Genomic DNA, 144179 nt, shown 5'->3' with positions numbered 1-144179 from the left:
CGTGCATGGCACATGTGTGTAATCTGATCGTACAACGCTTTGTGCATAAGTACACAGGCTTACAGGATGTCCTGAAGCAGGCCAGGAAGGTGTGTGGCCATTTCAGGCGTTCCTACATGGCCATGGCGCAATTTGCAGATATCCAGCGGTGAAACAACATGCCAGTGAGGCGCTTGATTTGCGACAGCCCGACACGTTGGAATTCAACACTCCTAATGTTCGACCGTCTGCTCTAACAAGAAAAAGCCGTTAATTAATATTTGTATGACCGGGGTGCCCTCTAGGGAGCTGGGAATTTTTTTGCCACGTTACTGGACGCTCATGCGCAATGCCTGTAGGCTCATGCGTCCTTTTGAGGAGGTGACAAACCTAGTCAGTCGCACCCAAGGCACCATCAGCGACATCATACCATTTGTTTTCTTCCTGGAGCGTGTCCTGCGAAGAGTGCTGGATCAGGCCGTAGATGAGCATGAAGAGGAAGAGTTGTGGTCACCATCACCACTAGAAACAGCCTTATAAGCATCGCTTGCTGGACCTGCGGCAACGCTGGAAGAGGATTGTGAGGAAGAGGAGGAGGAATGTGGCTTTTGAGGAGGAGGAGGGAGACCAACCACAACAGGCATCCCAGGGTGCTCGTTGTCACCTATCTGGTACCCGTGGTGCTGTACGTGGCTGGGGGGAAGAACATACCTTCATTGAGATCACTGAGGAGGAGGAACGGGAAATGAGTAGCTCGGCATCCAACCTTGTGCAAATGGGGTCTTTCATGCCTGTTGAGGGACCCTCGTATAAAAAGGCTGAAGGAGAACGACCTGTACTGGGTGTCCACGCTACTAGACCCCCGGAATAAGCAGAAAGTGGTGGAAATGTTACCGAATTACAAGTCGGAAAGGATGCAGCATTTGCAAAAAAAATTAAAAGTATGCTTTACACAGCGTATAAGGGTGATGTCACAGCACAACGGGAATCTAACAGGGGAAGAAGTGAAATTCATCCTCCTCCTCCTTACTGCTGTCGGAACGCTACACACATGTACGACCGGCTCTGTCTATGCCCCTATCACGGGCCTGCTATGTCTGTGCCCCATGGATTGGCCTGCTATGTCTGTGCCCCATGGATTGGCCTGCTATGTCTGTGCCCCATGGATTGGCCTGCTATGTCTGTGCCCCATTGATTGGCCTGCTATGTCTGTGCCCCTTTGATTGGCCTGCTATGTCTGTGCCCCTTTGATTGGCCTGCTAGGCCTGTGCCCTTCTGACGGGCCTGCTCTATCAGCGCCCCTGTTGGCTTGATCTATCGGTGCCGAACCCCCTTTGGCCGCAGGCCTGGGGGAATATCACTGAGGAAAACCCAGTACCCACTATTGACATGGAGATAGGTAGGTGCCCAGGCAAGTACCACTGCCATCCTATCCAAGAGGACACCAGTATAAGGCCACCTTAGTATGGTGGGAAGGGTGAAGGCCCTAAAACCTCATGCCTGAAGGGCAAGGTTTTTTATGAAGACCCCAGGCACGCAACCACGGTTTACACCAGCCCGGCGGAGGCACAGCCCCATGGAGAATTTCACACAGGCAGGGACCAGTACTCAGACCCCAACAGGGGGACACGGTGTTCCCTTGTCTTTAGCAACTAACCCTCTAACTGCCTTCCGGTATCCATCTTAGATATCGGTAGTTATTCCTGCGTCAGGTTAGCTCCTGGCCCTGTTCAGTTGGACTATCTTGACTTGTTTTCCGGCCTGCTATTTACCTTCTATCCGAGGTACGTATTTACCCTTATCTATTTTTATTATTGTTTTGTTTTTCGTGCCTTCCTTTTTCCTATCGCTCAGGTCGTCAAGGGGCCTGACTTAAGACCTCCTGGGCCCTCGTGGAGTGCAGAGAACGTCTCCAGCTTTCCTCAGAATGCCGACGCGCGCACGGGATCCAGGCGGTCCATTGGTAGACTCCGTCACTGTTTCCAAAGGTTGCTTTCTCTCATTGCCCATTTTTATTATTTAAGATGGACACAGCCAGAGGTGGTATCCTACTCCGTCTACCATCAGTCTGGTTTATTACCAGTGGATCCCACCTCTCGGGTGAGGGATTCAGAGAACGGTCTCGTGGCCAGAGAGGGTCCCTCCTCGAGATCCAAGTCCTACGCTTTTGTTATTAGATGGTGAACCCCGCAGGGTCACCCTGGGTCTGATATGGACTCTAGTTTGGATTACTAGAGGGTGCAGACCTCCATCTCCTCGACCTGAGAGCGATATTTTTATTTACACAAGTATAGAGCGAACCCCTCTCATATACTGAACTGGACACTGCTTCATTATTAGAGGGCGTGGCCCTCCTTCAACCTCAGCCCGATACTGAGAGGGATACAGAGGACATACTTCGAGTGTGACACACTCTCATAGAAGGAAACGGACACAAAGGTAGACTCTAACTTTTGCTATTAACGGGTGCAGCCCACTCGTGATATCAGCCGGATGCTAACACAGAGTTCAGCTACATTATTAGAGACTGCAGCTCTCTCTCATACACTCAACACACTACGGTGTCATCCATTTGTTCATCGTACAGGACAACAATGTCTGCATAGAGGGGCGTCCCTCCTGCTCTCAATCCAATATAGAGGTGCGTACCACATACCGAGTTCACCGCTGATGATTCGGCTCTGGTACAGGGGTATAGTATCTCACCGGTACGTAAGGGAGACAATGCTCCATAACAACTGGGCAAGGGTAGAGAAACCCTCCTCTAGATCTACGACCATGCTACCAATTTTGCTTTAGAGGTCTACCTGATCATGCAGGGTATACAGGCCTAGACCGGATTCCTCAATTTTCACCTCCTATATGATCCTACTGGATCCGGCCACTGTATCCCACACGAGAAAGACTCGCAGAGGTATTACTGGCAGTGATTTCCTGCTTCTTTGCACACGTCCCGGAGTCCTTATGGGACAGTATAGGGACGGTTTGAGCTGACCAGCTTGGGTTAAGCCCCCAGGATTGCTCCATTTTGTTGGTGCCCTATAACATTCCTTTGCATGTACTCATGGAGACGGTACGGCTAAGGGTTGAGCTTCAGCTATTGCAAGATTGCAGGTGTCGGTATAATCAGACTAGCAATCGCACTCCGTTCAGGTTATGCAGACCATTGCGAATGAACTGCACAGATAGTTCTTTCCCATGTCAAGGTGACACGAGAGCCTGAGGCCTTCGTAGAGCAAATGTGCACTGCCGTGCTCGGGTAAAAAGACTAGGGAAGGCCCACAGCCCGGTCTGCAGCTACGCCGTATGCATGGATCGCATGGAAAGATCGACTTGTTTTCACTGGTCGTTAACAATCTTGGAATAAGATGATTGGACTACCTCCACTCCTCTGGGAACATTCTTGGAGGGCCCTCCTTCTATTCCCTAAATCCCTCACGGGAACCGTATTGGGGTTTCTCGCTGTGACGGTAGTAGAAAATATCCCCGTCAAGCATTCCCTTTGTTACAAATGGCTATTTGTAACTGGCCCTTTAAATGAAAAATTGCCCTGCTTCCCTGGATTGTGGAGAAGCCTATTTGCCAGCCTCCTGCCTCATGACTATGGCCCCTGGAAGATTGTGCCCCTGAAAATTTATTAACTTTTATTGGTGTGTATGGCCCTTTAAGAACCGTCTGGGGACATATTGTGACTTTGGTGAACAATGCCCCTTTAAGACTATGTCCCCAGACCTTTAAAATAACTTGTTCCTGGCTTTCCCCCACTTGGTTCAGTAAATAGGGCTTACTGAACCGAGTACCACACAGGCGGACCACCCAGAAGCTAAAGTGTGCAGGCAATTTACCTCCCAGGCTGTGAGGTTACTGCCGGTTAATTGCACGTGGCGGCGGCCATCTTGGTTTACTCGAATGCGGTCAGCGGTGTATGCTAAAGATTCTGTGGAACTAAAATCGGCTACACATTCTGCCGAACACCGCTGACCCTTACCTTCTCCCATACGGAACTTGCAGCTCCAGAGACTAAGTCCCGTTCGAAATGGGACTTAGTCGTTTTTTTCGCATGAAATTGACCGACCGCACAGCCCAAATCTATGGAACTGTTTTGGGCAGGAAATTGTGCTTGCGGTCGGTCATAAAGGACTTCCAGCTAACTTTTGATCCACTGGAGGGATTTGGCTGATTTTTGGGAGTTTTTATGTTTGATGTATGCTGAGTCTGAATATGCAACTTATTGAAATTGGATGTATGGTTTTAAAGTTACAGTGTGTGTGTAAAAACTGTATTTTTATTGTATATAATAATTGGTTTAACTGTTTATCTGAGGGGAGGGAATGTGTGGGCTGCACCAGATGTGTGATTGGTGATTTTATGCCTCCCCCTGGGAGTGTCCTATTTGCATGTAACCTCAATAAAAGCCAGGCTGGGTGTTCCAGACCTCAGACCTCTTCTGACCCTCTAACTTGCAGCCTTGACTCATGTTTGTAGGGGACAGCTATAATCACTACAGGGATTGCTATGCTCGTCATACTCCCTTAGCTGTTGAGCTCTTGTAAGAGCTCTGGTTCCTGATCCTGCTTCGCTCGACAGAAGGAAGAGGTTCGCCTATTGGAACCTGGAGCCTGGTCGTAGGTCCAGGGCGCAGAGCAGACGGCGAGATACCAGCCCAGCAGCGGTGGTTCGTGGAGTCTGCAGTGCTTATGGTGGCTGCGGTGCTGATGGTCCTTTGGTAAGCGCTAGGAGCATCCTTTTCTACGGTCCAACTTCCAGCCAGCCTGGAGGCAACCGTAACACCCTTCTTCCCATAAAAGTAAAATCACCCAATATTCCACAAGTAGAAATATCCCTGGAATCGCCGAATAATCCACACATGAGCCAAAACTTAATGCTGGAACAAGACTGATTTACTGGCACACAGAACTCACAATTTATGCAACACAAAACTCCTCCTCTGGGCCAGGCCGGATAATCGAGTTTTAGCAATAAACATAGCTCAATTATCTGCTGGCCAGAACATTTACAGTTTAACATACTTTTTACCTAACATTCATAACTCTAAAACCATACATCACATTCACATAAAAATTACATATTCACAATCAATCCATTCAGGGGAACAACATATTAGAAAATGGCATGAAAAAGTTAGTAAAAGTATCTTTTGTACCTTACTGGCCGCATGGCAATCTGGTTTAGATGGGTTTTACAGAGGCCTCTATCCTGGAGACAAAGGGGAAAGTAATCCAATTATCCAGGGCTAGAGGCAGACTCCATTAACCACATGGTTACAGAAAGACATAAAACACTTTAAAATACATTCATTCTTGACATTTGGAACCGAACAATATAGACCTTAAAATAGCAGGGAGAGAATTAAACTGAAGCATATAGGCAATTTCATAAAAGTCCTTCACAATGGCCCCCCTTTTTCTCCCTGCTCCGGCAACTCGGTTGGACCTTTCCTGGTCCAGTAGGGTTGACGGGTTCAGAGTTTTTAGTCCGAGGTTAAATCCGTTTGGCGTGACAATCCATCGGCATTCCCGTTTTGCTTGCCTGGGCGATAATGAATCGTAAAGTCATAGGGCTGTAAGGCCAAGCTCCAGCGTAGCAACCGGGCGTTGTCCCCTGAAACCCGGTTAAGCCACACCAAGGGGTTGTGATCGGTAATGAGAGTGAAAGCCCGGCCATAAAGGTAAGGTGTGAGTTTTTTGAGTGCCCATACTAAGGCCAAACACTCTTTTTCAATGGTGGCATAACTGACCTCCTTTGGTAACAGCTTCCGACTCAGGTATGCCACCGGGTGCTCTCCTCCATCCTCCCCGATCTAGCTTAGTACTGCCCCCAGTCCAAAGATTGAAGCGTCTGTGTGGACATTAAATCTTTTGTTAGGATCTGGGGTAACTAACACCGGAGCATTAACCAGAGCAGTCTTTAGTGCTTGGAAAGCCACCTCGCATTCCGGGGACCACAGGACTTGTCGGGGTAGCTTCTTTTTGGTCAAGTCGGTCAGGGGTTTGGCCAGGGCGCTATAGTCGGCTGTGCCCAAGAAAGCCATGACTTGTGTCTTGGTGTGGGGAGTGGGCCAATTGGCAACGGCCTCGATCTTAGCCGGCTCCGGCCGTTGCTTACCACATCCTACTCGGTGGCCCAAATATTGTACCTCCGCCATACCCAAATGACATTTGTCGGGTTTCAGGGTCAGCCCGGCCCCCCTGATCCTATCTAATACTACCCCTACGTGATCTAGGTGCGCTTCCCATGTATCGCTGTGGATGGCGATGTCATCCAGGTAAGCGCATGCGAAGCTCTGGAGACCCCCAAGTAACTGATCCACCATCCGTTCGAAGGTGGCCGGGGCGTTCTTCATCCCGAACGGCATAACCCGGAATTGGTATAGACCGAACGGGGTGATGAAGGCCGACTTGGGTATGGCATCTTCTGCTAGGGGAATCTGCCAATATCCCTTGCATAGGTCTATTGTGGTCAGATACTTCCCTGCAGAGATACAGTCAAGCAGCTCGTCCATCCGTGGCATCGGATAGGCGTCCGTAACTGTCTTGTCGTTGAGGCGCCGGTAGTCTACACAGAAGCGGGTTGTCCCATCCTTCTTTGGCACTAAGACTACCGGCGAGGCCCAAGGACTTTCTGAGGGTTCGATTACGCCTAGCCGAAGCATCTCATCTATTTCCTTCCGCATCCCTTCTCGGACTGCTTCAGGGATACGGTAGGGAGGCTGTCTTAGGGGTGCCTGTCCTGGAGTCTCTACCTTGTGTATGGCTAGGAGTGTGTATCCAGGCTCCTGAGAGAATGTGGCCTGTTTTGTTTTTAGTAAGCGGACAGCTTGAGCCCGCTCTTGCGGCTCCAGCTGTTCACCTTGTTGGACTTTCTCTATCTGGGTCATCCCTTTGTTACTGCCCAATAGGTCGGGAAGGGGTAGGGTCTCTGTGTCTTCTCCTGCTGGTGCACAGATAGCGGCTACCTCCTCTGCCCGTTCCTGATAGGCCTTGAGCATGTTGATGTGAAAGGTTTGTTTCACATCTTCATCCTCGCAGCTGGCTATCGTGTAGGTAGTGTCGCATATCTGTACTGTAACTTTATAGGGGCCCTGCCAGGCGGCCTGGAGCTTGTCTGTTCGGACCGGCCTTAATGCCATGACCTTTTGGCCTATCTGAAAGCTCCGGTGCCTAGCCCGTCGGTCATACCATACCTTCTGGTGCTGTTGGGCCGCCTGGAGGTTCTCTCGCACTGTCTAATTCCTCCATGCGGTCCCTCAGCTCCAGGACATAAGGTACAACCGGGGTCCCCTCAATCTCTGTCTGCCCCTACCAGTGATCCTTGATGAGATCTAAGGGCCCCCTCACCCGCCTCCCATAGAGAAGTTCGAAGGGTGAGAATCCGGTCGATTCCTGCGGCACCTCTCGGTAGGCAAAGAGAAGGTGTGGCAGGAATCGCTCCCAATCTCCTTGTACGCCCCCGTGAACGACTTCAACATTTGCTTTAGTGTTCCATTGAAGCGCTCGCACAGGCCGTTAGTCTGGGGGTGGTATGGGGAGCTAGTCAGGGATTTAACTCCACAGGTTTTCCATATCTGCTGGGTTATCTCGGACGTGAATTGGGTACCTTGGTCGGACAGAACCTCCTTGGGAAAGCCTACTCGGAAAAATACTTTAACTAGGGCCTCTGCTACGGTCTCAGCCTGTATGTTCGAGAGAGCTACCGCTTCAGGGTAACGGGTGGCGTAGTCTACTATTGTAAGTATATACCGCTTGCCGGAACGGCTAGGTTGGGCCAGGGGCCCTATAATGTACACGGCTACCCTTGTGAACGGTTCTTCAATAATGGGCATGGAAACTAGTTTAGCCTTTGGGTGGTCTCCCTTTTTACCTATACGTTGGCATACCTCGCACGATTGACAATACGCCCTGTCGTCGGATACGCCAGGCCAGAAGAAGTTCTGGGTTATCCGATACCCTGTCTTGCGTATTCCCAAATGGCCTGCCAAGGGTACGTCGTGCCCAATCCTCAACAACTCCTGTCGGTATTTCCGGGGAACTACCAGCTGGCGTTTTTGCTTAGGCCCTGGTGCATTACCCCGGGTCTCGGTGAGCCTGTACAAGCGGCCTTTCTCCCAGATAAATTGCTCCTTCTCCAACCCCCCTTGGCCCCTCCTGGCTTTCTCTCGATACTTTCTGAGGGAAGGGTCTCTGGTCACCTCCCGCCCAAAGTCTTCTGGGGTGTCCCAGGGTAGGGGTTCTACAGTCAAGGGTAGGTTGGGTTGGCTTACCTGGGTCTCAGTAGGAAGCGGATGGCTCTCGGTGTGGTGACATTCTGTCATCAAACTAACATGGTGACCAGGGGTCATGTGATCAAGTTCATGTAGATCTTTCTTACAGGGGGATAAGATTTACCCTTTGATATGTTAAGTAGGTAATTCAATACCTTTACAAGTCAGGAGAGAGATAGCCACTCCTCTCTATCCTCATTTCTCTCTGTTCCTTCCTGGCTGTGCTACTGAGCAGACGCCATGTGCTATCTTGGTGAACCATGTTATACTCTATTGCTTCCTTTTCTTCCTTGGTGGATGTGATGTTGGACTTGCAGCAGTGAGCCATTACTAGATGTGAAGGCCTAACCGTGGGTGAGATCAAACGTGTGGGGAAAGGGATTACTATATAGATAGATAGATTTAAAAGGGTTGTTGCTCCGTGGGTCTGGGCTGTGTGTTTGTGATACATTTATAGTATTGTGTGTTGCCTTCTAAATAAATACCTTTTAATGTAGACGAACCTTGTGTAATATTTATATTAATTTGGTGATACACCACACTCGGCAGCGCGACTTTGTGCTCTGGTGGTTACTGCGTGGGCCTCCTGAGCGGGGGTAGAGGTGAACGTCGAAGTCAGGGGGCCAATGCCGTTTCCCAAGATGACTTCAGAAGGTAAGTCTTTCATGACGCCCACATGAACATTGCCAGCTCCCGCACCCCAGTCTAGGTGTACCTGTGCAGTAGGAATACGGTATACTGCCCCCCCTGCCACTCTCACAGCAATTGATTTCCCCGGTCTCTCTGATGCCTTAATAAGGTGTCTTTGTACCAACGTGATGGTCGCCCCACTGTCTCTTAATCCCCGGGCGTTTTTTCCGTTAACCATGACCAGTTGACAATGGTGTTTCCTGTTGTCCGTAATAACAGTACCATGAGGGCTTTGTAAAGGGTGCCCAATGGTTCTTCCTGACCCAGCTCCTGGGGATCCCAAGCCGAGTCTACACAATGGGCTGCTGCTGGTGGGCGGTAACCAGGTTGAGACCAATTTGACCTGGTGTTGTTGTCCATGGGGCAATTCTGCTTGATGTGACCCAGCTGTTTGCACCGGAAGCAGCGTTGTTCCTTGTCCTCCTGGCGTGGATAGCGAGGGTTAGATGTCACCGGTCTGTTAGGAGGTTGGTATCTAGCGGCTGGTGGGTGGTAAGGCACCGTTGGTCGTGGAGGTTGTACCCGTGGTGTGACTGGGTTTGTCTTGCGGGTATCCGCATATTCATCCGCCAACTTAGCGGCCTCTGGTAGAGTCATGGGCCTGCGATCTCTCACCCAGTCTTTGACATCCGTCTGGATGTTATCGTAAAATTGCTCCAGGAGCATTAGTTGCAAAATGTCCTCTGCGGTGGTGGCCTGGCTGCTGTTAACCCAGTTAGAGGCCGACAGGGATAACTGGCATGCCCATTCCACGTAAGAGTCTTTCGTGGTTTTGCGTGAGTCCCTGAACTTTTGTCGGTAGGACTCTGGGGTTACTGCATAACGAGCCAGGAGCACTTCTTTAACCGTGGCGTAGCTATGGATCTCCTGCTCTGGCACGGTCCGGAAAGCATCAGAAGCTTTGCCTGACAGTTTGCCGGACAATATTGAAACCCACTCTCCTCTATCTATTCGGTGCAGGTTACATTGTCGCTCAAAATCTGCCAGGTAATTATCAATTTCAGTCTTTTTCATTAAAAGCTTTAAAAGCGCTAAACGGAATCTTCCTTGTGTCTGCTGTGCTGTACTCACTGTTTGGAGAATGTGTGGCTGCTTGTTGGACTGCTGCCAGTTTTAACTGTAGCTTTGCTTCTCTTATTTGTTTAGCCTCCTCCGCTAACAGGTTCATCACTTTCAGCACCACATCCGCCGTTGGGTTCGGACCGAACCATGCTAGCTTCTCTCTCATTGCCTTGTTGGCTGGTGATTCCTCCTCCTGAATCACTGGTGTCTCCATCTCTTGTACTGCTGGCGTTGCTGCAACCAAGTTCTCCTGGTCTAGCTCCATTAATTCTGCAATGATGACCCGCTTGGTTTTGTTGCTAGCAATCCTTCCACGGACTTCCAGTAGTTCTTTCAGTGTATTTCTTTTAAGCAGGGTGTACCAGCCTTCCATTCACTGTTCCCAGTGTCTGCTTGGAATACTGGTGTAAAGGAAAGTAGAAAGGAAAATCCCCCCGCTGCCAACCAGTTGTGACGGTAGTAGAAAATATCCCCGTCAAGCATTCCCTTCTTCCCATAAAAGTAAAATCACCCAATATTCCACAAGTAGAAATATCCCTGGAATCGCCGAATAATCCACACATGAGCCAAAACTTAATGCTGGAACAAGACTGATTTACTGGCACACAGAACTCACAATTTATGCAACACAAAACTCCTCCTCTGGGCCAGGCTAGATAATTGAGTTTTAGCAATAAACATAGCTCAATTATCTGCTGGCCAGAACATTTACAGTTTAACATACTTTTTACCTAACATTCATAACTCTAAAACCATACATCACATTCACATAAAAAAATTACATATTCACAATCAATCCATTCAGGGGAACAACATATTAGAAAATGGCATGAATCAGACCAGGGGTTCAAAAGTTAGTAAAAGTATCTTTTGTCCCTTACTGGCCGCATGGCAATCTGGTTTAGACAGGTTTTACAGAGGCCTCTATCCTGGAGACAAAGGGGAAAGTAATCCAATTATCCAGGGCTAGAGGCAGACTCCATTAACCACATGGTTACAGAAAGACATAAAACACTTTAAAATACATTCATTCTTGACATTTGGAACCGAACAATATAGACCTTAAAATAGCAGGGAGAGAATTAAACTGAAGCAAATAGGCAATTGCATAAAAGTCCTTCACACTCGCTAACCCACCTATTCAACTGTCAGCAAGGATACCTACTTGGACTCTATGGAGGAACGATGTGTGTCCCCTACTCCGACATGGACGTCACAAGTCAGGACGCAACCTACCACTGGAGTACTACTCAGGATGGGTAGCAGGCTCGGATATGGCTGCCGACGTTCTTAAACCGGACAACACCTGCTTTGGACGATTGAAACTAGATCCGTGTTTCGTTATATATCTGCTATCTGGAAGTCCTGTTGTGAGTGAAGGGACTTTACGTCTTGCTTACGTATTGGAGAACACTATGAGTCCGCGGGACTCCAAGCTAAAGGGAGGTATTCTTATATAGGGATGCTTTGACTTCATTTATCAAATTCACTTTCCTGGGTTCCTTGGCCTAGGGCCTACTCTTGGAGATCGTACCCGGACAGTCAGGGGTGCAAGGACCTAGGGACTCATTATATTATACCCTATCTTGTAGGTGGCGTACAGACCAGGAGTTCCATACACATATTTTGACAGGTCAGGCATGGATCAGGATCGTATCGGATTATTTCACTCTCTCACTACAGTACTTTTTCGTTATACAGGTCCCAATTACCATTGGATCCGGACGTCTTATCACTCTTCAATGATGATATAGCTGGATTGAAACCTCAACCCTGGTTACGTTCTCCTCCTTTTGGATATTCCAGGATTCACAATCCCCAGGGTAGTCGGCCACCGTTTCACTTCACAAGTTCAGTTCAGACCCTGATTGGACGTCCTCTGGGAGTTTCCTTCCCTACCGCAGTCGTGGGTCACACAGTACATTTGGAATACTGGAATCACTCAGGATACAGCTAGTTTTGACCGCACTCTTGCCTGTATATAAATGCATTCTCGGAGGAGACGACTCACGAGTAGGTCATGAGTAAACGAAAGACCCTACTCGGTTCTATTACGGAATTGGTGGTAGACTTCATGCGTTACTTGAGATTGGAGATTTGCCTGCAAGACCACATCACCGGGTGCCCCTGGCAGGATTGAAGGAGCCATCTTCCACATCAAGAGTCGAGGCCTGATGGCAGTTTTCCTTTTGCGGCCCTAAAGTCCGCAAATGACCTTCGGCATTTTACACCTACAGGAAATTTACTAATAGATCAGCTTGGCAGCTCATGGACCGGCTGCTAGGAAACAGGTCACAACCCCACGTACACTGGATAAACCAGTGGAGGGTATTTTTTCCGTATTTCGGGGTGCCTTGTCAGTTGGCATTCTCATAGATCCACCTACTGTCACCTCGCAGTTGGAAGGTCTATTTAAGATTGCTCTAATATATCTCGGAATAGGTACCAGCGAAACAAACAGTGTTGGATTTGTTGACTGAGCATTAAAATAGCAAATACGAAGCCTCCTGTCATGTTATAAAATTGTAGATTATGCTAGCTTTAGTGTACCTATAATCTTAATTTTTTAATGACAGGAGGCGAGTATTTCCCGCCCATTCTTATCCCTCTTTTGTTTAATTTTATAGTTTGGTTTCATAGGTACATATGCAACTCTGCTTGTTGTCTCTGCTACCTGTCACTTGTTCTTATGTCTGTTTTTCATAGTAGGGTTCGGATTTCTGTATTATATTATGGTATTTTCTGGTTGTTGCACTGGGTGACTATATGTTTGTTCAGAGTACATTTCATTAGCTAACCAACCTATTCTATTCTATTTTTTTCTCTCGTTTCAGTTTACAGTCCATCAACGCTATCTGGATTGGCAGTTCTTCTTGGATGGTGGACATTGTTGTATTCATTGTATCTAGGACTTTGTTTCTTCTCCTATGTGTTTTCTGCATTTGGTTCTGTTTTTGTCGCAGCTTGAAAGAGGAAATGATGCATGGGGAGAGGAGTTTTATAATACCTATTTTTTTTCTGATTGGTTGTTTTCTCTGTGCTGCTGTGGAGTTCTAGTAAAGAGAGACTTAAGCAAATACTCGCCTCCTGTCATTAATAAAATTAAGATTATAGGTTCACTAAAGCTAGCATAATCTACAATTTCTTTACAGTTAAGTGTCAAAACACAGTTTCAGTAATTTCCCATTTACTGACTCAAACACAGAATTGCCAGATCCTCCATTTTACAGGAAAGGTATTTTGTTCACTTGTTGGATGACTCATGACCAGATCAGGAATTATGAGGAAATCATGTGATTATGAGGCGACTAATGTAATGCATTTTATGATATTATCAAAGTGTGGGCAGCAGGGGCGGATTAACATAGGGGCTGATGGGGCTGCAGCTCCAGGCCCAGGCCTTGGCCCATGGAATAGGCCCATTGATTTAAAAAAATATATATTGGGGCGTGGCTTGGCGCCGAACAAGAATGGCGGCATAATCCCCGCGCTCTGAGCCCTGCCGTTACCAGACGCTCACATCAGCACAAACAGAGACCTAATGGGCCGCACAAAACGAGGCACCATGACCCCCACCACACCGAGGATGCAAGGTGAGGGTCCGTCCTCCTCCATCCGCAATTACCTGCACACGCCAGGGATCCTCGCCTCACACCACGAGGCATCCAACATGGCGCCCTCCTCACCGGGCTCCGCTGTCTCTGAAGACAGCCTGCTCACTGCCGCCGGCTCCCGAGATCAGGGGACTCCCACGCCAGACTGGTATGCCCTATTCTCCTCCCTGCCAAAAAAAGAGGACCTCCAATCCGCAGTGCAGGAGGTTAAAGCTTCCCTGAGAACAGAAATTGCTTCCCTGCGCACCTCTCTGCAAGATTTGGAGGGAAGAGTGACAGCGCTGGAAAATGCTGGCCCCACAGTGCAGGTACACCACCCCAACCCCACTTATGACAGGCAGCTCACTGACCTGCGGCTCCATGTAGAAGACCTAGATAATAGGAGCCGTAGGAACAATATTAGAATCAGAGGGCTCCGCGAACCCATAGGCCCAGAACACCTAAGGGAGACATTGATCCCACTGTTTAACCTCATACTGCACAGACCCCCAGAAGCACGTCTATACATTGATAGGGCGCACCGTGCCCTCCGCCCAAAGCCACCTCCATCTGCCCCACCGTGAGATGTAATTTGCTACATAAAAGACACTCAGCTAAAGGAAGATATCATGAAGGAAGCAAGGGCGGAAAGGTCTTGGCGGTACAAGGGCCAAACGGTGGAGCTGTACAACGACCTCTCCCACCTCACCCTACAAACCCGCAGAGCCCTGCGCCCGATCACCACGCTGCTCCAGGACCACCAGATAAGATACCGATGGCACTTCCCGTTTGCGCTCACGGCACGCAAGGACAACACGGAAGCCACAATCCGGCTCCCAGCGGACGTTCCCATTTTCCTGGACACCTTGGGACTGCCGGCCACCACGGTAAGGGACTGGACTGACTGCCCCCTCAATGAAAGCTACCTGGGCAGACCGGTGGCCCGCACGTTGGAAGCGGAAGGGCCGGTCGGGGATACAATACCACCCCACCAGGGCGCCCATGAAGAGTAATACACGGAGCCCCAGTGGCGGGTGCACCAGTTGAGAAACACAAGAACTGCCCCGCGAACCATACAACGCACCTTACCCCTTGGACATGGACATACAAGGACAGCCACGACCTACACGGAACAGGACAAGGCTACGCCGAACCTACCACGGACCATCTCCTAACCTTCCCCTTCCTCGGTTCACATGGCAGCCCCGACAGCGAGAAGGCCACCTGTGCTTATACGGCCTCCTTACACTAAGCAGAGACTCTGGATGTCTAGCAATTGGGACTATGGGGTCCTTACCCCGCTCTGGGTTTTTTTTTTTTTTTTTTTCTCTCCTTCCCCCTACCAGCCAGAAGCCGGAGCTGAAGGGGCTCTTCATGGGACTTGTAGAACTGCCGCAAAGCAACGCAGACCCACTTGGACGTGGTATCGTATCACTGCAATGCTCTGTAGACTATTCTCCCTGCACTGGGGGGGTGGGGGGGGTGGGGGGCTGAGGAACTTAATGCCGGACAGGGAAGGCTGACTGCAACCCCACCAATCACGGAGACCCGCACACCGGGACCACTGACAGGCACTCACACCACACCGCCAGACGGAGTTCACAAAGACCATGACAACATCCCCACGACTCTAGGACGACTCCGACCCTCTGACACCTAGACTACCGACAGACAAACTCCCCCCCGCAGGGGTCCCCACGACACTCAACGGACTGGACATACCAGCACTCAAAGCCAACGGACGGATCCCCCTGACCTAACCCTGACCCCGTACCCATGGGCTCACCCCCCGAGCTGCCGGCAGTCCTCAGAGGGGGACACCAGGAGCCCGAACCCACTTGCCTCCACAACCTCTCCCCCCGACCCTTCCCCACAACCCCGACCCACTACTGATCCCAGCCCAACGAGACCTCGCTACGGGAAGGGGACGTACGTCCAACCCACCTGCCCCCATAACCCCTCCCCCCGACCCTTCCCCACAACCCCGACCCACTACTGATCCCAGCCCAACGAGACCTCGCTACGGGAAGAGGATGTACGACAACGGGGCCAAGACTGGTGCCCACCGCCACGGGTCTCAGCCACGAACAGCTTGTAAGGTCGAGACCTAGATACAGGGTTAATGGTTAAGAAATGTTAAAGTTAATACGGATCATTACCTCCAACTGTTTAAACTGACAATGCCTAGATAATAGGTAACTGATTGTATATAGCTCAAGATGCCACGGTTTGCAGAACCGAAAGTTTACTATAATATGTCTAGCTAAAAGGTTATTAGCCACTATATCTAACGGCTGCCATGGATCACTAGTGCTAACGGCTTCTACCGACGAAGCCTAGACAAACGATAGCTGATTGCCAAACGATACAGCAGACACAGGCCTGCTAGACCAAACGCCCTCAGTGCTGAGGCCTAGAAAACTGGTCACTAATTGCTAAATGCTAAGTTTCCGCGGACATCTACCGCTCATCAATTAGACTGACAAAGCCTAGACCCATGGCAACCGACTACTACAGACTCAGGCTGAAAAGGATTTGCACAACTAAACGTCCAACCCACGACGCCTGGATAAATGGCTACCAACTGCCAAATGTTAAGGTCAACATGGACCTTTACCGCTAAATGTCTATACCGACACTGCCTGGATAAAGGGGTTTCACTATCCATTGTTAAGGCTGCATGCGACCGTTGTTACATAGATTGTACTCTTACTGGCTATTTAAGGCCTCTGTATTACTTGCACTCACCCTGACGGCAGGGCTCGGACACCTCCAACACTTGTTCGAATCAACCACCCACGGACTTTGCCAGAGAGCAGAGACTCACCACCCACACCCCCACGGGTTACTGCCCTCCCACAGGACGAGCTCACCGGACTCGCAATCCCTACGTGAGACCCGCCCTAGAGGCAGACCACCCCTTTTTACCGTCTCTACCGACCCCTCTACTGACACAAAGGGGGAATACAGGCAACAGGAGACACTTCCAGACCACCCCAAATCCACCCTACACCTCCCACGCGCACATCGCGCACCCCCCCCACACGACCTCAACCAACTCAGCCACAGCATCCATAGCCACAGAGCGACACAGATAAAAGGAAACACCTAGGTAACCCACACGAAACTCCGACCAACCCACGTGTACTGGACACCCCAACCACCATCCCTAACCCCTCTCCCGACCAAGGGAGAAACAAACCACACCAGACAGCTGACATTAACACCCTTACGCTACACAGCACACGCACTAAACGCACGCCGCACCCCCGCACCAACACTACGCTCCCCCGCGTGCCCCCGGCGAAGACCACTAGAGGGGACCCGCCGGGCGTGCGTGGGAGACCCCACTCAGCACACACACTCCCACCCTCCCCCCCTTCCAAGACCGCGGGGCGTTGGGCCAGCCCGCGCGCCCGTTTGCGCAGACATGACCCCCCCTCAGATACACCCTTCCTGCAGGCATCAAAGGACACTACAACCGGGCCTCAGAATCTACACGATCAACGCCAAGGGGCTCAACTCCCCACAGAAACGAGCAAGAGCCCTGAGAGAACTGAAATCCCTGCACATCTCCACCGCGTTCTTCCAGGAAACGCACTTTCAGACGACCAAACATCCCAAATTCACAAATAAACACTACCCGCTGAGCTTCCATGCCACCAACCCGGACTCCAAGACCAAGGGGGTCACAATACTCTTTGCGGCAGACACACCGTTCCGCAAAGAAGAGGAGCTTGCGGACCCAGGAGGCAGATTCCTCTTCCTGAAGGGTACTATACACACCACGCGATTCACGTTCGCCAACCTATACCTCCCAAACAAGGGACAAAAACCCTTCCTGGCGAAAACCCTCGCACTACTAGACTCCTTCAGTGAGGGCAAACTAATCCTTGGAGGAGACTTCAATGCGCCGCTAGAACCTAAACTGGACACCTCCACAGGCCACACAACCCTCCCGGGCCATGTCCTCAGAGGCATGAAAGCCAACCTCCACGAACACCAGCTGTCAGATTGCTGGCGGATCCTACACCACCTAGAGAAGGACTACACCTTCTTCTCCCCCCCCCACAATTCCTATTCGCGAATTGACTACCTGTTCCTCCAACACCGCCATCTGGACGACCTCCTTACAGCAACGATAACCCCCATGACCTGGTCGGACCATGCCCCGGTCATCATCACACTCACCTCACCAACCCCATTCCAGAAACACTGGAACTGGAGACTTAACGAATCGCTGCTAGATGACCCCCTAATTCGCCAAGACGTGAAAACACACCTAGAACAATTCTTCCAAACAAACAGCGAGCAGGATTCCCCCCCGGAAAAGATATGGGAAGCACACAAATGCGTGATCAGGGGCGTCCTGATCAGACATGGCGCGCAGCGCAAGCGACTACGCACCCAAGAAACTGCCGAACTTGCACGAGCGGTAGCAGAACTGGAGAAACAACATAAGTCCACCATGGCAGACGACATATACACACAACTAGTCAACGCCAGGGCAAAGCTCAACTCCCACCTGTCCCAGAAGATCGCATTTCAATTCAGGCAAACGCAGAAGACTTTTTACGAATATGGTAACAAAAGCGGGAAACTGCTAGCGAGAGCACTGAGGAAAACCAGACAAAAAAGCTTCATATCTGAGATCACACATAATGGCACTACACATAACACACCGAAAACAATAGCGGAAGGATTCCGCACCTACTACGAAGCGCTTTACAATCTCCGCAATCAGGAAGGCACCGGGGAGGGGTCTGACGCCTCCAAAACCCACATACGAAATGAGTACCTTACCAAATACCTTACCAGCACACTGGACACAGACACGGCCGACGCCATGGAGGAGCCGATCACAGCGGAAGAAATATCACGGGCCCTAAAAATGGCCAAGAATGGGAAAAGCCCAGGCCCAGACGGCTTCACGATCAAATACTACAGAACATACCACGACTCCTTGATCCCGCACCTACTCAACATGCTCAATGCACTCAGACAAGGGGGGTCCCTCGACCACCACACCCTGAGAGCGCACATCGTGGTACTGCCCAAAAAAGGCAAGGACCCCATGACTTGCCCGAGCTATAGGCCAATCTCCCTGTTGAACGCCGACCTGAAATTATTCGCAAAGGTTCTGGCACTCCGACTCCAACCGACCCTACCACAACTAATCCACCCAGATCAGGTAGGGTTTATCAGCAACAGAGAAGCCAGAGATAATACCACCAAAGTAATTAACCTGATACAGGCGGCCAAGAGCGAACAGACGCCCGCACTACTGATCTCCACGGACGCGGAGAAGGCGTTTGACAGGGTAGATTGGACCTTCCTCTTCGCAACACTACGACACCTAGGATTGGGACCGAACATGAGGAGATGGATTGAAGCCCTATACAATGGACCGACTGCACAAGTCTACGTGAACAGCACATTATCTACACCATTTCAAATACACAATGGCACCCGGCAGGGCTGCCCCCTCTCGCCCCTCCTGTTCGTGTTAAGCCTAGAACCCTTCCTCAACGCGATCCGCACCAACCCAGATATCGGGGGCATAAAAGGCAAATGGGGGGAAAGCAAAATTTCAGCCTACGCCGATGATCTGCTGTTCACGATCCGAGAACCGCACATGGCACTCCCAGCTATCATGCTAGAATTCGAAACGTACGGCTCATTATCCAACCTCCGCATCAACTACTCCAAGTCGGAGATCCTACACCTGGGATGCGACCGCACCCTGATCACGACCCTCAAAACACGATTCCAGCTCCATTGGCGTAAGGACGAACTCAAATACTTAGGCGTATGGCTCACGGCGGACCCAACCCACCTGTTCAGACACAACTACCCTCCCCTCCTGGAACGCGTACTCAAAGACCTAGCAGACTGGGACGTACCACACATCACCTGGCTTGGCAGAGTAAACGTTCTTAAAATGAACGTCCTTCCACGCTTCCTATATGTGCTCCAAACGCTCCCGATACATATCCCGCAATCCTTCCTGACCCAGGTTCGCACAGCCTTCACGAAATACGTATGGAGGAATCGACCGGCCAGGATAAAATACGACATTCTTACAAAAGCCAAACCGCAGGGCGGACTGGGACTCCCGGACCTGGCCAAGTACCACCAGACGACCCACCTACAGCGTATAGTTGAATGGACCCAGGGGACAAGAGACAAACTCTGGATAGCCATGGAAGCTAGCTTCTCAACGGACCCGCTGAGCTCGCTCCCATGGCAACCCCCAGGCCAGACGAGCAGGTACAACATCAGACACCCCACAATAGAGGCCACACTGAAGGTGTGGAGAAGGATAGCAGGGAACCCGGACCTCGCACCAGCTATCTCCCCCCTATACCACCTCTCGGGCACAACACAATTCCACATGCTCAACAACCCCCGGACCTTGACTAACTTAGGCCTGCCCTCCCCGTGCAGGCTACACCACGTCCTAGTGAACGGGACCATCCCTCCGTTAACGGAAAGGCCCACACCCAACCCGCCTGATCATATGACCAAATTCCGATACCTCCAACTGGTGAGCGCACTGAAGCGAACCCCCAACCTACCCTCGGCAGCTAGACCCCTGACCACGTTTGAGACCATCTGCACGCAAGACACACCCACGCCGCATGCAATATCACTCCTGTACCGGCTACTGACCACACCACAGGGAGGCACCCGACCTCCCTACTTTACCAGATACTGGGAAAGAGATCTTGGGCATCCGCTGACCCAAGACCAATGGACCACAGCATTCACGATGACACACAAAACCTCCATAAGCACTAGATTCCAAGAATCGGGATATAAAATGATATCGCACTGGTATAAAACACCGGAGAAACTCGCCTCTATGTATGACACGAGCGCACCGGAATGTTGGCGATGCGGAACTGAACTGGGCACACTCTACCACATCTGGTGGACATGCCCGCGGATCAAACCTTTCTGGCATGATATCCATCAGGTAGTTCTGACGCTCACAGACAACGCCGTAGATCTCACACCAGAACACTACCTACTACATCTGACACCTCTACAGCCCCCTGCTTACAAAAAAACGATCACCCCATATCTGGTAAACGCAGCACGCAGCCTGATCCCAACATTCTGGAAGAAAACCACGACACCAACCCTGACGGACTGGATAACAAGGGTAGAAGCCATAAGGACCATAGAGGAAATGATCTTGACGGCGAAAGGAAGACCCCAGACATACCTGACGACGTGGTTCCACTGGCTACAATGGCTCACCACTAGACAAAACCCGGGACCACGCCCATGATGGATGAACAACGAAGGGTGAGGGCCCACGGACCCCGGGACACACACACCCGGAGACACATGAGGACCGAGGCGGCGATACCCGAAGACCTGCAACGAGACCACACAGCACCGGCTGCGCAGAGGGGGGGGCTGGGCGCTGGCGGGACGCGGGGGCTCGGGCGCCCCGAGGAGAACCCACCCCTAAGCCCTACCCCCTCAGGAACATGACATACCCTCCCACGAAACACAAAGACAGAACAAACACAGACACGCCACCACTGACCCAAGCGGTACCACATGACACACCAGACCTCCCCCTACTGTCCTACCCCCCATTAGACACAAACGACAGCACCACACCCAAGTAGAGAGATGGAGGGAGGACACCCAAGGAACCACCCCGACCTAACTAGTATGACACGCAGTTAACCCGACGGACCCCAATCCGGAGACGGCCCCGAATAGAGAGAAACAACACAAGGACCCCACAACACGGGTTCTGACCACAGACACCCCCACAAGGCAACCACTAGAGACATACCGCTCTACACCTTTACGAAACACGACCTAGGTACATAATATAGCACTCTATCATCGGTTCTTCGACTCCCTCTGGAACGCACGCAGCACCGATCACTATGCAATATACCATAAAACAATATTACCATAGCGACGACACCCCATGAGCCCACACACACCCAAAATACTTGAGAAAGATACAATACCAAATGATACGAAATATCGACCTCAAAACTCACAGGGATAATTCGTTATAAGCCTCTGCGTAGGCTCAGATTGCAAAACCACAGATGTACCAAAAACGCATCTCAAACCATCTATCAACCCTACCACACTACCCCTGCGTGGGTAAACTGTTCTTTGACAAATGTTAAGCAACGGTCTCCATTAGGGAGGCCGCAACCACTACGAAATACATCATAAGTCTCCTCTTGTTTGATTGATTGATGCTTTATGCCTCTACGTAGGCAACGATGCACCGTTTTTGCAAACCTGTTACATGTCCTCTAACACTTACCAAGTTCTTATATACTACAATAGTGAACATGTCACACGTTAATATCCGCTCTCCTTCGTTTAACGTACAACTGTTTTACGTATAAATGTCACACTAGTTTAGTTTGGCTATTGGTCCAATCTGGAAGGTTAATCTATTGTAAAACTTATAAAACTGTGCTCACATTAAGCTACAGTATTAATAATTACAGTTATGAGACCTTTACTTCGACAGCGTTACTGTCAACCTACTCAATGTGTCTAAAATGCGTTAACTGCCATCTTATCGGACATAACTTGACTCTGCTTGTTTACTACTTTCAAACAATGTGTGTTTATTTGATGCCTACCCGTTTGACACTCTCATGTCCGCAACAAAAAACATGTTTGTAAAATGTCCATGCCTGTCTAATAAAAACCGTTGGAATGAAAAAAAAAAAAAAAAATAAATAAAAGAGGGCAGAGCACTGAAAAAAAAAAAAAAAAAAAAAAAAAAAAAAATAGAGAAGGGATTAGAAGTAACACAGTGTGCTAGAGAAACTTAATATCATATTACTTTTTATCGGGAAATAAAACAAAATATATAGGGTGGTTAAAGTCAAGACAAAAGCATGTTTACCAACACCACTTAGTCACTGGAGAAGAGACAAGTCAATTTACAATTTTGTTTTCTTTGTGTAAAAAGATAAAATACAGACCGTGCTTCATTTTAATGAAATGATGTGTTTTAAGTGCGCAAGGAAATAAATCCATGTTTTATAGTTTTGTGATCAACCGAAAATGTGCAGTACTTGACATGACACAACATGGCAGTAGACCTATAATCCTCTGGACCGGTGGTTCCCGGCCCAGTCCTCGGGTGCCCCCCGGCGGGCCAGTGTTTGGGGATTACCCAGTTGTGTCTAGGGTGTTTTTAGAAAGAAAAAGATAAACTTTGGACACGGCAGGCTGGTCCCTGGGTTCTGGACTGGTGGGGGGTGCTTGGGGACTGGGTTGGGAACCCCTGCTCTAGACTGTTCTGAATTTATGTAAGTAGGATCTTTTGTAACTTACAATAGCACAAATTTGCAGTCAAGTCTCCCGTTAATGCTTTTTTTGTTTGTTTGTTTTTTTACTATTAGTGGACAGTTGCAAAGCTTCTCCATAGGATTTCAATACATCTCTCTCTGTAAGTGATGCAGAATGTTGTACAGAACTCATTGAGTTGACTTCGTGAATCAGATATATCTTGGCCTAAAATTCTTCTCATGCATCTTTGATGTTCCTTGGATTATTAAACTATTAATTGGAAAAAAAAAAAAAATATATATATATTTTTTTTTGGAGGTTGCCTGGCTGGTGTCGATATTTCAGTAATACCGGCAATACAAATGCCGGTATTTTATCAGTATAAACAGAGATTACTCTGCAATACCATTACAGTCCAGTAGAGGTTGCTGTGTGTGTGGAGAGAGGCAGGGATAGGAAGTTACAGCATATACCTGCATCACTCTACTCACTGATCTGCGGGGGAGCAGCAACATAGCACAGAGAGTCCAGACAGCAGCTCCCAGCCTACAGCTCAGAGAAGTGAGGGATGGGGTAAAGGTTGCAGGGAGACATGGGGACACTGAGACACTAGGGGACATTATGAGACATGGGGACACATGGAGACCTCTGGGGACGCTGAGACACGGGGACACAGAGACATGGACACACACATGGAGACACTGAAACAAAAGGGGACACTGAGACACTAGGGGACATGGGGACACAGACACACATGGGGACACTGAGACATGGTGAAACACACACATGGGGACACTGAGACACTTGAAGACACTGGGAGACATGAGGAGACATACATTAGGGACACAATGTCCTCAAGTGTCTCAGTGTCCCTGTGTCTCCCAGCCAGTGTCCCTGGTGTCTGTGTCGCCATGACTCCCAGTGTCCCTAGTGTCTGTGTTCCCATGTCTCTCAGTGTCCCTAGTTTTCCAGTATCCCTAGTGTCTCCATGTCCCCATGTCTGCCAGTGTCTGTGTCCCCATGTCTCCCAGTGTCCCCATGTCTCTCAGTGCCCCCATGTTTTCCAGCATCTGTGTCCCCATGTCTCCCAGTGTCCCCATGTCCCTGTGTCCCCGGGAGACATGGGGACACTGGGAGACATGGGGCACTGAGACACTGTGATACATAGTCTCAGTGTCCCCAAGTGTCTCAGTGTCCCCTAGTGACTTGGGGACACTGGGTGACAGGGAGACACTGGGAGAAATACATCTATACAGCAGAATCAAACTAAGTAGTTTTTTGGTAATTTCACAGAATTTTCTATGTCACTCCTTGTGATTTATATCATGTGATGTCACACATACATAATTAGTTATGCTAATTAGTAAGGCCTGTATTTTTTTCAAGAAAGGTGGCAACTCTAACTACTCTTCACATACTCTTGCTTAAGTATGGAAACTTAAGAGGGATATATGGAAAGAAAACTTGTGTGGACTAGCTGAAATGAAATTAGTTAAGGTAATGCTGACTTTGGTCTCTCTAACACTGTGACATGTTCCATTTCTTCTACACTCACTGCATCCACCTTTTCTCTGTCTCGGACTGTATACCAGGAGCTTCTGTCTGCTAGTAAGAAGGTAAGGAGACAAGTGGACATGTGAATGCTAGGGTACAGTCCTTAGAGAGCATGGAGCATGCGCATCATTAGACGCATTTATGCCAAGCTCAGGATGCTGTTGGCCAACATGCATGATTGTCAGGCAGTCTGACATGTATTCATGCCAGGCTAGCCTTCCAGTTCTTTTGGCAGACACGCCTCCTTGTTGGGCATGTTCGCCCCTTTCAGAAGTTCTGGTTACATGATCCGCGTCAGTGGCCCACCATTTTACACCGCCCATTGACTTCCTCCTTCACTGGACACCGCTGTTGGGGAGTATGGATTTACTTGAAAGATGAAAGCATGAATTAGAGAGAGATTATCATATTTTAAGAGAATCTGAGTTTTTTTTATAGCTGAATCCTATGAGTTTCCCTCCGGAAACATCTCCACCAGATACATAATGCTTGAGAGGTATGACTGTTTTAGTGGTTTTGGTTGATAAGATTCTGTACTTAGGCCTCTGATAATTGTCAGCATCAGGCCCGCTGGGCTCTTAATCTGGCCCTGGTGAGCAGTATATATGATCAGCCACCATATAATTTTAGGACATTTAATTTTTCCATTACAAAATTGGTGATCTGGTAAATCTAGCCATAGTGGATTTCAAACAGTTAAAAGTAATATGTCTTTCATTTATACAGTATCATACTAACTCTGGTCATTCACGATTATTATCTTACTTTAACCACTAATTCCATAACCCGTTCAGAACCAATGACCTTCACTACTGCATTTTGGACTAGGTTAGGGTGTGGAAGTAACTGTAGTTAAGAAAAAGTGAGAGAGAAAATGTGGGAAGGAGGAAGCATAGAAGAATTAGGTCCCACACGGCCTTGGCAAGTAACCAGTTTTGGTCTTCATTTTCATTCTTTTCATAGGGATAGTGAATGGGGTGAAACAAAACCATAGGTCCCCCTGTGTAATACTTGGGACCTAGGTAGCCACCTAGGATTACCTTATCCTGCTCTGGGAGCAGGTAAGACAAGAGAAGAGGGTGATAGGAGGCAAACAGGAGTGAGATAAGAAAAATGTGACTTTGGTTGAGGAAGAAAATTTTAGGAAGAAAAGAGATTTGTGATTTGGAGAAATGGAGAAGAAATATAGATACTATATATATATATATATATATATATATATATATATATATATATATATATATATATATATATACATACATAAACAAAGAAAGTTGTGTTGGGGAAAAATTGTGATTGAAAACCCCTTCCACCTGAAGTCAGTGGATAGTCAATACAATGTTGAACAAAGATCTGCACACCAGTCAAGCCATAAGACTTGCTTTTTCCACAGAAATCACAAATTTGCAGTGATGTTACTACCACAAAGGATTCTGGGTGAGCATATGCAAATTAGTTGAAGAAGGAATCAAATGTTTGCCTCATTCCTTGTTCCTCGTGTTTTTTTTTTTTTTGTTTTGGTTAAAAAAAAATCACTGGGGAGTTTTACCATGTCTTGCTTTCCCTACAACTTGCTTTCATACTTAACTATATGCTGCCAGAAAAAAAATCAAATCCTGGACCAGAACAATGCAATGCTAATGAATATGAAGAGGACAAAAGGCACCCTAATCTCAGGCAAAAAAAAGTGTTATACATGTCCACTTTTTATTATGCCCTGTGTTATTAAATGTATTGTTTCCACCGTTCAACCAACTATAAAAGAGTATGTTTAAAAAATGTAATTTGAGTATATTTTTATATATTTTTTTCTCTAATAATCATCTTACTTGTACATTGAGGAGGGTCTGCACTCCATGTCCCTTCTGATGTGCAAACAATCTCAGATGATCAGAGGCGGCTCTAGACTTTATGAGGCCTTAGGCGAAACGCAAACATGAGGCCCCACTAACAAAAAAGTGTCACATATACACATTGATGCACTGTCTACCTGTGTATGTGCCTGAGAGTGTGTCTGACAGAGAGTATGCTTGTGTGTGCGAATGTATGTCTCTGTGAGCATGTTTGCGTTTTTGTCTGAGACCCTATGTGTATGGGGTAGCTGATGGTGAGAGGGAGCGGGGGGTGTGATGGTGAGAGGGAGCGGGGGGTGTGATGGTGAGAGGGAGCAGGGGGTTGATGGTAATGTGAGAGGGAGCGGGGGGTGATGGTAATGTGAGAGGGAGCGGGGGGTGATGGTAATGTGAGAGGGAGCGGGGGGTGATGGTAATGTGAGAGGGAGCGGGGGGTGATGGTAATGTGAGAGGGAGCGGGGGGTGATGGTAATGTGAGAGGCAGCGGGGGGTGATGGTAATGTGAGAGGGAGCGGGGGGTGATGGTAATGTGAGAGGGAGCGGGGGGTGATGGTAATGTGAGAGGGAGCGGGGGGTGATGGTAATGTGAGAGGGAGCGGGGGTGATGGTAATGTGAGAGGGAGAGGGGGTAATGTGAGAGGGAGAGGGGGATAATGTGAGAGTGAGAGGGGGATAATGTGAGAGTGAGAGGGGGATAATGTGAGAGTGAGAGGGGGATAATGTGAGAGTGAGAGGGGGGTAATGTGAGAGTGAGAGGGGGGTAATGTGAGAGTGAGAGGGGGGTAATGTGAGAGTGAGAGGGGGATAATGTGAGAGTGAGAGGGGGGTAATGTGAGAGTGAGAGGGGGGTAATGTGAGAGGGGGGTAATGTGAGAGTGAGAGGGGGGTAATGTGAGAGGGGGTAATGTGAGAGTGAGAGTGGGGTAATGTGAGAGTGAGAGTGGGGTAATGTGAGAGTGAGAGGGGGGTAATGTGAGAGTGAGAGGGGGGTGATGTGAGAGTGAGAGGGGGGTGATGTGAGAGTGAGAGGGGGGTGATGTGAGAGTGAGAGGGGGGTGAGGGTGGTGACGGAGGGTTATGCTGAGGGTGGTGATGCTGAGGGTGGTGGGGGGTAATGCTGAGGGTGGTGAGGGGCGATGCTGAGGGTGGTGAGGGGCGATGCTGAGGGTGGTGATGCTGAGGGTGGTGGGGGGTGATGCTGAGGTGGATGGTGAAGCTGAGGGTGGTGAGGGGTGATGCTGAGGGTGGTGGGAGGTGAGGCTGAGGGTGGTGGGGGGGTTATGGGGGATGGTGAGGCTGAGGGTGGTGGGGGGTGAGGCTGAGGGTGAAGGGGTAATGGTGAGGGTGGTGGGGGTGTGGCTGAGGGTGGTGGGGGGTGATGGTGACTGGTGGTGGGGGTGAGGCTGAGGGTGGTGGGGGTGATGGTGGGGAGGGGTGATGGTGAGGGTGGTGAGGGGTGATGGTGGTGGGGGGTGAAGCTGAGGGTGGTGGGGGTGAGGCTGAGGGTGGGGTTGGGGGTGGGGGTGAGGCTGAGGGTGGTGGGGGGGTGATGGTGAGGGTGGTGGGGGTGATGGTGGGGAGGGGCGATGGTGAGGGTGGTGGGGGGTGATGGTGGTGATGGTGGGTGATGGGGGTGAGGCTGAGGGTGGTGGGGGTGATGGTGGGGGGTGATGGTGGTGGTGGGGGGTGAGGCTGAGGGTGGTGGGGGTGATGGTGGGGGTGAGGCTGAGAGTGGTGGGGGGTGATGGTGGTAGTGGGGGTGAGGCTGAGGGTGGTGGGGGTGATGGTGGGTGAGGCTGAGGGTGGTGGGGGTGATGGTGGGTGAGGCTGAGGGTGGTGAAGCTGGGGGTGAGCCTGAGGGTGGTGGGGGGTGATGGGGAGGGAGAGCCTACCTTTCCCTGGTGGTCCAGTGGGCTCCCTGGTGGTCCGGTGGCCACTGCTCACGGTCTGCAGCTACTCAGAGCTGCAGACCGTGTAATCTCGCGAGATTTCAGAGCGTTGCCGTGGTAACCCGCGGCAACGCTCTGATTGGCCAATTCTCGCGAGTCACATGGTCTGCAGCTCTGCACACTGCGGAGCTGCAGACCAGTGTCTGCGGTGGCCGGCCTGGTAGCCAGGAGGGGCCTTGCACCCGGCGGCATACCGGGCAAGCCGCCGGGCCCCCTCCTGCTGTCAGGTCCTCGGTCACTGACCGAGGACCTGACACACTCTGCCAACAGGCGGTTTAGGCGGCCGCGAGGCCCCAGCCAGCGCGAGGCCTTAGGCGGCCACCTAAACCGCCTAATTAGAGAGCCGCCTCTGCAGATGATCCATCCAGTTTAAGTTTAGGATTTTGGCATTGAAATGTTACTACCTGTCCAACTGAAAACTCATCATCATATGAAGTAGTTATAACTTTTACTCCATCTCCAGCAGCAGCCTCCACAGGGGGACATTTTCGTACAGTAACATAATTTAATAAAATGGTTTGTATTAATACATTTATATGCAGCAAGTGTGAGAAAATAATAATTCCAGTTAGATTTGAGAAAGTAGTTCTGATGTAGTTCCTGCTATTAAAGAGGTATTGACACTGGCCTTAGAGAATAAGACTGTAAAACTGTAAAACACATCACAACAATGATATCATCAATGAAAATGCTGTTTGTGTGTGAAAAATGCTAAATACTTCACTTTCACTGACAATATCACCGTTGTGATACGTTTTACAGTTTTGAAACACTAATATTTGGATTCAGCAAAGTCTCCCGAGTAAAACATTACCCCCCCATGTACAGGTTTTAGGGTGTCTTGGAAAGTTACATGGTTAAATATAGTGCTAGCAAATTACATTTTCTGGACTTTCTGCCTGGGTTTTCAGGCAGGTTACTCAAATTGTAATCAATAAAATTACTTAATTATATAAAACTATTACATAAATATGCATGTAGAATTTAAATATATACACAGATTTATTTGAAGTCTGTGTGTATATTTATGAAGTTGACAACAAATAGTGCAGACCATCTAAATAGGATCCAAATATGTAAAGGGGGATGTGGGGAAAAAACTCACATTTACCAGAGCCCTATCACCCCAGGCTCTGGGTTTGCAATGCTCCACTTGAGAGGGAAGATTCCCACACTGATTAAGCTCCAAGCTCACTGGATACCGATAAAGCTGTGCAATATAGGGCAGAGAGAGGCAGGACCTCCAATTGAATAGTATCAAAGACAATTTATTAAAAATAAATGGTTAAAAACTCTTACTTTGCGAATGGTGGGTTATGCTAACATAGCTAACCACATAAAAGCATGTAAACAGCAGATACAAAATCACTTCCTGGTTTCGTCCATCCCGATCACGTGATCACTTCCGGGTCCGCCTCTCTCGTGACGTATGCGTGACGCGTTTCGCCGGCCTCCACAGGCTTCCTCTGACAACGCCACTGGTGTCCAGCCCTGTCTTTTAAGTGTCTCACTCCTCCCCCTCTGTTATTTCATTGGTCCGGGGGCGTGGTTTCCTCGGAAAGGCTGGTATTATACATCTAATGGATTTTAAATCTAAAGTCCAGCTTACCCATTCATGTGTAATTTTCAATCAGGTAACCAACGTTAAAGGGCTAGTATCCAACCTATTATTGCATATGATTACTTATACAGAGTGTCATATATAGACTTGTCCTTATATTAAGGCTACATTGATACAGAAATATTAAAAATCATATCATAAAATACAGGATAAATAAAATATACAGCTTGTGTGGGCAGGAACTTCACCTAGAGATCTAAATGTAGAAAACTGTATAATAGTTATAAGGGATATTTCTATATTGTAATAATAAGAAAATCAATGTTGCTGAATTACATAATTTAAAGGGGTATTCACCTCCAAACTATCACACATTATTATTACATACCAATAAGTGACCCAATATAATATAAGGGTCTATATTTATCTATCCCAAGAGAGTAATAGATCCCAACTCTAGTCACTTCAGATCAATAGGAGAAGTCCTGCTAAGCTACAGATTTTGGAGAAAAAACCATAGATACAGTCACATTTCATATTATATCTTTTCAAATAATATTTTTACTAGAGGAGTGCTACAGAAATAGCAGAAATGGATACGCTTAGGTGTAATTCATCCAATTTCAAACTCTATTCCTAAAAGGCATATATTATGCACACATCTAACTGTCATACAAATATTAACAGCTTCTCCTCTAGAGAAAAAAGAAAAAAAGGTTAGACATCATAATAAAAATACAGAACAGGCTTTAAGATTTAATTGTCCATTAAAGGAAATGGCAGATCTCAAAATCCCCATTTAGACCTCTAGGGAATAACGACTTCAACTTAAACACCCACCTCATCCCTTGTTTTGCTAGTTTGTTATCCAAATTCTCCCCCCTCCAATTCCTATTAACTCTTTCAATCCCAATAAACTGGAGTTTGGTAACGTCTCCTTGATGCTTGTGTATGAAGTGCGAAGACAAAGGGTGCTCCTTGAAGCCCCTTTTGATGTTACGTAGATGCGGATGCGGATATGTATCTGTCTAGTGGATTTCCCCACATAATGCATGTTGCATGGACATGTGAGAACATAGACACAATTGGTGGTATGACACGTTATTAACTGTCCTCATCATCATCATCCTCATCATTTGTCCTTTGGGGATGTTATCCAACCAGGGACCATAATGGCAGCTATCATAAAAAATAAAAATTTGAGGGACACCGGTCAGATCCTCCAACTGTTGGAGGAGGAAGAGTGGAGGGATGGGGACGTTCTGGTTACTGCGGATGTCTCATCCCTCTACTCAATCATTCCACATCAGAAAGGCATTGAGGCCGTTAAATATTTCTTGTCCACCTCCAATTTATCCTCTAACCATCAAGCCTTTATTTTAGAGGGCTTCCATCTTATATTGACCAACAATTATTTTCACCATATGGATTCGTTTTATTTGCAGACCCTTGGAACGGCGATGGGGACTAGGTTCGCACCCAGCTATGCAAATCCATTCATGTCCCATTGGGAAGAGTTCTTCATATATGGGGGACATAGCTGGGTGCAGAATCTGGTCACCTATCGCCGTTACATCGACGATTTGTTTTGGATTTGGAGAGGCTCTAGGGAGGATCTTGCTGCATTTTTTTCGGATTTAAATTCAAACTCCTGGAGTGTTAGACTTACCATGGACCATAGTGACAGCCAGGTCAATTTTTTGGACCTGCGTATTTTTATTTCTAATAGTAAGATCTGTACTGAAACCTTCTTCAAGAAGGTAGATGTCAACAGTTTTATTTTTTATGATAGCTGCCACTATGGTCCCTGGTTGGATAACATCCCCAAAGGACAAATGATGAGGATTAAGAGAAACTGCACCAATACAGACTCTTATGAATCCCAGGTACACAAGCTAATGAATGACTTTACAGTCAAAAACTATCCAAAAGCAGTACTGGACAAGGCATATAAAGAAGCAAGCACTGTAAGTAGGGAAGATCTTCTAAAGAATGATAAAAAGCAAACTAAAGGGGGAGAAAATAGGACTAATGAGGTCCCACTTATTTTCGACTACTCAGGGAAAAGTAAAGAATTGAAGAGAATTGTAAATAAGTATTGGTTTATTTGACAGGAGGATCCTCTTCTAGATCAGATAGTCCCCAAAAAGCCTAGGATCATATACAGAGGGACACCCAGTATTAAAAATCATCTCGTGAGAAGTAGCTTTAAACAGGGTAATCGTATTAAAACCTTTCTAAATCAAGACGTGTTTTTTTTTTCAATGCAGATACTGTCTAGCTTGCAGGACCACAGGAGCCTCGAAACATGTGAAAAAAGAATTAAGAGGGGGAAACACAAAACAGACATATCAAATCAAACAGTTAATAACGTGTCATACCACCAATTGTGTCTATGTTCTCACATGTCCATGCAACATGCATTATGTGGGGAAAACCACTAGACAGATACATATCCGCATTGAGGAACATCTACGTAACATCAAAAGGGGCTTCAAGGAGCACCCTTTGTCTTCGCACTTCATACACAAGCATCAAGGAGACGTTACCAAACTCCAGTTTATTGGGATTGAAAGAGTTAATAGGAATTGGAGGGGGGAGAATTTGGGTAACAAACTAGCAAAACAAGAGATGAGGTGGGTGTTTAAGTTGAAGTCGTTATTCCCTAGAGGTCTAAATGGGGATTTTGAGATCTGCCATTTCCTTTAATGGACAATTAAATCTTAAAGCCTGTTATGTATTTTTATTATGATGTCTAACCTTTTTTTCTTTTTTCTCTAGAGGAGAAGCTGTTAATATTTGTATGACAGTTAGATGTGTGCATAATATATGCCTTTTAGGAATAGAGTTTGAAATTGGATGAATTACACCTAAGCGTATCCATTTCTGCTATTTCTGTAGCACTCCTCTAGTAAAAATATTATTTGAAAAGATATAATATGAAATGTGACTGCATCTATGGTTTTTTTCTCCAAGATCTGTAGCTTAGCAGGACTTCTCCTATTGATCTGAAGTGACTAGAGTTGGGATCTATTACTCTCTTGGGATAGATAAATATAGACCCTTATATTATATTGGGTCACTTATTGGTATGTAATAATAATGTGTGATAGTTTGGAGGTGAACACCCCTTTAAATTATGTAATTCAGCAACATTGATTTTCTTATTATTACAATATAGAAATATCCCTAGGTGAAGTTCCTGACCACACAAGCTGTATATTTTATTTATCCTGTATTTTATGATATGATTTTTAATATTTCTGTATCAATGTAGCCTTAATATAAGGACAAATCTATATATGACACTCTGTATAAGTAATCATGTGCAATAATAGGTTGGATACTAGCCCTTTAACGTTGGTTACCTGATTGAAAATTACACATGTATGGGTAAGCTGGACTTTAGATTTAAAATCCATTAGATGTATAATACCAGCCTTTCCGAGGAAACCACGCCCCCGGACCAATGAAATAACAGAGGGGGAGGAGTGAGACACTTAAAAGACAGGGCTGGAAACCAGTGACGTTGTCAGAGGAAGCCTGTGGAGGCGGGCGAAACGCGTCACGCATACGTCACGAGAGAGGCGGACCCGGAAGTGATCACGTGATCGGGACGGACAAAACCAGGAAGTGATTTTGTATCTGCTGTTTACATGCTTTTATGTGGGTAGCTATGTTAGCATAACCCACAATTCGCAAAGTAAGAGTTTTTAACCATTTATTTTTAATAAATTGTCTTTGATACTATTCAATTGGAGGTCCTGCCTCTCTCTGTCCTATATTGCACAGCTTTATCGGTATCCAGTGAGCTTGGAGCTTAATCAGTGTGGGAATCTTCCCTCTCAAGTGGAGCATTGCAAACCCAGAGCCTGGGGTTATAGGGCTCTGGTAAATGTGAGTTTTTTCCCCACATCCCCCTTTACATATTTGGATCCTATTTAGATGGTCTGCACTATTTGTTGTCATTTTCTATTTACAGATCAGTTTAGCGCGCTTTTTTGGTAAATATTTGTTCTTTAATCTGTGTGTACTTCTGTATCACTGGTTTGGAGTGCTGCCATACTGTATGCTCTATATCCTATAGCGCTGACACCCTGTTGGTTCATATTTATGAAGTTATTTATGTAATTATGTATACGGATGTATTTATATTTTTTATTATCTTTATATACACATAGATATACCATATTTACTTTAAATGTGCATTAGATTCGATGGCGCATTACATTTACAGCAACATTTTTCAGAGCGTTCACATGGCCCGTGGGGGCCTTATTTGCCGAGGGGGGACTGTCTGGGATGTCAGGCAGTCCCCCAGGACCGGGAGAAGTGTGGATTAGGTAAGTGGGCTGGACAACGGGACGTTCTATGCTGCCCGCCGGCGTTTAGGCTCGGCTCCTTAAGGACGGCATAGAACGCCTGCGGTCCTTAAGGGGTTAATGGTGACATTTTGCAGTTAGTAAGCAACTGTTATTTGCTAGTGACAGGCACTTAGCAAGTAGTGGCTGGATGGTAAATTGAAGTGAAAACATTGGAAATGAGCCCTAAATAATCAAACACAAAAATCCAGGACCTCAATAGCAAAGAGAACTGAAGACACAACTACCCAAAACTTTAAATACGATTAATAATAATCATAAAGGGACACTGTACGTACCTAAACAACTTTAGCTTAATTGATTGGTTTTGGTGTATAGATCAGCCCCTGCAGTCTGTTGGGTTTTTTTTGGTTTTGGATTTTCTCACATCTGTTGGGATTTTAGTAAACTTATTTAAAAAGTTATGTTTTATTTTTATCTTATTTATGGATTGCTCTCCTTACTATAGAGGGAAGACTCGTGAGGTTTAAACTGTCCTAACCTCCGAGCCTCCTCTTGGTTTTCAATTTTCATTTATTCACCTTCCAGCATATGATCCACACAATCTTCCTACACGTTTCTTGTAAAGGGTGATCTAATTTCCTTGAATTTCTTAAGTCCTACTCTGCTAATAGCCTGAAGGAGACTCCTGTGTGTGATTAAAGTTCGATTAACGGAGCAGGAAATAAAAAGATAAAGAAACACTAAATTGTCAGGAATACAAACATGTTTAAATGACACTATCAGTGTGAAAACACCAATTAGGTGTCCAGTACCTTTTGTCCCCCCTCTCCCCTCTCTCTTTTTTTTTTAGCTTAAAACATAATTAATGTATATGTTTTAGGTTATTGTGAATAATTTAGGAGCAATGCTTGAGTTAGTTTTGCATTACAATTTATTTTTTTGTAGCGGTATTGTTTCTTTTATGTAGATGTAAAATATTGCATAGTGCTGTTACCTTCACAGTGAGGTGGATAGTGACTCCAGCCAGTTGCAGTGCATTCTCTTGTTCTTTGTTTACTAACCATTTGATATCTGTTAAAAAAAAAAAAATAACAAGTGCAATTTTATACAGAGTGTATTACTGAATCTAACTATACGAACATAGAACACATTAAGGGGGATACTTCAATGAAGGCTTTTTTATTTATTTTTTTGCAGCAAATTCTGCCAAACATTATGGAGTAATTTTGTTCCTGTTCCTTCATACTGCCTGAAAATCATTATATGTGTTAAATAAACCTTTACAAATGTTCCCTTATTCCCTTGTTTACTTATTTTTGATTATATATCTACTTATGTATCTGTACATGCAATTTATCTTGAAGTCTGTACAATTTTGTTTTGTTATTTTTCTTGTTTTTGTTGTATTTGTAATACGTTAAGATAAAAATTTAAATAAAGAGAAATATTTAAAAATGTTCCCTGAAATGTCAGTAGCCGTGTTAAAACTGGTACAGAATAGCTCAGTTTGGGCCAGAACAGTCTAATTTGGCTGGAAATTGCTATGTATTAAATCTAAAATAAACAGAATTTCATCAGATTTGAACCACGTTAGTCCTGTTGTAGACAAGATCACAATATATGAGGCGACATAACGTGACATTACAAGTAATGTAGTAATATGGGGAGAATACAGTTCTTGATAATAGAAAGAACTGTAATATATGTGAAAGGATTATGGAGAAGCATACATTAGGAACATGGGAAATTGGAAAATATTACATACAAAAAGCTTTAATATGTGTTGTGATTTGTAAAGTCATTGTTCTGTAATAGATTTATTTACATTTTTTGTCCTGCCTATAAGCAAGAATCAACACATATCTTTTATTTCTTTAGAAATGTGCTATATATATATATATATATATATATATATATATATATATATATATATAAAAAAAAAAAGCCTTGCACTCCAACTCACATCAATACGGACCCGGTGCTTGATTGCACTGAATAGATACAAGCGAAGAAAAATCAGCACTCCCAGGATTTATCCAAAGTGAAATGTTATTTCTTTATTCCAACAGTCAACGTTTCAGTTCCTCTAGGGAACTTTCATCAGGACAGAATACTATATATATATATGCTTAATATGTCTTAATTTGTAAATATACAGCACATCTAAACTCCTTTGCAGATTATATCTTGCAGCAGATCGATTGGCCCATATGTTACCTAACTGGTCTAAACTATGTTGCATGGGATGAGAAAAAATCTGCTCCTTAATCCATATTTAGTGGACATGTCTGCATTTAACTTCCTTCTGGCTCTCAACACAGCATTTAGATTAGAAAGATTTACATGCTTTGTTCCCAGCCCTGGAATATATACGCTTAGTAGCTGAGCAACCGGTGAACCCACTATTTTTCCTCCCATCTTCCCCCCTATTACTCTTCATGTTTCTCTCACTTTTTGATTTACACAAATTACCGCGTTGATATTCATTGGAACATTGGAAAGTTTTTTCTGATGCTCTTATGTTTAAAATAATTTATTTTGTGGAATTTTAATGTATTAGTGTGACAATAATACAATCACCAATTGTATTATTGCCAGGGCCTATCTTATGGTCACAGACGCCTGGGTGAAGACATTTTCTTGGTGCCCCAATGTGGATGTAGTCAGCTTACTAACTCCTCCCCTTTGCAAATGTCCAAATATGCATGTTTCTGTGCAACAACTCCACCTCTCAATCTATAAGCCCAACTCATTTTTCTAAACACTCTCACTGAAAGAGACAAACTGACAGATGCATACTGGCAGACACACTCTCAATGACAGACACATGATCTCACTGATTTGAAACACACTCACTGACAGACAGACACACACAATCACTGACACACACACACTCAGTGACAGGCACACATACTGACACTCAAACACAATCACTGACAGACACAAACAAATTCACTAATAGACACACACTCACTGACTTAAAGACACACCTTTGCTGCATTCCGCAATGCCTGCAGTGATTGGGAAAGGTAATGGTCTTGTTTTAAGTGGGATTTCTGTGCATATATACTATTTGGAAAAAAGAGAGAGCACCGAAGTGCTTGAGTTCCCAATTAGTGGGAACAGGAGTGTGTCTGCAGAACTGATAGGGGATAACCCTTGTGTTTGTACATATATACTATTTGGCAGTGCATATCAGTTGTATAGCTTGAGGATGGCTGAGAGATTATTTTAGCATATGTGAAAAGTTTCACACACCGTCACTAACAGACACACACAGACACACACACCGACAGACACACATACTCACTGATAGACATATTCACACTGACAGAAGCACACACTCACTGACAGAAACAGACACTCACTGACAGACACACACCCTCCCTGACAGAAAGACAGACAGACAGAAACACAATCAGTGACAGACAAACTCACACAATTCATGTAACAGGTGTACAGGGGTGGGCTGGGTTAGGGTGCTGGGGGGATTTTACAGGCAATCCAGCCATTACTGGCATTCAGAATATTCCAGCAGCATTGCTATTATATTTTGTGTCTGGCAGCTAGCCAGCCAGCCACCTTTGCGGGGAGGGGGAGGGGAAGGCAGTGCGGTGCCTATCCACTGTGTATGTGCATAGGCATCTTGTCTGCCTGTCTTTCATGCTCCCTGTCTCTCATGCTCAGAAAATCAAAGGTCATGAGTAAAACGTGCAGAAAGGCCGACAGACAGGATGTCTGTGTACAAGCACAGTTTACAGGTGCCACACAGTCTCCCATTAGACATGAGGAAGGTCATGATAATGCCATCTGGGTCCTTAGGTATGTGCAGGGGATACCATCTAGGTCCTGGGGTATGTGCAGGGATGCCATCTTGGTCCTAGGGTAAATGCAGGAGATGCTAGCTGGTTCCTTTGGTAAGTGCAGGGAATGCAATCTAAAATCATGGGGTAAGTGCAGGGGATGCAAGGTATCTGGGTGCCTGAGCAAGTGCGGAGGATGCAATCAGGGTGCCTGAGCAAGTTGCTGGGGGCATAGAGATGGCACAGTCAGATATGTTAAGGGAAGAGAGATGGCACCGAGCTGTTGAGGGGAGAGCAATTGCACAGAGAGGCTGGGATCAGAGAGATGGCAGTGAGAGGCTGGTGGCAGATGGATGCACTGGCAGGCTGTTTGGGGACACAGATAGCACTGCAAGGCTTTTTGGAGGCACATATGGCTCACTGGCATGATATACACATGTTATGAATTTACTGTTCTTTGGCATAATCTACAAGGTTTATGCATTTACTGCTCGTTGGCATGATGTACTGAAATTATACATTTACTGCTCATTGGCATGGTATACAAAGTGTATGTATGTACTGCTTATTGGCATGATATACCAAGTGTATGCATTTACTTTTCATTAGTATGATATATCAATTTTATGTATTGATTGCTCATTGGCTTGATATATCAAGTATATGTATTTTCTGCTCATTGACTTGATATACAAGATTAATGCATTTACTGCTCATTGGCTCGATATACAATGTTTATGCATTTAATGTATTAATAGCATTCACATGCTGGAAAATCCTTCAGAACTGCTTTTACTAATGATTACTAAACTACACAGGACCATCAATAGCGATGGACAATAAAAGGTTGACCATAAATGAAATCTGGAGACAACCTTTAAATATGGACTACTTCTGGATCCATGATACAGTCGACTGCGGAAGCTCAATTGAGCGAAACGCGTTTAGGTACCCACTATATGGACTTTATTTTGAATTGTTTTGATTGTAATCTGTTTTAAGCTGTTTTTTATTTGGTTAAAGGACCACTCTAGGCACCCAGACCACTTCAGCTTAATGAGGTGGTCTGGGTGCCAGGTCCTTCTAGGGTTAACCCATTTTTTCATAAACATAGCAGTTTCAGAGAAACTGCTATGTTTATTAATGGGTTAAGCCTTCCCCCTATGTCCTCTAGTGGCTGTCTCACTGACAGCCGCTAGAGGCGCTTGCGTGATTCTCACTGTGAAAATCACAGTGAGAGCACGCAAGCGTCCATAGGAAAGCATTATGAATGCTTTCCTATGTGACCGGCTGAATGCGCGCGCAGCTCTTGCTGCGCGTGCGCATTCAGCCGACGGGGAGGAGAAGAGGAGGATCGGAGGAGGAGAGCAGGAGGAGAGCTCTCCGCCCAGCGCTGGAAAAAGGTAAGATTTAACCCCTTTCCCCTTTCCAGAGCCGGGCGGGAGGGGGTCCCTGAGCGTGGGGGCACCCTCAGGGCACTCTAGTGCCAGGAAAACGAGTATGCTTTCCTGGCACTAGAGTGGTCCTTTAATACACCTTTTATTGCCCAGCACTATTGATGTTCCTGTGTAATTTTTGGTTCCAGAGGGTTTTTTTTGTTTGAAAACTCCTAAATTTGCAACAGGTATTTAACCCCAGAGCTAGGATTTGAGGGCTCTGAACAAGGTGAGCTTAAGAAATGTAAGCGATATTGTAAATGAAAAGTCAGTATATCCGGAACCATTGGAGTCTTATTTCTGTTTTATCCTACATATGTATTTGTAAAACCTTTTTTATGGGAGGTGGTATGCTACCTTAAATGCATAGAAGTGCTGTTTATTGAGCCAGTAGTTACGGGTTCTGACCCATGTGAGTGGATTTTATCACCATCTATTTTAATGAGTTCTATGTACACTACCAACTGTAATATGTATATTTTTGAGTTCTTTCCCTTTTTATGTACCGTATATACTCGAGTATAAGCCGACCCGAATATAAGCCGAGGCCCCTAATTTTACCCCAAAAAATTGGGAAAACGTATTGACTCGAGTATAAGACTAGGGTGGGAAATGAAGCAGCTACTGGTAAATTTCTAAATAAAATTAGATCCTAAAAAAATTATATTAACTGAATATTTATTTACAGCGTGTGTATATAATGAATGCAGTGTGTATATGAATGCAGTGTGTGTGTATGCAGTGTGTATATAATGAATGGAGTGCAGTGTGTGTATATGAGTGCAGTGTGTGTATAATGAATGCAGTGCAGTGTGTGTGTATGAGTGCAGTGTGTATGCAGTGTGTGTATAATGAATGCAGTGCAGTGTGTGTGTATGAGTGCAGTGTGTATGAGTGCAGTGTGTATATAATGAATGCAGTGCAGTGTGTGTATGCAGTGTGTGTATGAGTGCAGTGTGTGTATATGAGTGCAGTGTGTATATGAGTGCAGTGTGTATATGAGTGTGTATAATGAATGCAGTGCAGTGTGTATATGAGTGCAGTGTGTATATAATGAATGATGAACGCAGTGTGTATGTGTGAGTGCAGTGTGTGTGTATGCAGTGTGTGTATAATGAATGCAGTGCAGTGTGTGTGTATGAGTGCAGTGTGTATGAGTGCAGTGTGTATGAATGCAGCGTGTATATAATGAATGCAGTGCAGTGTGTGTGTGTGTGTGTGTGTGTGTGTGTGTGTGTGTGTGCAGAGCATTGGTGGGGGTTGGGCATTTTATTAATTATTATTTAATTATTATCTTAATATTTTTTTTTTTTTAGGTAATTATTTTTTTATTTTATTATTAATTGTATTATTATTTTTTGTTATTATTATTTTAATATTTTTTTTTTCTTATTAGTTGTTTTATTAATATTTTTTTTTTTTCGTCCCCCCTCCCTGCCTGTTAGCTGGCCAGGGAGGGGGGCTCTCACTCCCTGGTGGTCCAGTGGATGGGCTGTAGGAGGGGGGCTGTCAGGAAGCTGTAACTTACCTTCACAGCAGCTCCTGTCAGCTCCCTTCTCTCTCCTCCGTCCGTGCAGCTCCCAGGTCAGCTTCCTCTGCAACTCTCGCGGCCGCGTGGAGCGTTGCCACGGTAACCCGTGGCAACGCTCTGACCCCGCGGCTCTCGCGAGAGTTGCAGAGGAAGCCGACCTGGGAGCTGCACGGACGGAGGAGAGAGAAGGGAGCTGACAGGAGCTGCGGTGAAGGTAAGTTACAGCTCTGCCAGCCCCCCTCTCCCCCCAGTCTGTATTATGGCAATGAAAATTGCCATAATACAGACACTCACTCGAGTATAAGACGAGTGGGAGTTTTTCAGCACAAAAAATGTGCTGAAAAACTCGTCTTATACTCGAGTATATACGGTATTTGATGTATATCTGTGATTTACATTTTTTATAAGGGTAAGCTGCATATTCATGTTTTTTTTAGTGCTTTACTTTCGCCCTTCACTTATATCACAATTGTATGTTAATTTGTGTGTGGGTATAAGGGTTTTCACACACAAGCATGTTTTTGAGCTGCTATTCACTTTAATTGTTAAGCGCTTAAACGTTCACACAATTTCACGCTAAAGAACAATAAATGTACATATTATTTCCAATTGAAAAGAAATCCAAATTTGTGAATTTTTTTCAAGATTAGTCCTGAATGAGAGACTTATATGCAAGTTTAAAAATATGACCATATATATATATATATTTATAGTCAATACAATGTTAAAAATAGATCTCCACAACAGTCAAGCCATAAGACTTGTTTTTCCCACAGAAATCACAAATTTACAACGCTGTTACTACCGCAAAGGATTCTGGAAGAATCAAATTTTTGCCTCATTCCATTTTAAACATGGATTTCTTAGAGTCTGTGTTTGCTGTATACAACAGCTTTGAAACACAACTTGGGAAAAGATGCAAAGCCAGTGAACCACTGGTGTGCAGATCTTTGTTCAACATTTTATTGACTATCCACAGACTTCAGGGGTTTTCAATCAGATTTTTTCCCCACCATACCTTTCTTGGTTTTTTATATATATTATATATATTTTATGACTTTACAATGATGGAGAGTTAAGGTCATAGTTTCTCATAATAGAGCCAAACATGTAATTCTTGTTTTTTACTCTTATTCACTGATTAGATTGTGATGACCTGAAATTTTATAGGTTCTTAATGGGCTAATCTATGCATATGCTTGCAATTGGGCTAGTACGATGTGTATATAACATGTTAATAACTACAGACAGACACTAACTCATATTTGTCGCGTGCAGTGCACTTTAATATTGTTTCTTTTCTTACACAGAGTTCACCTTGTATTGAATAACAAGTTTTATTGTACTCACCCTTCATCACAGGAGTATTCTACTACAGCACCAAATACAAATCCCTCCCCTTCCTTCAGGTCAAATGTACCAAATTCGATATCTCCAGGGTGGCCACATGATATCCCTAAAAAATAAATAAAGCACCTTAGTGTAATAATTCTGAAATAATAAAACTAATCTCTGTATTAATGTTTGTTTTGAAGATGCACATTCCCTTGATTTTCAACAAACATACTTACTTTTACATACTCCGCGAGCTATAAATTCCCAGTTGCCATCAGCACATGTTTTTTTAATAAAACCTTGACGACTGTAACCAGGTCTGCAAGTAAAAGTCACTGTTGTACCAGGAGGATACGATTCTTGGAACGTGCCTTGAAGTTCAAACTCTGGATCTCTTGGAGGTGGACCGCAGGGAACTAAAATTAAAAAAAATATGCTGTTACTCGTGCAGCTCCCACCATTCTTGTAAATATATTTAAGTAAATATAATGTTGCTGCCTGTGTTTGGCTGGGTCTACCCCAGAATAAAGAAGTGTGCCCAAAGTCATGGATATACATATCTGTATCATGTGTTCATGGAGCCATTCATAATTGACCAAGAGGAATCAAGATATTACATCATGTCCTCATGTAGCACTTTACTGGTGTACAAGGGTGACACAAAACAACAGAAAATATACAAATGTGAAGGTAGCGGTAAATGCTAAATACAATATGGAAGGGCAATGGAGTGATATGCAAAGCGAAAGATAAAAGAGATTATATGAAAATGTGGAGTTATAATAGATGTATAGCAGTGGAAATGTAGGAGAAATCATTGGGGACACTAAAGAGAGAAGGAAAGAGCAAAGGAGAAGAGAGCCAGAAAACAAAGACAAGCAATTGTAAAAGAGTACAGAAAGGAAAAGACAACAATAGGGAAAGTGAAATTGGGAAAGTGTGGAAAGGAATGTGAGAGCAGTGGACAAGAGACATTGAGTCTTCCTTGAAGTCTACTAAACTGGAAAAGATAAATAGGGATTGTGGTGAACGGGACCTCGCCACGGGCTCCTGGAGGAGCCTGCTTGCCAGCCTCCTGTCTCAGGAATATGGGCCATGCTCAAAGGCTTATAAAAGACTTGGTTCGTGAGATTCCCATGGACTGTTCGGGAACCGAACCAACCCATGAACTGTGGACCACTTCTGAGCTTATTGACCCTTGTTAACCTCTCCTGACACTTCAATCAGTTTGGGTTCTAATTGTGCGGCTGGGTGGCTACCGTTTGTAAGCACGAACGCGTGAAAACTGTATTGGCGGCCATCTTGTACGCGAGAATGCAGGCACTGGTGTTTGGGCGTCGATCTCATGGAACTAAAATCGGACATGTTTACTCCCGAACACCGCTGAAATTTGACGAACGCCTGCTTCTTTCACATCCATGTCAGGAGAGCGCCATTCGGTAGGTTTGTTCGTATGAACCATACGAACAAACGCTACCTATAAGCCAGAGTGTGCGTTTGGTATTTCTTTCACATGGAACTTCCACAAGGGACCAGCCGCTACCCCTGAATTCATGGAACTGTTTTGGGCATAGGACTATGTGTGCGGCCAGTCAGAACTTCCACAAAGTGGCATTTCCACATGACTGCATGGATCTGAGCACTATTTGGAGAACTTGGGCACTCAGATCAAGGCTATCCAGGGATGTATAGACGGTAGGGGTTCCTATGTGGGAAATGTGTATTTTTTATGTGTTTTCATATTTTGTATTGTTTTGCTGAGTCATGGTGACACTGTATTTCTTGGGCATGTTGTGGGTGTGTTTTAGGCATTTCACTGTGCTCAGATTTTGTATATAAGTGAGGCAGTTGGCTGGATTAAACAGACTACTTCTAAGCACTAAGCCTTGGATTATGCGTGGGGGGAGGGGTTGCTATACTGCTCTTACTGCTATACTGCTATACTGGTCTTCCCACTGGGAGCTGGATCCAGCGGTTGGTCCAGGATGGGAAGGGACGGCGAAATCCCAGCCAAGCTGTGGCTACTAAGAGGGGCTACGGTGGTTATTGTGTCTGGTGCGGTGCTTATAGTACTCGGTGATACTAGGAAGCATGATTGGCGGAGGTATCCAGTCAGGTGGCAGGCGATCTGCCACAGGGCGAGCACAGAAAATATGTGGCAAACTAATTTTTAAAGGGGTGGGAGATTAGTGGAAATGAAAGAAGGAAAGATAAAATGAACAGTGGAATATATTTTTGTGCATTTGGCTTGAAATAAATTTCAATTCACCAGAATTCTGGATAACCGGTGGGTCTTTCCAATGCTATAACTCCTAATCTACACGTGGAAATATAACAAAAAAACTAAATGGACAATAGACGAACAGTTTAATTAGATTTTTGTTTTAGAGTTCTGGTCCTTATGCTAAAAAAAGAGATGATGGTTCTGAAAAAAAAAGATAACTGATGGGACAGCTACTAAATGTTGATCCCCCCCCCCTCCTTTTTCCCCTCTATTGGTTACTTCTTTTCACTTGATGTGTTTACCAAATAATCAAATAATAGGAAAATGTACCTATCAGTATACAGCAAAATACACTGCTCAAAAAAATAAAGGGAACACTTTAACAACACAATGTAACTCCAAGTCAACCACACTTCTGTGAAATCAAACTGTACACTTAGGAAGCAACACTGAGTGACAATCAATTTCACATGCTGTTGTGCAAATGGGATAGACAACAGGTGGAAATTATAGGCAATTAGCAAGACACCCCCAATAAAGGAGTGGTTCTGCAGGTGGTGACCATAGACCACTTCTCAGTTCCTATGCTTCCTAGCTGATGTTTTGGTCACTTTTGAATGCTGGCGGTGCTTTCACTCTAGTGGTAGCATGAGACGGAGTCTACAACCCACACAAGTGGCTCAGGTAGTGCAGCCCATCCAGGATGGCACATCAATGCAAGCTGTGGCAAGAAGATTTGCTGTGTCTGTCAGCGTAGTGTCCAGAGCATGGGGGCGCTACCAGGAGACAGGCCAGTACATCAGGAGACGTGGAGGAGGCCATAGGAGGGCAACAACCCAGCAACAGGACCGCTACCTCCGCCTTTCTCGGGGGCGGGGCTGTCCATAGACGCGACCACGTGGTCGGCGCCATATTGGATTCGGGCGTGATGCCCGGAAGAACTACGTGCGCGGTTCCCGGCTCGCCGACGAGCAGGTAAGCTCGTGTAGTCGGTGCGGTCGTGCCGGTCGGGCACGGCCGTGAGGCTCGGCGGGCCGGTGACCGTAACAGTACCCCCCACTCGAAGACTGCGCACCGGGCGGGAAGGACCCGGCTTAAGAGGAAAGCGGTTGTGAAATGACCGGATAAGACGGGGCGCATGGACCCGGTCAGCAGGAACCCAACAACGTTCCTCGGGACCATAACCCTTCCAGTCAACGAGATAGGACAAGACACCTCTGGATAATTTGGAGTCCATGATAGAACGGACTTCATATTCTTCTTGATCACCCACTACCAAGGGCGGAGGAGGAGTGGATAACCTGGTGTAGCGATTGCAAGTAAGGGGCTTGAGCAGAGACACATGGAAAGTATTCGCAATTCTCATATGAGCCGGTAGTGCCAAAGAATAGGTCACTGGATTGATACGTTGGGTAACTCGAAAGGGACCTATGTACCGAGGGGCAAATTTCATGGACGGGACCTTAAGTTTGATATGTTTTGTGGAGAGCCACACCCTGTCACCTGGAAGATATACAGGATTAGCGCCCCGTTTTTTGTCAGCTTGGGCCTTTGCTTGTAATGAAGCTTTTTGCAGAGCTGAATGGACGGAATCCCAGGTATCATGAATTGATTCTAAACGGGTGTTCAAGGCAGGAATTTCCGTGTCTGAGAATTCAGAAGGAAAAACAGCGGGGTGATAACCCTGATTTACAAAGAATGGACTATGATTAGAAGATTCATGAGTGGCGTTGTTCCTGGCGAACTCAGCCATGGGTAAGAGCTCACACCAGTTAGACTGATTGGCATTTATAAAGCAACGTAAATAGGCTTCTAAAGACTGATTCGCCCTCTCTGCTGCTCCATTTGTTTGAGGGTGATACGCCGACGAAAAGGAGAGTTCGATGCCCAATTGCTTACAAAAGGAACGCCAAAACCTAGAAACAAACTGGGTACCTCTGTCAGATACTATGCTTTTGGGTACACCGTGCAACCGAAAGATCTCTCTCAAGAATATTTGAACTAGATCTTGAGCAGATGGTAATTTTTTAAGGGGGACAAAATGTGCCATCTTTGTGAATCTATCGATAACCATAAGGACTGTATTAAACCCGTTTGAACTGGGTAGATCCACAATGAAATCCATGGCTAAGTGGGTCCAAGGAGCACTAGGTATGGGCAGTGGTTGTAACAGTCCAGGAGGCGATCTAGGAGGAACTTTAGAAACGGCACATATTTGACATGCCCCAACATATTCTTTGATATCATTTCTAAGAGCAGGCCACCAAAACCTCCGGGAGATGGCAGAGAGAGTTTTATGGACTCCAGGATGGCCTGCTGTGAGGTTGTCATGGAACAAATCTAGTACCTTCTTTCGAAACTGAGGTGACACATACAGTTTGTCCGGAGGTTTTCCCACAGGTGCCTGAGTTGATCTGCTATTATGGCACAGAAGAGTGGAGAAGACACTTCGGAAACTGTAGTGGCAATGAGGCATTCAGGAGGTATAATAGGATATATCACCTGTTCCGGAACTTCATCTGTCTCAAACTGCCTAGAAAGCGCATCTGCCTTGGTGTTTTTAGTACCAGGCCTGTACGTAATTATGAAATTGAATCGAGAGAGGAACAATGACCATCTAGCCTGACGAGAAGACAGTCTCTTAGCGTCCCCAATATAAGCCAAATTCTTATGATCAGTAAAGATCAAAAGTGGCTCTTTGGAACCTTCCAAGAGATGCCTCCATTCCTTAAGGGCAAGTACAATGGCCAAAAGTTCCCTATTCCTTATGTCATAATTCTTCTCTGCAGGTGTGAGTTTGCGAGAGTAAAATCCACAGGGATGCAAAGGTGTATCAGGACTTTCTCTTTGAGACAGAATGGCTCCAACTCCTGTCTCTGATGCATCCACCTCTAGGATAAATGGTTTGGTTGGATCAGGATGGGTCAGGACAGGTGCTGAAAAAAATAAAGATTTTAACAGTTCAAATGCCTCTCTTGCTTCTTTGGGCCAAGATATACAATTTGCTCCTTTTTTGGTTAAATTGGTTATAGGGGAAATCACGGAGGAAAATCCCTTTATGAATTTGCGGTAGTAATTCGCAAAACCTATAAAGCGTTGAGTGGCTTTAAGGCCCTTGGGTAATGGCCACTGTAAGACTGCCTCCAGTTTGCGGGGATCCATCTGGAAACCAGACGGAGATATAATGTATCCAAGGAATTGTATCTCTGTTTGGTCAAACTGGCATTTCTCCAGTTTACAGTAAAGGCCGTTCTGTAACAGGGTTTTCAGTACAATTCTCACATGTTCGTGATGTGTCTCTAGGTCTGGGGAATAGATGAGAATGTCGTCCAAGTACACTAGAACGAACATGTGAAGGTACTCTCTTAGGACATCGTTAATAAAATCCTGGAATACCGCTGGAGCGTTACATAATCCAAACGGCATAACCAGGTATTCGTAATGTCCCATTCTGGTGTTAAATGCGGTCATCCATTCGTGACCGTCCTTAATCCTGACTAGATTGTATGCACTTCGGAGATCGAGCTTGGTAAAGACTCGAGCTCCCTTCAATCTGTCAAACAGCTCTGATATAAGGGGAATAGGGTAGGCATTTTTTATGGTAATCCTATTCAAACCCCTATAATCAATACAGGGACGTAGGTCTCCTTCTTTTTTAGAGACAAAGAAGAATCCAGCCCCGGCTGGTGAGGAGGACCTACGGATATGACCCTTTCTGAGAGCATCCTTAATATATTCCTCCAAACAAAGATTTTCCTGGGGGGACAAGGCATAGACTCCTCCCTTGGGAGGCATAGTCCCTGGTAATAAGTTTATGGTACAGTCATAAGGTCTATGAGGAGGTAACCCTTCTGACTGGACCTTGTTAAATACCTCTTTCAAATCCATATACTGCGGTGGAATTTGTGTGGTCAAGGGAGGTGCAACAGGAACATTAATGGTACCAATAGGTTGTGGGATTTGCTTAAAGCAAACACCTTTGCATCTCTCACCCTAACTCACAATCTCTCCTTCAATCCAATCCAAACGTGGATTGTGTTTCAGGAGCCAAGGGAAACCGAGTATTATCGGAACTGTAGGTGAAGATATGATTTGAAAGGTCATTTCTTCAGAGTGGAGAATACCCACTGAAACAGTGATTGGCAGAGTTTCGTGTGTGATGAAAGGCTGGGTAAGAGGCCTTCCATCAATGGCCTCGACTGCTATAGGTTTCTCTTTATGTCTTAAGGGCAGGAGATGTTTTGCAGAGAATTCTTTGTCTAGGAAATTCTCCGCTGCCCCAGAGTCAATCATAGCCTCACACTGAACAGTAGTGTTCTTGAAAGATAAGGTTATTTTGACAAGGAAACGGTTCTTAGTCAATTTAGGGGACATATACATCACACCTAAGGTCGGTCCCCGTACATGCCTTAGGTGTGCAAGTTTTCTGGCCGAACCGGGCATGACGATCTTAGATGTCCCTTCTTGCCACAATACATACATAACCCCTCGTTACGTCTGTGTTGTCTCTCTGTCTCAGTGAGTTTAGTGCTACCCAATTGCATGGGTTCAGGTTCTGGAAGAGGCGTTTGGCTACTCACCACTGGGTTAGAGAAACGAGGAGCTATGGACAAATTAGAACGTCTGTTACGTTGTTTGTTTTTCTGTCTCTCTCTGAGCCGGTTATCAATGTCTATCATGTAGGCAATAAACTCATTAAGATTAACCGGAAGGTCTCTAGCTGCAGTCTCATCTTGTATACTCTCAGCTAGACCTTCTGAGAAAGCAGCCACCAGACCACTATTGGTCCAATCAACCTCAGACGCTAATGTCCTGAACTCTATTGCATAATCGGCTACAGAACGACTGCCTTGCTTGATTCTCATAAGGGCTTTGGCAGCGTTCTTCTCCCTGCCTTTAGGTTCAAACGTAGCCCTAAAGGCCGTAAGAAAGGTACTGTAATCACGGGCTACTGCGTCACCACTTTCCCATAAGGGGTTAGCCCAGGTCAAGGCTTTTCCAGTTAATTGGTTCATCAGATAGCCTATTTTAGATCTATCTGTTGGGAATGAACCTGGGGAGGCCTCAAAGTGGTATTCAATTTGGTTTAAAAAACCTCTGAATTCCTTAGAATCACCTCCATAGCGAGGGGGCGGTGACAAGGTTATGGACGGTGGTTTATGTGGTACGGGAACCACTACAGGTGGCGGAACCACAGGTGGTACAGGAGGGACCTCTAAATAGGCAGTCCTCTGGAGCAAGGTCTGAAATGTCTGGGCAAATTGGTCTAACCTGTGGTCCATATCCTCCACCCTATTTTCACAGGCGATCATATGTTTGCATAGTTCTGCAGGATCCATGGCCATGTCGTAATGTCACGACTAGTAATGTGGTCCAGCACGCAGAAACTATGTAAACATATACATAAGTAAGAAAAGGAAAATAACAGGATAGAGCGTAAACCGGACCTTAGAATGGCCGGACTAATACGCTAGAGACAGAGAATGGTCAAAGGGAAAGCCGAGGTCAAGGAAGCCAGAAAATACTCAATACCGATAAGACAAGCCAAGTCAGGGAAACCAGAGATCAGAATAACCAGGGAAACGCCAAGGATCAGGATACCAGGAAATCAGAAACACGAGAATAGCACTTTCAGGAAACCAGGAAACTGAAACCACGACATGGCAAAGTACTGGGGTGAATTAGGGGTTTAAATACCCCTCTCTAAGCTATGATTGGTCAGAGGGCGACCTCTGACCCCAGAACGTGCGTGTGCGTTGACGTCGTGACGTCACGCACACGTTAGTATAATTCTCGGGGGCGGGGCTGTCCATAGACGCGACCACGTGGTCGGCGCCATATTGGATTCGGGCGTGATGCCCGGAAGAACTACGTGCGCGGTTCCCGGCTCGCCGATGAGCAGGTAAGCTCGTGTCGGGCACGGCCGTGAGGCTCGGCGGGCCGGTGACCGCAACAGTGGGAGAGGAAGCAGAGAAGAGAGATTACAGCAGCCCCAATGGACCCAAGGGTAAGCCTATCCACTCCATTTTTCCCCAAAGGTAGGACAGCTGGGTGGATTTATATTAAATACATTTAAAAAAAATAATGATAATATATATATATATATATATATGTGTATATATATTTATATATATATATTTATATATGTATATATATTTTTGGAATGTGTGTGAGAGTGGCGTGTGTCTGTCTTAGAGTGTGTGCGTGTGTATGTCTGTTAGAGCGTCTGCCTGAGAGTCTGTCTGTCTATCTGTCTGTCTAATAGTGTTTTTACTCACCTTTTTTCCCATGCTATGCTGGTCTCACCATGGCTGTCCCCACCTACATGGCTAAGATAGTCAATCTTAATGATCTTAGCCAAGCCAATGCTGTACCGTAGGAAAGCATTGGGTGGGCTATTGCTTGTGCGCTAATTAGCATCTCCTCATAGAGATGCATTTATTCAATGCATCTCTATGGGGAACATTCAGCGCTTCCATGCAGTGTGTGGAAATGCTGAACATAATTGCTGCACACTGTGCAGTACTGGAACAGGAATCGCCTCTAGTGGCCGCCTGAGTTACTTGGCAGCAATGTAAACACTGCCTTTTCTCGAAAATGGCAGTGTTTACATTAAAAAACCTGCAAGGGCATTCATCTATAGTGGTTCTGGTTACTATAGTGTCCTTTTAACCCCTTAAGGACCTCGCCATGCTATGCCGTCCTTGGGGACCTGCCTCTAAATGCCGGGGGGGGGGGGGGAGGGGTGGGGGTGGCATAGCACGTCCCCGCCGTCCTATGTACTTACTCTGTCGCCAGCGATCCCACGCCAGTGTTCGCGGGGTGGGTACTCACCTGGCAGCCCAGGGAGTCCACCTCCTTCCTCCCTGGGCCATGTGATCGCGAGGTCCTTGCGAGGACCTCACGATCACATGGACGGCGTAGACAGTGTAAAATTAAATAATATATACCTAGATCATATTTATATTTATTATATATATGATCTAAGTATATATATATATATACACATATACATACATACACACACATAAAAACACATACACTGTCTAAGTGTATTTTAATATTAATATATATATAATTATATATATATTAATATCAAAATACACGTAGAATGATATTGAATATATATATATATATATATAATATAAAATAAATATGTAAATACGTAAAAAAATTATATATGTGTAAATTAATTCTAACTGTATTTGAAAATTAATATATATATATATTGATATCAAAATACATGTAGAACAAAATAATATTGTGGTGGAATCTCGGTAAAAATAAATTTAGTAGGCCGAGATTACCACGTGGTATGTGTACGTGCATATACTGGTGTATCGGTCGGTTGGTTGCATGTGGCAAAGATACAATCAGTAGTGTACGGAGCATGTGCAAGGATACAGGATATAGTATTCCCCTCCTCCATTGTGCTGGGCAAGCCATGTGGTCAAACAGGAAGTTAGTTCTTGTTCGATTGATTGGGTAAGAGTATGTGTGGGTGGAGCTTATTATGGGTGGAGTTACATGACTATATAAGGAACCTACACTATTGTTCGGGGCTCAGATCTTGTTGTATTTTGGTGACATTAGTCCCTCTGAGTCCCGGTCGGTGAATCGAATAAAGAATCTCTTCCTTCCTGAAGAAACCTGTGTCCATCTCTCTGTGCTTGGCTTCCGTCAGTTTCTCCGGTATCATTTGGTGCATTGGCCGGGAAGCTCATCGTTCAACGGTAGCTGAGAAGCAGAGGCGTGAGACGGACTATCTTTGCCCACGCTCTCTACGGCTGCACCCCTGAACTTCTGCGTGGACCTCCCTTCGTCTCGGCGCCACTGGTCTTGTCAGGGTACCTGAAGTCTCTACCTCCGAGAGAGGTAGAGACTTAGACGTTCATCCGTCCGGACGCCATGTTTCCTCTGTTCCTCGCGGTCGACCCGGTCACATAAACGCCGGCCGCGAGGGAGTCTCTTCCTTATGTAGCATGGTGCCCGGAGGCCGACGTCATCACGCCAATCCGGAACGACCTGTCACTCAGTCCGAGACAGACTAATCAGGTTTCGTCGGAGGCGTGTCTATCCTCTCTAGCCAGGGTATTTAAACATACTTTGCCCTGTTGCTCATTGCCCTGTCGTGGTTCTAGCCTGTCTAGTCACACAGTGCTCTGGTGTTTCTCAGTTATCCTTTTGGTTTCGACCCGGCTTGTTTCACTTACTCTGTTTACCTCCGTTATCCTTGACCCGGCTTGTTCCTCGCTTACCTGTCTTCTCGTTCCCTCGACCTCGGCTTGTCTCTGACCATTCTCTATACTCTCTGTACGTTAGCCCGGCCATTCTAAGGACCGGTATACGTACCCTGTACCTGTTTGTACTTTGCGTGTTGGATCCCTGTCCCGATCCTGACATTACGACAGGGCAAATGGATCCTGCAGGTACAAACAGTCAGGTTGGTTCCTCTGATTCCAGGTTTGACGCCATGGAACACAGAATGGACCAAATGGCCTTAGCACTACAGGCATTGTTGTCTCGTGCTAATAATCCTCCAGAGGAGACGCGTCCTACTTCTATTTCCTCTGTAGGTTCAGGCCTAGAGGTAGCTACTGTAGGTGCCTCTTCCCGTGTTACTCCACCTGTACGTTATGGTGGGTCACCTGAGAAGTGTCGTGGTTTTTTAAACCAGATCAGCATTCACTTTGAATTGCAACCTCGCTCCTATCCTACCGATAGGGCAAAGGTTGGGTTTATTATCACCTTACTCATTGAGAAAGCTCTGAGATGGGCTAACCCATTATGGGAGAACGATAACCCGTTGGTATACAATTATACTGCCTTTGTAGCTGCTTTTAGAAGAACTTTTGACCCCCCTGGTAGAAAGGTCAATGCAGCCAGATTACTGTTGCGCCTGAGACAGGAGAACCGAACATTAGTGGATTATGCACTAGAGTTCAGGTCTCTGGCGTCAGAAGTTAAGTGGAATGAACAGGCTTATATGGATGTATTCTTGAACGGGTTATCAGATGTTATCCTTGACGAAATTGCTACTAGGGAGCTACCAGAGAATTTAGAGGACTTAATTTCGTTCATTTCTCGTATTGATGAACGTATAAGAGAGAGACAGAACACTCGAGAGAGGAACCTAAGACCTGCCTTTAAATTAGCACCCGCATTTCTAAGTCCTGAGTCCAATACCTCACTAATTCCTGAACCTATGCAGATAGGCAATACTCATCTCTCAGAAGAGGAGAGACTGTACAGGAGAAGGGAGGGATTGTGTATGTATTGTGGAGTCAGAGGTCATTTACGCCTGAATTGTCCTGTTCGCTCGGGAAACGCCCGCACCTAAGTTTCTCTAGAGGACAGGCCTTGGGTGTTTCTATTTTGTCCTCTACGCATAATTACAAAAATCACAGGCTTTTACTACCAGTTTCTTTAACATGGAAGAAGGAAGTACTTAAGACCCTGGCATTGATAGATTCCGGCGCTGCTGAGAATTTTATCGATCAAGCCTTTGCCACTAAGCACACTATTCCTTCCCAGTTAAGAGAGACCCCCTTGGCCGTTGAGGCCATTGATGGTAGACCACTACTCGAGCCTGTTATTACTCGTGAGACTATATCCATGAGCCTGTCTGTTGGTATCTTACACGAGGAGAGTATATCTCTTATGCTTATTTCGTCCCCTTCCGTTCCCATAGTCCTGGGGTATCCATGGTTAAAGAGACATAACCCTACTATCGATTGGGAGTTAGGGGAGATACTCTCGTGGGGTCAGGGTTGTCAGGAGAGGTGTTTACAGAAGGTATCCCCTTTGGCTGTAATTTACACACCTGACACTACTACCCAGCCTAAAGAGAGACAGATACCTCCTTTGTACATGGACTTAAAGGCAGTATTCGATAAAAAGAACGCTGATACACTACCTCCACACAGGTCCTTTGATTGTAAAATTAACCTATTACCTGGTACCATGCCTCCTAGGGGCAATGTATACCCTCTATCCACTAAAGAGAATGCTGTTTTAGAGGAGTATATTCAGGAGAATTTAGACAAGGGATTTATCAGGAGATCCTCATCTCCTGCCGGGGCTGGGTTCTTTTTTGTTAAGAAGAAGGATGGGTCACTCAGACCTTGTATCGATTATCGAGGGTTGAATAAAATAACCATCAGGAATGCCTATCCTATCCCCTTGATTACAGAACTCTTTGATCGGTTAAAGGGCTCTAAGATTTTCACCAAGTTGGACCTCAGAGGGGCGTACAACTTGGTGAGAATTCAGCAAGGCCATGAGTGGAAGACAGCGTTTAATACCCGCTATGGTCATTATGAGTATACGGTCATGCCTTTTGGTCTCTGTAACGCACCTGCAGTTTTCCAAGATTTGATTAACGAAGTTCTTAGGGAATTTCAACATGATTGTGTTATTGTCTACCTGGATGACATACTCATACACTCTAAAGAGATTGAGACCCACCATCGACAAGTCAGACAGGTATTACACAAACTTTTACAACATGGTTTGTACTGTAAACTTGAGAAATGCAGTTTTGACCAGACCCAGATAGACTTTCTTGGATACGTGATTTCTGGGGAGGGCTTTAAGATGGATCCTGACAAACTCCAGTCTATTTTAGATTGGCCATTGCCTCAGGGACTCAAAGCTATTCAGAGATTTATTGGCTTCTCTAATTATTATAGACGCTTCATTAAGGGCTACTCGTCTATTATTGCGCCCATCACCAATATGACCAAACAAGGGGCGGATACTAAGACATGGTCTACTGATGCTCTAGCTGCTTTCAAGAGTCTCAAAGAACTTTTTGCTTCTGCTCCAATACTAGTCCATCCGGATACGACCTTACCGTTCCTGCTCGAGGTCGATGCCTCTGAGACAGGAGTAGGGGCGGTTCTGTCACAAAGATTGGGGGTAGATAAACCATTGCACCCATGTGGTTTTTTTTCTAAGAAACTTTCGGGCCCTGAGAGCAGATATGACATCGGCGACAGAGAACTCTTAGCAGTCATTAAGGCCTTAAAGGAATGGAGACATTTATTAGAGGGAACCTTACACCCTATTACTATCCTGACGGACCACAAGAATTTGTCCTACATTGGGGAGGCTAAGCGCCTGTCCTCTAGGCAGGCTCGTTGGTCCTTATTCCTGACTCACTTCAACTATGTGCTGACTTATAGACCTGGTTCAAAAAATTCTAAAGCCGATGCCTTATCTCGCCAGTATGAACCTTCTACTGTACCTGAGCCGGTCCTTTCCTCTATAGTTCCGAAATGCAATATTGTTGCTAATACGAATCTCAGGATTCATTCTCCGTTACTGGCCGAGATCGTTAAGCTACAACATTTAGCACCTAGACAGACTCCTGTGGGTCGACATTTCGTTCCTCCTGCTCTTCAACTGGAACTGTTGCGGTGTTTCCATAACAGCAAGATGGCGGGACATCCTGGTATTCGCAAGACTTTTGCGTTGATCTCTAAGGATTTCTGGTGGCCTGCTTTACGTAGGGATACTAAAGATTTAATCGCTGCATGTGAGGTTTGTACTAAGACCAAACAACCTCATACGCTTCCTTGTGGATTCCTGCACCCCTTAGAAGTTCCAGAGAAACCGTGGTCCTGCTTGGCCATGGACTTTATTGTCGATCTACCTATCTCTAAAAAACAGACTGTTATCCTCACCGTGGTTGACAGATTCACTAAGATGGCACACTTCATTCCTCTGCCTAAACTTCCATCTTCTCCCGAATTGGCCGAGATATTCGCTAGGGAGATTTTTCGCCTACATGGGATACCCTCTCAAATTGTGTCTGACAGAGGTTCCCAATTTATTTCCCGTTTTTGGAGGTCCTTCTGTTCGCAACTTGGTATCAAATTGAACTTTTCTTCTGCCTATCACCCTCAGTCTAATGGAGCTGCTGAACGTACCAACCAGAAAATTGAACAATATTTGCGATGTTTTGTTTCCGAACACCAGGATGATTGGGTCGGTTTGATTCCTTGGGCAGAGTTTGCACACAACAATCTCGTTTGCGATTCTACTCATTCTAGCCCCTTCTTCATGAATTATGGCTTTCACCCGTCTATTCTTCCTTCGGCTTCTCCTTCCCAGGGGGTGCCGTCGGTTGATGTTCATGTTGCTAATTTGAGGAAGTTGTGGGATCAAACTCGGCAAATCCTTACGCACAATTCTATGCTGGTTAAGAAACATGCTGATAAACGTAGAAGGGCGGCTCCGCTCTTTGTTCCGGGTGATAGGGTATGGTTGAGCACGAGGAACATCCGTTTAAAGGTGCCCTCCATGAAGTTCGCTCCCCGTTATATTGGACCTTACAGGGTGTTGTCTCGTATCAATCCAGTTGCGTATCGTCTAGCTCTTCCTGATACCTTACGCATCCCTAACTCGTTTCATGTGTCGTTGCTGAAACCTCTTATTTGTAACAGGTTCTCCTCCACAACAGCCCCTCCTTGTCCTGTTCAGGTGGAGGGTCAGGAGGAGTATGAGGTTAACTCTATTATTGATTCTCGTATCTCCCGGGGGAAAGTACAATATCTGGTCGATTGGAAGGGATACGGTCCTGAGGAGAGGAGTTGGGTACCTCAGGAGGATGTTCATGCTCCTCGTCTCCGCAGGGCGTATCACTCTCGCTTTCCATCTCGTCCCGGTTCTTTCCGCCCGGTGGGCGTATCTGAGGGGGGGGGGGTACTGTCAGGGTACCTGAAGTCTCTACCTCCGAGAGAGGTAGAGACTTAGACGTTCATCCGTCCGGACGCCATGTTTCCTCTGTTCCTCGCGGTCGACCCGGTCACATAAACGCCGGCCGCGAGGGAGTCTCTTCCTTATGTAGCATGGTGCCCGGAGGCCGACGTCATCACGCCAATCCGGAACGACCTGTCACTCAGTCCGAGACAGACTAATCAGGTTTCGTCGGAGGCGTGTCTATCCTCTCTAGCCAGGGTATTTAAACATACTTCGCCCTGTTGCTCATTGCCCTGTCGTGGTTCTAGCCTGTCTAGTCACACAGTGCTCTGGTGTTTCTCAGTTATCCTTTTGGTTTCGACCCGGCTTGTTTCACTTACTCTGTTTACCTCCGTTATCCTTGACCCGGCTTGTTCCTCGCTTACCTGTCTTCTCGTTCCCTCGACCTCGGCTTGTCTCTGACCATTCTCTATACTCTCTGTACGTTAGCCCGGCCATTCTAAGGACCGGTATACGTACCCTGTACCTGTTTGTACTTTGCGTGTTGGATCCCTGTCCCGATCCTGACAGGTCTGTTGTCCAGGAGATCATCGGCCTCTACGTAGTAAGTGCTGGGGTGTCCCCTTCGATGAGTGTGAACTCAGGTTCAGGAACGAGGAGGTAAGACGACCACTGTTTTAGATGGTGGACCCACTAGGGGTATTGGATACCGATTGTGCGGTAGGCCCATAAGGGGTTATTTGGAATCTGCCCCCTCCAGTGGAGGGAAGGAGCGAAGGCGCACCGCTCAATTAAACGCCCTGTAGTCAGCCCGTTTAATTTTGGTTTGGAGTCAGGCTGGGTTCTGGAGTAAATAGCCCAAGCCGGACACCGGTGTCTTGTCTAGACTAGCGTTCTAGGGTGTATATTACGTTCGCTAGGTCGGAGGGACCGGGAGACTAAGCAGCGTCTGTGTAAATTCGGTCCGCTAGATCTCAACCTATCTTGGCTAAGTGGGAAGGCGTGTAAATTTGGAACCCACTAGATTTTTGATAGAGTATATAGACTAAGAGGGTTCTGTGTAAATTCCGCCCTCTAGTTCGCTATATGTGGTGCTTGGGCAGTGTGGCTAACCAAAACGGATGTAAATAGTTTTAGGTAGTCCATCGAGGTACTGGCCAATAGATTAGTTGGGAATTGTAAATGTGTTAAAGATTGTTGTAGTAACGTGTATAGCGAGAGTGTGAATAGTGTGTAACTGTATTATAGCGCATGGTACCATAACCATGTATAATTACTGATACTGTAAATAACTGCTAATAACTGTTGTCTATGTTGTATGTTTAACACCATAACCACTACTAATTGAACTGTGACTTTAAATTGTACTCTAACCAATGCTAACCGTACTATAACTACTGTTTGTAAAGACGATGCTACTGGGGTATGTTATAGACGGGTAATTCAGATATAGGGAATTATAGCGTGGGTGACTGTATAGTTTCGCCAAAGGGCACAGTATTAGTTATTTAGTGACTGGTGTAACAGCTGTGTGTGTACGGGAATTCCCTGTATGTTTTGTTTTGTGTGCGTTTCGCTTAGTAACTGTACCACGTGGTGCTGTTGCCGAGGGAACTGGTGTGACTGTTGGAAGCGTGTTTGTTTAGTTTCTGTTGGAGACGACGCTTCATTGTTGGTATGGGCGCGTCAGATTCAACGGTGATGGATCCCTTAGGATGTATGTTGAAAAACTTTAAAAAGGGATACACTGTATATGATTTTGGGGTAAAGATGTCTCCAACACGCCTGACTACTTTATGTAGTAGGGAATGGCCTACTTTGGTTGCTGCATGGCCACCACGTGGCCGTTTGGATCCTAATCTGGTACAGCGTGTAAACATGGCTGTATCAGGTAGGCCTGAACTTTACGGCCAGTTTCCGTATATTGATTGTTGGAAGCAGGCCGTAAATGACTCGCCAAAATGGATCCGGGTATGCCACGAGGAACAATGTCGCCTCATGGTGGCCAGAACTCGCCTGTCCACTAAGGCAATAATCACGCCCATTTTGGACATGCCTCCTGAGTCCGAGATCCCCATGCCGCCCCCTTACTCCTCCTCCACCGGAAGAGGAAGAGGATGTGCTGTTGGTAATGCTACTCCCCTTGCCCCATTGTCCCTCCTACCCCCTCCTCTAGCTCAGAGCCCAGCCCTCTTGTTTTAAACCCTCCCCTTTCAGTACCTACCTCTGTTAACTCCACCTACCCAGATTTGGCGCCATTTCTAGTTCTTGGTCAGGCTCCTCCTAGCCCGGCCCGGAATATTTTACTTGCTGACCTCCCCCTCAGTAAAGCGTCCCCATCCCCTTGTCTTACTACCCCTCGACCGGAACCCCTAACTGACATTCCTAAACGAAGCCCCATACTAACCCGACAACTGACCAGTACCCTTCAACCCTGACATTATCAAATGTCTCTTCGACTGACACCTGGCCCGACACACATTAACGGTGACGGCCAGATACAATATGCTGATCCAGTATTCGTCTATGTTCCCTTCACAACTACTGATCTATTTAATTGGAAGACCTATAACTCCTCATACACCGAAAAGCCTCAAGCCATGACGGATTTGTTTACCTCCATAGTCCAGACACATAATCCCACTTGGGCTGATTGCCAGCAACTGCTTATGAGATTGTTTAATAACGAGGAAAGGACAAGGATAAACCAAGCGGCAATTAAAGCGCTGGAATAAGTGGCCCGTACACAAAATCAGGCCAAACCGGCAGCATGGGCCGCAGCACATTATCCAAACACTGATCCGGAGTGGAATATCAATGGCGCAGATATGGCCCATGTAAAAGCATACAGGGACGCTATTATTGCTGGCATGAAAGGCGGAGGGAAGAGGGCGATTAATATGTCTAAGACGGCTGAGGTATTACAGAAATGTGATGAATCGCCCAGTGCCTTTTATGACCGATTATTGGAGGGCTACCGTTTGTATACCCCCTTTAATCCAGAGGCTCCTGAGAATTCCTGAATGGTTAACTCTGCCTTTGTCAGCCAGGCCTACGGAGATATAAAGCGCAAGCTACAGAAGTTAGAAGGGTTTGTAGGGATGTCTATAACCCAACTAATGGAAATAGCAAATAAGGTATATATGAATAGGGAGACAGAGACGAAGAAGGAGGAAGAGCGAAAGATGCGTAGCAAAGCAGATATGCTAGCGGTAGCTATCGCAGGCGTAGATAGAAGGGAAAAGGAAGTGTATAGGGGAACGGATAAAGGCGAGAGTAAGTGGAATGGGGAACCTTTGAGTAGGAACCAATGCGCGTACTGTAGGGAAGAAGGGCATTGGAGAAGTGAGTGTCCACGAAGGGAACAGAATGAGAGAGACAGACCTAGGGCAGGATAGAGCAGTAATTATAGAGGTAGAGCGAGAGGTAGAGGAGGTCCTGGAGGAAATAGTGGTAATAATAGAGGAAGTGTTAGTGGAGATAGATACTACCCAGCAGCGCAGAGACCCCGCGAGAGAGAGGATAGGGACTTTGTGGGTTTGGCTGACACAGTCATGGAGGACTATTGATACCGACCGGGCTCCATCCCCCTTGGCCGAGCGGAGCCTATTTTCGATGTAGCAATAGGGGGAAAAAGGAGTGCTTTCATGATTGACACTGGTGCTGAACATTCGGTGGTGACTGACCTAGTTGCTCCTCCTTCAGGAAGAACTATCACCATAATAGGAGCAACTGGAAGGAGTGCTGCTAAACCGGTTCTTAAAAGTCGACTCTGTACATTGGGAGGCTACGTAGTGAAACATTAGTTCCTTTATATGCCTGAATGTCCAGTCCAACTGCTAGGACGTGATTTGTTGTCGAAATTACAAGCACAGATAACATTTCTACCTAACGGAACAACATCGTTGAAGTTCAATGGACCTTCAGGCATAATGACAATATCTGTACCAAAGGAAGAAGAGTGGCGACTTTATACAGTGTTGACCAGCCAAAACCCTAAGAGTGATGAATCCTTGTTCAATATACCAGGAGTGTGGGCAGAGAATAATCCACCAGGACTTGCTCGCAATATCCCACCAATTCAAATCTAACTAAAACTTGGGGTTTATCCAGTGAGCTTAAGACAATATCACATCCCACAAAAGGCCAAGAAGAATATACAATCTTATTTGGATAAGTCCATAAAGTATGGCATCCTATAAGTCTGTACTTCCCCCTGGAATACCCTATTGTTGCCTGTTCAAAAGCCCGGTACAGATGAGTATCGCCCTGTGCAGGACTTGAGAGCAGTCAATGATGCGGTCGTAAGTATACACCAAGTTGTGCCCAATCCATATAACCTGTTTGCTTTAATTCCGGGCGGGGCTACCTATTTTACTGTTTTGGATCTCAAAGATGCCTTCTTTTGCCTTCGAATTGCTGCGGAAAGCCAGTGTATCTTTGCATTCCAATGGGAAAATGCTGTAACGGGCTCGAAACACCAGATGACTTGGACAAGACTGCCCCAAGGGTTTAAAAATTCACCTACCCTATTTGGATCAGCTTTAAGTCAAGACTTACTGGATTTCAAGTCCATCCCAGAAGAGTGTGTACTATTACAATACGTAGATGATTTGTTGATAGCGGCAGTTACAAGAGAAATATGTCAGCAAGCAACACATGATTTACTACACATTCTTTGGAAGGCAGGATACAAGGTGTCCAGGAAGAAAGCCCAGTTGTGTCAGCCAACTGTCAAGTATCTGGGATTCCATATCTCTGAAGGTCAAAGGATAATGGGGCCAGAGAGAAAAGAAGCTGTATGCCAAATACCAATACCCAAGAATAGAAGACAAGTGCGGGAATTCTTGGGGGCAGCAGGCTTCTGTAGGATATGGATTCCCAGTTATGCGATATTGGCGAAACCTCTTTATGCAGCTATAAAAGGTACAGAACACGATCCCTTCCTGTGGACCCCTGAACAGCAAAAGGCATTTGAAGATGTGAAGAAGGCTTTGATGAGTGCCCCAGCATTAGGTCTACCTGATCATACACGTCCATTCTACTTATATGTACACGAGCAAAGAAGAATGGCTGTGGGAGTATTGACACAGTACTTGGGATCATGGCAAAGACCTGTTGCATATATGTCCAAACAACTGGATGCAGTGGCCAGTGGTCTTCCACCTTGTCTAAGAGCTGTAGCTGCAGCCGCCCTGCTGGTAGCCGAAGCTGATAAGCTCACTCTGGGTCAGGAACTCTACGTGCGAGTCCCGCACGCAGTACAAACGTTGCTAGACTATAAACGCAATCATTGGTTTAGTAATAGCCGCATGACTAAGTATCAAGCTATGTTGTGTGAAAACCCAAGAGTGCATTTAGAGACTGTTAATACCTTGAATCCAGCTACCCTTTTGCCACAACCTACTGAGAGTCAACATGATTGCCTGGAGGTGATGGATGAAGTGTTCTCAAGTAGACCGGACCTTCGTGATTTTCCCATCCAGAACCCTGATGTCCAGTACTATACGGACGGCAGTAGTTATGTGAAAGAAGGGATTCGCTATGCAGGATATGCAGTGACAACCATAGACAAGGTGATAGAAGCTCGGCCATTGTCAAAAGGAACGTCGGCACAGAAGGCAGAACTAATCGCACTCACACGAGCGTTACAATTGGCTGAAGGTTTAAGGGTGAACATCTACACGGATTCCAAGTATGCGTTTTTAACCACTCATGCCCACGGAGCCCTGTATAAAGAAAGAGGACTATTGAACTCAGAGGGTAAAGAAATCAAGTACGCAGCTGAGATATTACAACTACTGGAAGCCATGTGGGAACCGAAAGAAGTTGGTATCATACATTGTCGAGCGCATCTGAAAGGTGATGGTGATGTAACAAAAGGAAATCGGATGGCAGATAATGCAGCTAAGCGTGCCGCTGAATCAGGAAAACAGGAGTATGTGGAACATATAGCTGCTCTTATACCGACCCCACTGTCTCAATGGACTCCAGTTTATACAGCTCAAGAAGAAGAGTGGTTAAAGACTGAAGCTGGGAAGTACCTGGAGAATAATTGGTATCAGTTAGAAGATGGAAGAATAGTCATTCCAGCATCACTAGCTGTAGAAATTGTCCAGAATTATCATAACAGGACACATTCTGGAAGAGATAGTATGGAAGAATCTCTCAGGAAACATTTCTACATACCAAGATTGTCCAACTTGACTCAAGCCATTGTACGAAGATGTGTGATATGTGCCAAGAATAACGCAAGGCAAGGACCAGTGAAACCACCGGGAGTCCAGTATATGGGGGGACTCCCTATGTCCGATCTTCAAATAGACTATACGGTAATGCCTAAATCCGGTGGACATCGCTACCTACTAGTAGTTGTGTGTACCTACTCAGGTTGGGTAGAAGCATGTCCCACTCGTACAGAGAAAGCAGGAGAAGTTGTGCGATTCCTGTTGCAAGAAATAATACCCCGATATGGACTACCATGTTCTATAGGATCGGATAATGGTCCAGCCTTTGTTCACCAGTGCCTACAACAACTGACTCATATGCTTGGTATTAAGTGGAAGCTTCATACGGCATATAGACCTCAGAGTTCTGGGAAAGTGGAAAGGATGAACAGAACTATTAAGAACCAATTGGCAAAGATGTGTCAAGAAACTCAACTTAAGTGGAATGTTCTTTTGCCCATAGCTCTGTTGCGCATTCGCAGTACACCTACCAGAAGGATGGGTCTCTCACCTTTTGAAATCATGTATGGGCGTCCACCTCCCGTACTTGGTAACTTAAGGGGGATTTGAGTCAGTTGGGAGAAGGAATTACCCGGCAGCAGGTTGTAGAGTTGGGTAAAACTATGGAGGAGGTACAGAAATGGGTACAAGATAGATTACCTGTGAATATTTATCCACCTGTTCATAGTTATCATCCAGGAGATCAAGTATGGATAAAAGTGTGGAACAGTGTACCGTTGGGGCCTAAGTGGAGGGGTCCTTATGTTGTTCTTTTGTCTACCCCTACAGCTATAAAGGTGGCTGAAGTGACTCCATGGATTCATCACTCCAGGGTTAAACCAGCAGCAGTAGATTCTTGGTAAGCTACACCAGATCCAGAGAATCCCTGCAAGATCCGGTTAAAGCGCACAACGCAGTCGGAGTGACGAGGAGATATTGGGATTTCAAGCGTAATTAAGGAGATCAGCAAGTAGGGTTTTTTGACGGCCATAATAAAGCCTGACCACTTACCCACGTGACATAGCCAGAGTGTCTTGAAGGGACCTCTGTGAAGGGAAGAGAGGACCTGAAGAACTCCATTCCTTGCAGCCCTTACATCCTGGAAGCTGAGGTGCCATCGCACGGACGGAGAATTAGGATAAAGATGTCAGGAGAAATGTATTTGATAGTGTATATATTTGTGTTTTTAATTATTCAGGAAGGTAGAGGTACCGACACACCTGGCTGTGAGGTTTGCATTAAGACTACTAAAACAGGTAATCACATTTCCCAGACCCTTATTTGGCATTCACAATATGAGTGTAAAGGATATGTATCTAGGTGTAGATACTTAGGTATAGATTATAGTGTATGCCATTTAGGAGTAGGAGAACCTAAGTGCTTCAATCCAGAGTATCAACCCCGTACAATTTGGTTGACCCTTCGGAATGTAGACTCACAGGGGACCCTAATAAATAAGACAATACTAGAAACTGTACATTCTTCGGGTGTTCTGCTATTTGATGCATGTAAGGCAATATCAAGTGGTAGAAAACCGTGGAATGTATGCGGGGATCTTAAATGGGAAAGAACGTATGGGTCTAATGATAAATATATTTGCCCCAGTAGTAAGAAAAAGTATATAGATCCAAAATGCCCAAAAAAGGATTATAATTATTGTACATATTGGTCTTGTGTAGGGTGGGCAACTTGGGGACAGACAGTAGATAAGGATATGATTGTTACTAAGTTGCCTACCAAACCATACAGGGAGTGCAGAATTATTAGGCAAGTTGTATTTTTGAGGATTAATTTTATTATTGAACAACAACCATGTTCTCAATGGACCCAAAAAACTCATTAATATCAAAGCTGAATATTTTTGGAAGTAGTTTTTAGTTTGTTTTTAGTTTTAGCTATTTTAGGGGGATATCTGTGTGTGCAGGTGACTATTACTGTGCATAATTTTATAACATGACAGGAGGCTTCGTATTTGCTTAAGTCTCTCTTTACTAGAACTCCACAGCAGCACAGAAAAAACAAACAATCAGAAAAAAGTTAGGTACTATAAAACTCCCCTCCCCATGCATCATTTCCTCTTTCTTTGCTGCTCTGCAGACAGTACAGGTCAGAGTACCACTGCCTCCTGCTTATAGTGGGTGGCTTTGGGATTTATTGTGATTTATTGGATTGATATTCACTGTTTACAGTTACTTTATTTATTTATTTTATATATTATATACCTTTTTTTGTTGCTGTCATATTATGTATATATATATTATTTGCTCTTATTTAGTTTTTTAGACTATATATTTATCTTATATTTTATTTTTGTTATATGCAGTTATCAGGTTTTACCTAGTTATCAGGTTGTGTTTTCTTCCTATTTATTATGCCTTATAACTTATTGTATTGGCTTAGTTGACCCCTGTTTCTTCGGGGCTGATTTCCTTCGGTGGGGGTTTTTCTGGGGGTTTCTGGGGATGCTGCCAGTGTTGCTCCCCCGTTTTTGTCCCCCCCCCCTCTCTTTCCTGCGCCCTTCGCGGCCAGCGGGCGCTTTAGCTCAGGGTGACGGGAGACTAGCCGTTTGGCTGTCTCCTCTGACTCCCCGAGCTCCGGTGCGAGCCTGTCACCGCGCGGGGTTGCTCGCGGTCGGACGCGAGTACCCGGCGGCGGACCTGCTCGCGCACGTGGCCGCCTCACCGCGGCCGGCTACTTCAGGAGCCTCGTGCGCCCGGCAAGCACTTGCTCGCGGCCCCTCCTCCACCCTCTGTAGGTGAACCGCATGGTCTTTTTTCCACGATGGATTCTGACTCTCAGCATGCAGAGCCAGTTTCGCCGCTTAGATAAGGGGTAAACACATTTTATATATTTTATGACATCTGGTTACCATGGTTTCTAGGTTGTTATGTGTTTCTATATGATAGGTTTTAGATGTAATTTTTTTTTTGCACTATTCATCTATTGTTCTTCTGCTCCTATCCTTTTGCCTCACTAGATAGATTCTTAAGATTACTGTGAATCTTACTGATAGTGTGTATCATGCTGACAGTATATCTCACAGATTTTTGTCTGTTTTACTGACAGTGTGTATCAAATAAGTATTTATTGTGGTTCTATGTTCTAATTAACCCCTTAAGGACCAAACTTTCAGATTACTACGGGTTTTTGCTGACGGTAGATCCACATATTGCTGTGCGCTTTCTGACAGTGTGGATCCCAGATTTAGTTGTACTGACAGTGTACTTCGAGCTTTAGTTTTCCTGACAGCATGTATCACAGACTGCTGCGAGTTTTACTACTGACGTGAGTTTTGCTGACAGTGTATATTGCTGACTACCGTGCTTTCTGTCAGGGTATATCTCAGATTTCTGCGAGTAACAGGTGTATACGAACGCAGTTATACAGGCTTGGCACAGGGTGTGTACAGTGCCTGTTAGCTCTTGGATTCATGTCCTTCTCAGTGTATATTTTTTCTGGCCCAGCTATGAGGTCTCAGAGGGGACTACTCTGGTATGAATTTTCTGCCCATGGCGTAGATATAGATGCAGCCCTGGCTCTGACTCAATCTGATATGGGAGACGAGTCTACGCTGATAGCATACATTTTATCAGGTTCCTGGGGAGAGTCATTGAGTTGGCTATTGTTTAACCTTACTCCTTGAGGTGTCCGTGATTACAATACCCTTCATGTGGCATGAGGATGGCAATCTATATATACTAAAGTAATTCATATAAATCCGTGTGTGCATGTGCATACCTATCCACAGTTCATGGACAGTAGCGCTCAGTGTACCTTACATTCATGGACATGAGGGTCACTGGAATACTTCCGCTTATACCCAATTCAGCTGGAAGACCAGTATTTGACTGCTGGGCACATAGGGACTGCCAGTCCCGGTTCAAGGTACTCACACAGCTTTACACTGTTTCAAAGGGTTGATTGTCTAAGGGTCCTAGGTCACGAGATGCCCTGAGGATCTACAATTTTTAGGGACCTCTTCCCGAACTCAGAGGCCCCCGTTACTCATTCAATACCCACTGTAAAGCGCTACTGAATCAGAAAGTGCTATAAAAATTCATGTTAATAATGATATTATGGTAATACACAACCCATTGATTGGCCTGCTTTGTCTGTGCCCCATTGATTGGCCTGCTTTGTCTGTGCCCATAAGAACGGCCTGCTTTGTCTGTGCCCCATTGATTGGCCTGCTTTGTCTGTGCCCATAAGATTGGCCTGCTATGTCTGTGCCCATAAGATTGGCCTGCTATGTCTGTGCCCATAAGATTGGCCTGCTATGTCTGTGCCCATATGAACGGCCTGCAATGCCTGTGCCCACGAGAACGGCCTGCTATGCCTGTGCCCACGAGAACGCCTGCTATGCCTGTGCCCACGAGAACGCCTGCTATGCCTGTGCCTATGAGAACGGCCTGCTATGCCTGTGCCTATGAGATCGGCCTGCTATGCCTGTGCCTATGAGAACGGCCTGCTATGCCTGTGCCTACGAGAACGGCCTGATATGCCTGTGCCCATGAAATCGGCTTGCTATGTCTGGCCCCATTGGATAGCCTGCTATGTCGGTACCTACTTGAATAGCCGGCTATGTCTGTGACTATTTGCTTGGCTAACCTTTCCGTGTCCATTCGTTTGGCCTGCTGGGCCTAGGCCCTTCTGACGGGCCTACACTATTGGTACCGAACCCCTTTTTAGCCGCAGGCCTGGGGTAATATCACTGAGGAAAACCCAGTGCACACCAGTGACCTGGAGATAGGCAGGTGTCCAGGCAAACACCACTGCCATAGTGTTCAAGATGACACCAGTATATGGCCATCTGAATAAGGTGGGAAGGGTGAAGGCCCTAAACCTCATGCCTGAAGGGCAAAGTTTCTTATGAAGACCCGGACACATCCACGGTTTACTCCAAACCGGCGACGGCACAGCTCCAAGGAGAACTTCGCACTGGCAGGGACTGGTACTCACTCCTATAGGAGTAAGCGGGTACTCTGTATCTGCCTCCCGGAGTCTTTATAGGTTCGGTAGTTTTTTTCCTGCCTTAGGTTAGCTCCTGGCCCTGTCCAGTGGGATTTATTTTTCTTACCTTTCGGCCTGCTGTTTACATTCTATTCGAGATAGAATGGGTGTATTTTCTCTTATCTGCGTTATTGTTGCTTTTTTGTTTTTTCATGACTTCCTTTTCCTATTCGCTCGGGTCGTCGTGAGGCCTGACCTGGCCTCCTCCGACCTCCCGGGCACTCGTGGATTGCGGAGAACGTCTCCAGCTTTCCTCGGAATACCAACGGTCTACCTGGACCCCGCGCGCGCGCACGGGATCCGGATAGTCGGTTGATAGTTTTCCATTCCTGGTTTCCCAGATTGCCCTCAGCCTTAGGCTGACATTTATAATTGGTGCGCCCTACAGTTTGGTCACCCTGAATCTCTAGGGACTCTAGTTTGCACCACGGGAGGGTGCGGCCCTCCATCATCTCGATCCGAGTATATTTATTTTCAGGAACAGAGGGCGAACCCTCTCATACGGAACCGGATACTGTTTTGTTATTAGAGGGCCCAGCCCCTCACTCGTCCTCAACCAGATACTGGGCTGGATACAGAGGACAAGTTGGGTGGACCCATTCCCATAGGGAGAGCCGGTCTCGGATGTAGACTCTGCTGTTGGTTACTAACGGGTGCGGCCCGCTCAGGCTGGCAGCCGGACGCTCACGGTATGCGATCACAGTAGTAGAGAGCGCGGCTCTCTCATACACTCGACGCTCTACAGTACGGCCATTTGTTCATCACACAGGCTTGTACCTGTGCAAGACATTGACGACTACATAGGAGGGCATCCCTCCTGCATTCAATTAGAGCTGACATCCACGCTACTGACTTCGTTCTAGAGGACTGCCTGGTCGTGCGAGAATTACAGGTTTAGACTAGATCCCTCTATTCTATCTCCTGTGATGGATCTACTGGATCCGGGCCGCGGTAAAACACGCGAGAAATACTCATAGGTATAATGGGGGGAGTCTCCCACTTATTTACACACACTCCTGGAGATGGTACGCTAACGGATGGTCCTCCGGTACTTTGAGAGTGCAGGTTTTTGGCATATTCTGCACCATATAATACAGAGTTTGCTTTCTGTTTTGGATATCCAGACCATTACGAGCAAACTGCGCAGACAGTTTCTTCCATGTCTAGGATGTCAGGATGTCAGGAGATACGGAGACCTCCATGGAGAAAACAGGCACTGCCTTGTTCGGGCGACAAGATTAAGGAAGGCCTATTACCCGGTCTGAAGGTTAAACCGTACGAATGGGTCACATGGTAAATCAGGAATCCCCGGTTGTCTTGTCTTCCCCGGTCTTTCAGATCTTGGGATAAGATGGCGTGACTGCCCCGTCTCCTCGGCGCGCATACCTGGTGAACAGGGTTCGGAGATGGAGGACCCTTCGTCTATACTCTATTCATCCCTCACGGGAGCCGTCTTTTTTAACCTCTTTTTCAACTACCGTCGAGGAGATCTACGAGACTTTACGGAGGTACCTGGTGTGCTCCGACTCCTACAGACATCTTTCACTTTTTGACGAGGGCATTGCTGGATGGAAATCTGCGTTCCGGTTGGCATTTCCCTTTCCTTTGAAAGTTTCCAGCCTTCACTATTTCCAGAATAGTCGACCACCGTCCTTCCACACAAGTTCAGTTCGGAACCCGGAATGGACGTCCTTTGGAGTCTTTCTCTACTGCGTCCAAGGTTTACACAGTCCATTTGGAATCTTGGAATCACTTAGAATACGGCTAGTTTGGCCACACTCTTGCCTGCATTATGAATTTATTCTCGGAGGTGACATCTCACCGGGTAGGACTGGAAGGAACGTAAGATCCTCCTCGGTTTCTAGTGCGATTTTGGTAGTGGACTTGGGCACATTCCTTGAGATTAGAGATCTACCTGCAAGGCCACATCGCCGAATGTCCCTGGCACGATCGGAGGAACCGCCTTACGGATCATGAGTTGAGACATGGGGACAGTTTCTTCTCGCGTCCCCAAGTCCGAACTTGACCTTCGATGTTACAACTACAGGAATGTGGCTGATAGGTCAGTTTGCCAGCTCATGGACCGGCTGCTAGGAAACAGGTCGCAACCACATACAATGGATTTACCAGAGGATGGTACTTTTTTCCGTAATTGAGATGCTTCGTCGGCTGGCATTTTCTTTGATCCGTCTACTGTCAGTTATCGTACTTGGAATGTCCAATTAGGATTACTCTGATATTTCCTGGAATAGATACCAGCAACACAAACAGCGTTGGATTGGTGAATTGAGCGTTAAAACAGCAAATACGAAGCCTCCTGTCATGTTATAAAATTGTAGATTATGCTAGCTTTAGTGTACCTATAATCTTAATTTTATTAATGACAGGAGGCGAGTATTTCCCACCAATTCTTGTCCCTCCCTTGTTTAATGTTGTAGTTTAGATTATCAGGTACGTATGCAACTCTGTTTGTTGTCTCTGATACCTGTCGCTTGTTCCTTATGTCTGTGTTTCTTTTCATAAGTAGGGTTGGGATATCTTCATATTAAGGTTAATTTTGGTTGCTACATTGGGTACCTACATGTTTATTCTGAGTACATTTCATTGGATAATCAACCTGTTCGTTTCTGTTTTTTCTCTCGTTTCAGTTTACAGTCCATCAACACTATCTAGTTTGACGGTTACTCTCGGATGGTGGACATCGTTATATTCATCGTATCTAGGACTTTGTTTCTTCCCCATGATGTTCTCTGCCTTTTATTCTGTTTTGTCGCAGCTTGAAAGAGGAAATGATGCATGGGGAGGGGAGTTTTATAGTACCTAACTTTTTTCTGATTGGTTGTTTTTTCTGTGCTGCTGTGGAGTTCTAGTAAAGAGAGACTTAAGCAAATACTCGCCTCCTGTCATTAATAAAATTAAGATTATAGGTACACTAAAGCTAGCATAATCTACAATTATTAGGCAACTTAACAAAAAACAAATATATACCCATTTCAATTATTTATTTTTACCAGTGAAACCAATATAACATCTCAACATTCACAAATATACATTTCTGACATTCAAAAACAAAACAAAAACAAATCAGTGACCAATATAGCCACCTTTCTTTGCAAGGACACTCAAAAGCCTGCCATCCATGGATTCTGTCAGTGTTTTGATCTGTTCACCATCAACATTGCGTGCAGCAGCAACCACAGCCTCCCAGACACTGTTCAGAGAGGTGTACTGTTTTCCCTCCTTGTAAATCCCACATTTGATGATGGACCACAGGTTCTCAATGGGGTTCAGATCAGGTGAACAAGGAGGCCATGTCATTAGATTTTCTTCTTTTATACCCTTTCTTGCCAGCCACGCTGTGGAGTACTTGGACGCGTGTGATGGAGCATTGTCCTGCATGAAAATCATGTTTTTCTTGAAGGATGCAGACTTCTTCCTGTACCACTGCTTGAAGAAGGTGTCTTCCAGAAACTGGCAGTAGGACTGGGAGTTGAGCTTGACTCCATCCTCAACCCGAAAAGGCCCCACAAGCTCATCTTTGATGATACCAGCCCAAACCAGTACTCCACCTCCACCTTGCTGGCGTCTGAGTCGGACTGGAGCTCTCTGCCCTTTACCAATCCAGCCACGGGCCCATCCATCTGGCCCATCAAGACTCACTCTCATTTCATCAGTCCATAAAACCTTAGAAAAATCAGTCTTGAGATATTTCTTGGCCCAGTCTTGACGTTTCAGCTTGTGTGTTTTGTTCAGTGGTGGTCGTCTTTCAGCCTTTCTTACCTTGGCCATGTCTCTGAGTATTGCACACCTTGTGCTTTTGGGCACTCCAGTGATGTTGCAGCTCTGAAATATGGCCAAACTGGTGGCAAGTGGCATCTTGGCAGCTGCACGCTTGACTTTTCTCAGTTCATGGGCAGTTATTTTGCGCCTTGGTTTTTCCACACGCTTCTTGCGACCCTGTTGACTATTTTGAATGAAACGCTTGATTGTTCGATGATCACGCTTCAGAAGCTTTGCAATTTTAAGAGTGCTGCATCCCTCTGCAAGATATCTCACTATTTTTTTACTTTTCTGAGCCTGTCAAGTCCTTCTTTTGACCCATTTTGCCAAAGGAAAGGAAGTTGCCTAATAATTATGCACACCTGATATAGGGTGTTGATGTCATTAGACCACACCCCTTCTCATTACAGAGATGCACATCACCTAATATGCTTAATTGGTAGTAGGCTTTCGAGCCTATACAGCTTGGAGTAAGACAACATGCATAAAGAGGATGATGTGGTCAAAATACTCATTTGCCTAATAATTCTGCACTCCCTGTATTGTAAGTCTATGGAGTGTAATCCAGTCCATATACTTATTAATAATCCTGAACAGTTTATAGATAGGTTCGGAAACTTATTTGGGTTCCAGATATATGGGACGGGTTTGGATCCTGGGACAATATTATTTATAGGTATAGAGACCGATACCGTAGCATCCCAAACTCATCAGGTTTTCCATTCTTTTTATGAAGAGATGAGTGTAGAAAATAAGATCCCCCATAATGCTAAGAACCTGTTTATTGATCTAGCCGAGAGTATTGCTGGTAGTCTTAATGTGACCAACTGCTATGTGTGTGGAGGTACTAATATGGGAGACCAATGGCCCTGGGAAGCAAAGGAGGTAATGTATTCTGGTTCTGAGACAATTGAACAGATAACATCTTCTCAAGCCGATTATCAAATGGCGATTAAAGACCTCCATTATAGGTTATGTTTGCATAGCAAGGAAAGGAATAATGTTTAATACATCTGTAGGAGAATTAACATGTCTAGGGCAAAAAGCTTATGATGATAATACAAAGAATACAACTTGGTGGTTGGCTTCAAATGTCTCAGAACCACCTAACCCGTTTGCAAGTTATACCAATTTAAAGGACGTGTGGTTTGACCTATCTACTACATCTAGTTGGAAAGCCCCAGCAAATTTGTACTGGATCTGTGGTAAGAAAGCCTATTCGGAGTTACCACAGGACTGGGAAGGGGCATGTGTGTTAGGTATGCTCAAACCATCCTTCTTCTTGTTGCCTATTGAAACAGGAGAGACTTTGGGAGTTAAGGTATATGATGTAAATCATAGGAAGAAAAGGGGACCCCTAGAGATAGGTACCTGGGAAGATAATGAATGGCCTCCCCAGCGTATTATAGATTATTATGGGCCAGCTACATGGGCAGAGGATGGTACTTTTGGATATAGAACCCCAATATATATGCTCAACCGTATTATAAGGTTACAGGCAGTGGTTGAGATAATTACCAACGAGACATCGCAAGCGCTCAATCTCCTAGCGAAACATAATACTAGGATGAGGACAGCCGTTTACCAAAATAGATTAGCTTTGGATTACCTATTGGCAGTAGAGGGAGGTGTATGTGGGAAGTTTAACCTAAGCAATTGCTGTCTTCAAATAGATGATGAAGGGCAAGCAATAGCTGAGCTTACCAGCCATATGGTTAAACTAGCGCATGTGCCTACTCAGGTATGGAAAGGGTATAATCCAAGTAGTTGGTTTGGTAACTTGGTTTGGTATGAGCAGTTTGGAGGACTTAAGGCATTGGTAGGTGGAGTCATGCTAATCTTGATGCTGTGTCTTCTCCTACCATGTCTTATTCCTTTGGTAGTTAGGTCTGTGCAGAGCATTATAGAAAATATAGCAGAGAGAAAGGCTGCTGCACAGATAATGGCTATATATAGGTATGAGGCTCTAAATCAGGGAGAACTAGTACAGGAAGAGGAATGTTGAGAGATCCATGTCCTTAGGGAGTCACAAAGTCTGGTCTGGTTCATGGCAACCTGAGGTGTATGCAAACTATGGTTAAGTGATGCATCTGGAATTGTGAAATATCAGAAGCATCAAAGGGGGGAATGTGGTGGAATCTCGGTAAAAAAAAATAAGTTTAGTAGGCCGAGATTACCACGTGGTATGTGTACGTGCATATACTGGTGTATCGGTCGGTTGGTTGCACGTGGCAAAGATACAATCAGTAGTGTACGGAGCATGTGCAAGGATACAGGATATAGTATTCCCCTCCTCCATTGTGCTGGGCAAGCCATGTGGTCAAACAGGAAGTTAGTTCTTGTTCGATTGATTGGGTAAGAGTATGTGTGGGAGGAGCTGATTATGGGTGGAGTTACATGCCTATATAAGGAACCTACACTATTGTTCGGGGCTCAGATCTTGTTGTATTTTGGTGACATTAGTCCCTCTGAGTCCCGGTCGGTGAATCGAATAAAGAATCTCTTCCTTCCTGAAGAAACCTGTGTCCATCTCTCTGTGCTTGGCTTCCGTCAGTTTCTCCGGTATCAATATATATCTATATACATAAGTATATACATATATATCACTATGTATATTGTGACAGAGTGTTGGGGATGGTGGTCAGGGGTGTATATCTGGAACCCAGACTTTTGCACAGACAATATCCTGACATGTGGGTAAGCACATGCAGCCCCAGGGAAAGTTAAGTTTAAATGTAGGTTTTTTTTCTCTGTTATTTGGGTCCCTGGGGTGGAGTATTCGGAAGAGCAGGGTGGGCCGATTCTCCACCCACTGTCAGAGTGTCTGTGCATGAGTCCAGCCCAAGTTTTCTAAAGAGTTCTGGCTCACTGCCTAACAAGGTCATTAGCCTCACCTGTAGGGGCTGTGAGCAGCTATATAACTGCAGTTAAAGCAGGGTGGAGTGAGGGAAGTGCTTTGTGGAGTGAGGGAAGTGCTTTGTGGAGTGAGGGAAGTGCTTTGTGGAGTGAGGGAAGTGCTTTGTGGAGTGAGGGAAGTGCTTTGTGGAGTGAGGGAAGTGCTTTGTGGAGTGAGGGAAGTGCTTTGTGGAGTGAGGGAAGTGCTTTGTGGAGTGAGGGAAGTGCTTTGTGGAGTGAGGAAAGTGCTTTGTGGAGTGAGGAAAGTGCTTTGTGGAGTGAGGAAAGTGCTTTGTGGAGTGAGGAAAGTGCTTTGTGGAGTGAGGAAAGTGCTTTGTGGAGTGAGGAAAGTGCTTTGTGGAGTGAGGAAAGTGCTTTGTGGAGTGAGGAAAGTGCTTTGTGGAGTGAGGAAAGTGCTTTGTGGAGTGAGGAAAGTGCTTTGTGGAGTGAGGAAAGTGCTTTGTGGAGTGAGGAAAGTGCTTTGTGGAGTGAGGAAAGTGCTTTGTGGAGTGAGGAAAGTGCTTTGTGGAGTGAGGAAAGTGCTTTGTGGAGTGAGGAAAGTGCTTTGTGGAGTGAGGAAAGTGCTTTGTGGAGTGAGGAAAGTGCTTTGTGGAGTGAGGAAAGTGCTTTGTGGAGTGAGGAAAGTGCTTTGTGGAGAAAGAAGGTTTGCTGTTTACTGTATCCTGTTACATCTTAACAACAGAAAATAAACAGGCCAGAGGCCTTTGTGAAACTGGACTTTGTCTTGACCTGGCTTTCTTACCCTAGAGGGCTGTGCAGTTGCCAAAAGATCCTGGACAAACACACACAGGAAGGTAAGTTTGTCACAATATATATATATATATATATATATATATATATATATATATATATATATATATATATTAAAATAATTCTACGTATATATTTATGTAATAATTTTATATAATTAGGTCATTTTATTAACTACAATTTGTGGGACCTGGCTGACAACCCAGTCCAAAAGCCCAGGGAATTTAAATTGCTAGCACTATATTTAACCCTGTAACTTTCCAAGACACCATAAAACCTGTACATGGGGGGTGTACTGTTTTACTCGGAAGACTTTGCTGAAGACAAATATTAGGGTTTCAAAACAGTAAAATGTATTACAACGATATTGTCAGTGAAAGTGACATTTTTTGCATTTTTCACACACAAATGGCACTTACAGGTACGATATAATTGTTGTGATACGTTTTACTAATATTTGTGTTCAGTAAAGTTTCCTGAGTATAACAGTACCCCTCATGTACAGGTTTTATGGTGTTTTCAAAAGTTGCAGAGTCAAATATAAGGCTTACGTTTCAGTTTTTTCACATTGAAATTCGCCAATGTATTGCAAATGGGGTATGTCCAGTCTTTTTAGTAGTCACAAACACTGGCCAAAATTGGCGTTCAAATTCGTTTTTTGCATTTTTCACACACAATCAAATATTAACACTAACTTTGGCCAGTGTTTGTGACCAAGTGGCTACTAAAAAAGACTGGACATACCCCATTTGCAATACCTTTGGTTGTCTACTTTTGCAAATGGTATGCCATCATGGGGGTAATTCTCATTCCTAGGCTACCATATGGTCTCAAAGGCAATGTAACCAATCTGGCGAAATGTAACATGCTAGATTTGACCGTGTAACTTCCCAAAACACCATAAAACCTGAATTATATTTTATTCATATTAAATTATGTTTCACACCTTAATATATGATGTTAAATGAAAGCCCTGTTTCCCCTGAATAAAATTATATGTAATAAGTGTGGGTGCACATAATATGAAAGAGGCAAATTACACCTGAACAGACATATAGCGATAAATCAAGTTTTTGTTTACGTTTTGTTCACAACGTGTACATTTGTCTCAGTCCTTAAGGGGTTAAGAATTAAATTTTTATTGCTGAAATTGAAGCTTTGTTAGTTAACATACCTGGCTCCTAACTTTTTAAGCAGGCTGCTAGATTCCAAGAAAATTTGTCAAGCCCTGTAATATTTATATGTATTTTGGTTTACCTGAATAATTTATTCCAAATCGATTTAATGATTGAAATGTAGACATGCAACATGGACAAACCTTTGTTCAACCGAACAAAAAATAAATTAGGCCCAACCCTAGTCTGCCCACAAGGATGCAGTGTATAGTAGATGCCGGGTGTGTGTAAATTTTAAGGGTAGGATAGGGCCTGTGTTCTGTGGGCAAAAAGGATATATATTTTATTTTCAAAATTGAATTCCCCCCCCCCCTTTCTGCCTCATACCTGTGGCCAGGGAGGGGGACCATTACACTCCCTAGTGGTACAGGGGCATTGTGCAGGCTTACTACAGCTTGTGTAATGAAGAGGGGGCCCAAGAAACTACACAATATACCTGTGTAGCGGAACCCGTTTTTTGGCTGTCCCATCTGTAACAGATCTCCCTGTTTTGCATTTGATCTGCAATCTGTTGCATAAGCCACTTACCATGTTATGTGTGAACCTCTACCCTTTGTTGTATTGCCATCATCCACCTTGCCTTGCACTTAAAGACAAAAATTGTTTCTGGCCCTTTAATTGTGTTGTGCAAAGAATGGGTACGTTTGATATGGCACTTCGGATACAGCCGAAGTAGTCGAAGTGGCCGCCATTAGACAATCGAACACGTGGCGGCGGCCATTTTAATGCAGTTGACCTATACCTTCCCCTACCCTTCAACACCGCGGCTGGAGACTAAGTCCCGTTCGAAGATTCGAACACCCGTTCGAATGGGACTTTGTCATCTTTTGCATGGGAAATAGACTGCCACTGGACTAACGACCACCGCAGAAGTTTAACCTTGTTCTACTTCGACACTTCGACAGAAGTCGAAGTGCGTTCGACTATTCGAACGCCGCCTTCGATGGGACTTTGTCAATTTTCAAGGCAGAAATAGAACGACCACACAGCATGAATCTGTGGAACTGTTTTGAGCATGCAAACAGGCGTGCGGTCGGTCCAAAGAGACTTTTTTCAATATCTCGGGAACCACTGAACCGATTTGTACAAATTTTTAATATGTTTTTCCCCAAGTTGTGTGGTTCATAAAAATATAAGTTTTATTCCTGATACAAAATCACAAAGTTAAAAAATTGTATAAAAATTTGTTTTAGCTTGGAGATAATTGAGGAGATACAGTAAGAAACTCACTTATCTCCCAAGCAGAGGGGAGGGAATATGTGGGATGTAACCATTATCTGGTTGGTTAATGCCTAATTGCCTGTGGGCGGCTCCCTTGCAGGGGAGCACTGCATAAAAGCAGAGTACCTGCCATTAAACATCAGTTCTACTCCTGATACTGTGTGTCGTCCAGTGATTGGGAAAGGTGATGGGATACTATTGTATTTTATTGCTGACTGTGCTGGATATTCTCTGGGATTTACTACTTGTTCCTGCATCCTCTGGATATATTGGAGGAGTTAAGCTGTGAGAAATCAGCTCTCCGCTACAATCTGACTGAGAGCAGGTCCTTTTATTCTCTCATGAGCCCACCATGCATGCCACATGGTAAGTTTCCCCCTGGAACAGTAAGGAAGGGGGAGCATGACTGCTGCCCAAGATTGGAGGCTGGGTTAAAATGGATACATTTGTGGTTCTTAAGGAAAGGGAGAGGGAGGGGACTCACCAGTCAGCAGGATAAGTGAGGGCTCCTGACTGTTTTTCCCACCCCCCCACCCTGTTTCTGGTGTTGTGGCTTGTGTCTTGTTTTGTTCTTTGTGTTGTCACAGCTTGGCGGGTTTCCCTGGACAGCGCAGAAGAAAAAAGGAACTTTGGGGAGACGACAGCCTGCACGGAGCTGATGGCGAGGAGCCGGCTGTCGAGGCTCATGTTACAGAATTTGGGAGAACTGCCTGTTGGGAAACACCCAACAGCTGGCAGAGTTGGACTAAGTTGAAATTGTTATATTAAATAAAGCTGTGGCCGTTGCCCTTACCCACAAGAATGAGGTGTCACGTGTATTATTGGGGGGCAACGGGTTTTGGTCGGGGACTGGTTGGGTCAGCAGTCAAGCTGCAGCAACGCTCTGACAGCCATAGCTTGTGAGAGCTGAAAAGAACTTGCCGGAGGGGGAAAACACTTGCTATATATAAACATTGGGAATACAGACACATCAGCTGTACCCCCCTTACGGTGGCCCTGCAATGGCTTAACTCTAAAGTTTAGCACCTGGGGCCTGACACTGCGGTCCCCCCATTCACCCAGCTTCCTTTCTCTCTGCCTCAACAATGTGAGGAAGGTATAGATACACGGCAGGCGATAAACAGAGTTTCAATTTGTAGGCTGAAATTGCTGGAATTATAGTTTTGAAGAATTTGCAATTCCTTTCTAATATTTTCTCAATCCCCAAGTCAAATAAACCGATACGTGCTGGTATTGCAGTAAAACAGCATTAATGGGAAAATTTGCTTGTCAATGATCAATTTTACCCATGGATATATAAGGACTTATATCCCACCCCTAGAATTGATATAATGGGGAAAAAAAGCTAGCATTTGTAACAAGAGCCATATAGTACATTTCTGTAAAGTGTCCCCTCTGATGAGTCATATTGGCGAAATGTGCGTCTGGGGTTCTGACAAGCACACTTCATAGCCACTGTATCACGAGTGAGCTGACGTTCGGCTTATAATTTACAGAAATTTACTAATACCTCTCCCCATATATTGGAGGAAAAAACGGCTATCATTAGAATTTACAGCTTTCTTTCATTATATTAATTCTAGGGGTGGGAGGCATTCCTTATACATCCATTTAGGAGTAATAGGCATTTTGGGTTAAGGGGTGCCCTTGAAGGCACAGAATTAGTATTTACTTTTCCTCTCCCTGCTATCACCCCTATTGATACAGATATGTATTGGCTAAATTGTTTGGCAGCGACTATTAGCTAATACCATGTTGCTTTTTTTGTTCCAACTACATTGCTGGACTTTTTTAGTTGCACTATCTCTAGAAAGACCATTAAGCCTGTATTACAAACATTTTCTGGTATCTTAGTATTCCTTTTTGCAGCGCTGCACATTATGAAATACTACTTTTTTTTCTTATAAAAGGAAGGGAGCCACCCCCTTATCACTTTGTTTGGAGTTTAGATTTTTTCTATTATCTATATACCGACCGCTGGTCTGCTACAGATGGTCTTTTTATTATCCTGAACTCACAAAGTCTGTACTACCTTACTCTGTATTTATTATCCCTATATTTGGGTAGAACTACCAGATTACACTCAGGATAATTGTTTTGTAAATATGTACATTAATATTTCTGTTTGAATTTTCCTTTTCTTTTTGTTGTGGTGACTTATTTCACCTCTTAATCGCTGTATTAAAAGTTGTTTTATTTTTAGAAAGACCAGCCTAATTGGTTGATATTTGCTACTCCACCAGCGATACAGTTATTATCTCTCACTCTCTCCTGGCAGTTCTCTTTTTTTTTTTCTCCTCATTTTTTCCTTTGATTTTTATATATAAATATTTGGTTTTGTTTATATTTTGCTGCTCCTTCAACTGACGTGTCATATTTATTATTTTCAGGTTTATTCAATATTTGTTTTATAATAAGTATTTTTAGTTTTAGCTGTATCAATTGATTAGTTTCTTGATACATAAAATTATTAAATTCATACTTTATTTTGTTTATTTTTTTTATTGTTTTATTTTTATTTATTAGTAACTCATATTATACAGGCAGGACTGAATTCATGTTTTTGAGAGGTCTACTCATTTGTCTGAACAGCTATGAAAATTGTGCTCCTTCCCATCAGATTGGCTTTTACAGGCTCTCAATTTTAATTTTAAGTATTCTAGTTAGAATGTATAATAAACAATTACATTTCCTTATCCAATTTCCCCATCTTGTGGATTTTTGAGGTATTACAGATTTCATTTGTCATTTAGATTTTCTGGTTTTATCTAGGATCAAAGTAATTTTAAGTTGTTTCTTTCCACACAGCATTTCATTTCTATTGATCAAAAAAATAATAATATTTCTGATGGCCTTCTCTAGACTATACCATATGTGACTGTGAATAAGACTATTACCAAAGCAATTTTCTCAACAATGTCTAGCATGCAGGACACTCTGGCTTGTTGTAACATTGTGAACAACCTAGTCCAGTGATGGCTAACCTTGACACCATAAATTGTTTCTGGACTACATTTACCATGATGCTCAGCTAACGTTTAGACTCTAAAAGCTAGCTGAGCATCATGGGAAATGTAGTCAAGAAACTATTTATGGTGTCAAGGTTAGCCATCATTGACCTACCGGTAGTCAATGTAGAGAATGCCATGAGTAACATTTTCCTATATACACCATCTGACTTTTTGTGCAGCAGGAGAGACCAATATTATCTCTCAGAAATTAGAGAGGAAGCTTATTTGAAAGTCACTCAGTAGTGAAAACATTCAAGTGATGGTCTTGATTTGCTGTCATGACTGAAAAGGCATACGAGTGTAAAGCACTAAGCTATTACAAAATATGACCACTTCATTTGCACAGTCAAGACCAATGTACAACCACGTCACATACCCTTATCTTGCAGTAAAATTGCAGTGTTTCTGGACACATTACAAACTTGAAAACAAGAGAAATCTCAATGTATCCTTCCTGGTAAAATGTTTTATAAATAAATAAGAAGTAAACTAGATTGTTTCTCCACATCAAATGAGCAGCTGGACCAGGTACATTTTTCCTATTCAGTTTCTAAGTTCTTTTTGGATGATGAGTATATCAAATGAATAGGTTTGATAATTGAAGATGGGATATTGAGGATGTGACTATGGAAGTTCAGGGAAGACCTGGCTTTGAAAATATTAATAATGCTTGATCAGGTGAATAGGTATCTGTGTTTTCACTTAACTAAGCATATTGGAACTTGTCTTCATAAGCCACTTATTACACTACATTTTTTGAATAAACAAAATAAAAGTTTGTCCACAAATATTAAATCATTTAAAAAACTTATTCAACAATACTAAATCAAGGGCTGAATTGGCAATTAGCAGAGATTTTTGTTGGAGACAGGATCCTGAAGAGAGAGCACGATTGGCTACATTGTATACATTAAGCTTTCCCTTATTTCTGAGTGATATCAAGAACATAGGTTCAGATTTAGATATAAAAGCAACGTAATTCTTAGTGGTGCTATTATGGCCAATGCAACATAGATTTCCACATCTCCCAGAATTTCTTTTGGACTTCCATTGAATAATATTATCACTACCCAAATCTTCTGGACGTTCCTCATGGTCTTTACATCCTCTAATATTGTTAGATCCCTTCACGTTGATGGCTAGTTTCATTTCAAATTTCTACTGAAATTGTTGTACTGAAACCTGATGTTAAAAAAAGGTGTAGCTTTTTAAATAAATATTATATTAGCTGATTTTAATTAGTTGAACTTTAATTACCTGATGGCTAAGAAAAAGTTAACTCATAAAACAATTGGAACGCTTGACTGACCTGGTTCCATTAAATACCACAGATCAATCCAACATTCCAGAGATAAGCCTCAGCCCAAAGATCAAAGGTACCCCCTTTGGACAGTATAAGGTGAGGCCTGAGATGCTATCTTTCTTTAAAGGAACACTATAGTCACCTAAATTACTTTAGCTAAATAAAGCAGTTTTAGTGTATATATCATTCCCCTGCAATTTCACTGCTCAATTCACTGTCATTTAGGCGTTAACCCCTTAAGGACCGGCCTGTTTTTGCGATGTTTGTACGTTAAGGACCAGAGCAGTTTTAACACTTTTGTGGTGTTTGTGTTTAGCTGTAATTTTCCGCTCTCTCATTTACGGTTCCCATACAAGTTATATATTGTTTTTTTTCACGACAAGAAGGGCTTTCTTTACATACCAGTATTTATATTATGTCATATATTGTATTTAAAAAAAAAAAATATATGGTGAAAAAAAAAATGTTTTTGGACTTTTACTTGAAAAATCTTTTACTTATCTACAAAAGCTAATGAAAAAAAACTGAAATAGATTCAAAATTTTGTCCCGAGTTTAAAAACACCCAGTGTTTACATGCTTTATTGCAAGTTATAGGCCTATAAATACAAGTAAGAAATTGCTGTTTCAATATATATATATTTTAAATGTATCAATAGTGACATTGTTACACCGTTATCTGTCATAAATCCCCGAAACACACCTAACATGTACATATTTTTTAAAGTAGACAACCCAGGGTATTAGCATTTATATTTGTTTGTGTGTTAAAAATGCAAAAACGCTAACTTTGGCCGGTGTTTGTGACTAAGTGGCTACTAAAAAAGGCTGAACATACCCCATTTGCAATACCTTGGGTTGTCTTCTTTTGCAAATGGTATGCCATCATGGGGCTAATTCTCATTCCTTGGCTACCATACGCTCTCAAAGGCAACCTAACCAATCTGACAAATTTCAATAAAAAAAAAAAAAAGTAAAATCAAGCCTTATATTTGACCCTGTAACTTTCACAAACACTATAAAACATCTACATGTGGGGTACTGTTATACTCAAGAGACTTCGCTGAACACAAATATTAGTGTATCAGAACAGTAAAATATATCACAGCAATAATATCCTCAGTGAAAGAGCTGTTTGTGTGTGAAAAATGCAAAAAACTTCAGTTTCACTGACAATATCATCGCTGTGATATGTTTTACTGTTTTGAAACACTAATATTTGTGTTCAGCGAAGTCTCCTGAGTAAAACAGTACCCCCATGTACAGGGTTAAACACAGTGCTAGCAAATTAAATTATCTGGACTTTTGGCCTGGGTTGGCAGGCAGGTCCCTCAAATTGCAATCATACTTCGCTGAACACAAATATTAGTGTTTCAAAACAGTAAAACATGCTTAATGTATATAATGTAGCCAATCGTGCTCTCTCTTCAGGATCCTGTCTCCAACAAAAATCTCTGCTAATTGCCAATTCAGCCCTTGATTTAGTATTGTTGAATAAGGTTTTTAAATGATTTAATATTTGTGGACAAACTTTTATTTTGTTTATTCAAAAAATGTAGTGTAATAAGTGGCTTATGAAGACAAGTTCCAATATGCTTAGTTAAGTGAAAACACAGATACCTATTCACCTGATCAAGCATTATTAATATTTTCAAAGCCAGGTCTTCCCTGAACTTCCATAGTCACATCCTCAATATCCCATCTTCAATTATCAAACCTATTCATTTGATATACTCATCATCCAAAAAGAACTTAGAAACTGAATAGGAAAAATGTACCTGGTCCAGCTGCTCATTTGATGTGGAGAAACAATCTAGTTTACTTCTTATTTATTTATAAAACATTTTACCAGGAAGGATACATTGAGATTTCTCTTTTCAAGTTTGTAATGTGTCCAGAAACACTGCAATTTTACTGCAAGATAAGGGTATGTGACGTGGTTGTACATTGGTCTTGACTGTGCAAATGAAGTGGTCATATTTTGTAATAGCTTAGTGCTTTACACTCGTATGCCTTTTCAGTCATGACAGCAAATCAAGACCATCACTTGAATGTTTTCACTACTGAGTGACTTTCAAATAAGCTTCCTCTCTAATTTCTGAGAGATAATATTGGTCTCTCCTGCTGCACAAAAAGTCAGATGGTGTATATAGGAAAATGTTACTCATGGCATTCTCTACATTGACTACCGGTAGGTCAGTGATGGCTAACCTTGACACCATAAATAGTTTCTTGACTACATTTCCCATGATGCTCAGCTAGCTTTTAGAGTCTAAACGTTAGCTGAGCATCATGGTAAATGTAGTCCAGAAACAATTTATGGTGTCAAGGTTAGCCATCACTGGACTAGGTTGTTCACAATGTTACAACAAGCCAGAGTGTCCTGCATGCTAGACATTGTTGAGAAAATTGCTTTGGTAATAGTCTTATTCACAGTCACATATGGTATAGTCTAGAGAAGGCCATCAGAAATATTATTATTTTTTTGATCAATAGAAATGAAATGCTGTGTGGAAAGAAACAACTTAAAATTACTTAGATCCTAGATAAAACCAGAAAATCTAAATGATAAATGAAATCTGTAATACCTCAAAAATCCACAAGATGGGGAAATTGGATAAGGAAATGTAATTGTTTATTATACATTCTAACTAGAATACTTAAAATTAAAATTGAGAGCCTGTAAAAGCCAATCTGATGGGAAGGAGCACAATTTTCATAGCTGTTCAGACAAATGAGTAGACCTCTCAAAAACATAAATTCAGTCCTGCCTGTATAATATGAGTTACTAATAAATAAAAATAAAACAATAAAAAAAAATAAACAAAATAAAGTATGAATTTAATAAATTTATGTATCAAGAAACTAATCAATTGATACAGCTAAAACTAAAAATACTTATTATAAAACAAATATTGAATAAACCTGAAAATAATAAATATGACACGTCAGTTGAAGGAGCAGCAAAATATAAACAAAACCAAATATTTATATATAAAAATCAAAGGAAAAAATGAGGAGAAAAAAAAGAGAACTGCCAGGAGAGAGTGAGAGATAATAACTGTATCGCTGGTGGAGTAGCAAATATCAACCAATTAGGCTGGTCTTTCTAAAAATAAAACAACTTTTAATACAGCGATTAAGAGGTGAAATAAGTCACCACAACAAAAAGAAAAGGAAAATTCAAACAGAAATATTAATGTACATATTTACAAAACAATTATCCCGAGTGTAATCTGGTAGTTCTACCCAAATATAGGGATAATAAATACAGAGTAAGGTAGTACAGACTTTGTGAGTTCAGGATAATAAAAAGACCATCTGTAGCAGACCAGCGGTCGGTATATAGATAATAGAAAAAATCTAAACTCCAAACAAAGTGATAAGGGGGTGGCTCCCTTCCTTTTATAAGAAAAAAAAGTAGTATTTCATAATGTGCAGCGCTGCAAAAAGGAATACTAAGATACCAGAAAATGTTTGTAATACAGGCTTAATGGTCTTTCTAGAGATAGTGCAACTAAAAAAGTCCAGCAATGTAGTTGGAACAAAAAAAAGCAACATGGTATTAGCTAATAGTCGCTGCCAAACAATTTAGCCAATACATATCTGTATCAATAGGGGTGATAGCAGGGAGAGGAAAAGTAAATACTAATTCTGTGCCTTCAAGGGCACCCCTTAACCCAAAATGCCTATTACTCCTAAATGGATGTATAAGGAATGCCTCCCAACCCTAGAATTAATATAATGAAAGAAAGCTGTAAATTCTAATGATAGCCGTTTTTTCCTCCAATATATGGGGAGAGGTATTAGTAAATTTCTGTAAATTATAAGCCGAACGTCAGCTCACTAGTGATACAGTGGCTATGAAGTGTGCTTGTCAGAACCCCAGACGCACATTTCGCCAATATGACTCATCAGAGGGGACACTTTACAGAAATGTACTATATTGGAGGAAAAAAATGGCTCTTGTTACAAATGCTAGCTTTTTTTCCCCATTATATCAATTCTAGGGGTGGGATATAAGTCCTTATATATCCATGGGTAAAATTGATCATTGACAAGCAAATTTTCCCATTAATGCTGTTTTACTGCAATACCAGCACGTATCGGTTTATTTGACTTGGGGATTGAGAAAATATTAGAAAGGAATTGCAAATTCTTCAAAACTATAATTCCAGCAATTTCAGCCTACAAATTGAAACTCTGTTTATCGCCTGCCGTGTATCTATACCTTCCTCACATTGTTGAGGCAGAGAGAAAGGAAGCTGGGTGAATGGGGGGACCGCAGTGTCAGGCCCCAGGTGCTAAACTTTAGAGTTAAGCCATTGCAGGGCCACCGTAAGGGGGGTACAGCTGATGTGTCTGTATTCCCAATGTTTATATATAGCAAGTGTTTTCCCCCTCCGGCAAGTTCTTTTCAGCTCTCACAAGCTATGGCTGTCAGAGCGTTGCTGCAGCTTACCATGTGGCATGCATGGTGGGCTCATGAGAGAATAAAAGGACCTGCTCTCAGTCAGATTGTAGCGGAGAGCTGATTTCTCACAGCTTAACTCCTCCAATATATCCAGAGGATGCAGGAACAAGTAGTAAATCCCAGAGAATATCCAGCACAGTCAGCAATAAAATACAATAGTATCCCATCACCTTTCCCAATCACTGGACGACACACAGTATCAGGAGTAGAACTGATGTTTAATGGCAGGTACTCTGCTTTTATGCAGTGCTCCCCTGCAAGGGAGCCGCCCACAGGCAATTAGGCATTAACCAACCAGATAATGGTTACATCCCACATATTCCCTCCCCTCTGCTTGGGAGATAAGTGAGTTTCTTACTGTATCTCCTCAATTATCTCCAAGCTAAAACAAATTTTTATACAATTTTTTAACTTTGTGATTTTGTATCAGGAATAAAACTTATATTTTTATGAACCACACAACTTGGGGAAAAACATATTAAAAATTTGTACAAATTGGTTCAGTGGTTCCCGAGATATTGAAAAAAGTCTCTTTGGACCGACCGCACGCCTGTTTGCATGCTCAAAACAGTTCCACAGATTCAGGCTGTGTGGTCGGTCTATTTCTGCCTTGAAAATTGACAAAGTCCCATCGAAGGCGGCGTTCGAATAGTCGAACGCACTTCGACTTCTGTCGAAGTGTCGAAGTAGAACAAGGTTAAACTTCTGCGGTGGTCGTTTGTCCAGTGGCAGTCTATTTCCCATGCAAAAGATGACAAAGTCCCATTCGAACGGGTGTTCGAATCTTCGAACGGGACTTAGTCTCCAGCCGCGGTGTCGAAGGGTAGGGGAAGGTATAGGTCAACTGCATTAAAATGGCCGCCGCCACGTGTTCGATTGTCTAATGGCGGCCACTTCGGCTGTATCCGAAGTGCCATATCAAACGTACCCATTCTTTGCACAACACAATTAAAGGGCCAGAAACAATTTTTGTCTTTAAGTGCAAGGCAAGGTGGATGATGGCAATACAACAAAGGGTAGAGGTTCACACATAACATGGTAAGTGGCTTATGCAACAGATTGCAGATCAAATGCAAAACAGGGAGATCTGTTACAGATGGGACAGCCAAAAAAGGGGTTCCGCTACACAGGTATATTGTGTAGTTTCTTGGGCCCCCTCTTCATTACACAAGCTGTAGTAAGCCTGCACAATGCCCCTGTACCACTAGGGAGTGTAATGGTCCCACTCCCTGGCCACAGGTATGAGGCAGAAAGGGGGGGGGGGGGGGAATTCAATTTTGAAAATAAAAAAATATATATCCTTTTTGCCCGCAGAACACAGGCCCTATCCTACCCTTAAAATTTACACACACCCGGCATCTACTATACACTGCATCCTTGTGGGCAGACTAGGGTTGGGCCTAATTTATTTTTTGTTCGGTTGAACAAAGGTTTGTCCATGTTGCATGTCTACATTTCAATCATTAAATCGATTTGGAATAAATTATTCAGGTAAACCAAAATACATATAAATATTACAGGGCTTGACAAATTTTCTTGGAATCTAGCAGCCTGCTTAAAAAGTTAGGAGCCAGGTATGTTAACTAACAAAGCTTCAATTTCAGCAATAAAAATTTAATTCTTAACCCCTTAAGGACTGAGACAAATGTACACGTTGTGAACAAAACGTAAACAAAAACTTGATTTATCGCTATATGTCTGTTCAGGTGTAATTTGCCTCTTTCATATTATGTGCACCCACACTTATTACATATAATTTTATTCAGGGGAAACAGGGCTTTCATTTAACATCATATATTAAGGTGTGAAACATAATTTAATATGAATAAAATATAATTCAGGTTTTATGGTGTTTTGGGAAGTTACACGGTCAAATCTAGCATGTTACATTTCGCCAGATTGGTTACGTTGCCTTTGAGACCATATGGTAGCCTAGGAATGAGAATTACCCCCATGATGGCATACCATTTGCAAAAGTAGACAACCAAAGGTATTGCAAATGGGGTATGTCCAGTCTTTTTTAGTAGCCACTTGGTCACAAACACTGGCCAAAGTTAGTGTTAATATTTGATTGTGTGTGAAAAATGCAAAAAACGAATTTGAACGCCAATTTTGGCCAGTGTTTGTGACTACTAAAAAGACTGGACATACCCCATTTGCAATACATTGGCGAATTTCAATGTGAAAAAACTGAAACGTAAGCCTTATATTTGACTCTGCAACTTTTGAAAACACCATAAAACCTGTACATGAGGGGTACTGTTATACTCAGGAAACTTTACTGAACACAAATATTAGTAAAACGTATCACAACAATTATATCGTACCTGTAAGTGCCATTTGTGTGTGAAAAATGCAAAAAATGTCACTTTCACTGACAATATCGTTGTAATACATTTTACTGTTTTGAAACCCTAATATTTGTCTTCAGCAAAGTCTTCCGAGTAAAACAGTACACCCCCCATGTACAGGTTTTATGGTGTCTTGGAAAGTTACAGGGTTAAATATAGTGCTAGCAAATTCTCCCTGGCCAGTGTGTGTATGAGTGCAGCGTGTGTGTGTGTATGAGTGCAGCGTGTGTGTGTATGAGTGCAGCGTGTGTGTGTATGAGTGCAGCGTGTGTGTGTATGAGTGCAGCGTGTGTGTGTGTATGAGTGCAGCGTGTGTGTGTGTGTGTATGAGTGCAGCGTGTGTGTGTGTGTGTGTGTGTGTATGAGTGCAGCGTGTGTGTGTGTGTGTGTATGAGTGCAGCGTGTGTGTGTATATGAGTGCAGCGTGTGTGTGTGTATATGAGTGCAGCGTGTGTGTGTGTATATGAGTGCAGCGTGTGTGTGTGTATATGAGTGCAGCGTGTGTGTGTGTGTATATGAGTGCAGCGTGTGTGTGTGTATATGAGTGCAGCGTGTGTGTGTGTATATGAGTGCAGCGTGTGTGTGTGTATATGAGTGCAGCGTGTGTGTGTATATATGTGTTGCAGAGCCTTGGGGGGGTGGGCAATTTTATTATTTTTTTTACATTATTTTAATATTTTTTTTTCATTATTTTTTTTATTTACTTATCATTTTTTTATTATTTTCATATTTTTTTATTATTTATTATTTGTAATGTTATTTTTTATTATTATTTTATTATTAATTTATTTTTGTTTCGTCCCCCCTCCCTGCATGCTAGCTGGCCAGGGAGGGGGGCTCCTTCCCTGGTGGTCCAGTGGGGTTGGTAGTTTAGTGGGGGGGGCTGTGGGGGCTGCAGAGATGTTACTTACCTCTCCTGCAGCTCCTGTCAGCTCTCTCCACCTCCGCACGGTCTGTGCAGCTCCCTCTGTCAGCTCACACTGTAAGTCTCGGCTCTCGCGAGATTTACACTGGGAGCTGACCGAGGTGCTGAACGGACGGTGCGGAGGAGGAGAGAGCTGACAGAAGCTGCAGGACGGGTAAGTAAGATCTCTGCCAGCCCCCTCTCCCTCAGTCTGTATTATGGCAATGCAAATTGCCATAATACAGACTAATGACTCGAGTATAAGCAGAGTTCCGGTTTTTCAGCACAAAAAATGTGCTGAAAAACTCGGCTTATACTCGAGTATATACGGTAATTAGGTAAAAATATTACATAAATATGCACGTAGAATTTTAATATATGTAAATATTTATATATTTGACGTCTACGTGTATATTTAGGAAATTATTTATGTAATTATGTATGTGGACATATGTATATTTCGTATTATTTTTATTTATTTATACATAGATATATATCATTACATTCTAAGTGTATTTTGATATAAATATATATATATATATATATATATATATATATATATATATATATATATATCAATATCAAAATACTGTTAGAATAAAATTACATATATATATAATTTTTTTTTAATTATTACAAATTATTTTTATTTTTTGTTATTTATTTTTATTAACATATTATTTGTATTTTATAATAATATATATACCATATATATATATATATATATATATATATATATATATATATATATAGTTATTATATATATTGTATATATTCGTGTGTAATTTAAATATAAGTGTATTTTTATATTAATATACGTATATATAAATATAAAAATACACTTAGTATGACATTATATATATATATATGATATATATACATATATAGGTATATATAGATATAATACATGTATATATATCATATATATATATATATATACACACATATTATTTTTTTTTTACACTTTATTTTTGATTTTACAGATGCAGGGAGACTGCCTGTCAGCACAGACAGTCCCCCTGCAGGCAGACACATGGACCCCTATTGCGGTCATGTGATCAATTAAGGACAATAGCCAGGAATAGACACAAAGGCAAGAGGATATGCTATTCTTCTGGATGAATAACGGAACATGGTCATAAAATGAGTCCTATTTAGGACAACAAGAACTTGCACAGTTTCTGCTCTGAAGGTGTCACACAGGTCAGATGAAGTTAGAACATCTCATTCTGGGAACAGTATATATATATATATATATATATATATATATATATATATATATATATATATACATACATACATACACACAAATACAGGTAGCTAGTATATCAGGTTGATTTTGTTTTGTTTGATTTCATTTAACCCCTTAAGGACGCGGGACGGTTCAGGACCGTCATCGGCATTTTCCCATTGCCGACCGACGACGGTCCTGAACCGTCCTAAATTTAAAATGTACTTACCCGATCGCCGTCGTTCCCCCGGCGGCGATCGGCGGTGCTCCCGTTGTGGGGAGACTGCCTGCAGCCCAGACAGTCTCTCCATGGCGAATTAGGACCCCTGTGGCCATGTGATCGCCCAACAGGGCGACCACATGGTCACAATAGGTGTCCTAGTCTATGCCTGCAGGGGGACTGTCTGTGCTGACAGGCAGTCTCCCTGCAACTGTAAAATCATTAAAAAAATTTAAAGTTAAAGTTAATAAAAAAAAAAAATATTATTATATATGTGTATATATATATGATATATAGACATATATTATACCTATATAATATATGTCTATATATCATATATATAATGTCATGCTAAGTGTATTTTTAGATTAATATGTACATATATTAATATAAAAATACACTTATAATTAAATTACACACGTATATATATAATATATATAATAACTATATATATTGTATATATATATTATTATAAAATACAAATAATAAGTAAATTAAATTAAATAAAAAAAATTAAAAATAATAATAAAAAATTAAAAAAAAATTATATATCTATACGAAATTTTATTCTAACTGTATTTTGATATTAATATATATATATTTATATCAAAATACACTTAGAATGAAATTGTATATATATCTATGTATATATAAATAAATAAAAAGAATACGAACTATTCATATGTCCATATAAAAAATTACATAAATAATTATATAAATATACACGTAGACTTCAAATATATAAATATGCATATATATTTAAATTCTACATGCGTATTTATGTAATATTTTTACATAATGAAGTTATTTTATTGATTGCAATTTAAGGGACCTGCCTGCCAACCCAGGCCGAAAGTCCAGAGAATTTAATTTGCTATCACTGTATTTTACCCTGTAACGTTCTACGACACCCTAAAACCTGTACATGGGGGGTACTGTTTTACTCGGGAGACTTCGCTGAACACAAATATTAGTGATTCAAAACAGTAAAACATATCACAGCGATGATATTGTCAGTGAAAGTGACTTTTTTTGCATTTTTCACACACAAACAGCACTTTTACTGATGATATAATTGTTGTGATACATTTTCCAGTTTTGAAACACTAATATTTGTGTTCAGCAAAGTCTCCTGAGTATAACAGTACCCCCCATGTACAGGTTTTATAGCGTTTTTGAAAGTTACAGGGTCAAATATATGGGTCAAATATTTTTACATTGAAAATGGCCAGGTTGGTTACGTGCCTTTGAGAGCGTATGGTAGCCCAGGAATGAGAATTACCCCCATGATGGCATACCATTTGCAAAAGAAGACAACCCAAGGTATTGCAAATGGGGTATGTCCAGTCTTTTTTAGTAACCACTTAGTCACAAACACTGGCCAAAATTAGCGTTCAATTTAGTTTTTTAGTTTTTTCACACACAAACAAATATGAACGCTAACTTTGGCCAGTGTTTGCGACTAACTGGCTACTAAAAAAGTCTGGACATACCCCATATTGAATACCCTGGGTTGTCTACTTTAAAAAAAATATGTACATGTGTGATGTTATTCAGAGATTTATGACAGATAATAGTGTTACAATGTCACTATTGATACATTTTAAAAATGTATGTTTTGAAACCGCAATATCCTACTTGTACTTATAGCCCTATAACATGCAAAAAAATAGCAAAAAGCATGTAAACACTGGGTATTTTTAAACTCAGGACAAAATTTTGAATCTATTTAGCAGTTTTTTTCATTCGCTTTTGTAGATGAGTAAAAGATTTTTCACATAAAAGTCAAAAAACATGTATTTTTTTTAAATTTTTCATCATATTTTTTCATTTTTTTAAAATTAAATTACATGAGATTATATAAATAATGGTATGTAAAGAAAGCCCCTTTTGTCCTGAAAAAAACAATATATAATTTGTATGGGAACAGTAAATGAGAGAGCGGAAAATTACAGCTAAACACAAACACCACAAAAGTGTAAAAAGATGCCTGGTCGCAAATGTACAACATCGCAAAAAAAGTCCGGTCCTTAAGGGGTTAAGAAAGTGTCCAAGATAAAGGCTTTATATTTTGATAAACGATTAGAATCTAAAGGAACAAACATGTTTTCCTGACCCTATAGTGTTAAAAACATACATTAGGTCCCCAGCTCCCCTTTAGACTCCATATGTGCAGTATTTTATAGTGCAACACGGCACATATAGACCTCTTCAAATGACTGAAGTGGTCATGGTGCTTGAAGTATCCCTTTAAGTTTGCTAGGCTGTACAATTTAGGGACAGCTCCATCAATGGGATTTAACTCGGTATAGAACAGTTTTTTTTTTTTACTTTCTTTTTGACCAGGTAAATAGTGCTATACTTACTATTTAGGGAGTTAGAGTAACATACACTGAATAAAATTTATAAACACTTTTTTTTGTGGCATTGTGTGATAAAACAGCACATTTTAGAGTGGCCTTTTATTGTGGCCAGCCTAAGGCACACCTGTACAATAATCATGCTGTCTAATCAGCAATCAGCATCTTGATATGCCACACCTGTGAGGTGGATGGATTATCTCAGCGAAGGAGAAGTGCTCACTAACACAGATTTAGACAGATTTGTGAACAATATTTGAGAGAAAAAGTCTTAAATCTTTGAGTTCAGCTCATGAAAAACGGGGCAAAAACAAGTGTTGCGTTTATAATTTTGTTCAGTGTAGTTAGTAGGAATTTATGATTGATGAAGCAATAAATACATATCCTACAAAACATTTGAAGTTGTCTCTTTGTAAATAATGATAAAAATTATAATACTAACAACAATATTTAGACATGTAGCTAAAAGACTGACAACAAAAATAGTGAGTAAACAGAATATCAATATGATAAAAATATTTGTAAACAATAATTATGTTCCATTATCAACTAGAGGTATTAATTTGGTTGTTTGTTTTAGGTATTAACATGAAAATCAGAGTATAGGATTTACAGGAGGTTTACAGTTCATTGTAGCAGCTATGGTGCATTGAATCTTTGGGTCAAAATATTTCAAGCAGTTTAACAAAAACAAATAGGCTATCATAGTCCCCAAAGTTATCCCCACATCTGTCAATTAGGTTATATGGAACATTTTCAACTACATTATCCATCCAAAGCTACTAAGGGCAATGTGAGCACAGGGTTCACCTTAGCTTTGTCTATATTATATGCACGTTATCTGTTGAATTATAACTGCCAATTGTATATTATTTCATATTTGGAAGTCACACATTAACAGGGGTCCCTTTTTTTTTAGTAAGAATGTACTTGGACATTTACTTATGTATATATGCCCAAAGTGTGCCAAACCTAACAGGGCAGTCTCAGTTTGTAACCTCTCTACTCCCATTAAAGGTTGTACCTCTGGTTTTGCATTGTTGGGTTTGTATTCTTAGCACCCATCTTATGCAAATTTGCAGGGTGACCTACCATAACCTTTAAGGCTAATAATGTCCCGCAAACATCACTGCTATTTTACACTCCCAACCATTCTGATTTTCTTGGGATATATTTTGAAAGATATACATTATATTTACACAGACAAATTTATACAAATTATAACTTGCTAGATCAACACTAACTGATAAAGTGAGTAGTGTAGGGGACTCAATGTAAATTTAAAATTTAAGGCCAAAATAGCTCATTTGGAAGCATAACTGACAGAGAATTTTTCCACTTGAGCTATTTGGGCTTTACATTTGAAATTCATTTTGAATTTTGGACAATTGTTTTACTCCCTAAAACGAATTAACTTTTAGAGATGCCTGGTTTAAGGTTGCATTGTTAACCTGTTACATTAAATAACTAATCCTTATTTAATTTTGGCATTAAAATGTGCAATGTCTCTCCATTAACTTGGCAAGTCCAAGCTTTTCTACCACAAAAATAAAACACTGTGGTTTAATGCTTACAGGTTGTCACAATTCAAATATTTAATATTGTTGGATATAGTTAGCATACCCATATTAAATTAAGGACGTTTATAATTTTATTTTTTTTGCAGACTAGCACTGACTGTAATGTAGTGCTGCAATTAACATTTGACCTAAAGGGACACTATAGTCACCGAAACAACTAAGGCTGCCTTTGAAGTTTTACTGCTCCATCCACTGCAATTTTGGAGTTAAATCACTTTTGTTTCTGTTATTGCAGCTCTAGTCACACCTACACTGGCTTTGACTGACAGCCTGCATGAAATCAAAATGTTTTCATTTTTAATTAAATGTAACTTTAAAAGCTCTGTAAGCTGAACTTTAATTACATACATGAGCCTCCTGTAGAGTTTATCAAGCTATTTACAGAGCAGGGGATAAGACATTCTAAATTAAACAGAATTTGCAATAAAGGAAGTGTTTAGGATAGCTGTGTAAGTCACACGCAGGGAGGTGTGGCTAGGGTGAATAAACAAAGCTTAATAACTGCTAAATGGTGAGGCTGCAGGGCCATGGTCTATACACCAAAACTGCTTCATTAAACTAGAGTTGTTTTGGTTACTATAGTGTCCCCTTATATATGCTGAAAACATATCATAGGCTGCAAGGAATTAGTTTTCTCAGTAACAGTTGTCCCCCTTAATATACATACAACAAAGCTGTACATGCCATATCCTCTTAGACAGAAAAAAAAAACATAGACCTCTTTCAATAAAATCACTTTCAATGAGTGCCACTCAGTGTCCCTCAGCAGCTAATTAATATATATAAGGCTGCTGCCAGTGTTCTGTACAGTTATACATTTTTTAACAAAGAGAACGTGCACACACTTAATTGGGAAATACTTCCATGAGGGTGTCTCCATACAGGGAATGCCAGCTCCCAAAATACATCAAGTGCTTTAGAAACAAATGTCTGGGCACACCTGTGGTTTCTTAAAGAGGCAGTCTTTTATTTAGGAGAACAGAAATTAAACAAAGTTTCGGCATCTCTCCGTGCCTTTGTTAAGTCTCCCAAGACTGCTTCATTAAGAAGCCACAGGTGTGCCGTGTTTCTAAAGCTACTGTACCGTTATAGAGGCTGACTGCTGGCTGTATAATACTGTCTGCATAATACTTAGGGAACACAGCAGCTTACAGAGTAGAGAGGGGTAAGAACCAGCAGCAAAAATACCAATATATCTCTAAGGCTATTGCAAACTTTTAAAGTAGAGTATATTTATTTATCTGCAGTATCAAAGGTTAACCCTTTAAGACCGGAAGGCGTACTATTACGTCCTTTTTAAAGCGACTCTAAACGCCGCAGGACGTAATAGTACGCCCTCCGTTTTTTTTGTTACTTACCCGGTCGCCGGCGATCGCGGTTGGGGGGACTCCCAGGGAGCCCCCCACGGCACCTCCGTCCTCTTCAGCCCCCCCGGGCCATGTGAGAGTGATGTCCTTGTGAGGACCTCACAATCACATGGCCGGGATAGCTGCCTGCAGCAATGCTAGCAGGGGGACTAACTGTAATGACAGTCCCCCTGCTGGCTGGAAATAAAATTAAAATAAGTTAAAATAAGTGTAAAAAAAAATATATATATATATACTTAGATCATACATATATATGTACACATATATATACACACACATATATATATTATGCAATGTATGATCATATAATGTAACTAAATCCCCATTTTTTTGCCTAGATTAGGTGTTTTTAAAAAAAACTTTTACAAACTAATAAAATCTGTCAACATTGAAGTTGCCGTTTAGCGGATAGGAGAGTGCGCTGGATCTTGTGTATTGTTTATTGTATAATATGGCCCCCAGCAGCACCCCATTTAATCATGTTTAGGTGAGTGCAACCATCCCCCCATGTTTCATATATATATATATATATATATATATATATATATATATATATATATATATAGATATAGAGAGAGATATATACACTGGCTTGGTGTATTTTAATATTAATATATATAATTATATATATATTAATATCAAATTACACGTAGACTGATACTGATTATATGTCTCTGTCTCTGTCTGTCGTATATGGAGTAAGGATCCAGCATAAGCGTAGGATAGTATAAAGGGAGCAAGTCGGTTGTGGTGTGCCGAGACCGACGATACGGTAGGCCTGTAAATAAAGAGGGCCCACCAAGGAGTAAGAAAGTAAATGGAAAGAAAATAGTGTTGAAATGAGGAGTGGGTGGGAGGATCATTCTGATGCTGACCTCAAGCGATATGAGTCAGGTAAGGGGTGTCCCTTATATAGGGGAGTGAATTAATTTAAGCCCCTCCCACAAATACAGGCCAAACGGCCTTAATACTTGTGTAAGGGGCAAATAGCCGTATATGGAGTAAGGATCCAGCATAAGCGTAGGATAGTATAAAGGGAGCAAGTCGGTTGTGGTGTGCCGAGACCGACGATATGGTAGGCCTGTAAATAAAGAGGGCAAAAAGGAATAATCAAAGATTTAATACAGTCAACAAATATATACAAATTAACCAGACATTTCCTTAAATGCATTACAGTATTTAATTCCTGGAAGAATTTTGAAGGTAGGAATCTAGGACCGAAAGTGGACACCATTTGTTGTGGGTAGGATAGTATGTTATCTCTACTGTTGGTCCGTGTTGACTCGTTTCGGAATGTGGTAGAGCCAATAGGTATGTGTTTACGTACGTGGGATCGTTGAAGACAATGATCTGTCTGAGTGGTGGTGATGGTAGTGGATTCTCTGGCCCGAGAAAGGCATAAAAGGCAATGCGCATGGCTGGTAATGGCCGACTTGGTAGTATAATTGAATGGTTGTAGATCTAATAGGTCCGATAAGGATGAAAAGTTGGATGCTATTGGTAATCTCTGAGAGTATCGTGGGGGAATGGATTCCTGAAAACCTCTGAGTATATTCTTGTCTGTTATGATAGCATGAAGTTATGGTAGTTTTGGCCGTAGGTTATCCTGTGTTGTTGAATGCCTGTAAAATATATAATTAATGGTGTGTGAGATAGTTTAAGGTGGCAAAAAGAAGCAAAACCTAGGAGAAATGTTATGACACAGGTTGAGCTATGTTGTGTTCCAATGAGATTCTTTAAGCCAGGTAAAAAGCTGTGTTATGTGTTCTACAAGTATGGGATGAAAGTGCTAGATGGGATAGTGCATGCTATGCTGCATGAGTATGTCTAATCCATGATTTTGTCTCTGGAACGAAAGAGTGGCCGTGACTGTATGGGCGGCTGTAGGAAGCGTATGATGAACATGCCTGGAATATAAATGAGACAATTGTCGGCCGGGATGTATACCCCCGTCTGGTACATGAAAGTGAAATGTGATAAGTGGCCAACCAAGTGAGTTCCCCAGAAATATCATGACCTTATGGATGAGTAGTGGCGTTTGTTGATGATATGACATGTGCCTAGTTGTCTGAGTAACAACGGATTGATGACCCTGACCATGATTTACCCCATGCCACAGCAGCTGCTACAATGGGGTAGATCTCCCAAAGGGGCTGAGGTGGTGCAAAAAATTCCAAACCTGGATGCCATGACCAACAGCTCCAAAGCAATTGTTCCCGGTAGATCGCTGCCAAACCCGTGGTAGACGCCGCATCTGACCATCTGGTTGGATAAGTGTCAGACAATCCTGGAAGGAACATGCTTTTACCATGCCAAGTGGTTAAGAAATCCCCCCCTATGTGCAGGTCTGCTGTTGCTGAGGTGTCTAGGGACATCCTCTGATCGTCATGTTGGAAGTGTGGAAAAAGGGGAAAGTACTCTGGATGTGAAAGCGTGGTCTTGTGGTATGATTGGCATGGCAAAATTAAGGAACCTGGTAGGGATTGTAGTTCCTTGCAGTTGTAAGTACTAAGCAGGAGGTAGTAATTGATGTAGTTGAGAATGTTCCCTATTTGTCTTGTGGTAACTTGCGTGTATGGATGCCGACTCAAGTCATATGCCCAGTAATGTGATGATAGTGTCTGAGCCTTCTGTTTCTTATGGGGTACTGGGACGCCCAAGTGGTCAACCAGACTAAGCTGCCATGAGGCTTCTAGTGAAAATTTTTATCTTTGATCAACAAGAAGTCTTCTAGATAGTGTATGACTGTAAGGCCTCTGGATATGTTATCATAACCAGAACAGAGTATCTGCGAATATCGATAGTAGGCTAATCTGTAGCTCGAAAGTTGAGCAAGGAAAGGATTGCCCAATTTATGCCACGTAAGTGCCAGTGTGTAGGGTAGATGGTAGCCGTTTACTGCGTTGATGATATTGGTCTTACTTAACCAAGCTTCAACCCATGCTTGAGTGATAGCTGTAAAGGTAGATCAATGGTGTTGTATAGTAAGAAAACTCCTCGGAGGGTATGAGGGAGTTGAGACTTGGGGTAGCGGAGGTGTGTGGTGCCAATAAGTCTATGGTTAGTCTTTGTTTAAGGGAAGATTCCTTGTGACAATACCAATGTGTTTGTGTTTGGTGCCATGCTGTAAATGGTGGAGATTGGAAGACCCCTCTGGAAATCTTGGCTATGAGTGTGTATACAGCCAATGGTTTTGTTGTGCTGACTGTAAGTGAGGGCATGCTATATTCCTTGAAGGTGTGTTTATGATACCTGTATGGGAGCCCTTTGAAGCTCCAGAGCTTTAGTAAATCTACTACAAGTCTGGAAGGGTGATGAGTCAGTAGTGTTGAAAATGCATTGGTGTGTACAGATGGTGAGTACGCTATTTGTAAGTTGTATTGGGACACATGGTTTGTCATGTGCCCTGAACCATTTGAACATATATTGAACAGTCTATATGCAATGCAACTACTCATATCAATTGTCTCTGGTAGTTCAGAGGTGCTGGTACCTGGAGCCTGAGAGTGCTCGTCCATTTGTTTGGGACAAACTCCCTTCTGTATGGGTACCTGCACAAATAAACATCTCTACATATTCCAAATGCCAACCCAACCAAGGGATGTCAGTTCCCGATTTACCTGGAATCCCTGGATATGACCATCACCGATACATCATCATACATATATATGCCTTGCTTCCCCAATGTGCTGGGATCATACGTGCAGGGTTAACGTCTTGTGTGTCATAAGAATTGATTGTACCAGGTAACCGAGTTTCGGTTGGTGCTGGTTGTAGAGTAGCGTGAGGCCCAGCCTTGTGAGGGCTGTGGTGACCAACTCGAGATTGCCAGTCTATCATAATTTTTTTTTTTTTTTGGCTCATGAGTTTATGAGTGAGGCTAGCATAGCCTGGGTGTCACCTGAGTTGATGCAGCTGGGCCTTCCCCTGCCTCCGTGTTGTCTGTTGATGTATGGAGGAGTTTGAATAACTCTGCTTTCCTTGCTGTAGCAGGGTAGGGGATTTGTCACCTCCTTAGGTCGGTGGTAATGTGTGGGATCGTCCTGGATCTGATTGCTGCTGGACTAGCAACATCTCCTCTGCTTGAAGGTGTATCAATTCTAGCCAGGGTGCTAGGAAGAGGTGATTCTTCACCATCTTTTGGAGAAATACTTAAATAACAATAAAGATTGCAATTATTATTTGTACCCAGGGTTCTTGTACTGGCTTGCTAGCTAAGCCGTAAGGCGAAACGATTAGGCTTGGTGTTTTTGGTTTTGTTTTGGTGACTGGTGAGGCCCTGCTAGTTGCCAAGTGGCTTGAGAGGCTCTATCTATGCTTGGCGCGAGGGGATGTTGTGGCAGGATGTTGGCCTCTCGGTGACAGTAACCAGAAAATAGGAAGGGGAGTGACAGGTGAGGCCCTCTCTATGATACAATGCGAAGGCGGCTAGCTCATGAGTGGCCTGAGGGGTGTATGCCTCCGAGTGTGAGGCGGGGTGTTGGCCTCGCGGGACCACTAACCGAAGCATAATGCAGAGAAAAAAGGGGGTAATACCTATTGGGCCCTAGAACCCTAATTGCCAGTACACTATTACTATTCCAGGGAAGGTAAGAGATGAATAACTATGTGAGCAGGTGTATGTACCTGGTAGTATGGTATTGAACCTGACAATCCGTATAGGTTTTTAGTAGTAACTGTAACCTGAATGGATAAAACCGTATGGCATAAGGAAATGTGGCATAGACCAAGCTTATCTTAATACGTACAGTATATGTGAAAAGTAAAGTGCCGTGATGTGTAAATATTAAACATCGTAGACATACTGGTTAAATATGTATCAATCTTAACCCATTAAGTGCCGTATGTACAAGTGAAAATGTGGTCTGTCCCCAGCTTGTAAGTTGTATGTCCCCTTGCTAGGGGAAAGTCTGTTGTGTGAGCAGCATGCTGTGAAAAATGTATGTGAACTATATTACCAGTTACGTATATACAGATGCGTCTGCTACTGTGTAATAATATATGTATTTATACCAGATGTTGATATAGTGCTTGCTATGTGAATTGTTGTATGTCTTATTGAATGGTAGGGGGTCAGTGAACATGGTGTTGCAAAATGCAAGTGCACTGGAGACATAGGCGTGCGCAGCCTATTGCATTAGGGTGTGCACCCTAAAGCACAAACACACGCCGCATGTATATGTGTATATATATATATATATATATATATATATATATATATATATATATATATATATATATATATATATATATACATACATACATATACTGCTGTTTGTGTGTGTGCTGTGTGAGGGTGCTGGTAGTGTGCTGGTAGTGTGTTGTGTGTGAGGGTGCTGTTTGTGGTGTTTGTGTGGTGTGTGTGTGTGTGGGTGCTGTTTGTGTGCTGTGTGTGAGTATGCTGTTTGTGTGAGGGTGCTGTTTGTGTGAGGGTGCTGTGTGTGTTTGTGAGGGTGCTGTGTGTGTTTGTGAGGGTGCTGTTAGTGTGCTGTGTGTGAGGGTGCTGTGTGTTGTAAGGGTGCTGTGTGTGTGTGTTTGTGAGGGTGCTGTTTGTGTGCTGTGTGTGAGGGTGCTGTGTGTGCGCACTGTTAGTGTTAGGGTGCTGTGTGTGTGCTGTATGTTTGGGGGGATTGTGAAGGTGGGGGCAGATTAGTAAATAACACCCCTCCATTCTTACCTTATGTAGGGAGGGGGGATCCTTGCTGTCATCCCTGGTGGTCCAAGGGAGAGTGAACTCTAGCCTGCGGGGCTAGAGTTCACTCTCGCGAGATCTGAGCATTGCCGCCGCACCGCTCAGATCTCGCGAGAGGAACCTGGCAGAGCTTCTGTCTAGAGCTCCCCGGGTCCTCTCCTGCCTCCCTCCATGCTGCTGTGGGCTGGTGAGGTAGATCTTTGATCTCCCCGGGTCCTCTCCTGCCTCCCTCCATGCTGCTGTGGGCTGGTGAGGTAGATCTTTGATCTCCCCGCCGGCCCATGGAGGCTTAGAGCAGAGCCACACTTTATTCCTGGGGAATAAAGTGTGGGAACTCTCCCAGGATCCCCCCCCCCCAAAAAAAAATATACACGTGTGTGTGTGTGTATATATATATATATGTGTGTATATATAATATATATATATATATATATATATATATATATATATAGCGTACACATACACTCACACACACATACATTCACAGACACACACATACATTCACAGACACACACATACATTCACAGACACACACACTCACACACACAAATTATAATTTTTTTAATAAAAAATTGTCCACCCAGCCTCCCTACCTGGAGTGCTGGCGTGGACTTTGTCCCTGGGGTCCAGTGGGGCGGGCGCTTCTCTCCATATCAGCCGCGGCAAGGGAGCTGTGTGCTGTCTGCTCCCTCTCGCCGCGCGGGCTGTCTACAGTAGCTGGGAGCCAGAATATGACGTCATATTCCGGCTCCCGGCATCAGCAAGCGGCGCGCGGCGAGAGGGAGCAGACAGCATACAGCTCCCTCGCCGCGGATGGTGACAGGCACCCGACCGGGGGGGGGGGGGGGGAGGGGAGGGGAGGGGAGGGGGAGAGGTGTCCATCACCTCTTGCTGCCCCCCCCATGACAGGGTGAACACGGGGGGGAGGTGGAGGGCATTTGGGGGGAAGAGTGCCTGCAGGAACAGTGGGAACATTGTTCCCACGCGTTCCTGCAGGACTCACAGGCGTGCCGCGGGGATTAGGGTGTGCCCAGGCACACCCGGCACACCCCATGCGCACGCCTATGACTGGAGATCTGCCGAGTGCCCTATAGGTGGCAGTGTAGTTGGATACTGATTGGTATGTGAAATGTTGTTTGTCTGTTGACCTATAGGTGTCAGTGTTTTGGTGTTTGTAAAACCCCATGAAAATTGTCAACATACTTGACAGACCTGTAGGTGGCAGTGTTGATAGAAATGTAAATTATTGTGACTTAAACCTGAAGTTGAGCCCGTGCTGGAGTTTAATTTATGGTTTATGGTTATGTTTAAAACAATCTTATGTGTAATTTATATTGGCTGGTAAATTGTATATGACATGTGAAGACAGTTTTGCTGTTGACCAGTAGGGGTCAGAAATGCTGATGTATGTTAAAATACCCTTTAACCCCTTAAGGACCAAACTTCTGGAATAAAAGGGGATCATTACATGTCACACATGTCATATGTCCTTAAGGGGTTAATCCTACCGTTTGACAGATAGGAGTCAGTATAAAAGCGAAAATGCTGTAGTTAGTTTGTTTGCTTATGAAGTGAAATAAAGTCTGAGAAGCCTGTAGTATACCGATTGACCGGTAGGGGTCAGCATGTAGGCGAAAATGCCGTGGTTAGTTGGTTTGTACATGAAATGCAATATTGTCTGAGAAGCCTGTAGTACACTGAATGACTGGTAGGGGTCAGTGTGTAGGCACAAATGCAGTGGTTCGTTGGTTTGTACATGAAATGCAATATTGTCTGAGAAGCCTGTAGTACACTGAATGACTGGTAGGGGTCAGTTTGTAGGTGAAAATGCAGTGGTTTATTGTTTTGTACATGAAAAGCAAAAACGTCCTAGAAGCCTGTAGTACACCAAATGACCAGTAGGGGTCAGTGTGTAGGCGCAAATGCAGTGGTTCGTTGATTTGTACATGAAATGCGATAATGTCTAAGAAGCCTGTAGTATACCAAAAAACGGTAGGGGTCAGTGTGTAGGTGAAAATGCAGTGGTTTATTGGTTTGTACATGAAAATGCAAAAAACGTCTAAGACGGCTATAGTACACCAAATGACCGATAGGGGTCAGTGTGTAGGTGAAAAATGCGGTGGTTGGTTTTTACATGAAATGCAATAATGTCTAAGAAGCCTGTAGTACACCCAAAGACCAGTAGGGGGTTTAAACAAATGATATGCATGAACTTGCAATGGTTTTAGAACAGACTTAGACAAAATGCAGCCTTAAAGTGAGGACCTGACCCGTGCATGGTGCCGTGGGACTGATGCCTGGCGTAGCAGGGGGCGCCGTGCGGCCGCACAGCCGGCCGGGATTTAAAAAAAAAAGATTATTTTTTTTTTTTTTTTTAAATTTGCAGCGGGGGCGGAGCTTACCGTGCGGCGGGGGCGGAGCTAAAAGCACCGGAAAACTGCTGCAGGGGAAGCGGGAAGGAGTCCCTGCTTCCCCACCAAACAGTCACCAGGAGCTGCACTGCCTCCACAATGAACTCCACAGGGATTGTCAGGTGAGTGTGACTCTCTGCCTGTGTTAATTACTGTCTGTGTGTGTATGACTGTCTGCCTCTGTGTGTGTGTGTGTGTGTGTGTGTGTATGACTGCCACTGTGTGTCTGTGTGTATTACTGTCTACCTCTGTGTGTATTACTGTCTGCCTCTGTGTGTGTGATTGTGTGTATTACTGTCTGCCTCTGTGTGTGATTGTGTGTATGACTGCTTCTGTGTGTATGACTGCTTCTGTGTGTATGACTGCTTCTGTGTGTATGACTGCTTCTGTATGTATGGCTGTCTGCCTCTGTATGTATGGCTGTCTGCCTCTGTGTGTATGACTGTCTGCCTGTGTGTGTCTGTGTGTATGACTGTCTGCCTGTGTGTGTCTGTGTGTATGACTGTCTGCCTGTGTGTGTCTGTGTGTATGACTGTCTGCGTGTTTGTCTGTGTGTATGACTGTCTGCGTGTGTGTGTGTGTGTGTGTGTATGACTGTCTGCGTCTGTGTGTGTATTACTGTCTGTGTCTGTGTGTATGAGAGACTGTCTGCCTTTGTGTGTCTGTGTGTGTGTATGACTGTCTTCCTGTGTGTGTGTATGGCCGTCTGGCTCTGTGTGTGTGTGTGTCACATACAACCAATACACGCATATCACACACTGTTAATACACCCATTACAAATATCACACATAACATACATATCACACACCGTCATCACACCTACTATCACATACACAGACAACACAAACATTACAGCATACATGGATGACGGGGGGGGGGGGGGCGCTGTGAAGATTTTTCGCACAGGGCGTCTAAATGCCTAAGGCCGGCCCTGATAACGGGTAGGTCAACTTACGGTTTGTGAGTCACTTGGACACCATCCACGGCGATGGATTGAAGAAAGAAGGTGGTAGGCCGGAAAAGCCTGTGGCTGGATTCCTGACACAGCTCTGCTTAGAAAACCTCATGGAGTAATCAGGTAAAATGGCATCTGGATGACCCGGAAGTGGAAATCATTCTGATGCTGACCTCAAGCGATATGAGTCAGGTAAGGGGTGTCCCTTATATAGGGGAGTGAATTAATTTAAGCCCCTCCCACAAATACAGGCCAAACGGCCTTAATACATATATATATATATATATATATATATATATACATATATTAATTCTACACATATATTTATGTAATAATTTTACATAATTAGGTATCCTAATTAATTACAATTAGCGGGACCTGCCTGACAACCCATGCCGAAAGTATAGGGAATTTAATTTGCTAGCACTATATTTAACCCTATAACTTTCCAAGACACCATAAAACCTGTACATTGTGGGTACTGTTTTACTCAGGAGACTTCGCTTAACACAAATATTACAAATCACAAATATTCACAAATATTTGTGTTTCAAAACAGTAAAATGTATTACAACGATGATATCGCCAGTAAAAGTGATGTTTTTTGCATTTTTCACGCACAAACAGCACTTACACGGACAATATTATTGCTGCAATACTTTTTACTGTTTTGAAACACAAATATTTGTGTTCAGCGAAGTCTCCCGAGTACAACAGTACCCCTCATGTACAGGTTTTATGGTGTTTTTAAAAATTACAGCGTCAAATATAAGGCTTGTGTTTCATTTTTTTCACATTAAAATTCGCCAGATTGCTTACGTTGCCTTTATGACCCTATGGTAGCCCAAGAATGAAAATTACCCCTATGATGGCATACTATTTGCAATAGTAGACAACCCAAGGTATTGCAAATGGGGTATGTCCAGTCTTTTTTAGTAGCCACTTAGTCACAAACACTGGCCAAAATTGGCGTTTTTTGCATTTTTCACACACAAATAAATACTAACGCTAACTTTGGCCAGTGTTTGTGACCAAATGGCTACTAGAAAAGACTGGACATACCCCATTTGCAATACCTTGGGTCGTCTACTATTGCAAATGGTATGCCATTATGGATGTAAATTTATTTCCTGGGCTACTATACAGTCTCAAAGGCAACGTAACCAATCTGGCGAATTTCAATTTCAAATGTAACACGCTATATTTGACCCTGTAACTTCCCAAAACACCATAAAACCTGTACATAGGGGGTACTGTTTTACACGTGAGACTTTGCTGAATACAAATATGTGTATTTTATTGCAGTAAAAGCAAACAGTATTATGCCATTGACAGTTAAAATGTCATGTAGAACTAAAAAAATAAAAAAAAATCTTATTTTTTTCATATTAAATTAGGTTTCATAGCTAAATATTTGATATTAAATGAAAGCCCTGTTTCACCTGAATAAAATGATATATAATAAGGGGGGGTGCATTTAATATGAAAGAGGTGAATTACGGTTGGACAGACATATAGTGCAAATGCCAGGTTTTGTTTACATTTTGTTTCGTTCACAACTTGTACATTTGGCTGCGGTCTTAAGGGGTTAATTAGTCGTTATATTACCTTTCAGTGTCCCTAATAATAGATACGACTCTTCTACTCATGTTGCATACCTCACAACTTATCCAATGGACATAGAGGGTAACTTTAAGGGGTGTGAGTGGGGGTGTTTTAAGGAATTTTATTTACTAATGAGTAACTGTTACTAATGAGTTACTGTTGAGTTCTATTATCCACTCAGACACACCATGTATTATGGGGCTCCTAGAAAAAAGGAACATTAGAACAGACTGTCCTATGTAAGCTGTTTATCAAACCAAGAATTGTGATGAATTAACAAGGATTTAACCCCTTAACGCCGTTACGACGTTCTATGCCGTCACGCTTTAAGTGGGCTTTAAAGCCGTTGTGACGGCATAGAACGCCGTAACGGCTTTAAGCCCTGGAGCGCCCGGTATACTTACCTTACCGGCGCTCCGCTTCGGGAGGACTGCCTCACAGCCCAGGCAGCCCTCCCACGGCAAATCAGGCCCCCGGGGGCCATGTGATCGCTCTCAAAGAGCGATCACATGGCCCCCTATAGCTGGCTGTGGATCTGCCAGCAGGGGGACTGTCTAAAATATCACAGTCCCCCTGCTGGTGGGATCTGTAAAAAAAAAAAAATTAAACATGTTGTAAAATAAATATTTTTATATATATATATATATATATATGTGTATATATGTATATATATATATATATATTATATAATTTATATGTATATTATATATATATTTAACGTCATACATAGTGTATTTTAATACTAATATAAGTACATATATTAGTATTAAAATACACTTAGAATGACGTTATATATATAATATACATATATTATATACACATATATTATATATATATATATATATATATATATATATATATATATATATATATACGTATAATTACAATAATAAATAAATAAAATAATAAAATTAATAAAATATTGAAACAAAATTTAATATAAATTATATATACATATGTAATTTCATTCTAACTGTATTTTGTTATTAATATATATATATATATATATATATATATATATATATATATATATATATATATATATATATATATATATATACATATAATTACATAAAAGATTACATTAGTATACACGTAGAATTTAACCCCTTAAGGACCAAACTTCTGGAATAAAAGGGAATCATGACATGTCACACATGTCGTGTGTCCTTAAGGGGTTAAATACCTATAAATGCATATATATTAAAATTCTACGTGTATATTTAAGTAATCTTTTAACATAATTAGGTGATTTGATTAATTAAAATTTGATTGACATACCTGACAACACAGGGAGAAAGTGCAGAGAATTTAATTCGCATGCACTATATTTGACCCTGTAACTCTCCAAAACAACATAAAACCTGTACATGGGGGGTACTGTTTTACTCGGGAGACTTCGCTGAACTCACATATTAGTGTTTCAAATTGGTAAATTGTATTACAACGATGATATTTTAAGTAAAAGTGAAGTTTTTTGCATTTTTTACAAACGAACGGCACTTTTATGGACTATATTATTGTTGTAATATGTTTTACTGTTTTAAAACACTAATATTTGTGTTTAGTGAAGTCTCCCGAGAATAACAGTACCCCCCATGTACAGGTTTCATGGTGTTTTGGAAAGTTAGAGAGTCACATATAAGGCTTGCATTTCATTTTTTTGACATTGAAATTTGCCAGATTGGTTATGTTGCCTTTGAGAGCGTATGGTAGCCCAGGAATGAGAATTACACCCATGATGGCATACCATTTGCAAAAGTAGACAACCCAAGGTATTGCAAGTGGGGTATGTCCAGTCTTTCTTAGTAGCCACTTAGTCACAAACACTGGCCAAATATTCGTTTTTTGCTTTTTTAACACAAAAACAAATATGAACGCTAACTTTGGCCAGTGTTTGTGACTAAGTGGCTACTAAAAAAAGACTAAACATACCCCACTTTCAATACCTTGGCTTGTCTACTTTTTCAAATGTTATGCAATTATGGGGGTAATTCTCATTGCTGGGCTACCACACCGTCTCAAAGGTAACATTACCAATCTGGCAAATTTCTATTTGAAAATGGAACGTTCTATATTTGACCCTGTAACTTTTCAAAACACCATAAAACCTGCTAATGGGGGATACTGTTGTACTCGTGAGACATCGCTGATCACAAATATGTGCAGTAAAACCTAACAGTATTATGACATTCACAGCTAAAATGTCAGACGGAAATACAAATTTTTTAAAAAATCTTATTTTCTCACTTTTTTTTTTAATTTTATTCATAATGAATTTTGTTCCATATATGAATAGTTAATGATAAATTAAAGCCCTGTTTCTCCTGAACAAAATGATATATAATAAGTGTGGGTGCATATAATATGAAAGAGGGGAACTACGGGTGAACAGACATATAGCGCAAATTCCAGTTTTTGTTTACGCTTTGTTTTGATCAGAACGTGCACTATTGACTCCGTCCTGAAGGGGTTAATTTTCAGAAAAACAATGCATTTCAAGCTGGACAAGAAACATATCTCCAGGTCAAAATCCTGGAGAAATATCTCCAGGTAAACTTTGCCATTCCCTTGTAAATATTCTGCATTTCCTATTTTAATGCATAAACTCTTTTCTCAGCACAAGTATGCAACAATAAATGAACAGTCTAAGCATCATAACCACTACATGCCAATGTAGTGTTTTTGACACCATAATGACAGGTGACAAATTACCAGAGGACAGCACCTTCTCCCTAATGCACCATAACCAATACACATGTTTGTAATTGTCCTGGTGCCCAGAAACATTTTGAGTAAACTAGCTGACATAAAACCTACAATCACTATAGCAAGCCTTCCAACAGTCCTGCTTTTGATGGTACAGTCCCAAATTCAGGGTATTGTCCCACCATTTTAGCACACTAGTATCCTGCATCTGGAGACTCCAGTACCAATTATCCCCCTCACAATTGTTGTGAGGCATGCTATACCATCCATATTATTCAATGAATTGAATCATAGACAACTATAGGGTCTATTCAATAAACAGGGAGTTGACACAGGATTTGTAAATAGTATACATATATACAATATTATATTGTAAATAATATAAAATCTTGGGAAACAAAAAAATAGTCTCCTCTGATTTTACTTAAATTATTTTAATGTTGCTCTTTTAGTCTAACCATAATGAATAGATTCATACATTTTTTCTATACCAATAGGATTGTTTTTAATCTGTCTCAGTCTCAAGGATTGCACAATACTTTGTTGCTTTAAAATAGTGTCAATAACATGTTTAAACTACTTAACCAAACACCTTAAAGCAGAAACAAGCTAACAAAAAACAAACAAAAATATGTTCTAGAGAAAATTTCATTTCACTGTGCAATTGCAAAATTAAGTCTTTACTTTATTTCCAGCTAAAGCTAAGTTCTCTGATTGCATTAATTTAAAGCTGAACTTTGGCTAGTGAGATTTGTGCACTAGTGAATAACTACGTAGGTAATATTTATACCAAAAAAAACACCTCATATTTTTAATTCACATGCCCTGCTTAGTATCTCATGCCATGCTGCTACCGTGTTGTACATCACTGTAAAAAGGAATGTCTGAGCATTTGTTTGTACTCCATTTCTGTGTAGATGTATGATGCATGATGGGGCAGGGAAATAGTTCCACAACATGGAACTGCAATAGAGGTAAAGTAGGTTTTTACTTAGTTTTGCTGCTTTGTTCTCCTCACCTCAGGTAAAGTTGCATAAGAACTTACTGTGGTGAAAGAACAACTAACTGTCACTTACAGCTAAGAATCAATACAAAACAGAGAACCAACAGACTATATAACAAAGACAATCTATCTTTTAGCCACCTCACTGTATCTCCCTTTTGTACAAGTTTGATTTGTATTTCCTTTTCACTTGTTAGTGAAGTATTCCATGAGCCTCTCTTTTGTGTTTTGAACATACACGGATGTTTAGCTTATATTATTCCTTAACCCCTTAAGGACGCTGGACGGAAAATTTCCGTCATTGCAGCACTCCCCTTAAGGACGCTGGATGGAAAATTTCCGTCCAAAATGAAAATTAACCCCTGATTGCCGCAATCGTGGGGGTAATCTTCTTGTAGTGTCTCCATATCGGAGGCACACTACCATGGGCAGTTTCACTGATTCAGCCCATGTGATCGCTCTGACCGGGAGTCAGAACGATCACACGTGCTGCAGTGAAACCCGATCTGTTTCCCTGCAGCTTTGTGTGAGCTGTGAACAGCAGAGAGACAGATCAGTGCTGATCGCTGTAAGAACAAAGTTAGTTACAAAATCCCACCCCCCCCACCCTCACCTCTTTGAAATAAAATGTAACCCCTGCCTGCAGTGATCAAAATACAGATCACAGTATTTCACTGTGATCTGATTTTTTTCTTTTAACCCCTGAGGGTTAACTTTTATTTTATTTTTAATCCTCAGAGGTTAAATGTATTTAATTATTTTAAATATTTTCAAAATTCAAAGTTTGACAACCTGCAATGGCTGTGGCTGAAATGTGCCCCTTCATCGTCCCCATATAACTGGCAAAGGTACATACGGGGGTATTGCTGTACTCAGACAACATAGCTGAACAACATATAAAGTATTATAAAGCCGTAGCACACATAAGGTTTGCAAAATATACAGTACAAACTCACTGTGTGTCAAAAAGGCAGAAAAAAAAATGCTTTTTACCACTGCACTTGATACAAGCTAACGGAAAAATTATCCCACGGTAAGGTTCAAAATTTGCCATTTGAAATACCCTTGGGCGTCTTCTTTAAAAAATAGTATGCCTTTTTGGGGTAATTGGAAAAAGCAGCCTGCTAACATATTTAAAAATAGAATACGGACCCATTAAAACTCTCCATGTAAATTCACACTTAAAAACCTGAACTTATCACATCTCTTTCACAGCACTGTAACTTCACAAAATAGTGTCTGGGTCATACATTGGGAATATTGTTTTACTCAGAAGAGGTAACTGAGCATACTTAGGGGTAATTTATGACAGTGGCACTTATCAAATGAAAGAAATTCCCAGCGAAAATGCAACATGTATGTAAAAAAAATTTAATTTTTTTTTCTCACCACAAAATTTGAAATAAATTGGTGAAAACATGGTGGCAAGTTAAGGTATAATATATGCCTAATACAATATCTTGGAGTGTCTGCTTTCTCAAATGGAAGGCCTTTATGGGGTTATTTGAACAGTCAAATGGCTATAATGCCACAAATTCAGACATATGACCATCTATGAAAATTCCAACTATAGAAACTGAAATAGCATGGTCTCCTATATGCACTGTAGCTTCACAGAATAGGGGCAAAGGTATACAATGGGGGTATCGTTGTACTCAGCAGATGTAGCTGAACACCATATGGGGTTCTGTACAGGGATAGCACACACTAGATTTACGAAATACACATTACAAAAACCTTGTTATATGTGAATATGCCAAAATAGAGAGAACTAAATTTTTACTCCAATATTTAGCAGAGATTGGCGGTGAAATGGCTACGCAAAAAGTGCCAAACTAACCTTAGGTAAATAGCCTGTGATGTCTACTTTATATAAATATATACTTTTGTGTGGCAATTTTGTTTCCTGTAATGGGTATTAAACTTCCAAGACAAACATACCAACTTCTAAAATTGTTTCACATTGAAATTTTATTTTAGACCTTGTAGTTTGTGACCTGTAACCTTCAAAATAAACTGGAATCCTACACATATTATGTACTTTGTAAATCAAGACACATAAATTAATTTATTTTGAATTACTTTTCCTAAGCTGGACATATTATGCACACATTATTATTGCCAAAACGTGGGGAAAAAAGCTTTAATATTTTTTTTTGTTTTTTTCACATTATTTCGCATTTTTTTTTTTTTTTAATAAATGAGAATTTATACATATATAGGTCACATCAAATTAAAGCCCTTTTTGTTGTCTAAAAAAACGTTATATAATATGTGTTGGTACAATAAATGAGAGAGATGCAAATTGCAGTTGAACACAAACAGCAAAAAAATTGCTTGTGTCCTTAAGGGTATGTCCAGCTTCTGAAGCTGTGTCCTTAAGGGGTTAATTGAACAGAATGTTTCAGATTAACCCCTTAAGGACGCAGCTTCAGAAGCTGGACATACCCTTAAGGACTCAAGCTATTTTTGCATTTTCTGCTGTTTGTGTTCAACTGCAATTTGCATCGCTCTCATTTATTGAACCAACACATATTATATATCGTTTTTTAAAGGACAAGATGGGCTTTACTTTGATGTGACTTATACATATATAAAATCTAATTTATTATTAAAAAACATAAAAAAATGAAAAAAATATATATATTTTTCACAGTTTTGGCAATAATAGTGTGTGTATAATATGTCCAGCTTAGGAAAAGTAATTCAAAATAAATTCATTTAGGTGTCTTGTTTTTCAAAGTGCATAATATGTAAAGGATTTCAGCTTATTTTAAAAGTTACAGGTCACAAAATACAAGGAGTAATATAAAATTTAAATGTGAAAATCTTTTAGAAGTTGGTATGTTTAACTTGTAAGTTTGACAGCTGTCACAGAAAACAAAATTGCTACACAAAAGTATATATTTATATAAAGAAGACATCACAGGCTATTTATTTATAAGGGTATTTTGACACTTTTTACATAGCCATTTTCCCACCAATCTCTGCTACATATTGCAGTAAAATTGTGTTTTTTTCTGTTTTTTGAAATACACACATAACAAGGTTTTTTAAATGTGTATTTTGTAAAGCTGCTGTGTGCTATTCCTGGTCAAAATCCCATTTTGTGTTCAGCAACATCTGCTGAGTAAAACAATACCCCCAATGCATGTCTTTGACACTATTTGGTGACGTTACAGTGCCATAAAGGAGACCTGACCATTTCAGTTTTTAGAGTAGAATTTTGAGAGACGGATTTGCAGGGCTTATGTTTCAATTTGGGCCATTATAGCAGTTTGACTGTTTCATTAACCGCAAAAAGGCCTACCATTTGTGAAAGTAGACACTCCAGGGTATCTCATATGGCATATATTGTGCCTTAACATGTCGCCATTTTTTTTGCCATTATATGTCAAAGTTTGTGGTAAAAAAATATTTTTCGCATTTTTTCCTTAAGCATTACATTTGTGCTGGGCATTTTGTATATTTGATATGTTCCACTATGATAAAACACCCCTTATTATGCTCAGCTAAGTCTTCTGAGTAAAACAATACCCCCAATGTATGTCCTTGACACTATTTGGTGACGCTACAGTGCCATAAAGGAGACCTGACCATTTCAGTTTTTAGAGTAGAATTTTGAGACGGATTTGCAGGGCTTATGTTTCAATTTGGGCCATTATAGCAGTTTGACTGTTTCAAAAACCGCAAAAAGGCCCATTTGTGAAAGTAGACACTCCAGGGTATCTCATATGGCATATATTGTGCCTTAACATGTCGCCATATTTTCACCATTATATGTCAAAGTTTGTGGTAAATTTTTTTTTGCATTTTTTACTTATGCGTTACATTTGTGCTGGGCATTTTGTATATTTGAGATGTTCCAATATGATCAAACAACCTAAATTATGCTGAGCTATCTCCTATGAGTAAAACAATACCCCCAATGTATGCCTTTGGTCGTATTTCCTGACGCTACACTGCCATATAGGAGACCTGACCATTTCAGTTTTCACAGAATTTTATAGGTTTATGACTCATTTGGGGTTCTAATAGCAGGTTGCTTATTCAAACTTTCGCCACAAAGGCCTACCATTTTTTAAAGTAGACACCCCAGGGTATTTCAAAAGGCCCATTTTGAACCTTAGGGTGGAATCATTTTTTGCTAGTGAGTACCAAGTCTAGTAGTAGTAAGCATTTTCTCTGCCTTTTTGGCACACACTTTGAGATTTTACTGCATAGTTTACAATCCTTAGGTGTGCTACAGCAGTATAACGCTTCATATGTCACTCAGCTATGTCGTCTGAGTACAGCAATACCCCCGTGTGTACCTTTCCCAGGTATATGTGGATGTTGGAGGGGCAACTTTGAGACTCGGCAATTTCAGGTCTGTTTCAAACTTTGAATTTTTACGCTGGGTCCATGTCCCATTTTGGGCATTTGACAGGTTGAGAATTCAATCTTTCCCAACAAAGGCCTACCATTTTTTAAAGAAGACACCCCAGGGTATTTCAAAAGGCCCATTTTGAACCTTAGGGTGGGATCATTTTTTCGCTAGTGAGTACCAAGTCTAGTAGTAGTAAGCATTTTCTCTGCCTTTTTGACACACACTTTGAGATTTTACTGCATAGTTTACAATCCTTAGGTATGCTATGGCAGTATAACGCTTCATATGTCACTCAGCTATGTCGTCTGAGTACAGCAATACCCCCGTGTGTACCTTTCTCAGGTATATGTAGATGTTGAAGAGGCAAATTTGAGACTCGGTCATTTCAGGTTTGTTTCAAACTTTGAATTTGCATGCTGGGTCCATGTCCCATTTTGGGTCAAACTCTGAGGCACTGTCTGTCACATCTCAATCCGCTGTCAGAATTCTCTAACTGTACTTCCTAAGCATTTTGAACTTTTTACACAAGAACTTTAACAAAACAATGTTATAATAATGTTATTTTATTTTTTTGTGGGTTTTTTTTTTGTATTTTTACCCCTAGCATACGCACTAAACTCCCCAATTTCCCAGGAACTATCATCCACCCCAATTAACTAAATAAAAGGTAAAAAAATAATTATATATATATATATATATATATATATATATATATATATATATATATATATATATATATATATATATATATATATATATATATATATATATATATATATATAGTCAGTGGTTAAATAACAGAAGAACTACAACAAGAATATTCATTGTATTGAGAATTTATTGGCCCTGAGTATGAAATAATTTAAAACAGTTCCCAATACAAAGGCCAGGCTGAGAGGGACAATCAGGGCAGTAGAAACTGGTCTCCGTTCGAATGCCTCTCTGGTAACACAGCCTGCACCTTTTCTGGGGGGTCTTTTTTGGGGGGGTTGGTGGTATCCGAAAGCAGAAGTGACCTGTCTGAATATTTCTGCTGCTAGGCCCTGCTGATGGCTCCCCACTGTGCCACTCAGTGAGCAGCACCGAAATTAGCTGGAACTGAAATGTAAGAAAAGTAAATTTCAGCTGAGGATTTGCCTTTTTGAAAAGGATGAATGCGTTATGAGTAGCCATTTGCATTAAATAAATGCCCACTTTCTTATACCAGGCCCTGGTCTTTCTCATTATCAGATATGGCTGCAGCAGGTCCCTTCGTGGTCGCCATATGTGGTGTAATCACCAAATTAATATAAATATTACACAAGGTTCGTCTACATTAAAAGGTATTTATTTAGAAGGCAACACACAATACTATAACACACAGCCCAGACCCACGGAGCAACAACCCTTTTAAATCTATCTATCTATATAGTAATCCCTTTCCCCACACGTTTGATCTCACCCACGGTTAGGCCTTCACATCTAGTAATGTCTCACTGCTGCAAGTCCAACATCACATCCACCAAGGAAGAAAAGGAAACAACAGAGTGTAACATGGTTCACCAAGATAGCACATGGCGTCTGCACATCTGCTCAGTAGAACAGCCAAGAAGGAACATAGAGGAATGAGGATAGAGGGGAGTGGCTATCTCTCTCCTGACTTGTAAAGGTATTGAATTACCTACTTAACATATCAAAGGATAAAGCTTATCCCCCTGTAAGAAAGATCTACATGAACTTGATCACATGACCCCTGGTCACCATGTTAGTTTGATGACAGAATGTCACCACACAGTTGATCAGACAGGTCAACTCCCCCCATGTGTTTATTGTATTGCTTAATGCAGACAGGCAGCCGTCTTGTTTCCTGTCTGCCACGGACTGCGACCCTGCGTGTGTGTTCACTGTGCATGGTAGTCAGTATGAACACCTCCTTTTTGTCTCTGTATTTCAGAGCCAGCAGTTCGTCCTGGCATAGAGCAGCAGTTTCCCCCTTTTTAATTTTTTTCTCTGCCAGAGCCTTGGGGAAGCCAGTGCGTGTCTTGCGGATAGTGCCGCAGACCACAGTCTCAAAACAATATAGCATTTTTTTGAAGGGGTATGCTATTGTAGTAATTATCAAGGTAGAGGTGGTACCCCTTGTTCAGTAGTGGGTTCATTAGATCCCAACTATTTTTCCGCTAGTCCCAACTACATCAAGGCAACCTGGGGGATCCCGGTGGCTATCTTTACCTTCATATACTCTGAAGGTATAAACATACTCAATGCTACTTTCACATAACTTGTAAAGCTTGATGCCATACCGGGATCTTTTGGCTGGTATGTATTGCTTAAACCCCAGTCTACCCTTGTATTTCATTAGGGACTCGTCAATACATATATTCTTTTGGAGAGTATAAATTAGGCCAAATTCTTTATTAAAATGGTTAATTAGGGGGCGGATTTTATAGAGTTTGTCATACTGTGGATGATCTTTGGGGTGGCACTTCAAATTGTCATTGAAGTGCAGAAAGCGCAGTACTGATTCATATCTGGGCCTACTCATGGTCTGAGAGAAAATGGGAGTATTGCATACTGGGTTTTTGGACCAGTACATTCGGATGCTGGGCTTTTTTATAATTCCCATCAGCATGGTTAGTGCCCAGAACTGTTTTAACTCTGGCACACTGGTGGGGTACCAGCTCCCTTTTGTGGCAAGGTGACTTGTTGCATTTTGTGCCAGATACTGCGCTGCATAAATATTTGTTTGTGTAACTATCTGCCCTAAAAAATCATCCCCAAGGAACAGCTCCATAAAATCCTGGGAGTTATAGCTGGTCACGTCTCCCTGAATACCAGGAGTTGCAGTGAACAGAGGGATGTCGGGGACAAAATTGTTAGGGGGCACCAAGATATCAGCGCCAGGAGCAGTGCCAGGGGTATCGTCACTCTCTTCATCTGTGTCTGGCACATAGTCACCCTCTACACTCTCCGTCGGTTGCCTCTGAGTCGGCTGCTAATATATTATATGCCTCCTCGGCACTAAACCTTCTAAGCATGGTGAAAGCTTAAAATTAACTTTAACTAAATAACGTATTTTTTTGTTTTGTTTTTTTTAACATTTTTTATACTTTATTTTGTTTTCTGAACTTTTTTTAATACTTTTTTTAACTTTTTTAAAACTCTTAAACTTCTAAAAACGTTTAAAAAAAAATGAACCCCTGTGGGTAAAACCAGAAATCAGATCACCGCTAAACACAGTGCTTACACCTAGCAAAGCAGAAATGCTTTGACTTAAAATAAACTACTTTTTTTAATAAACTTACTTTTTTCCTTTTTTCACTTTTTTGTTATGATTTTATAAACTTTTACAAACTTTTAATAACTTTCTAAAACTTTTCAGCTTCCTAGCTACACTAATGCTAGATTCCCCAATTCCCCCTAGCTTCAATCCACCCCAGCTAACTAGTTAACTGAAAATAATAGTAAAAAAATAAATTAAATATATTTAACCTCTGAGGGTTAAAAAGAAAATTAAAGTTAACCCCTGAGGGTTAAAAAAAAAAAAAACCTCTGATCTCAGTAAAGTACTGTGATCAGTATTGTGATCACTGCTGCCAGTGATCAAAGGGTTAAACCCTTGTTAATTTTCAAAGGAAAAGGGGGTAAGGTTTTTCTTTTAACTTTTAAACACTTTGTGTCTGTCAGGGACACAAAATTTCAACCGATCCGTCTCTCTCCACTTCTAAACACACACAGAGGTGGAGGGAGGAGGATCAGGAAATCCCAGCAGCACTGTGATCGCTGTGACTGGCTGTCACAGCGATCACATGTGCTGGGACAGCGCTATTGGCTGATGCTGGGCTTCCTCAAACGCCGAGGCACCCAGCAACAGCGTTAACCCCACGATCGCCGCGATCTGGCATAACTTTAGTAAATGACGGAAATTTTCTGTCAAGCGTCCTTAAGGGTAGGTCTGCCTTGACGGAAAATTTCTGTCCAGCGTCGTTAAGGGGTTAAACAAGCTTGCAAAAACAACTATGCAGTGTTACATGTAAACATAATACAGCAGTTGTTTTCTGAATCAGTGAATACAGAAGTACATAAACACGTATTAACAATACACAGAGCTCCAATGTGACTTCCATCTTATTTTAGTGATCACATTCCATGTGAGATTTACCTGGTGCTGCATTACAGTTTAGTCCAACTGCCAGCAAAACAAAATATCCCAGTAATAACATCTTCAAACTGCCTTAACTGGACATTGGTTTGTAAGATCCTTCTTGGACAGATTGTTCCCCTTGCCTCTCCTGAAACCAGAGTGTGTCAGATCACTGGCTGACCTTGTCTTGTAATCTCTGTTAGACTTCCCACTAGGATTTCGTAATCTCAGTTAAGGAATGCATGGAAATTAGTTTTTTCTATTTTCTCCCACTCTCCCTCCCTCCCTCTAAAGATTTCAAACTCCCCCCTTTCGCACATGGCCACATAAGCCTCTTTGGACACTTCCAAAACCCTCCCACATCTAAATACATCTTTTCTTGTTTAGACAATAAAGTAAATAGGGGTTGCATAAATAAAATGTTACCTTGTGATAATCAGGATATCTGACTGCTTGTTTTTGCTTGTTCTGCTGTTTGGTGTTGGTGTTGCAATATTTTCCAGTGAAAATTAACAAGAGAGCATTGTGCCTGTCTGAGTGAATCCCTGAACATTTTACTGTACTTTGTAAAACTCTGTAAAACTTAGTTTGTTAAGCATAGGCGTGCGCACAGGGTGTGCACACACTCTTATCTAGGGTGCAGGGGCAAACTGAGCAGTATTGGATCAGTTATGGAGATGCATTTATATTAAATAAATGTACTAAACTGTGATGTAATTCCAGTAAAATACAAGTTTAGCAGGCTAAGATTGCCACAAGGCATATGTATGTATATGTGTTTGTAGTATCAGTTAGTTAATAACACGTAGCTAAGATACTGTCATCACTGTACTGACCAGGTGCAGGAATGTAAGAACTGGAATTACGCGTCCCTCTCCTTTGTATCAGATGAGCCACGTGGTTAGACCGGATGGATGAGTTTAGACTCTATTCATTAAATAGGTTAAGGGTATGTGTGGGTGTAGTTAATTGTGGGAGGAGCTACAGTGCTATATAAGGAATGTACTCTATGTATTCAGTACTCAGACTTTGCTGTATTTTGGTGACGCTAGTCCCTCTGAGTCCCGATCGGTGATCCAATAAAGAATCTCTTCCTTCCTGAAGAAACCTGTGTCCATCTCTCTGTGCTTGGCTTCCGTCAGTTTCTCCGGTATCATTTGGTGCATTGGCCGGGAAGCTCATCGTTCAACGGTAGCTGAGAGGCAGAGGCGTGAGACGGTCTCTTTGCCCACGTTCTCTACGGCTGCACCCCTGAACTTCTGCGTGGACCTCCCTTCGTCTCGGCGCCACTGGTCTGTTGTCCAGGAGATCATCGGCCTCTACGTGAGAAGTGCTGGGGTGTCCCCGTCGATGAGTGTGAACTCAGGTTCAGGAACGAGGAGGTAAGACAACTGCTGTTTTAGACGGCAGGACCCGCTAGGGGTATACCGATTGTGCGGTAGGCCCAAAGGGGTTTTTGAATCTGTATCTGCCCCCTCTGTCGGAGGGAAGGAGCGAAGGCGCACCGCTCGATCGAACGCTCTTTAGTCAGACCGTTTGATTTGGTTAGTCAGGCGGGGTCCTGGTGTAAGATAGCCCTAGCCGGACACCGGTGTCTTGTCTAGACTAGCGTTCTAGGGTGTATATTACGTTCGCTAGGTCGGAGGGACCGGGAGACTAAGCGGCGCCTGTGTAAATTCGGTTCGCTAGTTCTCATCCTATCTGGGCTAAGTGGGAAGGCGTGTAAATTTGGAACCCACTAGACTTTTGATAGTACGACTAAGAGGCGCCTGTGTAAATTCGGATCTCTAGCTCGTTGTATAGTGCGACTAAGAGGCGCCTGTGTAAATTCGGTTCTCTAGCTCGCTATGTATATGTGGTGATTGGGCAGTGTGGCTAACCAAAACGGGTGTATATAGTTTTAGGTAGTCCATTCAAGGTACTGGCCAATAGTTTAGTTGGGAATTGTAAATGTGTTAACGATTGTTTTAGTAAAGTGTATATCTTGTTAGATAGCGCGAGCTCAGCCGTCTAGCGAGAGTGTTAATAGTGTGTTGCTGTATTATAGTGCACGGTACCATAACCCTGTATATTTACTGACATTATATAATAAGTACTAATCATTGTCGTCCATTGCATGTTTAACACCATAACCACTAATAATTGTATTGTGACCTTAACTTGTGCTTTGACCTATGCTAACCGTACTGTAACCGCTATTTGTAAAAGACGATGTTACTGGGGTGTGTTATAGACGGGTAATTCGTATATAGAGAATTATAGCGTGGGTGACTGTATAGTTACGCCAAAGGGCATAATATTGATTATATAGTGACTGGTGTAACAGCTGTGTGTGTACGGGAATTCCCTGAGTGTTTATTGTTATTGTGTACGTTTCACTTGGTAACCGTACCACGTGGTGCTGTTGCCAGAGGAAACGGGTGTGACTGTTGAATAGTACGCGTGTATAGTATTCGTTGTCGACGACGTTCCATTGTTAAGTATGGGTGCGTCGCAGTCAACGATTCCGGATCCCTTAGGATGTATGGTTAAGAATTTTAAAAAGGGATTCAAAGTTTGTGATTTTGGGGTAAAGATGTCTCCTGTACGTTTGGTCACTTTGTGTACTAGGGAGTGGCCTACTTTGGTTGCGGCATGGCCGCCACGTGGCAGTTTGGATCCAACTCTGGTACAGCGCTTACACGTGGCTGTATCAGGTAGGCCTGAACTTTACGGCCAGTTTCCTTATATTGATTGTTGGAGACAGGCCGTAAATGACTCGCCAAAATGGCTCCGGACATGCCACGAGGAACAGTGTCGCCTCATGGTAGCTAGGACTTGTTCGTCCACTAGGACTGGTGTTAGGCCCATTTTGGACACGCCCCCTGAGTCCGAGATCCCTTTGCCGCCCCCTTACTTTCCGGTAAGAGGAAGTGACGCAAATACAGGAAGTCCTGTAACCCTTCCCTCATTACCCTCATCCACTTCCGCTTCCTCCTCCAGTACAGGATCCACCCCCCCTCGTACTAAATCTCCCCTTCCGGAACCAGAACCCACCCCCATTAGAAACGAATATCCTGATTTGGCGCCACTTCAGACTTCCGGTCAAGCTTCATCTAGCTCGGCCCGAAGTGTTCTATTTACCACCTTTTCCCAAAACCAACCTCCCACATCCCCATACCCTATCTCTCCCCGACCGGAACCCATGACTGACGCCTCTCTACGTAGCCCCATCCAAACCCGACAGTTGACTGGTGCCCAACAATTAAAGCACTATCAGATGCCTCTTCGTCTGAATCCCGGGTCAGCTTATATCGATGCCGCAGGTCAAATGGCACACGCTGACCCAGTCTTCGTATATGTCCCATTTACCACAACCGATCTTTTAAACTGGAAGACCCATAATTCCTCGTATACTGAGAAACCACAAGCCATGACTGATCTGTTCACCTCAATAGTACAGACACATAATCCGACATGGGCTGATTGCCAGCAGTTACTAATGACTTTATTTAACAATGAGGAAAGGACAAGAATAAATCAAGCAGCCATTAAAGCATTAGAGGATAGAGCCCGTGCTTTGAACCAAGCTAATCCAGCAGCATGGGCCGCAACACATTATCCCAACACTGATCCCGATTGGAACGTAAATGGTGCTGATATGGTTCAACTCAGAGCCTATAGAGACGCTATAATTGCTGGCATGAAAGCCGGAGGAAAGAAAGCCATTAACATGTCGAAGACAGTTGAGGTGATCCAGAAAAGCGATGAAGCGCCCAGTGTCTTTTATGACCGATTATTGGAGGCATACCGCTTGTATACCCCCTTTAATCCGGAAGACGCAGACAATTCCCGAATGGTTAACTCCGCCTTTGTCAGCCAAGCATACGGAGATATTAAGCGCAAGCTACAAAAGTTAGAAGGGTTTGCAGGTATGTCAATCTCCCAACTAATGGAGGTAGCTAATAAGGTCTATATGAATAGGGAAACAGAAAGCAAGAAAGAGGAGGAGCGCAAGATGCGTAAAAAGGCTGATATGCTAGCGGTAGCGATCGCAGGCGTAGATAAACGGGGTCCAGATAGAGGCAATAATAGATGGAGTAGGGAGCCTTTGAGTAGGGATCAGTGTGCGTATTGCAAGGAAGAAGGGCATTGGAGGAACGAATGTCCGCAAAGAGAGCAGTACGAGAGAGACCAACCCAGGGCAGGCTACGGAAACTTTAGAGGCAGAGCGAGAGGTAGAGGAGGCCCCGGAGGGAGTAATGGGTATAGAGGGAGTAATGGGAACAGAGGAAGTGTTAGGGAAGATAGGTATATTCCAGCAGCGCAAAGGTCCCGCGATAGAGAAGGTAGGGACTTCGTAGGATTGGCTGACACGGTCATGGAGGACTATTGATACCGACCGGGCTCCATCCCCCTTGGTCGAGCGGAGCCTATGGTCGATGTATCAATAGGGGGGAAAAGGAGTGCGTTCATGATCGACACTGGTGCTGAACATTCAGTGGTGACTAATCTAGTTGCTCCTCCATCTGGAAGGACTATTACTGTGATAGGAGCAACTGGAAGAAGTGCTGAAAGACCGGTTCTTAAAAGTCGACTCTGTACATTGGGAGGCCACGTAGTAAAACACCAATTCCTTTATATGCCTGAATGTCCAGTCCAATTGCTGGGACGTGATATGCTATCCAAATTACAAGCGCAGATTACGTTCCTACCAGATGGAACAACATCTTTAAAGTTTAATGGACCTTCAGGTATTATGACTTTATCCGTACCAAAGGAAGAAGAGTGGCGACTTTATACAGTGTTGACTAGCCAAAACCCTAGGAGTGATGAGACATTGTTTAACATACCAGGAGTTTGGGCAGAGAACAACCCACCAGGACTGGCCCGCAATATTCCACCAATAAAAATTGAACTGAAACATGGGGTTTATCCAGTGAGCCTAAGACAATATCACATTCCGCAGAAGGCTAAGAAGAACATCCAATCCTATCTGGATAAGTTCATACGGTATGGTATCCTAAAATTCTGTACTTCCCCCTGGAACACCCCATTGCTGCCTGTTCAAAAGCCCGGCACAGATGAGTATCGACCTGTGCAGGACTTAAGAGCAGTCAATGATGCGGTTGTTAGCATACATCCAGTTGTACCCAATCCATATAACCTGCTTGCTTTAATTCCGGGCGGGGCTACTTACTTCACAGTCTTAGATCTCAAAGATGCCTTCTTTTGCCTCCGAATTGCCGCAGAAAGTCAATGTATTTTCGCTTTCCAATGGGAGAACGCTGTAACGGGCTCAAAACGCCAAATGACTTGGACAAGACTGCCCCAAGGGTTTAAAAATTCACCTACCCTATTTGGTTCAGCCCTAAGTCAAGATCTATTGGATTTCGAGTCCATCCCAGGAGAGTGTGTATTGTTACAATATGTAGATGACTTGTTGATAGCAGCAGTTACAAAAGAAATCTGTCAGCAAGCAACGCACGATCTACTACACATTCTCTGGAAGGCAGGATACAAGGTGTCTAGAAAGAAGGCTCAGTTGTGTTTGCCAACTGTCAAGTATCTAGGATTCCATATCTCTGAAGGTCAAAGAATTATGGGGCCAGAGAGAAAAGAAGCTGTCTGCCAAATACCAATACCCAAGAATAGAAGACAAGTGCGAGAATTCTTGGGGGCAGCAGGCTTCTGTAGGATATGGATTCCCAGTTATGCGATACTAGCAAAACCTCTGTACGCAGCTATCAAAGGTACAGAGCACGACCCCTTCTTATGGACCCAAGAACAGCAAACGGCATTTGAAGATGTGAAGAAGGCTTTGATGAGTGCCCCAGCATTAGGTCTACCTGATCACACACGACCATTCTACTTATATGTACACGAGCAAAGAAGAATGGCTGTGGGAGTATTGACACAGTACTTGGGATCATGGCAAAGACCTGTTGCCTACATGTCTAAGCAACTGGATGCAGTGGCCAGCGGACTTCCACCTTGTCTAAGAGCCGTAGCTGCAGCCGCCCTGCTAGTAGCTGAAGCCGATAAACTCACTCTGGGTCAAGAACTTTATGTACGAGTCCCACATGCAGTACAGACGTTGTTGGATTACAAAGGAAATCATTGGTTTAGTAACAGCCGTATGACCAAGTATCAAGCAATGTTGTGTGAAAACCCAAGAGTGCATTTAGAGACTGTAAACACCTTAAATCCAGCTACCCTTTTGCCACAACCTACTGAAAGTCAACATGATTGTTTGGAAGTAATGGATGAAGTATTCTCAAGTAGACCAGATCTTCGTGATTTTCCCATCCAGAACCCCGATGTTCAATATTACACCGACGGCAGTAGTTATGTGAAAGAAGGGATCCGCTATGCAGGATATGCAGTGACAACAATAGACAAGGTGATAGAAGCTCGGCCACTGGCGAAAGGAACATCAGCACAAAAGGCAGAATTAATAGCACTAACACGAGCGTTACAATTGGCTGAAGGTTTAAGAGTAAATATCTATACGGACTCTAAGTATGCGTTTTTAACCACTCATGCCCACGGAGCTTTGTATAAAGAAAGAGGACTACTGAATTCAGAAGGCAAAGAAATCAAGTACGCAGCTGAAATCCTACAACTATTGGAAGCAGTGTGGGAGCCGAAAGAAGTCGGTATCATACATTGTCGAGCGCATCTGAGAGGAGATGGTGATGTAACCAAGGGAAATCGGATGGCAGATAGTGCAGCTAAGCGTGCTGCTGAATCAGGAAGACAGGAGTATGTAGGGCATATAGCTGCTCTTATACCAACTCCACTGTCCCAATGGACTCCAGTTTATACAGCTCAAGAAGAGGAGTGGTTAAAGACTGAACCGGGAAAGTATCTGGAGAACAAGTGGTATCAGCTAGAAGATGGAAGAATAGTTATACCAGCATCGCTAGCGGTAGAAATTGTCCAAAATTATCACAACGGGACACATTCTGGGAGAGACAGTACTGAAGAATCTCTTAGAAAACATTTCTACATACCAAGATTGTCCAACTTGACTCAGGCCATTGTACGCAGATGTGTAACGTGTGCTAAGAATAATGCAAGACAAGGACCAGTAAAGCCACCAGGAGTTCAGTTTATGGGGGGACTCCCCATGTCCGATCTACAAATAGACTTTACAGTGATGCCTAAGTCGGGTGGACATCGTTACTTGCTGGTAATTGTGTGCACCTATTCAGGCTGGGTAGAAGCATGTCCTACTCGTACAGAGAAAGCAGGAGAAGTTGTGAGATTCCTGCTACGAGAAATAATACCCCGATATGGACTACCCTGTTCTATAGGATCGGACAATGGTCCAGCTTTTGTTCACCAGTGCCTACAACAACTGACTCATATGCTTGGTATAAAGTGGAGGCTTCATACTGCATATAGACCCCAGAGTTCTGGTAAGGTAGAGAGAATGAATAGAACTATAAAGAACCAGTTGGCTAAAATGTGTCAGGAAACCCAACTTAAGTGGAACGTTCTCTTACCCATAGCTTTATTGCGAATCCGCAGTACCCCTACCAGAAGGATGGGCCTCTCTCCTTTTGAAATCATGTATGGGCGACCACCTCCCGTACTTGGTAACTTAAGGGGGGACTTGAGTCAGTTGGGAGAAGGAATTACCCGGCAGCAGGTTGTAGAGTTGGGTAAGACTATGGAGGAGGTACAGAAATGGGTACAAGATAGATTACCTGTGAATATTTATCCCCCTGTTCATAGTTATCATCCAGGAGATCAAGTGTGGATTAAAGAGTGGAATAATGTACCGTTAGGGCCCAAGTGGAGAGGTCCTTATGTTGTTCTTTTGTCTACCCCTACAGCGATAAAAGTAGCAGAAGTGACTCCGTGGATACATCACTCCAGGGTTAAACCAGCAGCAGTCGATTCTTGGCAAGTTACAGCAGATCCAGAGAATCCCTGCAAGATCCGGTTAAAACGCACTACTCAGTCGGAGTAACGAGGAATTATTGTGGATTACAAATTTTATTGTTACAGGTGTGAGTGAGAAGGCCATAATAAAGCCTGTCCACTTACCATCACATAGTGTATAAGCCAGGAAAGTCTCGAAGGGACACCTGTGAAGATGAGCAGAACTCCATTCCCTGCAGCCCCTCACATCCTGGAAGCTGAGGCGCCATCGCACGGACGAAGACTGAGGATGACGGCGAAAGATGTGCTTTTGATAGTGTTTATTTATATGTGTTTTTATATTCAGGAAGGTAGAGGTACCGACACTCCTAGCTGTGAGGTATGCATTAAGACTACGAGAACAGGTAACCATATTTCCCAAACCCTAATTTGGCATTCACAATACGAATGTAAAGGAGATGTATCGAGATGTAGATACTTAAATATAGATTATAGTGTGTGCCATTTAGGAGTAGGAGAACCTAAGTGCTTCAGTCCGGAGTATCAGCCTCGTACAATTTGGTTGACTCTCAGGAATGGAGATCCTCAGGGGACCCTAATTAATAAAACGGTGTTAGAATCCGTACATTCTTCGGGTGTTCTGCTATTTGATGCGTGTAAAGCGATATCGAGTGGTAGAAAGCCGTGGAATGTATGTGGGGATCTTAGATGGGAGAGGACGTATGGGTCTAATGATAAATATATTTGTCCCAGTAGTAAAAATAAATATGTGAGTCCTAGATGCCCAAATAAAGACTATAACTTTTGTCCATATTGGTCTTGTGTGGGGTGGGCGACTTGGGGACAGACAGTAGACAAAGACATGATAGTGACTAAGTTGCCGACTAGCCCTTATTGTAAGTCTATGGAATGCAACCCAGTCCATATACTTATTAATAACCCCGACAAGTTCCTAGATAAGTATGGAAATTTATTTGGGTTTCAGATATACGGGACGGGTTTAGATCCTGGGACATTATTGTTTATAGGAATAGAGACTGATACGGTATCCTCCCAGACTCATCAAGTATACCATTCCTTTTATGAAGAGATGAGTATAGATAATAAGATCCCCCATAATGCTAAAAACCTGTTCATCGATTTAGCTGAAAGTATTGCCGGTAGTCTTAATGTTACCAACTGCTATGTGTGTGGAGGTACTAACATGGGAGACCAATGGCCTTGGGAAGCAAAGGAGGTAATGTCCGGTTCTGAGGCAGTTGACCAATTAATATCTACACAAGCCGATTATCATATGAGTGTTAGAGGTAAATCTGAGTGGAGATTAAAGACCTCCATCATAGGTTATGTTTGCATAGCAAGGAAAGGAATAATGTATAATACTTCTGTAGGAGAATTAACTTGTCTAGGGCAAAAAGCTTATGATGATGATACAAAGAATACAACTTGGTGGTCGGCTTCAAATGTCTCAGAACCATCTAACCCGTTTGCTAGATATGCCAATTTAAAGGATGTGTGGTTTGATCTATCCATCACATCTACTTGGAGAGCCCCAGCAAATTTGTACTGGATCTGTGGTAAGAAAGCCTATTCGGAGCTGCCACAGGACTGGGAAGGGGCATGTGTGTTGGGTATGCTCAAACCATCCTTCTTCTTGTTACCGATTGAAACAGGTGAGACTTTAGGTGTTAAAGTGTATGATGTGAATCATAGGAAGAAAAGGGGACCCATAGAGATAGGCGCCTGGGAAGATGATGAATGGCCTCCCCAGCGTATTATAGATTACTATGGGCCAGCCACGTGGGCTGAGGATGGTACCTTTGGTTATAGAACCCCTATTTATATGCTCAACCGTATTATAAGATTACAGGCGGTGGTTGAGATTATCACAAATGAGACATCACAAGCGCTCAATCTTCTAGCGAAGCATAACACCAGGATGAGGACAGCAGTCTACCAAAATAGATTAGCCTTGGATTACCTTTTGGCAGTAGAGGGAGGTGTATGTGGGAAGTTTAACCTAAGTAATTGCTGTCTTCAAATAGATGACGAAGGGCAAGCAATAGCTGAGCTTACTAGCCATATGGTTAAACTAGCGCATGTGCCTACTCAGGTATGGAAAGGGTACAATCCAAGTAGTTGGTTTGGTAGCTGGTATGAGTGGTTTGGAGGGCTTAAGGCAGTGGTAGGTGGAGTCCTACTGATTTTACTGTTGTGTCTACTCCTACCGTGTCTTATACCCTTAGTAGTTAGGTCTGTGCAAAGCCTGATAGGAAGTATAGCAGAGAGGAAGGCTGCTGCACAGATAATGGCGATATATAAGTATAAGGCTCTAGATCAGGGAGAACCAATGCAAGAAGATGAATGTTGAAGATTCACATCATAAGATAAGTCTGGTCTGGTTCATGGTAACCTGAGGTATATGCAAACCAAGGTTAAGTGATGCCTCAAGTAATTGTGAAATATCAGAGGCATCAAAGGGGGGAATGTGATGTAATTCCAGTAAAATACAAGTTTAGCAGGCTAAGATTGCCACAAGGCATATGTATGTATATGTGTTTGTAGTATCAGTTAGTTAATAACACGTAGCTAAGATACTGTCATCACTGTACTGACCAGGTGCAGGAATGTAAGAACTGGAATTACGCGTCCCTCTCCTTTGTATCAGATGAGCCACGTGGTTAGACCGGATGGATGAGTTTAGACTCTATTCATTAAATAGGTTAAGGGTATGTGTGGGTGTAGTTAATTGTGGGAGGAGCTACAGTGCTATATAAGGAATGTACTCTATGTATTCAGTACTCAGACTTTGCTGTATTTTGGTGACGCTAGTCCCTCTGAGTCCCGATCGGTGATCCAATAAAGAATCTCTTCCTTCCTGAAGAAACCTGTGTCCATCTCTCTGTGCTTGGCTTCCGTCAGTTTCTCCGGTATCAAAACCATACCCCTCAACATTGCTCCTCTTCAATTGGGACTTGTAGATGGAGTCCTAATGCCCGCAGCACCGTGTGAGCGCATCTAGAGATGTACACGCTCTGTGCTGTCCGGGGACAGTTCCCTGGTGTCCCCAAATGCAGGACACCAGGAAACTAAAGCGGGATGGTGGGAGAGCACCCGACAAAAATGAGACAATTGGAAGGCATGGCTAAACTCAAACTACACTATTCTATGGATGGTATCTGACTTTTACACGGTACATTTACTTTTGTTTATTGCTTGCTTTTAATTTAAACTATAGTAAAATATTATAGTACTCAGGGGGCTTGGCCGACAGATCAACTGAGCCAACGTCTCTGTGTGCTCTGCAAAAGACAAAAGACAAAAGAAAAATCGATGGGTTTTCAAGACGGCAACATCATAACCCCCCACCTGATGACACAATTGCGCACATGGAGACGGGTTCCATACCTTGACTTGATCGGATGATCCAGAGGTTTTTTTCAAGAATTTGGCCCTACCGACCCCATCAGAAACAGTAGCTTCCGCTAAGATACAGCAGGGTGGTGGGTCAGGGAACAGCGCCATACAAAGACTGCCTAAGTCATTTGGGAGAGCTGGCCTCTGGCGGTGAACCCTGGTCAAAAGTTCTAGACCGCAGTTATCTTCCACTCTATCCAGCTGTACAGAACGTACGGAACCTAGTTGTTAATTTGTTATTTAGTTATCTCTTCTAGATGGGCCATACTAAATTATTTCATTGTTTGGTGATGTATAACAGATCCAGATGCATATCAATAGAGTTACATGACTAGTGTTTTGTATCATTTAGGTATAATGCACTATACTCACGTTGTCTGCGTATACTAACTAAAAAAAAATATATATATATACCGGTATATTAAATTTCCCCAGATTCTTAACAAACACTCACAATGGAGAAATGAGGGGATGGTTAATATTATCATGCATAGGAGCTTTGAATGTAGCCAACAGTCAGAGCTAGGTCCTACTGTGCATGACAAGCTCATTGGCTGTGAGTGTTAGCAGCAGCCTTGGACTGCCAGGCTTAACTCAGAGCTGAGAGACCCGTTTAGAAGTCAAATCAGCACCATAACCTATGCAGTGAACATAATGGTTAATACAATTAAAATGTATTTCATTATTAATATTAACAGCAAATAAAGACAAGTTAGTAACATTTTAAAGCAAGGTCAGTTTTCAAGATGATTGGTATGATAAATGTCTTTAGCATTTTAATGTAAGTATTCCAATTACATTTACAATTGCTGCAATAATTTAAATAAAAAAGTCACATAATGAACACTGAACAAACTTTTTATTTAAAAAAAAAAAGTCACCCCAAGGCTTAAATAACTTTACCTGGTTAGTATTATATACCAGTGTATGATCATTGCATGATGTACATTTTACTCCAGGCACTATAACCAATTAATGTAATTGAAGGGGTTATATTACCTGGAGTCCCCTGGCAGTTTAAAGATAAAAGTGGCTACCCACAGCCAACCTAACTAGTGACAATAATATGAATCGTTCTGAAGCTACTTATTGCAAGAGAGAGGTACATGTGGTTTACACCCACAAGAGGGGCGAGCCGCAAACTCCCTTGATCAAGCTTGAATCTGACAGCCTCAGATTCCATACAAATGTACTCTGTGTCCCATAGGTTACCTACCCTGTGCTGGTGATACCTTGTGTTATAGATATGATGCACTACCTAGACTAAAAATGTAAATCATAACAAAAAATGACCCAAGCTAAAATCAAATAAACTTTGAAATATTTTTTCTTATTCAGTTACTTTGACTTCTACAATTGTCACACAGAAACCATGACTAGTAAATAAATAATTAATGAACAATTAATGATAATTAATTAAGAATATGTACATGCAGCCAATTCTTAAGCTTGAATTTTCCCACCAAATAGTTAAAGCACACCTGTACATATCTATGCAGCTGTCTTATAACTTCCTCTTTGAAAACAGAGGTGGTGGTGGTGGTGGTGGGGGAGGGGGTAGAGGATAGTTTTTATGATTGCAACAGTCAAAAAAGAATAAAGCCTGGTGATTATATTAAATCAAGTTACTTGGTTATTTTCATTTTAGGTGTGGGGTAGGTAAATATGTTACATGCCATTACTTTTTATATAGGGAGGTGACTTTTACCTTTTTTTTTATAAGTTTATACCAGCATACTGTCCCTCTCTGGCTATCTCCTCATATAACGATACCCTCACCTCTGCCTTAGACACTGCAGCCCTGCTCCAAGCACGCACCTCAAAGAGGATGTGCCTATAACCATGGCACACTAAGTCCACACGCTACCTGCATAGATGCTCCCATTCAGCTGAACACTGCTGGAGCACCTTTCTACACTATAAATTTGTCCTGCATTCATACAGCACATCCCTCACCCTTGCAAAACAGTCCTACTTTTCTTCTCTTATTAATTCATGCTCCCACAATCCTAGTCATCTCTTTAATACTTTTAACTTTCTTCTTTGTCCTGCTTTGGCCACCCCACAAATTGATCTTCCAGCTGATAGTTTTGCATGTCACTATACTGACAAGATTCAACAGTTAAGAAATGAATTGTCTCCCCTTCTCCCCTATCCATCTCAGCCTCACTTGGACCACATCATCTCTACCCTCCAAGACTTCTCTCCAGCTACTGAACAGGAGGTGCCTGCGTTTCTCCTTTCCTCTCATCCCACAATGTGTCCACTTGGTCCCATCCTGTCCAACCTCATCAGATCTCTCGCCCCTTGTCTGGTGCAGTCGTTAACGCACATCTTCAACTGCTCTCTTTCTTCTGGTGTTGTCCCAGCTCCCCTTAAACATGCTACTGTTGTACCTGTCCTCAAAAAGCCTCCCCTTCCAACTGTCGTCCCATATCCCTGCTCCCTTTCTCCTCCTTTTTGGAAAGACGTGTCTTTATCCGTCTGACTTTCTTCCTCAATTCCAACTCTCTCATTGATCCTCTTCAGTCTGGATTCTGCCCCCTCCATTCCACAGAGACTGCTCTGACTCGAGTTACAAATGATCTAATTGCAGCTAAATCCAAAGGCCACTACTCCATATTAATTATTCTTGACCTCTCTGCTGCCTTTGACACTGTTGACCATGGCCTCCTTCTCCTAACGCTTCAATCTCTTGGCCTCTCATGGTTTTTCTCCTATCTCTCCCAACGCTCGTTCAGTATCTCTTTTTCCAACAACACCACCTCTCCTCATCCTGTTTTAGTCGGAGTCCCTCAAGGCTCAGTTCTTGGTCCCCTTTTGTTTACTCTCTATACTGCCTCTCTTGGCAAACTCATTAATTCATACAAATTCCACTACCACCTGTACGCCAATGACACCAAGATATACCTATTCTCCCCTTGCCTCTCCCCTGCTGTCCTACAACATGTCACCAATTGCCTCTCTTCTATTTCGGATTGGATGTCCTCCCGATTTCTGAAACTCAATCTCTCTTAAACTGGGTTTCTTATTTTTCCTCCTCATAACACTGATCCTCCTCCTTCACTCTCTCGGCAGGTTGACGGTACCTGCCTCACCCCATCCTTTGAAGCTCGTAGTCTTGGTTTAATTGTTGATCCTGGCCTCACCTTTGCACCTCATGTCGAGTCTGTTGGTAAAACCTGTTGATTCCAGCTCAAAAACATTGCCCTTATATGCTCCTTTCTTACGCAAGATGCTGCCAAGGAGCTTGTTCATGCTCTAGTAATCTCTCGCATGGATTACTGTAATTCTCTCCTAATTGGTCTCCCCAGAAGCCAAACTACACCCTTACAATCTGTGATGAATGCAGCTGCCAGGCTGATCTTTCTCTCCTGTCACTCCTCTCACACCTCACCCCTCTGTCGATCCTGTACCATGCAGGTGTCAATTTAAAATACATCTTTTCAGGATTGCTTATGGCCTCCAAGAGTAACTTCTATCTCTCAAACCTTCTTCTTGCTCTCTCCTAAAGATATGCAAAATGATTAGGTGATTAAATGCTACCCAATTCCATATTATTCAATGTACCAAATGGGGATGTTATATCACAAAGAGAACAATCAAGTTTATCATTCACCAAAAACATTGAGAAAAACATGATATATATATATATGTATGTATATCCATTGAGAGACAAAGAAATATTAGGATCAAGAAATGAGAAAGGAAAAAACATACTTCTTAAACAAGATAGACCCATCAATCTAAAAAACAGAACAGGTCTATATCTATATTTAATCCCTTAGGTATGTGATATAACATCCCTTTGGGTAAAACATTGAATAATATGGAATTGGAAAGTATTTAATCACCTCATCATTTTGAATATCGATTGAGGTTTTAGTGATAGCTAGGTATGTGTGCTACTCCAAGAATATGGAGTTTTTTCTTATTGTTATAGGGACATAATTTGACAATACTATATTGTATTTTTTTGCACGTGTCACTTTAATACTGTTACGAATTATTTCACTTTAAAGGACCACTCTAGGCACCCAGTTCAGCTTAATGAAGTGGTCTGGGTGCCAGGTCCTTCTAGGGTTAACCCATTTTTTCATAAACATAGCAGTTTCAGAGAAACTGCTATGTTTGTGAATGGGTTAAGCCTTCCCCTATTTCTTCTAGTGGCTGTCTCATTGACAGCCGCTAGAGGCGCTTGCGTGATTCTCACTGTGAAGATCACAGTGAGAGCACGCAAGCGTCCATAGGAAAGCATTATGAATGCTTTCCTATGTGACCGGCTGAATGCGCGCGCAGCTCTTGCCGCGCGTGCGCATTCAGCCGACGGGGAGGAGAAGAGGAGGATCGGAGGAGGAGAGCTCTCCGCCCACCACTGGAAAAAGGTAAGTTTTAAACACTTTCCCCTTTCCAGAACCGGGCGGGAGGGGGACCCTGAGGGTGGGGGCACCCTCAGGGCACTCTAGTGCCAGGAAATCGAGTAGGTTTTCCTGGCACTAGAGTGGTCCTTTAATACATAGTTTAAAAATTAAACATAGGGTAAGAAATGTCCATATAGATATTAACCCCTTAACACCGCAGCCAAATGTACAAGTTGTGAACGAAACAAAATGTAAACAAAACCTGGCATTTGCGCTATATGTCTGTCAAACCGTAATTCACCTCTTTCATATTAAATGCACCCCCCCTTATTATATATCATTTTATTCAGGGGAAACAGGGCTTTCATTTAATATCAAATATTTAGCTATGAAACATAATTTAATATGAAAAACATGGGAGAAAATAAGATTTTTTTTTGATTTTTTTAGTTCTACATGACATTTTAACTGTCAATGGCATAATACTGTTTGCTTTAACTGCAATAAAATACACATATTTGTATTCAGCAAAGTCTCACGTGTAAAACAGTACCCCCTATGTACAGGTTTTATGGTGTTTTGGGAAGTTACAGGGTCAAATATAGCGTGTTACATTTGAAATTGAAATTTGTCAGATTGGTTACGTTGCCTTTGAGACTGTATAGTAGCCCAGGAAATAAATTTACACCCATAATGGCATACCATTTGCAATAGTAGACGACCCAAGGTATTGCAAATGGGGTATGTCCAGTCTTTTTTAGTAGCCATTTGGTCACAAACACTGGCCAAAGTTAGCGTTAGTATGTTTGTGTGTGAAAAATGCAAAAAACGCCAATTTTGGCCAGTGTTTGTGACTAAGTGGCTACTAAAAAAGACTGGACATACCCCATTTGCAATACCTTGGGTTGTCTACTATTGCATATAGTATGTCATCATAGGGGTAATCTTCATTCTTGGGCTACCATAGGGTCATAAAGGCAACGTAAGCAATCTGGCGAATTTTAATGTGAAAAAAATGAAACACAAGCCTTATATTTGACGCTGTAATTTTTGAAAACACCATAAAACCTGTACATGAGGGGTACTGTTGTACTCGGGAGACTTCGCTGAACACAAATATTTGTGTTTCAAAACAGTAAAAAGTATTGCAGCAGTAATATCGTCAGTGTAAGTGCTGTTTGTGCGTGAAAAATGCAAAAAACGTCACTTTTACTGGCGATATCATCGTTGTAATACATTTTACTGTTTTGAAACACTAATATTTGTGTTCAGCGAAGTCTCCCGAGTAAAACAGTACCCCCCATGTACAGGTTTTATGGTGTCTTGGAAAGTTATAGGGTTAAATATAGTGCTAGCAAATTAAATTCCTTATACTTTCGGCATGGGTTGTCAGGCAGGTCCCGCTAATTGTAATTAATTAGGATACCTAATTATGTAAAATTATTACATAAATATATGTGTAGAATTAATATGTATATATATACATATGTGTATATATACACATATATATATATATATATATATATATATATATATATGTATATGTATATGTGTGTGTGTATATATATATATATATATATATGTATATATATATATTTTTTTTTTTTAAATATTTTTATTTATATATAGGTATATATATATAGTGATATATATACGTATATATTTATGTATATATATTTCGTTCTACGTGTATTTTGATATAAATATATATATATTAATATCACAATACAGTTAGAACGAAATAAAACACATCTATACATTTTTTAATATTTTATTTTTAATTATTTTTTTTTATTTAATTTTTTTACGTATTTACATATTTATTTTTTTATATTATTTATAAATGTATATATATAACAATAATTATATATATATTTAATCAGTATCAGTCTACGTGTAATTTGATATTAATATATATATATAATTATATATATATTAATATTAAAATACACCTAGACGGTGTATGTGTATGTGTGTATATATATACTTAGATCATATGTTAAAAGGCCTGAACTTGTGGAGGCCTGAATTTGTGGGAGGAGTAAGTCCCCTACTTAAACTCCCAGCCCCTACTCACCTCTGCCTTTCAGCTGATTGTTTTGTCCCCATAGCAACCAGCACTTCCTGTCCAGCTTCCCTCCAGAATTTTTTCCTGTTTCCAGCAGTCAGACGTCCTGACCAGTCCTCTGTCCGTTTGAGGCCTTCCACTCGGTTCCCAGTCAAGGTACCCGGTTTCCGGTCACGAGACCGGCACGTTCGCGTAAGTTAGGCGTAGGAAATAGCGCCCCGCTATTTCCCGCCGTTCGGGCCTAAAAACGTAGGGGTAGGCTCCCTCTATCATATTCGTACAAATACACGCTTTTTTAACCGATTTCAGTGTTCACGCCAAAACAGACGAACGCTCGGCACTTTATCACTGCTTTTACATATTCATACGGAAACTACCGAATCTATTATTATTTATATACACAGTAATATTATTACGGGCATTCTCTTATTTCCGTTTGGTCACCCAGGACCAATCTATTTCGTACGATTAAAACACAAACACCTTGCTCTAAATCCATATTCGGCTAGTTCTTATTCAAATAGGCTACAGTATGCACTAAGTTCTATTTCACGAATTCTACTTTTCTTTACGTATATTCCCTGTTCGGTCATATTGCTACTGATACCTTTTTTGTCAGTTTGGGGATATAATTAGCTTGTTTAAAAATCTGCCTTGTGATTTTCTTTCTATGTTAACCAGTTAATTTGTTTTACTACTTTTTAAAATATCCACGTCTATCATAAACGTACGGTTTCTATACACTGTGGCAGGATGGCCAGGCTCGTCACAAACTTCAAATGCAACAGTCAGGATAAAATAGTACTGCAGTTTATTGTCACTTTCCACAATATATACAAGGTTGTGCTCTCCCACAAAATAAAACAAAAAGAAAATAAATCCTACTCCAACTTGGAGACTTACTAAACAACAGTGTTACTAACTATCCAACTGGCCAGCTAATCTAGTTCCCAGTTTTAAACAAAATGAAATACAGCACTTTAAGCAGGTTTCACACAGTACCTTTGTCTCAGGCTTAACTGCCTCCTCTCTCCCAGCTGTTAGACTCTCTGATGTCTTCAGAGGCTAACCTTTTAAAACCCTAGTGCTGGTTAATTACATTCACCTGGTATATAACATTCAAGGGGTGACTCCCACCAATTAACCCCATCATGCTGGGAATAGAGAGCACTCCAATCTATTACTAACATAGAAAGCCTCTATAACCTTGCCACAACACATATTTACCTATTAAACACTTCATTTTGTCACATATACTAATAAATACTGTTTATAAACACAATATCCGGCGCATAAACGTCTGTACTATTCATTTTCCATATAATCACGCTGTCACATATTTTTGGCTTTACAGACTGCATCGGTTTCTCGCTTTTTCTGCGCTAAAGTTGTTTATTTCAAGATCTTTTATTACAGGAACAGGTATTGTATTGTATTTTATCACTTTGCATTATAAAGCCATAGGCCTAAAATGTTTACATATTTGGTTTTATTACTTACCTCCACACCTGTCGTTAACTATGGAATTTTTCTTCGGTTAACCCTTAGCTCCAGTATTATTCTAGGCTTCCCCAGGTTCTACACAGTTAAACCGTTTCGCAAAACGTAATTTCTTTATGTCAAACCAAGGTATAGTTCACAACTCGTTTGTTACTACACCTCATATAAAACCTATCACGGTCTCAAGTTCATTACTACTTTTCCACAGGCTTACGCCCACGGTACGTTAATTCTTTACTATTATTTCTACTCAGACATACGGTCATACAGCCATCAGGCTCCGGAAAACACCAAAACCTGACCCGGTACTCAGCCATACCTTCAGGTACTTACGTCTATACCCAAATACGTCCAATCGTCACCCCAAGGCCTCATCCAGCCTTCTCACAAATATCTATTTCAGCCCAGTCACACACTTAAACCTTCCAGATCCCTCAATGCAGGATCTCACGTTGCGCCCCTAACAAACAACCTACTCCCAATTCAAATCATACGCCACCACGATACGCATAAATACGTCAACATCTGTCTTAAAGCCTCAGGACTCTTCCTCAAGGACCGCATAAGACGAGACTTACCACACTTATTACCACCAGAAGGTTCCAGATACCATTCGCAAGAAGTCAAGGTTAGTATCTACACAACATTCCAGTCCTCTCACCTTATCCTTAAATATACAATCGAACTGGCTACAGGGTCTAGGCTAATGCCTTAGCGCACCCTATCAGAAAACCCGTCCCAGCGAGGCCTTCCATCCCCCCACCTCAACACGGAGGTACGGCCCCACGCCCAAATCATAGTTACAAGCCTCGCATGCCCTACTACAGGGCGCTAGTCAGGGCCTCACCTGTCACGGCCACACGTTTTGATTTCTCTCTACTGTCACCGAGAGGCCAACATCCCGCCACCACGTCTGTGGCAACTACGTCATAAGCCAAATCATAGGTAGAGCCTCTCACCGCCACTTGGCATTAGCAGGGCCTCACCTATCCAAACATTCAACAGTTAAGTTTTTCGCTTTGGCATCTAGCATTACAGTCCAGTTCTTCCATATACACCACCCCACATACCCCGCCTACTTACCTTACGCCCCTTCTAATATATCTTTCACATAATCATTCCTTTTAGAATGTCCCAAGAACCTATTCCAACCAAAGAATTGACAGAAGAAACTCCATTTACGCCTACCAGACCCGGGTCTCCAGGCGAATCACTCACTCTTTCAACCCCCACGTCCTTGAGAGCATGGACTATTCCCAAAATTACGGCCGAGCTTAGGCTCAGGGGAATCCCCTTTCCGGCCACAGCTAGGAAGGCTGAACTTTATAGGCTACTTACTCACCAAGCCCCCGAGCCCAGGCCAGGGACGAGCTCTCAAGGACAACCACCAAGCAACAGCACAGCCACCCAGGATACCCTGGCAGAGATCTTGGCCAATCTACATACCCTCAATAGCAGGCTATCTAAGGTGGAAAGCGCCATCTCCTCCCCAGGTACTACCACGGTAGTCCCAGTCGCTTTCACGGCTGTACCTACTATACCAACATGCCCTCCTATACTCCCCCCTCCAGCACCGGGCACAGCCATTACACCATTTGAGTCACCAGCACACTCCGTCCCTGACTCTATCAGGAAAGATATCCTAGACGGGAAGGATGTGTGTCTGGTGTCCTTGCTCATAGCCTCACAGGATGTACTTGAGAACAAGGCATTCAATTATGGTGATATCTCTGTGGTGCTCAAGACAAGGGATCCCAGGCTTAATCATCTGGTGGATTATCTCACCACATGGTTCACTAAAGGGTTTCTCACGGGTATTGTAGCCATTCCCCCAGGTACACTAGAATGCCCTAATCTCCAGTCAGCACGTTTAGACCCAGTCTCCATAGACACTCTCATTGCCTCTGAAATCACGGTTTCATGATCGGCCCCTTCACCTCTTCACCATTCTCCTCCTGGCGCACTAACCCCATTGGTATTGCTATTCACAAATATTCTAATAAAAAAAAAAAGTCTAATTATTGATTTATCGGCACCGCACTCCTCTTTTGTTCCAAGCATAAACGCACTCATTCCAGCAGACAAATTCTCACTTCAGTACGTAACCATCGACTACGCCATACAGTCCATCATATCATCTGGTAATCGACCCTGGCTTAGCAAAACGGACATCACAAACGCGTTTAAATTACTACCCATGCACCCCTCACTCTGGCACTTACACGGTGTTAAATGGCGAGGGAAATATTACTTCTCTACACGACTCACTTTCGGTTCTCGAAGCAGCCCCAAACTGTTCGACATTTTCGCAGAGTCACTATGCTGGCTGCTTCTGAACGTCACCAGGTGTCACTCCGTTATCCACTACCTCGACGACTTTTTACTAATAGAGCCAGGGTCACCTTCACCCACAGCAATCAGAAGCACTACTGCACTATTTTCCACACTTGGAGTCCCTTTGTCCACAGCCAAAACTATAGGCCCCACAACTAAATTGACCTTTCTGGGGATAGAACTGGACTCGGTTAACCTCAGAGCTAGCCTCCCCCACGACAAACTGTCACGTTTGAGAGGGGAGATGACTTGTTCCTGCGGAATGATGTTTGCACTAGAAAAGAACTTCAGTCCCTTCTCGGCTCCCTGAACTTTGTGATGCGCATCAATCTGTAGGGAAGGTCTTTCATATCCAGACTCCTTTGCCTGCTGCACGGAGTTCCGGACTCTGGCACAGTTTCTTTGGACCCCCACGCCAAGGCTGACTTAGCTATGTGGGGGAAGTTTTTGAAGGACTGGAATGGAATCTCCATGTTTATTCCCCCTCTTCACCCATCATCCACACAGACGCAGCAGCCAATACCGGTTTTGCAGCCATTTTTGGAAACCACTGGTTCAGGGGCCATTGGCCCACTGATACGGATGCCTTGCCAGGATTCAGAGAGACCTCAGCACTATTTGAAATTTATCCCATTGTGGCGGCCGCACACACCTGGGGTCATCTCTGGTCTGGCAAGGCAGTCAAATGCTACTCTGATAACTCGGCAGCTTGCGAAATCGTGAACAAAGGGCGATCATCTTCCCTGACCATCATGCGGCTGATTCGCAAATTGACCTGGTTGGCAGCATCCGGCCAGTTTCACTTAGTTTGTTTTCACATCCCGGGTATTCACAACACGGCCGCTGACGCTCTTTCTCGTTCTCAATTTCAGGCATTTTCTCAGGCACTCCCAACGGCTCACCTACAACCATCCAGGACACCACGGTTCCACGATCTAATTCTGGATTAAGCACACTCTTGAACCACGCTAGAGCACTCACTCACCAAGCATTATCACCAAACACGGCTATCACTTACAATAGGGCTCTTAATATATTTAATAAATTCACAGCAGAGTTCGGTTTACAAGGTGACTTCTCTATTCAAACCATGGTGGCTTTTGCCTCTTTTTTCCACCTACACCTTAAACTATCTCACAACACCATTAAACTATATCTCACGGGGGTCCAGCACCACAGCCTCACCTTTTTTTTCCTAACAACACACCTTTCCTGTCTTCATACCCCGTCAAAAGGTTTTGAAAGGAATATCAAAGGCTTCACCTCCACTCTCTACCATTAGATTACCTATAGATGGGCCTATCTTCAGGTCACTTAGCAATCTCCTTGACACAGCCCCATTCGACATCGGCACAAATACGGTGATCAAATCTGCTTTATATCTCACTTTCTACGGTTTTCTCAGACCTAGAGAGTTCACCGTAATTTGTCAAGGAGATACGAAGCTAAGACTTAAAATATCACACCTCACTAAAATAGAGGATCACTACCAACTTTCGATCCCTACAACTAAAACCAACCGGTCACTACACCCTACTATAATTCCTCTCTTCCCTACTGATAATGCCTGGTGTCCGGTAAAAGTACTAGACCACCTACGGTCAACTCTGCACGGTCACCTACTGGACTCTCCGCTCTTAACACTACAAGGGCACCCGTTAACCACAAAAAATTGATGGTTCATATCAGAATTCTGTTCTCTAAGCTCGGACACAACCCGATTGCATTCTCTAGGCACTCCTTCCGTATAAGAGCCGCCTCTGCAGCCTCTAGCACTAACACACCGGTCCATATCATCAAGAGACTGGGGCGGTGGAAATCCTCCATATATACTGCATATATTCCACAGCCGGAGAAAGAGCTTCGCCAAGCTTTCAGCAACTTGGTTTTGTAAAAAATGCAATAAAGTGTGTATTTCTCGAATTTATCTCTTTGCCCTCTTTTATTTACAGGCCCACTCGTACGTTGGTTTCGGCACACCACAACCAACTTTGCTCACAGTTACTATCCATTACGTATTTAAATTCCGAGCACAAGTTAAAAGGCCTGAACTTGTGGAGGCCTGAATTTGTGGGAGGAGTAAGTCCCCTACTTAAACTCCCAGCCCCTACTCACCTCTGCCTTTCAGCTGATTGTTCCCACCCACCTACACCCTGTTATAATTACATTCTCCTTGGTGGGCCCTCTTTTATTTACAGGCCCACTCGTACGTTGGTTTCGGCACACCACAACCAACTTTGCTCACAGTTACTATCCATTACGTATTTAAATTCCGAGCACAAATATATATATATGATCTAAGTATATATATATATATTTTTTTTTACACTTTTAACTTTATTTTATTTTATTTTCAGCCAGCAGGGGGACCAACTGTCATTACACAGTCCTCGCAAGGACCTCACTCTCACATGACCGGGAGGGACCGGAGGAGGCAGATCTGCCGCGGGGGGGTTCCCTGGGAGTCCCCCCAACCGCGATCGCCGGCGTGGGACCACCGGCGACCGGGTAAGTTAAAAAAAAACGGCGGGCGTATATTTACGTCCTGCGGCGTTTAGAGCCGCTTTTAAAAGGACGTAAATATACGTCCGCCGGACTTAAGGGGTTAATTAAAAATGATTGTTTATGTTGCAATATATACATCATATACACTTTCAGTGTCTTGTGTGCGATATTAATATTCTTACAAAAAGAGAAGTC

General features: G+C 42.9%; 1 protein-coding gene across 1 annotated transcript; it reads right to left on the bottom strand.

The window, feature by feature from the left end:
• Positions 1 to 30491: 30491 nt before the first annotated feature.
• LOC134569203 (complement factor H-like) lies at positions 30492 to 120120 on the bottom strand. The gene is made up of 5 exons (XM_063428117.1): positions 119946 to 120120; positions 42489 to 42668; positions 42268 to 42373; positions 35142 to 35218; positions 30492 to 30517 (listed from the first exon to the last, which is right to left on the bottom strand). Exons 1-5 carry the CDS (start codon positions 120004 to 120006, stop codon positions 30492 to 30494), a joined length of 450 nt encoding a protein of 149 aa, XP_063284187.1. The 5' UTR covers positions 120007 to 120120.
• Positions 120121 to 144179: the final 24059 nt, after the last annotated feature.

Source organism: Pelobates fuscus, chromosome 7, assembly GCF_036172605.1.
Source record: "Pelobates fuscus isolate aPelFus1 chromosome 7, aPelFus1.pri, whole genome shotgun sequence".
NCBI lineage: Eukaryota > Metazoa > Chordata > Amphibia > Anura > Pelobatidae > Pelobates > Pelobates fuscus.
This window is presented reverse-complemented; position numbering and strand designations above follow the sequence as displayed.

Excerpts from the sequence above, each read along its gene's own strand:
- LOC134569203 (XM_063428117.1), bottom strand. The coding sequence starts at position 120,006 with ATGTTATTACTGGGATATTTTGTTTTGCTGGCAGTTGGACTAAACTGT. Across the intron at positions 42,374-42,488 it reads AGCTCGCGGAGTATGTAAAA|GGATATCATGTGGCCACCCT; the intron begins GTAAGTATGTTT and ends TTTATTTTTTAG. Across the intron at positions 35,219-42,267 it reads GAATACTCCTGTGATGAAGG|ATATCAAATGGTTAGTAAAC; the intron begins GTGAGTACAATA and ends TTTTTTTAACAG.